The sequence below is a fragment of the Heloderma suspectum genome, chromosome 2 (genome assembly GCF_057233095.1).
Source record: "Heloderma suspectum isolate Gila_16-S chromosome 2, 16-S_ref, whole genome shotgun sequence".
NCBI lineage: Eukaryota > Metazoa > Chordata > Lepidosauria > Squamata > Helodermatidae > Heloderma > Heloderma suspectum.
In genome coordinates, this window is record NC_139459.1 from 193,989,779 (window position 1) to 194,126,089 (window position 136,311).

The window sequence follows — 136,311 nt, forward strand, 5'->3', positions numbered from 1 at the left end:
AACCCATGCAATTGGGTTTTACGGGGGATTACTAAGCTCCAACCAGAGAGTTTAGTAACTGAAAGGAAGCGAAACAAAAACTACTTCATCAGGCTTTCCTCATGTGTCTTATTTTTCAGCTCAGTTTATGGTGCTCTTCTCTGGATTCTTTCCAGTTGCTTCAGTGCCTCTCTTGAAGTGTGAGCAGAACTGAACACAATACTTGGTTGTGTGCTGCCTAAGGCAGAAAAGCCAAATGATGTCCCCTCCAACCCATGATAAAACTATAATAATAAACCAAATAATTGACAATCTACTGTTCGTGCCTCAGGCAGGCTGACTTCTCTGTTCAATGGTAGCCAGCCTCGTCAATATGGCAGCACATGCCCCCTTAAAATACAAGGAAATATCTTTCTTCTAACTCCATCTTTTTTTAAAAAAAAAAAGCCTAGTTATTTATTTATTTGTCTGTTTGTTTATAGCATTTATATATAACCTTATTTGCTACAATACCATCAAGGCAGTGTACAACAATGTAAAACAATAAAACCTTAACACAATACAAAAACAAGAACATTAAAAACAGTAAAACTATAAACCATTAAAAAAAAACCTACATCGTTTAAAAACTCTGCATTAAAAAAGATATGACCTTTCTAAAGGTCAAGAGAGTGGGGTCCAATCATAGTTCTTGAGGGAGCTCATTCCATAGCTTGGGACGACACAGGAGAAATCCCTTTCATGCATGTCTGACAAATGGGCCTCTGTGGGTAATGGTGCCTTCAAGAGGGCCTCTCCTGCAGGGGCCTCTCCTGCAGATCTTAGTTCTCAGGTTAGCTTATGGGGTACAGGGGAGGCTGCTTGACACTCAGCCGTTTCCTCCAACACCTTGCTGCTGCCTCCCTGGATCTGCCACCTGAGGTGATTGACTCACTCTGCCTAATTGTAGGGACAGCCTGCCTTTAGAACTTTTTTAAAGGTCTCTGATGCTTTTAAATTCAGTTTGCTGATTTATCTATCGTAAACAGGTAACTGAACTCCATTGCCCAGTTGCAATGTGCTGCTACTAAAGGCCACACCCTTGGCTTCAGAGGAGTATCCAAAATATGTGCAAGCCAAAGTATCCCTCCTTATTGCTTGGATAGAACAATGACAGTGCCATGTGGGGCAAATCGCACAGCAAAACTGATTAATGAATCCAGGTTAAAAAGGATTAGATTAGACAGACATGTAAATCAGTGCAGAACACATTAGCTGCACATTGCAGATGGGAGCAGTTGCAGTGACAAAAACAGATAAAGCCCCTTTCAAGAGGTCAGTCCGTCTGCCTGTTAGACAATAACACTATGTAGAGGAACCATGGCAGCAGATATTGAGGTAATGCCCATGGCTCTCTCCGCAGCAGCATTAGCGCTCCTCACAAACAGTTTAACACAGAAATAAAAATGCAAATCTGTGCCTTCCTCCCTTCATAGTTTATAGGGAAAACAGCTTGATTAGTTTATGGGCTGGGTTTATAGATGTATTCAGTAGTCTTTGGGTTTTTTAAAAAAAACTTTATTAGGAGAAAACTAATTAGAAGGGAGACAGAGTAAGTCAACAATAAATAAACAAACTGAGGCACAGAAGCTCAAAGCTTCAGGGGCTTTTGCTTTGAGAGAGAGTGAGTGAGAGAGAGAGAGAGAGAGAGAGAGCATGGGGGAAAGAGAGCAAACAGCTGGATAATCTGATAGATTATTTTCCATCTCTAGATTGTATTATTTTATCCACTCAGTAAAACTGCTCCCTAGGAGCTGTTTAGCACACCATTTTTTAAAGATTCCCAATTCAGAAGAATGATCCCCTATGAGATTTCCTTCTTCATTCCCCCCTCCTGCACCTCACATTCTATCATTTGGGTGACAGTTCAGTAAGTGACCCCTTTCCATTCCATTCTAAAATCCCTAAGTCTAGAGCTTGTTTCTTATCTGCCTAATGGTTCCTGTCAAGAGAAATTTAACAATGAACACAACACTAAAATAAACACACACATTCAAATAAATGCTCAAAGAAAGCTCACACAACTGTAAAAAAGAAAAAGTGTGTTTAAAGGCCAAAACAAGCATTACTTTAAATCTGTGTCCAGCAGTCACATCTCCCCCCTCCTTACTCTAGAGTAAGCACAGAGGCCCTGATCTAGATATTAAAGCCTCCATGCCCCACCCACCCACCCACCCCCATACACATATACTCACTAGGATCCCAGGATTGGGGGTCCTGTGCTTACTGTAGAATAAGAATTGCGGTGGGAGGTGCAGGAAGAAGTCGCTGGTAGATACAGATTTAAAGTAATGTCTGTTTTGGCCCTTAATCTATGAAATCTGGAACACGTGTGGGTCATTGCCTGACAGACAATTATAAAATGGAGCTAAATGCTTGAAAATGGTTAACAGCACAGTCCTCTGCATGATCTATAGGATTTACTACTCCCAGGTAAGTTAGATTGCAGCCTTAGGATGCAATGCTCTATACACACTTACCTGGGAGTGAATCCTACTGAACTCTGTGCAGCCTGAACCTATCACATCACCTGGTAGGGCCACCCTGCAGCCTCCTCCCACTTTCCATCTTAAAAGTGTCAACAAATGCAACCTTCATGACTTCAAGTTAGCCTTTTTTCCCTCCTATTTCCTACACACACACACACACACACGCACCTGCTTTTTGTAACATCTTGTCTGATGAAGAGATTTGGAGATCTCGAAAGTTTGTACATTTTTCTGACTATTCAGTTGGTCTAGTAAAGGTATGACACTAATATAGATTTTGGAACATATGATAAAGGGATTTCATAAAGCATAGTTACTCTTTCGGTTGGCATTTGACTGGCTTTCTTAAAGCCAGTAGGTCATAGAAGTCCTAGCTTTTCCTAGTTTCTCTTGCAGTAATTTCTAGCTGAGCAATTCCACAGTGGTTTGGGAAGCACATATTATCCATATGGAGAGAGACAGTGCTGGAGACAGCTCTCTCACGTGAGATGGAATACCGCCCCCCCCCCCGCCACATTGCACCCCCCTACCTTCGCCGCCACCCACTGTTCGCCTCGAGATGTGGACAGCTGCAATGGCCGGAAGAATTGGCTGTGGTGCTCTTGCGAGAGATCTTGCAAAACCCCCACAACTGCTTCTTCTGGCCGCACAGCTCTCCATGCAATGAGGCAAACAGAGGATGGGCAGCTGCTCTAAAGATCCCCGCCAGTCACCCTCTCACTGGGGCAAATCCCATGGTGGAAGAACAGCTGGTGAGGCTCTCTAGCAGTGGCAAACCCTCCTGTGGGAGGTGGGGGAGAGCAGTGCAATTTGCCACTTCTCCTGCTCTGCTGCCTGATGCGGGCGCCTCACCCTGCTTCATGGGAGGGCCAGCCCTGTATAGAGAGAACATGAGAAAAGCAGTCATTTGGCTTAAGTCTTCACAAGTGGACTGGGGACATATCAAGTTTTCCTCTTGCATTCCCTCCCCCCCACCCCCCCACCCATGTTAGAAAGCCATCTTTGTCTCTGAAAAATCCCATCTGCTCATACCTGACCCTCTCAAGTGCCCCAGCCGCTCAGCTCAGAAAACAGAATGGTATTTTTTGCCAAGTGTTGATCACAATGAAGGGCTTTTGAATTACATAGTCAGAGGATGGAGAAGCAGCAGCAAAGAAAGAGCTTTGTCTCAGCCAGAAGCACTTGGAACCATGTAATTCAATTCTAACTAAAGCAATTCAGCAAAACGAAAAAAAGAAAATCAGGGGGGAAGGAAGTTCCAATGGGCCTCATGGAGATTGTTGTTGTTTTTTAAATAAAGCAAGTCAATCTTACATCACAAAGCCATGTCTTCAGCTTCATATCAGTATCTACAACTTTGCAATTTTGTCATGTTGGAAGGTCTTGGATGAATCTATGAAAAGGAAGTGTTTTATGTATTTTCCTACCATACAGACTGTTGCTAACTTTAATGGGTTAGATAAATGTGTTGAGTCTTCCCTGATAATTTCAAAAAAGCCATTTTTCCTCTTTTTAGGTACAATCCTATGCATGTTTAGACAGAAAAAAGCCCTACAGCTCCCTATGTAAACGTGCATAGGATTGTGCCCTTGCGCTATTATACTCATGCTAGCCCCAATCCAGGATAGTGTGATACTCTGTTCCCATGTAATGGACGAAGGCAGTATTCTTCTTGTGGTGTGGGAAAGGGGAATAATCACCATACACATAGAAGGGCACTATGGGGCTGAGGAGGAGGAGCACACAGCTCTCAGAATTAAAGAAATGTTTTTAGAGAAGTTAAACATTCATATAAAGGTAGGGCATTGCTGAGGGAGGAGGCCTTGCTGGAATATGCTAAAAAGGGACAGGGAGAGAATGAGGGGGCATATTTAGCCTCTTGTTGTTGTTCAGTCGTTAAGTCGTGTCCGACTCTTCGCGACCCCATGGACCATAGCACGCCAGGCCTTCCTGTCCTCCGCTCTCTCCCAGAGTATGCTCAAGTTCATATTTAGCCTCTGAATTATGCCAAATCATATCTAATAACTTTTTTCAAAAGCCACAAAATGATGACAGATATGGGGGGGGAGGGTTGTGTTGTGTTGCAAATGGATACAACTGCAGAGTGAAATCCCAGCCTTGTGAGTTCCATATGAACATCCTAACTCAGGTTCCCCAACCTGGTGCTCTTCCAGATGTTTTAGACTACAGTCCCATTGTCCTTGCTGGTTGAAGATGATGGGATTTGTAATCCAATAACATTGGGAGGGGTGTCCAGGTTGGAGAAGGCAGTCCTAATTACTTGACGAGAAATTTCAGCGCTCTATGCAGCCATTCCCAACCTGGGGTCTCCAGATATTATTGGATTAGAACTCCCATTAGCCATGCTGCTTGGGAATGATGGGAATTGTCATCCAATAACATTTGGGGACCCCAGGTTGGGAAAGGCATAGAGAATGATGAAGGCTTTAGAAAGCATTATGTTGGTGGTATGACGGATCGTTCATTTCCAAAGAAAGTGTGGGAAGGGTGCCTGAGGCAAATGAGGATGGCGGATGGGACTTGTTTCTTGAGAGACTTTCACTTTCAAAGGCATTTTTCATTTCAAGAATGAACACCAATCATTGTAGGAATTGTTCACATTATTCCTGAAAAGCACTTGGAGTTATTACCATAATGACATTCCAGAAATGTTTTCCAGGCAGTTTGGCAGCTGTATAAGCAGGGGTATTTCACCAGTACAACTCTGAAAAGGTGCCTCAGCTTCCGAATTGCTTTCACATATGGGGAGCAGCAATGCAAGGTAACCACACAGGGGAAAATAGAAGCAAATGGCAGGCAGATGTATACAGGGACTTTGGAGATGCAGACCTGAGATGTTACAGAATGCTAAGGGATTCTTTTGCACTGTCCAGGGAACTTTGAAGAACACAGAGAGTTGTGACCTTGGTGTAAAAGAAATCCTTTCCAGCCACATATCCGAGGGAGGGCACATTTGTCACATGGCATCAATGCCTTTTTCTGGTCACCTCATAGAAAGATGGTAATGAATGACCTGCTGTGTTACGCTCAGAAAAGGCTGGGCAATTTGTTTGGCACTGAGAGCCACAGAAAATGTTGTGATCTCACGTTCAACCATATCTTTGCAACCTCAAAGGATGGAAATATGTTAATGACAGTTAAAGCTAGGAATGCTGGGATTCACAGCAGGAAATCAAGAAATCCTGCAAAATATGTATATCCTTCTGGAACCTCTCAGGCTGGCCGTATGAGGCAGAGTGAGGCAGTTGCCTCAGGTTGCAGATGCTCAGGTGTGCAGGGTGGGAGGCAGTGGCAGAAGGCCTCTTCACCATTCCTTCAGCTGCCTCCAGATCAGATGTGGTGGTGGACACTGTCCCATTGCCAGTGTTGAAATAAGACTAAACAGCCAGTCTGGCTGGCTTCTGTATGTGGAGTGGTGGGTGGCAGGAGGGGGGCATCTTGCCCTTCTCTTCAGGCAGCAAAATGTTTTGGGTAAGCCTTGCCTCTAGCACAGTAAACAGTGATCCAGGGTTCTCTCTGCATTGCTACTTCTGTTCCTGTTACTCTGCTTAGCTACACACACACACATACACACACACAGCTCCACAAATGCTTTGTAAAGACTGCCTCCCTTCTAATGGCTGGCGGCAGTGCAATTGATTTCACGGGACAAGAACAGAGGGAATCAGAAGGTCCTTTCATGCACAATGTGATTTCAAAGAGGAAGGAATTAAACCGCAAGCGTAGATCATGGCCCTTTTGCCATTTCTTTTATTGTAAAGCAATTATCTTCCCTTTTGTTTGCAATGTGGGGACTAGGCCTTGAAACTTCTCGTCTGGGAAACCGTTAATAGAATTTATGCTAATTTGATGATTCCAGCGATTACTAGTGGGAGTGACTTGCTCGTATTTTGCAAGCGGTAAAAAAAAAATTGACTACATCTCTGCAGCCACATTAAGGACCAATTGTCAGCTTCAACCAACAGCGATGAGTGCTTTGGTATCACTTTGGGGCTGTCTGCATTCGTGTCTGCTCACGGATGTGTGACGACATACAGGCCTATTTGATCTACATGGCGGCACGCAGAAACTCCAGTATGATCCACTCCTGGCCTCTCCATCCTCCTATGCTATGTTGAGGCAGAATCAGATGAGCACAGCACTTCAGATTTATTCATTGCTAGACTGTACCTGTTTCTAAACCATTACATATTTCCCTGCTATCCGTTGCACCAAGTCAAGTGGGGACTCATCTTACTAGAATCAATGGATTGAAGATCTTGGCTTGTGAAACTGTGTCTTCATCACAGTGAATGGAACAGCCACTCCTGTTTCATTCACTGAGAATGAGAACTAGGGAACAGAACTCCTTCCCTAGTTCTCAGTCAAATGAAGCATGTCTCTCCGTATACAAACATGAATGGACTTTATTTGTTACTAAAACATTTTAAAGCCACCCTTCATCCTTGCGGATACCAGGGCAGTGTACAGCTATAATGAAAATAACACATACTAGAATAAAAACACCTCAAACCCATCATCATCAAAGCACAGAAGGCAGCAAATACAATAGAACAGACATATCAACCAGTTAAAATGCCTGGGTAAACAAAAAGGGTTTGACCTGGCACCGAAACAATCACAGTGTTGGCACCAGTTGCATAGCTGGGTGCTGCAACCTAGCTAGAAGACTCTCTCCCTTATTGACATATATAATGTACCCGAGATACTTGCAGAAGATTGTCCCCCGTAGGGCACAATTCTATGCATGTTTAGACAGAAAAAAAGGCCTACAGCTCCCAGCATTTCCCAGACAGCATAGGCCTACTATAGGTGGGATGCCTCTTCAGAAGGAGAGAGCATAAATCCACCTTCCCCAATGAGAGTTGATGTCCAAAACACCTGGAAGACACCAAGTTGGGGAAGGCTGACATAAACAAACACTATATCCAAAGTATTTAATGCAAGCCACAGTAGGGGCTCTAAGGAATGGGGGACATGTGGCCCTCAAGATGTTGCTAGACTACAACTCCCATCATCACTCACCATTGATTATGTTAACTGGGACTGATAGGAATTGTAGTCCAACAAAATTGGGGGGGTTGGACATTGCCCACCCTGGCCTATATAGGGTCAGCTGATGGGGCAGTAAAAAAATAAAGTTATTACAGGTTCTGGGGTAAAGACTGGCAAAAGTGTGATGGGAATAGGGGTGATGGGGACTTGGCTCTAGAACTTGCCAACTCCCCCACAAATGTCTACTCCAAACATTCTTCAGGTTGAAAGCATAAGTGGGCTGCATAGTGGATTTGAACTCACTTAAATGTTTACCAGACACATCAACTGGTTGGACTCTATGGTCTTATAGGCCCCTTCCAACCCTACTATTCTATGATTCTGTGATTCTATGAACTGTTTCACCTCCAAATATTTCTGTGGCATTTGAGTTTGAAAACCTCAAAGGCAGATGACTGTATCTTAAAAAACCCCAAAACCCATTTAGAAACAGGACCTGAATCTCTGTGTGCTGATAAAACCCATGTGCGTCTTCCCTAAAACAATATGCATTTATAGCTACCACCCCACTGTTAGCAGGCTGCTCAGCAGTAGGGCAGGCACTGCAGGCTCCCGTGATAGTTGGCAACCACGGAGGTGGTCAGTTTAAGAATCCCTGCCTAACTGAAGCTAGGTAGAGAAAACTGACAGCACAAAATGATCTTGCCTAAACCCCCTTCAGGTCACAAACGGAGGTCTGAATTTAGCAGCCATAATGTAATCAAAGTTCTACACAGTCAAAACTCCTAGGCTGGGCAAACACCAATTTAATTATGCACAACCTGAAGTGACACCCCCCCCCCCCATGATTAAATCACTAGCTCAGGTGCTAAACCAGGAATTTCTCAACTTTTTGAAAAGGGCTCAGTTCTGAATAGCTGTAGGTGCAGCACTTTCTTGATTGCTTTGCCCATCCCAAATTGCCTGTTTTTGACATCCGGAAGACTGTGGCCAAGACTTGTCTCAACCCTGTTGTTTCAGCCCAGAATGGCTACTTAGGCCATCTGGGAATCATTCCTCTAGCCCCTTTGTGTCATTTTCATATTGGATGTGACACCTTTTGTGTATTTGAAGGCTTTGCTAAAACAGTTTGGACCAGTAGCTTACTGGGACCACACTACTGAAACCGCTTTGATCTGACCTCCCAACACTCAGCAGGATTCCAATCAGCTTTTTGGAGCATGGCACATTTCAGAGTTCTGAGGCCACCCAGGGCTGAATATCTTCTCCGTTCATCCCACACAAGTCCAGATAGATCTGGTTGCCTCATTTGGGTGTTGCAAGCCCAGATAGAACCACTAAGAGGAACAGAACACCATTGTTCTACCACTACCACCCCTCCATTGCAGCCCTCCATTTAGGCACCGCGAGAACCGTTAAGCTAATCTTTCCTAGTATTTGCTCTTGATTGTATTTAATAGTTTGCTCTGACTGTTATTTGCCAAAATTTTGGGATTTCTGTAATGAATGCTCTACTCTGTTAATTTCTCCAATTAATTAGTGTATACTTCAATTCCTGGAAAAGACCCTGATGCTGGGAAAGACTGAAGGCAAAAGGAGAAGGGGACGGCAGAGGATGAGATGGCTAGATAGCATCACTGATGCAATGAATATGGACTTGAGCACGCTCTGGGAGAGAGCGCAGGACAGGAAGGCCTGGCGTGCTATGGTCCATGGGGTCACGAAGAGTTGGACACGACTAAACGACTGAACAACAACAACAACTTCAATTCCTGGTGTGTTTAATAAATCCCTTCCCACCACTGCTTGTGCACACTCCTGCCAAGACACACTATTGTCAAAGTTAAAAGGTCCCTTAACAAATGTGCATCTTGAGAATGTGCACAAGTTTGTACACTTGTCTAGAGGAGCACATTCAATACCACCACCCAATAGCTGCACCTCCTGAATTAAAGGCAAAAATGGTTCTCCAGGTTGCCAGTCTGGCAACCCTAGGATTAGGCAGAAGGCTCTCTGCACTAGGGAGGGAGCCATGACTTTTAGGAAGGCTTGAGGCCCAAAGTATCTTTCACTGTAGAAATTAAACACTTGACCCCTGAAGATCCAAACAAACAGGTGTGCAAAATACTACTTCTATGAGCAATTCTGCAGTGACAATGTCCTGTACACAGATGTTCTAAAAAAATGCACCTGTCTCTTTAAAGAGAAGGAAGCTCTCACACAGAAGTGAGAACTGGAAGGAAATAAAGATCAGGAAGTTGGAAGCTAGAACAGTCTGTTCAATAAAATGGATGTTAAGTGATCGAAGTAACTAAAGGTGTCTGAGAAGTTGTTCACCAGTAGCAGTACAGAAACATGATTTGGGGCCTATAACTCTTAATACAGCATTTTAAAAGAAAATGGTAAAGAATGATTCAAGGAAACGCCGATGAGTGTTCTCAGCTGTGACTTAAAAGAAACCATATGTTGCATTCAGCCCATAGGAGCCTGGATTTTGGTGCTGGCCTCTTTCTTGAGAATATACATCCATTCTGTTATGCTCCATCAGGTGGCGCTGTAGCCTTTGGGATGAATCATAGAGCCTCCAGGAAGAGATGCCAGCACCATCTCTCTGCCAGGACTGTACCCTGCAGCATGTTTTGTTAGGGCTTTGACCAGCCTAGCATTAAACACCCATGCCCAAGGAGGGAGTGTTGCTTTTTGTTTCAAGAACTCAGAGCCTTATTCGGAGCTCAGAATCTGGAATCAGGCCTGTGATGTTAAGCTGGCATTTGTGAGGGGAAGCGAGGGAAAGTATAATGTGTGAAATCTGTCTTCTCATTTCAAAAGGATTTATCAAGGGTAAAGAGAGATTCTGAGCCAGTGGAGAAGGGAGATGATCACAATGACAATGATGGGAGTTTTCCCATTGATCTCAAAACAACCTTTGACAGAGTTCTGGGCTGTTTCATTTCAGAATATGGTCACCAAACCAATATTGCGGCTTCTTGTTTAAATGTGTAACTTTAAAATAAAATGAAGAATGAATTCATGGATCCTTCCACATATGAAACCAAAATATCCTTTTGCAAATAAGTTTTGAATAAATGAGTTATGAGTCATAAATTAGTTATGAGCCACCCCACCCCCACTTGTGCTGCAATTATTTGGGTCCTAAATAACAGCTGCCTTACACAAAGGTGTTTAGGCTGCAATCTTAAACACATTTACCTGGGCATAAGTCTGATGACATATGTAGTTCTGATACAAGATAGGAGTTCTGATATGATATGTAGAAGTTCGCATTGTCAGAGGAGAAGCTTTTCCTGAAAGAGATGCTGACAAGGGAATGTTTTGCCTGTTAAATGCCTTGTGTATCAGGCTGCTGTTAAAGGCAGGGAAGTCAGCCCAATTAAGAAAAGTGGCACCCCCAGTCCCTGATAGAGTAACATCCTCAAATCCAAAAGGAAAGAGAATAAAGCAGCTGGATCTCTAACCTCTATATGGTGGACAAAACCTACACTTGTTAGGGAGCGGGAGAAGATTCATGGGAAATAGAAGTGCTGCCATAATATGAGGAAATTCATAGGGGAGCAGCCTTCCACACAAGACATTGAAAATCCTAGTGCCTGGCAGAGCTGGTGCTCCAGAGAATATTGCCAGTAACTCAGGCTGTATACAGATGATTATTTTTACAGTGCAATGGAAGCAAATGATCCCCTTATTGCAGCCTTCCTTAACTTGGTGCCCTCCAGATGTGTTGGTCAGTTGGACTACAACACCCATCAGCCTCCAATGTCCATGCTGGCTGGAGTGATGATGGGGGTTGTAGTCCAACACGTGTGGAGGGCATCAGGGTGGGGAAGGCTGCTGCTGTATTACTATGGCAAGCTGTTTTGGTGCCTCAGATGGAGAATTCAAATGGCATCCCCCCTCCCTACAAGTTAGCATGGGGGGTGTGGGGGGAATCACTGGGAAGTTCTTCTGTGCCAGCCCCAGTAAAATGCTGGGGAGGGTTCTTGTGCAGGTTTGGTTCGGTTCATGTCAGTAGGCTGGGCTTGCACAGGAGTGGCCCTCCACCGGATTGTGCTTCTGGGTCAGGTCTATCAGTCACTCGTTCTGCTACCTTTAGCGACACCCAAGTTTACCACCTGAGGCAGCTGCCTTACCTTGCCTCATGACAGGGATGTTTCTGGCCATGGTGACACTGCCCAGAATCAGAGGTCTGATAACTACTCAAGTGTAACTAAGGAGATGGGAAGCCTTTGTTCAGAGGAGATAGCCTGCTGAAGGAGGGGGAAAGCCTATTGCATTTATATACTGCTTTTCTGTAACCAACCAAGGCAGTTTACAAGAATTCAGACAAGAATAATAAACCAATACAAACATAATAAAACATTAAAAAAAATCTTTAAAACCTTAAAAACCGAAGCAATTTAAAAAAGCCAAACTAAAAAGATGTATCTTGCCCTCCTTCCTAAATGAAGAGAGAGCGAGGACCAGACAAAACTCCAAAGCAAGTGTATTCCAGAATCTGGGAGCAACACAGGAGAAAGCCCTTTCCCACATGCCCACCTCCGTAAGCAAGGGTGTCTTCAAAAGGGCCTGTCCTGCTGGACAGAGGGAGCACACATTGTCCAATGAAAAAGAGCACTGTTAAAATAAAATAGAAAATAGAGTTTTAAATGATGTTCTTGAAATAGAAGTCATTGGTGGGAAAAATGGGTAGCCTTAAACTATTTTTTTGTTTGTTTGTTTAAAGGACTCCATGAGTGCTTATGAAGATGCGGATAAGCATGCATCTTTTCAGCTACTAGGCAAAATAAATAGTTTTTAAAAACCCATTTCCCAAACAGCTTAAGCCAGCCATAGATGTGGGAGAATATGGTCTGTTATGGGCACTATCTGATAGCTGCCCACATAGTCAGATGAAAATGAACACTTCTATAGTACTGGTCACACTTCTCATGGCTAGTTTTATCTCTTCCAGAATATATCTTGAAGCACTACTAATGCATGTAAAACCAGTTTGACCAGAGACGACTGAGGGTCAGAAAAAAATAATCATGTACACTCAGACAATGATGGCTGTACAGTACTGCCTCAGAAAAACTATTGTCTTTACACAGCTGGAGGGGGGGCACTTCTAAATTGTGGGGTTTTTTTTAGTACAGGGGCACATCCCCATGCTTTAAGTCACACAGGGACATATTTGATTGCTTGTTGTTCATTACTCTTATTTATTTCAAGCCACAAGTCTCAGAATGGCTTACAATAAAACTACAAAAATCCAATAAAAAATCCAACACAGCATACAAATCAGAGCAGGCAGTTAAAAATCCAGCATAAAATTACATAAAATAACAAAAATAGGACTAAAATGCCTGGGCAAATAAAAAGGTTATTTATTCTTTGACGCCAAAAAGAAAATAAAGATGGCACCAGTAAAGCTCCGGAAAGATAGTTCCAAAGGTGGGGTGCCACAACTAGAAAGTCTGCCTTACTTCAGGTGATGTGGGGACATGGAGCAGAGCCTCAAACCCAAGTCATAACAGCTGTCCAGGTTCATAAAGGAGCAGGCACTCCTTGAGGTGCCCTGGTTCAAAGCTCTTTTAGGGCTTTATAAGTTAAAACCAGCACTTCGAATTGTGCCCGGAAACGAACAGTCACCCAGCTGTTTCAAAAGTGGCATAATATGTTCCGTACACCTGGTCCCAGCAAGTAGCCATGTTGCCATAGTTTACCCTAGCAGTGTGCCAAATTTTTCGATCTATTTATTTTCTACCATTCGTTGGAGGGAGGGGTGAAAAGAAATAGCATCCGAAAATCATGGGAAGAGATGAGAATTTTGGAGAAATTTCCCAGCGTGCGGGGCTTCAGTGCATACCTTACTGTAAGGAAGCAGCTGAGGCATTCATGCGCACTTTCCTTCCCCGTTTTTCCAGTTCTGTCCTCCTTGCTGCTTCTCCCCCTGCTTGAGCTTTCTGAAAAGCCCCCTGGAGACCTCAGCCAGGACTTCCTCCCTTAGGCCTTTCCAGTGCTGCTGCCTGCTGAGGGCCTGAAAGCCGAGCGAGGGGTTTGTTGTTCTTGTTCTTCTTCAAAGGACTTGTAACACCAATGAAACAAAACCCAAAATGGCCGGCTCAGCTTTCAGGTACTCAGCAGGGAGCAGCACTGGAAAGTCCCAAGAGTGGAAGGCCCGGTTAAGCCCTCCAGGGGGCTTCTCAGAAAGCTCCAGCAACCAAGGTTGCCCCTTCTATCCTTGCAAAAGGGGCCGGGGAGGTAAAATAAAGAGTGCGTACACACCCCTCAGCCACCTCCTTACAGTAAGGGAAGCCCTGAAGCCCTGCACCCTGAAAAACATCTCCAAAACTGTCAACATCCCAACGAAAGGGGCAGAAAAACAACTGCCTCTTTCACCAAGGAATGAAAAGGCTGTGAAAGGGCAGGTGGGTTTTTTTGGCACAGCACCAGTTTGCACTAACTGCAGTTTCTGAACAGTCTTCAAAGGTAGCCCCATATACAACACATTGCAACAGTCTAAACAAGATACTACCAGCACATGGATAAGTGGCCAGGCTATGTAACGTATGCATCTAATGATGGATTCACATGATCATATTTAAACAAGGAAGTCCTGTGATGCACAAAACACTCTGATGCACATATATCCATGGTGAATCATACTCTGGACACATGTTGGAGCATTCACAAGATCAGTTCAACTTGCCACAAATCAGGTTGAGTTTACCCTCTTTAAACTGGCTCTAATTTCTAATTAAGGTACGTATTATGCAGTTCTGGATCAAGACAGAGTCCTACTGCCTTGCCTTTAAATTTAGTAAGGTTTCTGTCTTCCTAACCACTGGCTGTCCCACCACCTAAAGGAAGAGCTTGGCATACTGGGGAAGACAAAGGTTAGCTAGCACATGAATCATCTATACCTTAAGAGGTCTGGATAAGCTGTTTTTCTACCAACTGTAAGCAGTCAGTACTCAAGAAGGATGCACCTTTCTTATGGTCCAGACAGAGGGATTGAGTTAAGCCAGAAGCACATGTCCAGGAACCCTCATCTTGGAAACTAGACCTTCCTTGTTTGTTTGAACCTTGACTGCTGTACATACCCCAGAACTGACGTATGTACAAAGACTAACAACATCAAGATTAACAACAACCAATTCTTTAAATATACCAGAAGCAGGATACCTGCTAAGGATGCGGTTGGTCCGTTTGATGGCAAGGGAGTTAAAGTAGTATTAAATGGGGATAAGGAGATTGCAAAGAAATTGAATGAATTCTTTGTGTAGGCTTTCACTGGAGAAGAGGCAGGGAAGATACCTGTGCCTGAACTAATATTTTCAGAAGGGCAGCCAAAGGAACTGAGGCAAATAGTGGTGACAAGAAATAAAGTTCTAGACCTTACTGACAAATTGAAAACAAGCAAATCACCAGGCCCAAATGGTATCCATCTGAGAGTTCTTGAAGAACTTAAATGGGAAATCTCAGATCTTCTAACAAAAATATGCAATGTATCCCTAAGACTGGCCCCTGGACTGAGGACTGGCAAGTGGCCAATGAAACACTATTTTTTAAAAAAGAATGGGGGGGGATCCAGGAAATTAGAGGCCAATTAGCTAAACATCTGTTCCTGGTAAATTGGTGGAAAGCGGTATTAAAGATAAAATTATTGAGCATATAGAAGGACAAGGCTTGCTGAAGAAGAATCAACATGGCTTCTGCAAAGGTAAGCCTTATCTCCCTAAGCTTTTAGAGTTCTTTGAGAACAAGCATATGGATAGGGCTAATCTGGTAAATATTGTTTACTTGGACTTTCAAAAGGGTTTTGATAAAGTCCCTCACCAAAGGCTCCTGAGCAAACTTAGCAGTTCCTGGAATAAGAGAAGAGGCCCCCATATGGATAAGTAACTGGTTAAACAACAGAGAGCAGAAAGCAGGAATAAATTAACTTCAGTATAAGCAAGTGTAAAGTGATTTACACTTGGGGGCGGGGAATCCACATATATACTGATGGGGCCTGAGCTGGTGGTGACTGACGAAGAAAAGGATCATGGGGTTGTGGTGTAGAGTTGGATTAAAACATTGACCGTGTGTGGCTATGAAAAAAGAAAATTCCAGATCACTAGGAAAGAAAAAAATTAAACTGCCAGTCATAATGCCTTTATACAAATTTATGGCATAACCACACTTGGAATAATATGTACAGGTTTGATAACTGCACCTCAAAAAGGATATTGTAGAGTTGGAGAAACTGCAGAAAAGGGTAACCAAGATGATCACATTGTTGGAGCAACTCCCCTATGAGAAAAGGTTACAACATTTGGGATTCTCTAGCTTAGAAAAATGGTGAATAAGAGGGAACATGTTAGAGGGATATAAAATTATGTATGATGTGGAGAAAGTGGATAGGGATTTTTTTTCTCCCTCTCTCATAATACTAGAACCTGGTGTCATCCAATGAAACTAAGTAGTAGGATATTCAGGGCAGATTAAAGGAAATATGTTTACATACAGAGCATTGTTAAGCTATGGAATTCAGTACTACAAGATGTAGTGATGGCCACCACCTTAAGAACCCTGCTGGATCAAACAAGGGTCTATCTAGTCCAGCATTTTGTTCACACAGTGGTCAACCAGCTGTCAACAGGAAACCCAAAAGTACCCTCCCACCTATGGAAGGAGGTGTACATAGGCTTACTGTCTCTGATACTGGAGGTAGCATAGAGCCATCAGGAGTAGTAGCCACTGATAGCCTTCTCCTCCAGGAATTTGTCTAACCCCTTTTTAAAGCCAACCAAATTGGTGGCCATCACTACTTCTTGTGGTAGCAAATTCTATAGTTTGACTATACACTGTGTGAAGATGTCCTTCCTTTTATCTGTCCTGAATCTCCCACCAGTCAGCTTTATGGGATGACCTCAGTTTCTAGTATTATGAGAGAGAGAGTGGGAAGGAGGGAGAGGGATGGCCTGAATGGCATTAAAAAAGGATTAGACAAATTCATGGAAGATAGGGATGGCTACTAGTCTTGATGGCTATATACTACTTTCAGTGTCAGAGGCAGTACACCTAATACACCAGTTGTGGGAACATGAGTGGGAGGGTGCTATTGCATTCATGTCCTACTTGGGGTTTCCCCCCAGGCAGCTGGTTGGCCACTGTGTGAACACAATGCTGGACTAGATGGACCCTTGGTCTGATCCAGCACTGCAATTCTTACATTCGTATATAGAATCTCATCATATAATACATGCACATGCAGTTAGAAGACGTGCATTTGTTGTTGATGATATTATTGTCGTCATCGTCATCATTTAAATTAGGTGTGCTCATTAAGCAACTTCAGTCCCAGCTAGCCACATATTCCCTGAATGGAGTCCTTGCTGGTCCCCACTCATCTGTATCACAAAGGAAGGTTAAGCGTGGCCTGCCTTGTGAGAGAAGCCAAGATGTGAATGTAGCATGTAGGGTTTCTCCTGAACCACACCACATCTGCATGTTTTTAAAGGGGAATTTGCACTCTGGTTTGACAATGTACAGAATTAGGAACGGGGGAAAGCTCTGTGTGAATGCACCCTCAGACCTATGGTGTGTGAACTTGTGCCTTTAAAAATCTGCCCTCAGTCAGAAGCTCTCTTCTAGTTCATCCATTCCTGACTCACTCTTCCTTAAAGCTGTGCTACAGGTCCATTATTTTACCAAGGCTGGAGTTGATGATTGTGTGTCAGAGTCACTTCAGTGCCCTTAGTGCCTAACATCCTATTTGGGGGAGGGGGTTCCAAGTGCCACTACAGGCAATGTCTTTCAAATAAGAAATGTCAAACCAAGACACCCATTTCACAGGGTCACTAAACAACCCCGGGGCCCATCCTTTTTGCAAAACACCAGGGGTGCTGGCAGCAGCAGTACCCTGGCCTCATTCCAATATAGGAAATTTGTTTTCTGCAGGCCTTGTGATCCTGTTTTCCTGCCAACTCAAGTAGATACTTTTTTCCTCCTTTTGAGAATAGTTGCTGCATCTCATCCCGCAGGGACTTGCTTTTGAGAGCTAGGTGAAGAGATGCCTCTCTATATCCTGTAAATTAGTTTGGGTTCCTTATTCATGAAAGAAACTGTATAAATGGGAGATCATTATCTAGCTGATTAACGTAGCTCTTAGGCCACATACAAACTGTATCCATAATATATTGAAATGTGGCATGATGACACCTTATTAACTGAATCCCCAATTTTCTCCAGGAACATTTTTTTAAAAAAAATTCTCCTGTCTTTCTTTCAAATTTTGTCTGTATTTTGTGAAGGTCACCAATCGGGCTAGCCCTGAAGAGTAGGGCTGGGAAAACATCAGGCTTGCAGTTGCAGAATGTACTTTGTTTTTTAGTAGAACAAGGTGGGCAAGATGCTTGAGTGGGTGGTCGCCAGCCAATTCCAGACACTCTTCAGTGAAACTGATTATATTGATCCATTGCAACTGGGCTTCAGGCCTGGTTTTGGAATGGAAACTGCCTTGGTCGCCCTGTGGGATGACCTTCGCTAAGAAAGGGATAGGGGAAGGAAACCCTGTTGGACCTCTCAGCAGCTTTGGATGCCATCAGTCATTGTATCCTTCTGGATAGGCTGTCTGGACTGGTTGTTGGAGGTACTGGGCCTGTTCACATGTCACAACAGCCCATCATGGCTTAATTTATCCATGGGGGCTGTTGCATCATGCCAGGAGCCTGTGGGCAACATGTTTGTACGGTGCCCATGGGTGCCCGGCACAACGCAACAGTCTCTATGGATAAATTAAGCCACGGCGGGCTGTCATGTCACGTGAACCAGGTCACTGTGCTGCAGTGGTTCTGCTCCTACTTGGATGGCCGATTCCAGAAGGTGGTGCTGGGTGATTATTGCTCTGTTCCTTAGCAGTTGTGTTGTTGTTGTTATTATTTACATTTCTATACCGCCCCATAGCCGAAGCTGTCTGGGCGGTTTACAAAAGTTAGCCATGTTATGCCATGAGGTGCCACAAGGCTCTGTCTTAATGCTGTTCAGCATCTACATGAAACCGCTGGGGGACGTTATCTGGAGATTTGGAGTGAGGTGCCACCAATATGTGGATGACACCCAGCTCTGTCTCTCCTTTTGATCAAACCCAGGTGAGGCAGTGGCTGTTCTGAATCAGTGTCTGGACACAGTAATGGACTGGATGAGGGTCAATAAACTGAGACTCAATCCAGCCAAGATGGAAGTACTGTCAGTGGGCTGTCCCTTTGCCTGGATAAGTGATATTGAATGTGTTCTTGAGAGGGTTGCACTGCCCCTAAAGGAGCAGGTGGCTTGTGGCCAGTTTGGGGTGCTCTTGGATCCAGCACTATCACTGGAGCCACAGGTTATGTCAGTGGCACAGATTACCTTTTATCTGCTTAGGTTGACTTGATATACCAATTACATTCTTATCTGGACAGAGATAGCCTAGTTACTGGTATCCATACTCTGATAACCTCATGTTTGAATTACTGCAATGCATTATATGTGGGGCTGCCTTTGAAAATGATATGGAAACTCCAGCTGGTCCAAAATAGGGTAATGAGACTGTTAATGGGGACTGGCCAATTTGATCATATTACACCACTGCTTTATGATCTATGCTGGCTGCCTGTCTGTTTCAAGGCCCAATTCAGAGTGCTGGTATTAACCTACAAAGCCCTAAATGGCTTGTGGCCAGGTTACCTAAAGGATCATCTCTTCCCATATATACCTGCCCAGACTCTAAGATCATCCTCAGAGGCCCTCCTCCTCCTGCCAAATGAGATGTGGTGGATGGCCACTAAGCAGAGGATCTTTTCAGTAGTGGCACCCCAGTTCTGGAATGTACTCCCCAGAGAGGCTTGCCTGGCACCTGCGGTGTGATCTTTTTGGTGCTCTGAAGATCATTTTATTTTTTAGTTCTTTAATTTTAAATAGCAGTACTGCATTTTTAGACCTTTGCACTGTTTTTTTTTTTAACTTTGGTTTTATTCTACTTTTAATTTAAGGTTTTTATATTATGTTTTATTATGTTATTATATTTTAGGTTTTTAAGTTTTGTGCTGTGAACTACCCAGAGAGCTTTAACTATCGGGCAGTACAGAAATGTTATAAATCAGTAAGAACCTTGACATCCGCCACCCAGAGCCTGGTGCAAAAGATATTCACACTTACGAAAGTTGAGCATGAGAATTTGATCTGAGTACCAGAACTGAACAAAGCTTACAGTCCTTCCACACAAAAATTCACTCCTGGTTACCCCAAGCTTTCTTCATTTCAGCAGTATAATTTAGTGCAAGGCTGGGGGTAGGGGACAGTCATTTTGTTATTGCTGTTGTTAGACAATTGTGAGTCTGAAATCCTTGCCCATCTACTGCAAATCACCCACCTAGAGATCTAACAGTAGATTCAGATCTACCTTCTGCCCACCCCTGCTGTAGAGCATCCTAGTTAGAAAGAAAGGCCAGCCCTCTGCTTGCAGTGAATGCTGGGCTTTTCTACACAAAGCCTTTATCATGCACTCATCATTCCCTGCTCACAGTTGTTTACAGATTCTTTAGACAACATCATGACCCTTCAGTTTTGCTTCTGTGTCTAACCAGTACTCTTGGCAAGTTCTTTTAGAGCAACGAATATGTGGCATTTAATTGTGAAAGTGAAAGAAAGTGTGATTTTCTCTTGTGCATTTGCACTATTTCAATGCACCACAGTGTCATCTAGAGGTTATGTAGTGGAAAAGCAGGACAGGAAACGTATAGTGCTCAGATCTCAATTCTGCGACAAAAGTGAAAGTAGATACAGCGAATTAACAGTTGATTAACAGTCTCGTGTAGAAAAGCTCACTGTCAGGACTTCCATCATAGTACCCCCAAAGGAGAGGAGGTAGGGTAGCAAGATAAGCATCAGGCATGATGATGTCAATCAAGTGCCCCACCATTCATGGAGTCCTTTTACACTGTGGTAAACCGTAGAGCTAGGGTGGTAATGGGTGGTGTGGCAACATCATGCACAAATTAATTACTTTCCTCCAAAAAAGTAACCCTAAATCTTCAGAGAGAGACGCTCTTGATTTACTACACATTTGATTTCCCACAAGATGATGGGATACAAATCCCCATTGGACCTGGTATGTAGCGCTGAGGCTTAAATCAAGAAGGTTCTGTCACTGCTGAAGCTGAACTACAACTGTAGCCACACCCAATGGTAATGGGATGAATTTTTATTCTATTTTTAATTCTATTTTTATTCATTCTATGTTTTTCTGATAATATTATCCACTAGGCATCTGTTGTTGTTTTTTAACTCTTAAATTTGTATGTGTGAAGGTACATCTGTGCTTTTTTCCACCTAGACCTCCAGTTGAAAGCTCTTGGATGATTTATTGGATGCAATCCACAGGTTTCATCACAAGAGCATTTGTGCATCAGAGGTGCCTGCAAGGCAGAAATTTAGTAGGTGGAGATTTTTTCCCCTTATATGGAGATGAAAGGATAAAAAACACACTTCATCTGCTGAATTTGTGCTTGTTATGCAGCAGTTAGAGGCTCGGGAGCCCTGCCAAAAAACAGTTGGCAACCCCAGCCAGAATGCTTCCACATGATTGTAGTCAATGAATTAATCTGGGGGGTTTTGAGTTGGCACATCAGCTTCCTGATGCTTTCCGGAATATGGAAGAGAGGAAGGGAGCCTGAACCGACAAGCTCATGGAAAACAGCGATGTGTGACAGCTATCGCTTCCAGTATGTTTGAAGTTCCAAAATGCTCCATTAGATATAGCATGCTGCTTCTCAAATTCTCTGAGATTTATGGTTTTTCTCTCTTTGAGATCATCCTATTTCTATTTAGCATCTCTCTGCGCTCTTTTCCAATCCTCCCATCCATCTATTCACCCATCTGTCCTCAGGGAGATCTATTTGCTGGCTTTTACCTCATATCTTTATATCACTCTGAAGGTTACCAAGCATTTTTTTTTTTTTAATCTCCCCCTTCCTGCTTGGAAGGAAAAAAATCACACACACACACACACACACACACACACTTTTGTCTTTATTTGAAATATCTACTGTCTTTCTAAAACTGAAAAATTGAACTCATTGATTTTTTGCTTTCTAGTTTATGAAACATAAACTAGATTAGATTAAAGTAGATCATAGATTAGAGAATTTCTAATTCACATTTCATGGTGGTACAGTCAATGGGTTGTGTCCAGACTTAGTCATACTTAGAACAGACTCATTGAAATAAATGGGACTTTATTTCAGTGGGTATGTTCTAAGTCTGACTAAGTCTGGATACAATCCAGTATGTTGCAGGTAGAGTTGCAGCCTAGACTGAGGGAAGACAATCACTTCACCATTACACTCTGTGCTCTGCGCCACATGGTTCCACTCAATCAACATTATCATCATGATAGCTTACTTCAATTGGTCCTTAACCAGTGAGGTCACAGGAATGACTGATTTAGTACTATGTGAAAATATTCATCCACTGATGCTTAGGGAAGTGCAGCCGTTATCCATGTGGTTGGGAAATCATGAGCTGCCGCCACTGTGAGGAGACATTTGGGGGCATCATGAGAATGTCGGGTTGCAGGGGTCCTTGCGCATGGCTCATTTGAGGAGAAAGGAGCCTGGAAGCAAGCTGATGGTTCAACAGGTGGGCAAACAACGCAGACCTAGAAAGTCTGATGGCTCCTTGTGTTACCTGATCCCTGCTAGGCTAGTAGCTGCAGCACAACTGAGATCAAACCGGCAGTTACTTCTGTCTGGAAGTTGCCACCATAGCACAGGAAGGTGCCTGGGCCAGTCTGAGACCATTGTCTTCTTACAGGTGGCTCCCCCTGCCTTTTCTCTCCTTGGTCTAGTTGTCTGTCCCCTTTCCTCACCTGTTATGGGACTCACCTGTTCTTTCTAGGGTAGTGATGTGTTCTCATTTACAGAGGACCATCCTCTATTTTGAAGGCATCCTCTGTTTGAAGGGCTGTCCTGTCCAAAGCCTGTTTAAAATTAAAGAACATCAGAAGGAAGAGCTGGGCCTTCAAGCTGCCCATCAACAGCACCTGGACAGCAGGCTGAGCAAGGCACACAAGTCACCTGGTCGCAGTCTTCCCCATAATGGTGAGATGTACTGTATTCCTATTTAAACAACAGTAATTCTTTCTAAATTTGCATGTATATGTTAAAACATGCAAATTTTATGTAAATTGGTGTCCCCTCTTTCATCCTCCTTTCTGGTGATGCATTTCCTCTTTTTTTGGCAATTCATCAGTGGCCGCTCTACATCAAGTGTGGGAAGAGGGTGCACTACAACACTAGAGAAGGAAAGGATTGGAGGAGGAGGAGCAGCAGCAGCAGCCATGGCTGCCTTGGTTCCTACTGATTTTGATACTTGAAGGTCTGGCTTGCAGGATGAGAATCCTTCTTATCTCTCAGAATTGTGTCCACATCCGCTTGGATTTTAAGCAACCACTACCCTGCAAGTTGCACAGGCAATACTTTTCAATGGCTTTTGGTGGCTAATTTATTGGAGTTGGATAGAGTTGCACAGTCCCAAGTATATTTATTTGATTTTATTTTGTTACTTTTATATCCCACTTTTCCTCCAAGGAGTCCAAGACGGCATACATAATCCTCCTCTTCCTCTCCATTTTGTCCTCACAGCAACCCCATGAGGTAGGTTATTTAGGTATAGTTCATTTCCTTATGTTCATCCAGGAACAGCTAGAGATGTGAAGGCTTGGAAAAAGAATTGGGGGGAAAACATTTTCCCCATATAAACAAATCTTCCTCCCAGATTCCATTGCAACACAAGATGCAATGGAACAGCATGTGGGTTATCCCAGCTTTGTTTCTTTTTCTTAAATTAACTTTGAGGTTTGGGTCTTCAGAACTCACTGCCACAGTTTATAATAAAGTTCTCAATTAGGCCTCACCACTAGGGAATGCTGCCCTAGCTATAAAACCTTTTAATGGCTGTCACTAGAATAACCTAAAAGAAACTCAGTAGTCTGGTTCTTATGGCATGGGCATGAGACACCACCACTAGAGATAACCTTTCAAACTGAACCAAAAATAAGACGTTCATGAATGGTGATTATTTACAAAAGTGACTAAAATGTCACTCTTCAAATAATAGGTTGAGATTGCTTAAAGGTTCTTAAATTAAATATAGTTTGTTTCCATTCCTAAGCTGAGTCTTTCCCAGCTAAATAAAATCTCAATAGCTTTTCCTTCAGACCACATTTCCTTAAACCCTACCCCACAAACTGGAACAATTTTAGGAATTTCCCTAACCATCCTTACAAACAAGAGCAGATGCTGAACACCAGTCTTCTTCTCCCTCCAGTTCTTCCTACTACTTCTGGCTTCTGGTATGTTTCAACTTTCCCCCAAATGTCCATTTATTTCCGAAACCCACTGGGAAAAAATGTTGTTGTTGTTGTTGTTAGCATGGCTCCAAAATTTCCAGAAATTTTACATCTCTAGGAATGGCCAGTGTCTTCACCCTGGGGTAGTGGTGGTTCGAGTGCAGGGGGCGGGGGCATATACTTCAGCACCTAGAAGCTTGGGGGCCAGTTCATTCCCACTTTCTGCAAGAGAGGAGTACATCAGCCTCCAGAGGGGTCTCATTTCCTTAGAGCCTAAGTACTGGAGGTGGGTGGGCGACGACAAGCTACCCAGGCTTGGGGAAGAAATTGCGGCCACAGAAGAAGGACATGGCCACCACATTATGGGGCTAAACGTGCCCAGAACCCCCAGTCGTTTATGGACCAGAAACAATAAACTTATAGGCCAGATGGAGTCAACGGGCTGCCAAATGGCAATCTGTGTACTGAGCCATTTAAATAAAAGCAAATTTAAAACTGGCCATTGACTTGCACTGAGGCTGAACTAAAAACTGGTGGCAAACTTGGAGCCATTGTTTTGGAGGGGTTGGGACAGAGGGTATCAAGCTGTGACTGAGGGAGTCTTCGCTCTCATCCGTGTGGGGCCGGCTGTTTGTGGGCCTTCGTTTTCAGCCAGCCTCGCCGCCTCCACTTGGCACAGCCTTCAAAGCTGTTAAGGGAGGTCAGATCCTATAGCAGATGAGCAAAATGGGAAAAGATTAGAGCAATGCATTTGCTGTTGCTGGCAATAACACTGCCTGAGTAGAGAAGGAATATTTGATTCACAGCCCTCCTGGGGCCCCCACAGCCCCTGAGCCATCTCCGACAAGCTGAACAGCGAGAGGCTGAAATGTTACTTGCTAGATCAAAAACAAAAAAACAAAAAAAACAAAGCATGAGTAAAGCTGCATCCTGTTCATTCCCCCCTGAAGGGCTGGGAATCTCTCGCTTTCCTCTCTCACTGTTGCTTTCCCAGAGCCCACCTCACTTGTAGAGGAGTTAATTCCACAGGGGCTGGAGCCTCTGAATATTGCTTAAATGGAGAGGTCGACGTCCAGGCCAGTTCAGGTTCTTGAAGCAATCACCATAGCAACAGACCATCAACACTCAGTACAGCATTGGGGGTGACAGGTAGGCCTCTGTGTTGGGCAGCAGCACTTGTGAAAAATATTGTTGTCAGGACTGGAGGTTCACTGGGCAGAAGTTCCAGGTTTCTCAGTGGGATGATGGGTCAAAGTCAGGCCCGACTGTATACCTGCTGACTTTTGAAAATCTTTGGAAGATTTGGCTCCCTCCTCTGAAGTTCCATGCCCTTTTGTCCATTATATCTATAACAGAAAATAAAAACAAGGACAGTGCGATAGACATATTATTTGCATGCATTCGTTCTGTGTGTATTTGCAAATGAATCAATGCATTTTCCTAAAAAAAAAACCCTGAAATGATATGAAGCATGTAAGATGCTTCATATCACTGAGCTGAACAGTAGAATGAAATCTTGTTCTGCACTGTAACTTCTAATCAAGAGGGCCTTCTCCTTATTAGCTTGCTGGCAAAGCAGCTACATGAACAGCTCATGAAGCCTGGTTATACTTGAGGAGCTTGGTAGCTCTTAGATATGAGCCAGCCTTCCCCAACCTGGTGCCTTCCAGATGTTTGGGACCACAACTGTCATCATCTCTGGCCACTGAGCATGCTGGCAGATGAAAATGGCAGTCCAAAACATCAAGTGGGGGAAGGCTGAGAGCTGTCTAACAGCTCAGAACATAGGGAGACAGAAACGTATCAGATCAGAACACTGGCCCATCTATTTTATATATTTATGACTCACTTTTATATACCGCTTTCCACAGAGGTATGAAAGTGGTAAAGATAAAATGCAACGGGATTAGAAGAACAGTAAAATATAACAATAAAATATAACAATAAAACACACAGTACACAATTAATCACCAGTAAAACTGCACACTCCAGACCAGTTCTGTCTATTGCGCCTGGCAGTGGCTATCCAGGGTTTCAGGCAGAAACGGGTTTTTCCAATCACCTGTTACCTGATATTTTAGGGTGCAATCCTATGGCATAGACAGAGAAAAGTCCTACAACTCCCAGCATTCCCCTGCCAGCTGTCTAAACATGCATAGAATTGCACCCTTAACTGGAGACAGCAGGGATTAAAGCATTTGCTCTGGCTTTCAGCTATGGCTCACTCCATTAATCTAGGTTTTAGGAACTTTAAACTGTGAACAAACTGGAGTGCTTGTAAGAAGGAAGCTGGACTGGGCTTTGCTTTGATCTAGCAGCAAGCCCAGTTCAGCCTTGGGGTGCAATTCAGTTTAATTGGCAATAACATTGCTTGGGAAACAACAGTGAAAGCAGAAGGGAAGGACATTAGCCTTCACATCAAGTGCCTCCCTGCCAAATTGAGAGGGTTGGTAGGTCTGCATCTGCAACCCATGCAAAAAGCCAAATGAGCCAATCATAAAATACGTATACAAATACATGTATCGTCACCACATACATTAAGTTGCAAGTGCCTTCAGGCTGATGGGCTGCCTTGTGAAATGCTTGGAACCTGAGATGCTAGTGCAGGCATGGGATACTTGTGGACCTCCTGCAGTTGTTGGATTGCAAGTCCCATAATCCCTCACCTTTGGCTATGCTGGCTAAGGCTGATAGAAGTTGCATGCTCCCACAACCTCAGCTTGGTGGCCCACAGACAAACCAGCGTAGAGAATTGCCCTGTAGTTCTTACAACACCCTCCTGCCCAACAGCTGATGCTTAAGGTTAATGCTGCCAGCCCTAGGAATTCAGTAGTAGAGGCTTGTGATTAAGGAGAAATGTAGGAGGCTAATGATAAGCAGTGGCATCTCCAGTCTTCAGACATTCTTGTTTTCTAGCCACAGAATCCAGCAGACCAATCCCTTGACTACTTGCCGACATCATTTGTACATTATTCACACTGAACTTGGTTCTCAATCATGCAAGTGAAACCAACGGTGTCCCATGTGCAATTCAGATTGTAACAGACATTGACACTATCTGTCTTTCATCATGTGCTCCAGCCAACTGGAGAACAGATGAGCTTTTGTTGCATCCAACTTATTTTTAAATTCTATGCTTTGTGTGTGTGTGTTCTTCTTTTATGAATCACCGTCGGGTGGCTGAGGTTTGTATTTTATTTTATAGTGTTAAATATTATCTGTGAAGTGAAATGTTCCTCCTCCCCCACCATCCTCATCATGCCTGATTGGCTGTCATTGGCCCCACCTTAAATCAGCCATTATACTTGCTAATGAGTCGTTCCCAGATGCCATTCTGACACCCTCCCACCTCCACACACTAAAGCGTATGGTATCGTAATTCTACAGGAGCCAGGAATAAATTCAGAAACAGAAAATGCCAGTCTTACGGCTCCAGATTTTCTTACACTCATTGATAGGTTTACAAGGCTCTGGACCTCACTGGAGTCAATTGGGTTGCAAAATTGTAATCTGGGTCCAGATCTTCAGTTGGCATAAGCCAGTGGCTGGCAAACATCAGATTGTCCATCAGCCAAATTCAGCCCATAGATGGGAGGAGTGGTGGTAGAGCACACAGTTGGGGAATTATCCAACTATGTCATTTCGCTAGTGCAAGTGACGTTGTACTAGTGAAAACTAGATTCCAAACAATGTGCAAGAAGAGAATCTTACAAAAGTTAAGTCTGCGCAAGCACAGTTGTGCATTACGGTTGCACAACCACTTGCATACTACGCTTGTCCAACGGCAAGGTTTGGTGGAGCTCTATTTCAGTTTGCAGAATGACACTGTTGGATACTGCCTTTGGTGTGGAGAAAGTCCCAGGCTCATCCTTCCCCAACCAGGTGCCCTCCAGATGTTTGGATTACAACTCCCAGTGTTCTTGACCGTTGGCCATGCTGGCTGTGCCTGTTGGAAGTTGATGTCTAAAACATCTGAAGGGCATTGGGTGGGGGAAGGCTGATCTAGCATCTCTGGTTAAATGGATTGCGGGTGACAAGGCTGAGAAAGAACCCTGAGGTCTTGGAAAGCCACTGCCAATTGGGATAGATGAGGGGAAGGCAAGGTGTTGTCCTCTAGATGTTACTGATTACTAGCATAAGTCTACAAAACAAGACAAAATGGAGAAAGTCCCATGATGAATCTGACTGAACATTACATGGCTCAGACAGAGCCCATTTGAAAGCCTGATCTGTGGAAATGATGGCAGGGAAGAGACCTTTCTTTCCTGCCATGATTCACTCCTTCATGTCCAGTGGAGCTTTTCCCAGGGTAAGGGAAGTGCATCAATCTAGTCTCCATCCAGTGGAGATTTTTACAACCCTAGGTAGCCCGCCGCTGTGATAGTTCTGCCGAATACTTCATGGATGACAGACTACTCAGATCTGTCCAGTGTGGGTTTCACCTTCGGTACAGAGTCTTTCTTATTTATTTATTTATTACATTTCTAATCTGCCCAATAACTAATGTTCTCTGGGTGGATTACAAATGTTTAAAAAACTGAAATGCCATAGAACAGTTAAAAATATAAAATACAATACTAATATTTAAAGGAATAAAATACAATCTAATGCAGAGGTGTCTAGAGCCTCCCCTTGTCCATTCAGTTTTTGCTATTTCTGTCCTGAACACCAGAGGACAAAGTGTCTGGAGTAGTTTACCCCACACTGTGCCTACATGGTCCACATCTGTTGCAAGACCCATGTCTATTGCAACTTTTAAAGGCTTGTTAAGCAAGATCATCAAACTCAGTTTTGGTTATTATTAATACATCGCCATTGCAGAATGGAGCGGTGCCACCTTTCTTCAATGAAGCATTTGTAAGTCTTTTGTTAAATATACCCTTCCTTGAGTCCTATTTGGGGAAAATACATGCCATTTATTTTACCAAATAAATTTACCAAATTTACCATTTTTTTTTAGCCAAGCTGATTAACCAGCTAGTGACATATCAGCTCCCCTGGGCACTTTTGGATGAAATTGATTATTCTAGATCAGCCTTCCCCAACCTGGTGCCGTCCAGATGTTTTGGACTCACCCCATGTCCATTAGCCATGCTGGATGGAGTTGACAGAAATTGTAAGCCAAAATATCTGGAGGGCACCAGGTTGCAGAGTACTGTTCTAATTTGGCTTCTGGTCAGGATTCAGGATCAATTAAGTATCTACACTGAGAGAGAGCTGGGGCAGAGCTAGAGATTTGATTTTCTTGGCCTTCTCAGCAGATTTCTATACCATTGTCTATGGACTTCTGGACTGCCTGCATGGATGAGTTGGGGTGTGGGGGAGACAGCCCTTTGCAGTGGTTCTATTTCTACCTTGTACATCAGTTCCAGAAAGTGGGGCTCGGGCGCTACTGCTCTTTCATGTACGACAGGGGCGGACAAACTGTTTTGGCCTGCAATTCCCATCAGTCCTAGCCACCATAACCAATGATGAGGGATGATGGGAGTTGTAGGCCAGAAAATCCGACAGGCCACAAATTTTCACCCCTGCTGTAGGGGTTACTCTGGGGGGTGGGTGGGCTACAAAGTGCTGACAAAATACCTGCATGGAACTGTTGGGTGAAATCATTTTGGTGCTTGGAACAAGGAGTCACCAGTATGCTGGTAACACAGATTTATTTCTCCCTCACAACAGGTGTGGCAGAGTCCTCTCTGAATCTAGTAACGGACTGGATGAAGGTGAGTAAAAAGATCAGACACAGAGACATTGGTGATGGGTGGACCAGTTGATCTGGATGGGTGTGATATGCGTCCTTGAAGGGTCACATTCTCTCTTAAGAGGTAGGCTTGTTGCCTGGGGAGTGCTCCTGGATTTGATGTTGCTTTTGGATGCCACAGCCAGGACTTTGTTTGTTCAGCTTTGGCTGATGCGCTAGCGCCATCCCTTTTTGCAAGGACCTGGCCACAATCTTGCATGATCTGATCATGTCTCCACTCGGCTACTCCAAAGTGTTCTGTGTGAAGCTGCTGTTTAAATCAATTTGGAAACTTCAGCTCATGTATCTCTTGAGCTGACCACAGTGTCCATGTAACAAACTTCATTGACTATCAGTTCATTTCCAGGCTAAACTCAAGGTGCTGGTCTGGTGCTCTTAAGCCCTAAATGACCTTGGTCGAGCATACCTTAAGACAAGGGTTGCAAACCTCAGGTTGGGGGGCAAAATCCAGCCCTCTGGGATTCCCTAGAAGGCCAAGCCCCTGCCCCTTTCCCCCAACCACTGATTGCTTGGTGGTTTCCTGACTTTTGTACAGTTCCTCCTCCATTCTCAGAGGTTGAAATGCCTCTCTTAAGGCTTAGTTACTGGCAGTTAGAGCTTTAATCTAAAATATGCTGGTATTTTGGCCCTGTCCCTTTTGCCTTTGACCCCACCCACAACTGGAATGCACACGGAGAGCTTCTCTGAAATGGATTTCAGCCCTTGGGCTGAAAGTGTTTCTGCACCTCTGCCTTAAGACAATCTCTCTCAACTAGTGGCCTCCAGATGTGCTTGGGCTACCATGCTAGTTGTGGCTGATGTTGCAGTCCAACACATCTAGAGGGGGCCAGGTTGGAGAAGCTCCCTGAGGAGCACCTTCTCCCATGTGTACCCACCACAGTGAGTTACGATCAGGGGAAGAGGCATTTCTTTGGGTGCCACCATCATAGCAGCAGTAAGATTATCTTCCACCAGAATGAGGCTTTTTGTGATGGTGACAGGAGATCAGCCAGACTTGCTCTATTAACAGACATTGACTTGGTTCACATGGCACAACAGCCCAGCATGCCTTAATTTACCCACAGGGGCTGTCGCATCATGCTGTGTGCCCACGGGTGCCATTTTTGCATGGCTCCCATGGGTGCCTAGCTTGCTGTGTCTTGTCATGTCATGTGAACCCAGATGGTAGGGGTTTTTTGAGGGTTAGACAACCCTCAAATAACCCATGGCTTGTTTTAGGGTTATTTGAAGGTTGTCTAACCCTCAAACAACTTCTGCCACCTGGGTTCGCATGATAAAACGAGCCATGGCAAGCTGGGCACCCATGGATGCCATGCAAAAATGGTACCCATGGGCACCCGGCACAATGCAACAGCCCCCACAGGTGAATTAAGCCCCTGCGGGCTGTCGTGTTGTGTGAACCAGGTCATTGAGAACCCATCGGGTTTCTGAAAACCTATTGGTTTCTAAAATCTCTGAGGTTTTGGATCTTTATTTTCATTAAGCTGCAATCTTAGTTTTAAATTTGTGTATACATTCATTTAACTGTTGTTTTGTAATGGTAATTTATATTTGTTTGTGGAGGGCTTATACATTTAAATACAAATAAATCAAATTTTAACATCACATTAAGGAACCTATGAGCCGCTGATTCCAATGAAAGTGATCAATGAACCTACACTCGGGACAGAAAGTTGGCTTCACTGATACCAGTCCTGATATAAAAAGAAAGCTGGGGTGTGGTGGGGTGGGGTGGGGTGGGGGAGAGTGTCTGGTCCCATTGATCCAACCCTGTCAGCTCCATTGGAAGTGAAGTCACCAGCTGTGATTTGACCCCTAGAAGCTCCTGTAGAGAAAATGCAACTGTGATATGACCACTGATGGTGGTGGGTTGGTTTTAATCAGGTTACACACCAACCTGGTCTGAGCATGGATAAACCGCAGAGAATTTCTTTATGCAGGCAGAGGTGGTGTGTCTCCCACACTGTTGTCTGTTTGCATCCATTCTATTGCATCCATTCTATTATCTCTTTTTTGCCTCCTGACAAACAGCCTGAGTAAGGGATGAGGGAACTTCAGAGAGGGAACTTCAGAGAGATCAAAGGCTCTTTCTCGTCTGTGCAGAAGTTTTAGCAAGTGGGCTTATCAGAGATACCCTGGAGCTTGGTTCCCAGTTGTTCTGCTATGCTGATTTATATACCTGTACAGAGAGGGTTGTTAGATTCTGCTACCATTATGTAGGCATGGCGAGTCTGAAGCTCCCAGTGGGGGTGGGGAGGTGGTGAAAAGAAAGGGCCGCTTGGCAGAAGTCAAAAGAAAATATTAGGGAAGAACTTGCAGGGAGGGAGGACATTGCACACAGAACAATATTGCCCCCAAAGGAAAATTACTCAAGCCAGACTTACATTCTGAGTAGCCCTTCATTTATCAGGGTGGATTCACACAATTCTATTTTTCATACGATGATCATAAAGAGGGCTGATCTGTGTGTGTGTGTGTGTGTGTGTGTGTATTCTGGCATCTCCCCTTGGTAACGTATAATTATAAGCTTAGTATTGCTGTGAAGGAGGCCGGCTAGGGATAAGAGAGGATTAAGAGGACCAGAAAGACTGCTGAAAGCACCTTAGTAGTCAGCTGGCCAAACTGCAGGCCACATCTATCGTTTAGGTCAGCCTTCCACAACTTGGTGCCCTCCAAATGAGTTGGACTACAAGTCCCATTGTGTCCAGCCAGCATTGGAATGGGGGTTGCAGTCCAACGCATCTGGAAAGCATGAGGTTGGGGAATGAGGGGGGGCTGGCTGGGAATGATGGGGGTTGTAGTCCAACATGTCTGGAGGGCACCAGGTTGGGGGAGGCTGAATTACATCATCCTTCGAGCAGGGCTCTCTCCTCTCAGAGGCATCTCCTAGCCATTCTGAGCCACTTATCTAGACCAGCCTTCCCCAACCGGGTGCCTCCCAGATGTGCTGGACTGGACCTCCCATCATTCCCAGCCAGCATCTGGAGGGTACCAGGTTGCCATTTTCTCTGGTGCTTTGTAAATGATTATCATTTTGAATCAGAAAACTGATTTTTGGTTCACTGAGGTGATGTAATGGAAGCAATTGACTGTGATTTGTTGTCGCGACAACAGCATTCAATTTGCATGCGCACCATCGAATATAGGGAAGGTCAGATATGCATCAAACCATGGGGGAGGGGTGGAGCGGGCCCAATTTGGATTTCCGACCTTAAGTACCAAAAACATCTCTTTGTGTGAGGCAGGGAGTGGCTTCTTTGAATTCAAGCATCTGGGGCTCAAACCTTACCCTGCAAGGCATCATGTGGGAAAGACTCAAATAGGCCACCATACATCATTCCAACTCTTTGCCGTGAAAAACGGCAATGACGAAGCACTCAGGGAGCTGAAGGAACCATGTATCATATACTTGTGTTATCTCCTTAATGCTTACTTTCTTCAACTGGTCTATCTTGTATTCAGTCCCCAGTCATGTGCGTGCATGCGTGCGTGCGTGCGTGCGTGTGCCAGCCAGCAGCTTGGCACATGCCCGACTTTGCTAATACATCCCCCAGCAGCTGTCTGGTGCCTGCAGCCATGCAGGCTGTCCCCTCATTGAGGCCTGCATTTGCTGTTCATCGAAAGCCAGCTCAGAAAAAGTCTGTTCTTGACACGAAGTCAGAAGGATTAAGAATTCACATTCCACATTGATTAGAAGCTGCATAAATTACTAATTATGACTTGGAGCCTTCGATGTTGGGGATGTTTCTGAAACAGATCGGGCTCAGCTGGGAAAGGTATGTGCCTGATACATAGTGAAATCAGCACTAATGAACAATGGACTGCCCGTGGTGTGTGCGTGTGTGCACATGAAGGCTCTGCAGAATACCGTGTGGATAGAAATGCCTATTCAGGTTAGGCTGTTGTGTATGTCACTAGTGCAATAACTGATCTCTCTGTATAGTTGTATATTATATGTAAAGCTATATGTGGGTTGTTCAGCAGAAAGAACAAGAGCTTCCTATTTTAATATGGGGTTCAGAGCCTCATGTGGTGCAGAGTGGTAGGCGGCAGTATTGCAGCCAAAACTCTCCCCACGACCTGAGTTCGATCCCAGCGGAATTTGGGTCTCAGGTAGCCAGCTCAGGTCGACTCAGCCCTCCAGTCTTCCGAGGTTGGTAAATTGAGTACCCAGCTTGCTGGGGGAAAGGTAGTCACGACTGGGGAAGGCAATGGCAAACCACCCCGCTATAGTCTGCCATGAAAACGCCAGCGAAAGCGGTGTCCTTCTAGGAGTCAGCAATGACTCGGTGCTTGCACAGGAGGAACCTTTCCTTTCCTTCCTCAGCGTCCTTAGAAGGGTGAACACTGTGAAAGGCAGAGAACATTGTGAAAGGCAGAGAATTAAGGTTGCCAACCTGCCAGGGAAAAGACAGTATGCCTTGTTCCTATACCTTAGTGCTTTAGGGTGCAATCCTATGCGTGTTTAGACCCCCCGCCCCAAGTCCTACAACTCCCAGTGGAGAGTTTTAGGACTTTTTTGTCTAAACATGCATACGATTGCACCATTAATCTGCAAAAATCAGTAGGTGATGGCACAGTGATTACCTGTTAATATCTGGAGATTAGGCCACTGTGAAGATCAGGGGCAAGATGGCGACCTAAACATAAGGTTGGCTTGGGTAAGCACCCAGTGTATATGGTTGTCCAATCACCCAGTGAAACAATAGTTAGTACTAAACAGTCATGGTACATTGGCGGCCACAAAATGCATGTGCATTATATCCACACACATGTATGCACAAACATACATCATTTGAGGCATGCACCGAGTCATAACTGTAAATCCATACATTTATTCATATGCATTCGCCCATATACACACACCACGACAGCTACCTCCCAAACCATGACGTTGTATTGGATTTCTCTCAATGACACAGATGATTTTTTTAAAAATTGCTTCTTCCCCCACCCCTTCCTGCTACCCCCCTTTACAGGCCTCCTCTGCAGATTAAGCAGCTGGGAGACTGGAGTGAGTGCAATTCTCTCTCACACACACACACACACACACGCACGCATTCCACCTCAGCCTCTTTGCCTTGCAAGCCGAGAAAATTAATCTCCCAGCCTTCTCTGATATTTGGGCTGAATTACAAGCTGGGAGTGGAGATAAAGTGCCAGAGAGAGGAAGCTACAGGTAGGGCAGAAAGCCCAGTTAGCTAGCTATGGGCCTTTGTCTGCACAGATAAAAGCTTCCTGGCCTCATGCATAATTCAATGGGCATCACCTCCCAGCCCTGCTTAGGCTCAACCTTTGGCCCCACCACATGTGGCCTCAATGGCTCTGTTTTTAACTATTCCACTCCCAGAGAACACAGCAAAGCTGCAGATGATTAGAGGGAAAGCATGTGTGTGTGGGAAAGAGCGTGCTAGTGTGCATGGATGTGCACATCTGAGTGTAGGCAGGTATTATGTGCATACTGCAGGGTGTGTGTGTGTGTGTGTGTGTGTGTACATATATAGAGAGAAAGCGTGACGGGGAGAGGGAAGGGCATAAAGAAGGGCAATTGCCACAGAACAAACCATGCTGAAAACTGCAACCTCTGAATCCTCGCTCCTTGACGGTGCAAGCAAGCTCAAAACCACACATATGCAGTACACACCATGTGGCAGCATGCCTGGGTGATTGTCCCTTGTATCTTGTAGTGATAATGTGGAGCTGTGATTTTGAGCTTGCTTGCATAACAGAGGAAGGAGGATTCAGAGGTTGCAGTCTCAACACTGTTTATTCTGTGGCAACCACTCCCCTCCATGGCCCCCTTCACATTCACATACACACAGCAGCAGCATGGGAACTGTTTCACTGTGGTGCCATGCCACTAGGAGTGTAAGTGTGCGCGTGTGTGTGTGTGCGTGTGTGAATGAATTAAGCGACCGCATTGGTGAGGCCAATCCCATGGGTCTTTCCCTCCTAGGAGAGCTACTCAATTGGCCGTGACCATGTCCTTAATGATTTTTATGCTGGTAAGTGTATGTCTGAAAGGGTTCTGTGTGGACAAAGAATTCTAGATTGTCTCAGCAGCTCTCTCTTACTGTTGCCAGTCATTCACAAATGACTGTAAATGCTACTTGGTTGCAACCTCTACCCATCAGTGATAACAACTTGACCATTGCTTTTTGGTGCTCATTATCCCAGGATGGCAGCAGAGAGCAGTCGAGAACTCCTGATTTTGTCAGGGGTTCTTGTCTTGAGTCTCTTTCAGCTCACTTCAACCTGAGATAAACACCTCAAACGTGTAAACATATCAGAGTCAAGGGGTAGTTATCAAGATAAGTGATGGTTTGAACTCATTTGTGTGTGTGTGTGTTGTATTTTATGCCATCTGTATCCCTTACAGCTCTTGAAATCTTCTGTTCATTGTGTGTATCACATATCTTAGTATCTTTTTTGTTGGTCCATGATTAAGAGCTCACTTTCTACTTATGGCACATGAGGACAAAGGGAGATCCCTGATGGCGTGATTTAATGAATGGAGCATCCTGCTTTAGGGCGAGTGGTAATAATTGGGAAGGACTGTAGTGCAGTGGTAGAACACACACTCTGCATGCAGAAGGTCCCAGGTTCAATCCCCGGCCTCTCCAGGTAGGCCAGGAAAAATTTCTGCCTGAAACCCTGGAGAGCTGCTGCCTGTCAGTAAATGGACCAGTGGTCTGGCTCAGTATCAGGTAATTTCCTATGTTCCTAATGGCTGCTTGAGCTGATCTTCACATCCTTTACAAGACTTGCACAAAGAAAATGTGAGGAGCTACCTGAAGCTAGTACATTAATTACACTAAAACCATGAAAATCTATGGGCCAGCTGCATCGTGAGTGTGTAACTAGCATGCTGAGTACACCTGTAAGAAATTCAGAGGCATCATATCCCAGTAAGGAGACATGTTGAGACAAGATTAAAACTGCATAATTCTCCAATGCCTGCTGAAGAAGAGGGTTATTGCGCTGATGCAAACATGTAGTTACACATTGACACCCTATGATTTTTACATAGCAATTTGGTGAAGACAGGAAAGTCAAATGACAGCAAGCTAAGACTCCTGAGCAGGTTGTGTAACTGCATTGGGGTTTTAAAGGATGGGTGAGGCAGAGAAAGGAAGAATAAAAAGGGATGGCATTACAACAAGGGAAGGGAATTAGGAGGGAGGAAGGCACGGGAGGGTCATCTTCCACCAATGGCTTCACTCTAGATTAAAATATTCATTATGCCGAGGTGTGCAACTCTCCCTCCCATCTTCACCAAGCAAGGCCAAATAAGCAAAAGAAACAGATAACAATTACTGGAGATACGCTTGTTTACCACTTTCCCAGGAAACAAAGAACTCTATTAGCACAAAAGACTGGGCTGATTCCACATTACTGAGGTGTCAAATCTTATCCTTTTCAGCTCAGATCGATTTGTGGGGTGTTATTTGTTGGTGATTTTGTTGGGATCTCGCATCATTCGGAGGTGTATTTTATAATCTTACAGCACACACGCATACACATATACGCTGTTCTGCAGCACGGACAGTGTGATCACAGCAGCGGCATCCTCTGCACTGTCACTGGCTCGGTGTCAGCAATGGAGAGCACCTGTTTTGCAAGCAGAAGGTCCCAGGTTCAATCGCTGGCATCTCCAGGTGGGGTTGGGAAAGACTCCTCTTTGAAACCCTGAGAAGCTGCTGCCAGCCAGTGTCGACAATACAGGTGTAGATGGACCGATGGGCTCATTCCGTGTAAGGGGGTTCCTAGATTGAACCCCTGAACTCTTTTAATTCAGGAATTGCTTTGGAAGCAACTTAATGCCAATTTACACAGACAAATAGATGCGTTTGTAAAGCCCTGGGGAATGCCAAACTGGGGACTCCCTGCATCATCATGATATTTTGCGAAAGGAAGGAACAGCTGGCCTGCTCACTTCTGTGTTGCTACTATGGGTGATCAGTAGGATGGCCACTTACACATTGGCAAAAAGGAGGAAATGCATGATCAAAAAAGAGGACACCCGTTTGCATGACATGTTTATATCAGTGCAAATTTAGAAATAATAACTATTATTTAAATAGAAATGCAAGACATCTCACTATAGCGGAGAGACTGACTAGATGCCCTGTGTGTGTGTCTGCTCAGTCTGCTGTCCAGGTGCTGTTGATGGGCAACTTCAAGGACCTGCAGCTCTCCCTCCTGGTGGTCCTTTGACTTTTAACCAAACTTGGACTGGACAGCTCATCAAATAGAGGACACCTTCAAAGAGAGGTCTGTGCTCTGCCAGCTCTTCAAAATAGAGGACTGTCCTCTGTAAAGTAGGACACCCGGACACCCTAGCAATGGGTAGGATGAGGTATTTCAACACAGCTACGCTCTCAGCCCGGTTCAGGTGATACGAGGGGCCACTAGGCTCTATACAACTGCTGATTCTGGATTGGCTCCTCAGTCTTGAGCAGCTTGTTGCTCAGGCACGGACACAGTTGCCCTCCAATGGCCTGTCTCTGCTTCGCCGCCTGCCTCCTTCTTGGCTTGACTACCACCAGTGCCAGGTCCTGGTTTTGGAGGGCCCTTGGGCAAGACAGCCTCAATGGCCCCTCCTTCAGTGAGACTACCTTCTCCCCACCGTTGTCACCAGCCGCTCTTGCTCCTCCGCCTCTTTCGCATCACTGCTACCACTTGCTTGCTTGACGGGCCTGGAGCCAGGGAGCAAGCAGGCAGCGGCATCTGCTGCTGCTCCTTCTCACCGCCACCGTCGTCTGGGCCAGAGTGAGGGGCAGGTGAACAAGCAGGTGGCAATGGTGAAGAGGAGGGGAGAGTCCAGGGGCTCTCGTCAGTGGGCCCTTCCTGGGGCACTGGCCCTTGGCAAGTGTTGCCCACTCTTGAGTTTTGCACACTGGATTGAAAACCATCAGTCCGGTGTTTAGAGGTTGAAGAGATCCTGGGTCCTTCCGGATGGAGGGTTCCTAGCACTAATAGTCAGAAGGCACTGTGCAGCTGTTCTGTCTTTTTCTCCTTAATGGATTTTTTGTGTTAAGGAAAAAGAGGGAAGAAGCAATAAGAAACCACTGGCTCCTGACCACCAGGTTACCCCCCGGTTGCCTGCCTTGACAGAGTCGTTAATGTGGCTTGCTTGAGTGGCTGGCATACACATCATGTGGCAGCAGTGTGGTTGCATCACCATGTGACTGGCTCACAACCTAGAATGACCACACCAGCCTTTCTACCCTCATTATTGCGGCTTTTCATGACATGGTAAATGTGGGCTCCATTGCATATTGTATGGGGTGGTTTCCGAAGAGGCCTTTCTGGCACCATTGCCCTGCCTCATTCACAGCATTTTATGGGGGATCCAGACAATGTCTTCTACTCATGACCCTCCAGTGTTTTCTTACTGCTTCTTCTGTCTGTTTCCTTAACATGAAAAATCCATTAAGAAGATTAACCTAAATGATTAATCAACTAGTCCCATTGAATTCAGTGAAGCTTACTACCAGGCAGAGAGTGCATAGGACTGGAGCCTAAAATGCTGCAGCCCTACTGTTTACACCTGCTCTTCCCAACATGGTGCCCTCCAGATGTTTTCAACCACAACTCCCATCAGCCCCAGACACCATGGCCAATGGTCAGGGATTATGGAAGTTGTAGTCACACTTGGAAGAAGTCGATTATCTAGATCCATTTCAATCGGGCTTCAGGCCTGGGCATGGGACAGAAACGGCCTTGGTCACCTTGGTGGATGATATGAGGAGGGCTCTGGATAGGGGCAAATGCTCCTTACTTGTTCTCCTTGATCTCTCAGCGGTTTTTGATACCATTGACCACGGTATCCTCCTGGACCGCCTGGAGGGGTTGGGCATTGGAGACACCGTATTACGGTGGTTCTGGTCCTTCCTCTCCGGTAGGTACCAGAGGGTAGCGCTGGGAGAGGAGGTCTCAGACCTGTGGCCGCTCACTTGTGGGGTGCCACAGGGTTCCATCCTCTCCCCGGTGCTATTTAACATCTATGTGAAGCCACTGGGGGCTATCATCAGGAAGTTTGGGGTGCGGCGTCACCAATATGCGGAAGACATGCAACTCTACCTCTCGTTTAAATCTTCACCAAGGTTGGCCATAGAATCCCTGTCCAAATGTCTGGAGACGGTGAGTGGCTGGATGGGGAGGAATAAGCTGAAGCTGAACCCTGACAAGACAGAAGTACTTTTGGTGGGAGACAAGAGGAGGTTGGAGGATGTTGACCTGGTGTTGAATGGGGTACGGCTACCCTTGAAAGACCAGGTCCGCAGCCTGGGGGTCATTTTAGAGGCTCAGGTGTCAGCTGTGAGCTGGACAACGCTGTACCAACTCCATCAGATACAGTGGCTGCACCCCTACCTTCCCGACCATCTGTTCCCATCGGTAGTACATGCCCTCGTCTCCTCTTGTCTAGACTACTGTAATGCACTCTACGTGGGGTTACCCTTGAAGACGGTTCGGAAGCTGCAGCTGGTACAGAATGTGGCGGCTGGCCTGATTAAAGGCAGCCACCAGCATGATCACATCACTCCAGTGCTGAAAGAGTTGCACTGGTTACCAGTTGTTTTCTGGACCAAATTCAAGGTGTTGGTTTTGACCTTTAAAACCCTATATGGTTCCGACCCAGCCTATCTTAAGGAGCGCCTCCAGCAACACCAGACAGGCCGCTCAACAAGATCAGCCTCAGATGGCCTTCTCTCTGTCCCATCAGCCAGGACAGCTAGGCTTGTGAGGACGAGGGAGAGGGCCATCTCTGTGGTGGCCCCCACTCTGTGGAACTCCCTCCCTAGGGAACTCCACCATGCCCCAACTTTAATGAGCTTCTGCCACACGTTGAAAACTTGGTTGTTCAGGCAGGCATCTGGGGTGAGCTAGGCAAATTTTAGAAAATGTTGTTTTAATGTGTAATTTCATTGTTTTTAAACTGTTTGTATTATTGTACATCACCCAGAGTGGCCGGGTGACTGGCCAGGTGGGCGATTAAGAAATTTAATTAATTAATTAATTAATAGTCTGAAATATCAGGAAGAAATCATGTTGGGGAGGGCAGCTTTATACGGTTGTATCCAAAACAGCATGATATGGTCTTTAGTCGATTGGGGAGCTGAGTTCAAAGATCTCCCCCTTTCTTTGTTGTGCTGCAGCAGCCTAGTAATATAGCTGGAGCAGGGTGGTGTGGGCACCTGCCTTGGGTGCACCTTGGACAGGGCTACAGAGTGACCTTCAAAGCTAACATAATCTTTTGCTAATTGTTACAACAGCACATAAAGGTGGCTATCCTGTGCATACTTAGAAGGGGGTAAGCTCCACTGAATTCAGAAGTAAGCATGCACACAGGATTGCACTGCAAATTCAGTGTTGGATCTGATCAACTGCACTGGAGGAAGTGGACTTTCCCATTCCCTCCGTCTCACAGCAGCCACTCGAGCTCCCTGAAAATGCTACACAGAGAGTCAGGAGGCCCTTCTGAATAGGGTGAGCTATGGTATGTGTGGGGAGAGGGAATCGACAAAAATCAGGCAGAGGGACCATTTGAGAGACAGTGTGGTGTAGTGGTTAGAGTGCTGGACTGGGACCTGGGAGATCTGGATTCTAGTCCCCACTCAGCCATGAAGCTCACTGGGTGACTTTGGGCCGGTCACTGACTCTCAACCTAACATCTCACAGAGCTGTTGTGAAGGTAAAATGGAGAGGAGGAAGACAATGCATGCTGCCTCGGGTTCCTTGCAAGAGGAAAAAAGGCAGGATATAAATGTAATAATAAATTATAAATTTGTGAGCAGAGCCCTTCCTCTTGTGGAAGGCAGATATTGGATCCAATCCAGTAAGTTTTACTTTCGCTCTAGAACAATTCTGTGTATTCCTAAGGTGAAAGCAGACATAAAGACAGATATACCAGCTTGTTAAGAGACTTAGTGAGGGCATCTGGCTGGAGTGGGTACAATCACTGCACCTCTCATTACTTCTGTGCCTGCACCCTAACACGCCAAGCACATCCAGCCATTGAATATTGTTGGCGGGAAGTCGAAAATGGGAGATGTGTCACTCTGGCCAGCTGCTGCTGATTGGACAGCAGCCACCGGCAGAGTTTTGTACAACAGCTTCTGAGCTGATTCATTTTAGAACAGCAGGAGCCCGTCTGTTTGAGCAGTGAGAAGATGGAATGGCAGCAGCAGCAGCAGCACCCTTAAAGGTCTACAGTCATTCTTAAAGGCACCCCAAATTTGACTGGCACAGGGGTCAGTCCAGATCTAATTCCTGGTTTATCTTTTCACTTCTTTGCCTATTACAAATAGCCACCCAGATCCATGTGAGGGGAGGGGGCAGGTGTATCAACATCGAAACGACAAGTAACAGCGCTGTGGATCAGTTTCATAATGTGCATTTGAAAGCAAACTATCATTGCCTTTGGGCTAGTCCTCCGTCTTTCACCCTGAGTAAAATGGGAATTATAATCTTTTGCCTCACAGAGCAGTTGTGAGGATGAATGAGATAAGAATTGTAAAATACCGTTTTTTCCCTCTGTGTGCCAGAAGAACTGCTCTATAAATAATGCAACAGCATCTTATTTCTCCAAATTAGCTGGGGAGTGCAAAGGAGGAAGCATCCGAAATGTTCTAGTAATCAGGAGATCAGATATTTACATACAGCCGCACTGATATTGAGTTACCTAAAGGAGACATGGGGATTTCAGATCTAACTCAGAGACCTGGAGAACTGAAGTTCAGATAACAGGAGCTCCACTCTGTATGCATGACAGAGCCAGCTCAAGGATATGTGCTGCTGGCCTATGCAAATTACATTTTTGCTGTTTACCCCACCTGCCCTTGAGCCTTAGGCTGCTCCCAGGCAAGACTGTTATTGTGCAATTGTCCTGCCTCATTCTCAGAATTTTACTGGGGAACTTGACATCATCTTCAGTTTGTAACCCTCCTGTGTTTTCCCACTGTTTCTTCCATCTTTTTTCTTTCCACACACACACATGCACACATACACAAAATTTATTAAGGAGGGAAAGATGGAACCAGTACACAATGGTTCCAATGCCTCTGATTGATAGCAGTAGCACTAGGCGCTGTCCATCTGGAAGTACCGTTCTTGTATGCTGAGCAGCATGACAGTCATTCTTTAAATCAGGGGTGGGCAACTTTCAGGGACTGGGGGCCACATTGCCCCCTCAAACCCCTTGGGTACCACCCCACCCTCCACCCATTGTCCTCACCAAATTTGCTGCTGAAATTTGGTGGCACAGTAATGGCGAAAAAGTGGTGATTTTGCTTTGACTGAAATCAAGCGATTGGGGAGTGCGTGCTTTGTTTAGAAGCAAAATCATGCTCCCAGGAGAGTTCCAGGAGTACAGCTTTGCTCCTAAACAAAGTGCGTGTTTCCTGAATGCCTTGTTTTAAAGCAAAATTGCCACCTTTTTTGCTGCAGCTGCGGTAAATTCATCAGTGGTTGGGGGTCAGTGGGGGCTGTAGAAAAGGCTGGGGGGGGCACAGGTGGCTCACAGGCCCAGTGTTGTAAATTAAGCAGGATACTTTTTTTGTCTTTTTTGGTTTTGATGTCTATCACTTCTTTACTTCCTCCCCTTTACAAGTATATCCATGTGCCCCGGGAAGCCAGCAGAGATCAAGGCTCTAGGTCATATCCTCTGGAATACAAGGGATGTTGCCCAGCTAATAAGCTGCTAAATTGCCATTGTGTACCCCCTCTAACAGCACAGGGTAGGCAGTAGGGGTGCTTGAGGAATTCAGTCTTTTCAAATTCTGATACAAAATGACCTAATACACATCTCCAACACCCCGCAACCCGGTGCCCTCCAGATGTTTTAGACTACAACTCCCATCAGCCCTGTCCAACATGGACAATGGTCAGGGATTATGGGAGTGTGAGCCAGTGGTGTAGTGCAGCCAGGGCTCGCAGGGATGCAGTGCGGGTACTTTTTGATTAGCAGGGGTGCTGACATCATCTACCAGCCCCTTCAGACCTCCCTCTTCCCTCTGAGCTTAGCTGCAATCTTCACAAGAGCTGGAACTGGTTTGCTGATATGGATCAATGCAGCTGCCTGCAGTTCTGGACTCTCCTTGGGGCATGGCTATGGGGACTGTCACGAGGAGCATCTGCACTTCCAAATGGACCACTCCACCACTGGTTGAACCCCAAAACACCTGGGGGGCACCACGTTGTCTACCCTTGTCCTACACTAATGTGTGGACTGGAACTTAGCCATCCACCAGATGTATTTCCCAGATGTTCCAATACACTTTTCCCCTCATAATATGTTTAAAAATGCATATTTTGAGAGAAAACATAGTTCTAAAATATATGTTCAAATAGGTCATTAAAAGCCGTTTTTCCTGTGGGTTTCTTTAAAAGACATGGATTAATGCAGAAACAGGGCAGAACGGTGAACACACACTCAAGTGACACAGACTGGATGTACCCTGGTTCATCGACGCCTAGTAGCAGTGTCTCCCTCTTTCTCTCTCCAAGGCATTTACATAGCTGAGGCGGGCTCCCCTGGAATGCTGGCACCCCAGGCCTTTGCCTGGTTTGCCTCTATAGTTGGACCTGTCATGCTGCATCAACTTGTGCAGCAGGGGTGGGTGCCATGGCCCTCCAGATGTTTTGGCCTACAACTCCCATCATCCCTCACCTTTGGCCATGCTGGCTGGGACCAATGGCAGTTGTTGGCCAGAGCATCTGGAGAGCCACAAGTTGTCCACCCCTGGTATACAGGAAGATGATGCTTAGCAGCACACACAAATTTCTTCCTAAGTTTATTCTATGGAGCCCTGAACTTTGCACGTGCCAAGCAAGGGCTGTTCAATGAACTGTTGTGGTGTGCATATCTCATGTTAAATGGGATGACCTAGGCATTTATGCAGAAAAGCCTAATGGAGCATCCATAGGGGTATGCAAAGACCATGACAGTAACACCAGCCAGTGTGTTAGACACACAACATATGACTGTGACACACAACTCTTTCATCGTAACTGTCTCATGCATCAAGAGCGTTTGATCCATGGTTGGCTCTCACAGCCAAAGCCCAAGTGATCTATAAATAATTTTCAAATTTCATTTTACCTACAAGCCAAATGAATGAAAATGGCTCTGGGGGGATGTAAAACTCTGCCGCTCCCGTGAAGCGTGAAGTCTGCAGATCTATCGAGGTTAGAGGGCTTATTGTGAGAGCAGGCTGGGGGGACGGGGGCATGTTGGATTCCCTTTCCCTCCTTCCTAAAGCTCAGAGATGACACATTGACACCACAAGTTGGGGGATGCAACACAGCAGTGGGAAACCGTCTTAATCCACATGCACAGCAAGAGAGGCAGAGCAGGCCCTGCTGTGGATTTGAAAGCGAGTCCCATTTGCAAGGCAAAAGGACCATGTAAATCACACACCTGGGACTCTGGAGGATGTGCAGACAGCGAGGGAGCAGCTGGAGTCTCTTCTAGGCTAGATCATCAGACAGGGAGTGCATGCTGCCTTCCGTCAGGGCAGGAGGAGCACGCTGCCATACCCTCTGTCCCATGGGTTCACAACTGGGGGCGGGGGGATACAGTGGTGCAGCTAGGGCTGGACTTTGGGGCCAAAGTCAGCCCCCAAATGACTACTCGGAGAGTGGCAGGTGATGAGGGCAGCAGTACAGCAGAAGCAAACTCCATTTTATTCCTGCAGTCATGACAGTGCTATGATTTATGTGAGCTTAAAATGCAAAACTGTGCATGCTCAGAGTTGCTGTTTAAAAAAAAAAAAATCAGGGTGGGCAAACAGTTTTGTTGTTGTTTTTCTAATGTACTAGGAATGTAGAAGCAGCTGTAAAGAGAAATGGCAGTTAGGAGTGGGGAAGAGAAGTGCTAGATGTGCGCTTGACAACTGAAGTAACACACACGGCCATCTCAAGGGGGGACCCATAAGATTGTTATGTGCAGGATCTACCACTGGGGGCAGCAGTGTAGAAAGAGATGGGATGGAACACAGGGAAATAGGTCACCATCTCTTCTGGTCACTTACACCAATACTGACACTTGCTCTTTAACGTCATGAGCACCTATCGCCATGCCTACCACAGACCACATGAAAATGAGCATCCCATTAGCAAAATAGCCTTTTTGCCTGTAAGTGCAATTATGTGGGCTGTGTGGTTCGCATTTGTAAGGAGTGCAAGATAGCCCAGCTGACATCTGCTCATCTCTTTTTTTAAAAAAGAGAAAAGAATCTCATATGTGCTTCTCTGTGTGAGTTAGGGTGTTTCCAAATGAGGCTTTTATAGTTCCATTGCCCTGCTCCAATCAGGGACCTTTACAGTGTGTGTGTGTGTATCTGTGTTCCAGATGTCATTGTCTTCAATCTGTAGCCCTCCTGTGCTTTCTCACCCCTGCTTCTGTTTTGTTCCCTATCACAGAATATCCGTTGAGCGAAAAAGATGGAATAGTTGCCTTTTGATGGGTAGCGCTGGGAGCCTTCTGTCTGAAAGCACCCTTAATATGTGCCAGCATCTTTCACCAGGTATATGTATGTATAGGTGTATATACGCACACATATGCACCTTATATCACGAAATTGGATTTGGAAGCATTTGAGAATACAAATTAGCTGTGTAAATGATGAGACCTCAAGAATTACATATGTCTACATACGATCATTGTTGCTGGCACAAAACATAGTGGGTTTAACAGCTTCTCTAACCTGGTCCCCTCCAGATGTGCTGGACTAGAACTCCCATGCTGGCTGGGGGGTTATGGGAATCGTATTGCAACACATCTGAAGGGCATCAGGTTGAGGAAGGCTGCCCCGAACAAGGGCTACCCAGGCAAAATGCATGGGATGGTGGTGGGGAGCCAATCCATGTTGACTTTAAAAAATGAATACATCTGATCCCTTTTAGTTATCATAAATATGATTCAGAGTGAACTCTCTTATGATACCTGTGGAGCAGTTTGTTTTGTAGGTATCCCACCAAGCTATAGTTGTCTTGATGCAGTTTGTCTTTGTGTTCCAAAGAAATGGGCTGGGCTGGGGGCGAGATGCAATGTTATTTGGAAGGAAAGGCAAGATTAGAAGGGATCATAGGTTCCACAAAAACATATGTTTCATGTCTGTTGGACACCGCAAAGTCTCTTTAATAAGGGATTGTCTAATTTAAGGCCCAATCCTATCCAAACAGGTGACCGCCTCCGAACTCAGAGGCAACCACCTACCCAAAGCAGGGCAAAAGAAGCACGGGGGGATCGTTCCCTCCGCGCTCCTCCTGCCCTGCATTTTCGGCTAGACAGCTCCAAGGTCAGTTCACAGAAAACAAGATCTCCTGTGGCCATCTAGCTGCTGTCTAGAGGCCATAGGATTGCTCTCTTAGTTAGGTATAAGTGGAAAATGTCCCTGCGTAGTAGGATGTGTCTTTCCCACAATCTCTTTAGTTCCTGCCTGGGTTAAGGGGGTGGGAGGAGACCTATGCATAAGGAAAGACAAGATCCTGGAGCATGAATCTGGTTGCTCATGAGGGGAAGGGCTAGTTGCTTTGGATGGTGTGATGCAGGCTGAGCTCAGGTCTAGATCTCACTCCACTGGCATGTCCCAGAAAGCTGGAGATCTTGGAGGAGTGGTGGAAGCTGTATTGGCCCAGATATCCTGCTCAATTGTTCAGAAGTGGTGGAAGTTGTATTGGCCCCTTTCAGATGCATGGAAAAAGGTTAGCAGTGGACATATCTGCAGCGTTTGCCACATGAAAAGAGGTCACTCAGGTTCCTCCCGTGGACCTAGAACTTCTCAACCCCTGCAAGTTAGAGCAAATCAAACTAGGTCAGATATTGTAATATTAGCATTCTTCACATTCCTAAAGGAATGCTGAAAGCAGTCATGTTAACTTATTTCAAATTGTCATATTCATGTTTTTTACAAGAACTGATGGGTTTAGAGTTTTTTTGGTCCTTGTATCTTTCTGTATTCTGATAATGTTGGCAAAGCACCTTTTGCTTATGTTCATTTAATTTAATTTAACTTAACTTATGATCATTATGTTATGCTAATTAACTTGCAGAGGAGTTGAGCTCTTGCAAGTGTCACTATGGCTTGATCTAGAAGCTGGACACTTGCAAAGCATCCTGTTGCCAAAGCCTGGATCGTACCACTTTACCTTTGTTCTCCCTAGTATCAGGGTGGTGTGTATGTGTGTGCTTGTATCCAATTTCATGGCTCTCTCTTGATGGGAAGTAACCTAACCATTTTGATACCTGAGTGAGCGAGAGAGCAAGTGAGTGAGCCAGGCTGCAAACATATGCACAGGTATCTGGGAGTAAGCCCCATTGAACTCAGTGGGACGTACTTTTGCGTAAACAGATATAGGATTGGGCTGTCAGGGTGCTTCCAGATGAGGCTTTTATGGTGCCATCGCTCTGCCTCAGTCATGGAATTTTATTGTAGGGGGTGTTTTCCAGACAACAATGTCTTCCACTCCTAACCCTCCTGTGTTTTCCCACCTCTCCTGTCTTTTTCATTAATGCAGAAAATACACTAAGGAAAAAAAGGCAGAATTGCTGCACGATGCCTTCTGGTTGCTAGCGCTAAAAGCCCTCCATCTGGAAGCACCCTTAGTCCATGAATTAGTATGGTCCTGAACATCTAGACCAGGCATAACCAACCTGGTGTCCTCTCCAGGTTTTGGACTACAACTTCCCTAAACCCTTGCCATTACCCAAGCTAGCTGGATCTTATGGGAGTTGTAAGCCAAAACATCTGGATGGCACTGGTTGCCTCCCCCTATGCAGACAGACAGATAGGTTTTGTGTGCAAGTATGAAGGATAGAATCATAGAGTTGGGGGTGCCTTGGAGGTCATCTAGTCCAACCCCCTACTCAATGTATGATCTGCAATGCAAGATGCAGCTACAGCATCCCTGAGAGGTGACCATCAGTGGAGGCTGGTGGCTCCAATTTCAGTGGGGCTGTAAATCCATTCTGGATTTCAGTCAGAACCTGCCAGAACTCTGAAGGAGCTATCCAAGGTGCTGAACCCTACCCCCCAAATGCTTTCAGCACCTTGTACAGCTCCTTTAGAGTTCTTGTTGGTTCTGACTGAAACCCAGAATGGATTCGCAGCGTCACTGAAATCAGAGCCACCAGCTTCCACTGATGGCCATCCAGCCTCTGCTTCAATACCTCTAGTGAAAGAGACCCGCCCCCCACCTCCTGAGGCAGTCTGCTCCACTACAGCTCTTACTGTCAGGACATTTCTCCTAAGGTTTGCCCAAAATCTGCTTCTCTGCCATTTCCACCCATTCACATCTGCTCCATCTTCTCCATCTTCTCCATGACAGCCCTTCGGATAGTCAAAGACTGCTAGCACATCTCCCCTGACCAATAACATGGCTGGGAAATCTTTGTGAATGTGAAGACATACCCACTTCATAAGGAAATGCTGATCACCACTTTCCCTATTAATAAAGTCCTGCACCTGAATAAGCTGGGTGCCAAAGCAGGCTCAGAAAGCTGGGGTTGTTCCAGATTAGGCTTTTAGCCTACAAGCGCCCTGCCTCACATATAGAATTTTATAGGGGTTCAGATGATGATGCCTTCCATTTGTAACCCTGCTGTGTTTTCTCAATTCTGCATCCATCTTTTTCCAGAAAAAAAAAAAAAATCAATGAAGCAAAAATGGAATAGGTGCACAATATCTTTTGATTGGTAGCACTTGGAATTCTCCATCCAGAAGCACCCTTGGTCTCTGCTCACATATGGGACCTTCCAGGGTATGCCTGAAAATCTTGGTTGTTTAAAAAAAAACATACCTCCAGCCCAAACTAAGATTTTCCTGAAATATGCAAGGGTGCCATGTGCTCCAGCTGGGGTGAGGGGCTCGCATGCTCTGTGCATTCATGCTGCATGCCTCAGAAAATGGGGAGCAGACGTAGTGTGCACAGGCACAAGGTTTCAGCTGCCCAGGGCTACGAATTAGAAGCATGCAGCCCAACCGCCCCTCCACCACAAGATCCTCTGAACTTAAGGGAAGGGTCATAGCTCTGTGGTAGAGCACCTGCTTTGCAAGCAGACGGTCCCAGGTTCAACCCCTGGCACCTCCAGGTTGGGCTGGAAAGACTTCTGCCTGAATCCCTGGAGAGCCATTGCTGCCAGTCAGTGTCAACAATGCTGGGCTAGATGGACCAAGGCTCTGATGCAGTCTAAGGCAGCTTTCTACGTTCCTACATACTGCAGGGGGGATGCATCTCCTGAAGCCAACTCCTGACCTTCCCATCCTACAGTGCTTTCCCCCTGCCCCTTCATGCTAGCACAAGCCCCTGCAGTGGCTTTGGGGACTGAAGGGAAGAGGGAGCAGGCTCATCCCACCCACACACTCTTCTGGCCCCCATGCAATTGCAGGGGCTTGACAGCCTTGAGCTGAGGGGATGAATGCGGCTTGCTGGATTCATCTCCTAGGGTGGTCATGTGTCCTCTCTTACAGAGGACTGTCCTCTGCTTTGGAGGTGTCCTCTATTTGTAGGACTGGTGAGCCCATGGCCAGTGAAGAGATAAAGAACCATCAGGAGGAAGAGTTGGGCTTAATGTTACCCAGTGGACTGAAGAGGCAGGCACCCAGGTCACCTGGTCACCTTTTTTCACACTATGGTGAGACGTAACTGTATTTCTATTGAAATGATAATTATGTCTAAATTTTCATCTATATACATAAATGAGTGCATGCTAATTTTATTTGTTATTTGTTTAATTTATACCCCACCTTTCCACCCCCCCAAAACAGCACTAAAGTCAGCTGCTGGCTGCTGTAATTGCTTTTTTTTTTTTATCAACTGCCTTGCTTGGCAATAAGATGGAATATAAAGGTTTTAAACCAACAATGCAAAGCAACCATACACCACTTATACAAAGTCCTCTTTTCTGGTGATGCATTTCCTCTTTTTTGGAGTGATTCATAAGTGGCAGCCCTACCTGAGCTCAAGACATACCCCCATAATGGCTTCAGGGCTGAAGGGAAGTAGCAAGTTCGCAGCACCCTCTTCACACACACCCAGAGATCACAGAGGTGATGCAGACAGTGTTGCAACCTGTCTGCTTGTGCCCAGCTTAAACAAGAGTGGCTACTGTTAGTTTCCCCATGGAACCAGGGGATGGAGGTGGAGACACAGGAAGGGTAAATGGACTTGGGGTGGGTGGGGGGGTCTCCTCCTTTTTGTCCTGCCCTTCTCTGGATATTTTTTTTAAAAGGTGGGTGCCCTGCTTGTAGTAAATAACATCCACTGCCTAAAGAGGTACAGCGAGTAGGCCCGGTAGCTAGAATGGCAAGGGGAGCAGCTGTGTCAAGTAGGAGTGTGCTGGAGCATTTTCTCCTAGGCCTGGACCATTTCCCCTGCCTTCAAGCCAGTGGAGCAATAAATCTGGTCCTTCCCAGCTGTGTGCAAGACTATCCTGCGCACCTGTTTAATTATCTGTGCCTTGTGAATGACTGTGCTGCCGTGAGTTTAATAACCACCGCTCAGGAGTAATTGGGGTGATTATTGCATGGCCTGGAGGAAGCATCTCCGCTTGTTATCTCCAGGGAGTAGCATCAGGATGCAGAAAAAAAACATAATCAGAGGCTTATTTGTAGTACTTTGTATAATAGTTTCAATGAGATTTGGAGAGTCGGAGAGATCAGACCTCACCACCCCAACTTGATGCAGCTAGGAGTTTGAGAGTCCAAATAGCATCCCTAAATACTTTGCATCAGGACTTAGAAATCAGTACTGTTTTAGATCAGAAGTTCCAATAAAGATTGTGACTGTAATGAGAGTAAAGATTTAGACTAACAATCTCTATGGCCCTCACCGTGTCTCGGGCTTTATTTCACTCTGCTTCCTTCCTCTCCCCACTCTGCAGACACTTTGCTACCACTGTTCCACTGACTTCCCTGCTGTCACCTGTGCCTTCTGCCATGCTACCTGCTGTGTATGGGCCAGCATAACAAGACTTTCTTATTGGTTTGTTGGTTTAAAATATGTATATTTCGTCTTACCTTATTGCCAAACAAGGCAATTGCCAGCAAAAGCGATTATGGCAGCCAGTAGGAAAAACGATCCCACAGCCCAGCCTTACCCAGCCTGGTTCCCAATAACCCTCAACATCCCTGACCATTTGGCATGCTAGCTGGAGCTGATGAGAGTTGAGGACCAAACATCTGGAGGTTGCCAGGTTGGGGAAGGTTGCCAGTCAGTATGGGGAAACTATGTTTACTATGATATATGATGTGAAACAAATAGAATGTCTAACTATGAATACTGAGAAGATGTTGGGCATATAAGAACATAAGAAGAGCCCTGCTGGATCAGACCAAGGGTCCATCTAGTCCAGCATTCCGTTCACACAGTGGCCAACCAGCTGTCGACCAGGAACCCACAAGCAGAGCATGAGTGCAACAGCACCCTCCCACCCATGTTCCCCAGCAACTGGTTTATGTAGGCTCACTTCTGGTATGGAGGTAGCACATTGCCATCAGCTATTGGTATTCTTTTCCTCCAGAAATTTGTCCAACTCCCTTTTAAAGCCATTCAAATTGGTGGCCATCACTGCATCCAGAGGTAGCAAATTCCATAGTGTAACTATGTGCTGTGCGACCAATCAGCTTCATAGGATGACCCTGGGGAAGTACTTCCTTTTATCTGTCCTGAATCTCCCACCAATCAGCTTCATGGGATGACCCCTCTGGGTTCTAGTATTTTGAGAGAGGGAGAAAAATGTCTCCCTATCTACATTCTCATTGCTGAATGTGGATGACAGATGAAAGACCTCTTGGAGCTTTCAGCTCATGAATGAAAAGTTTACATAAAAAGAGGGAGGGAAGACAAATTACAAAATATCTGGAAGAAATTTTTAGAGCTCTATGTCGACTAAGAGGTAGAAGACATATTCTTCCCCCTTGCACTAGCCACCCCTCCGGACTATCAACACCATGCTGTTATTTTTTTTTATCTTTCCTTTTAAAAAATGTATTTAATCATCACCACCACCACCACCATCATTTATTTGTTTGTTTGTTTATTTCTAACCCGCCTTTCAACCAAAAATGGCACTCAAGGCAGCTTACACAATTAAAATTGATTCCAACAATAAAACAACACATTAAAAAACAATAAAAATTTAATGATTACAGGGATAGGGTGAGGAAATAGGCATTATTAACAGCGCCCAACCCAACAGACCCACTTTTCCCACACACACACACACATGCTCCTTTTTATTTTTTCATTTTAAAATAGAACACTAGAATAAGCTCACAAGTAAATGTGAAAGTGATAACTGTAAATGGTGGAATATGTAAGACACAGTATTTAACATATGTCAGTGACCCTGAAGGGAGGGAACCATGGGAAATTGTGGCTTATTGTTTTATGTATTCTATCATCAACTGCATAATTGGGAAGGGGGAGGGGGGCCTTTTCTTATTAACTCCCCCCCCCCAACAGAGAACATGCTGGGCAGATGGACAACACAAACTCCTTTTGTCATGTTGGGGTAGTTTCTCCTTTGTACAGGCATATAATGTGCTTTGGTTTTGCTTGTTAATTGTTGTTAACAGCATGTAAGAGGGCTAGTCCTCATGATGGTGCTGCTGTCCTGTCTTGTCCCCCCCTTTTCCCATCTTCTCCTGCTTTTTCTACCTATGTGGAAAATCCGTTAATTTTCCATCCAGTGCTATATTGCGGTACCCTCCTCTGCTGTGGAAACAAGATTGCAAAATGTTCCATTCTTAGTTGTGGGTGTGGCAATGACATGTGTGATGACACGTGCTATGCTCCCTTTGGGTGTGTTTGCCCCACACACCTCCCAGGTTCCAGGGTCACAGGTGTCTTCCCATCTGAAGCATTTCCGTTTCCAGCTTGCAACGCTGCAGGATCTCCCCTGCTTGCAATGTCTGGTGACTGCAGGAAGGATATTTTGTGGAGGACCAAGGAACGTACTGGAAATGACAATGAAAGAGCTGGTGAAATTTAGCATCTTCAGCAGCTGTCGGTTGTGTCTGCCAGGCAGGGTTCCAGTGAGTTTTTTTAAATAGATTTTTTTTTCCGGGGGGGGGGGGGCATGCACAACTTAAATAAGGTGGTGGTTTGAAAGTCTGCTTGTACAATTGATCACACCTGGAAATAGCCTAGGAATTTATGGAGCTGCGTGGGCATGTATGGGCATATTGCCACTCCACTGTATAGATCTATTGATATCATATACAGTCAGGGCCAGAAATATTGGAACAAGGATAACTGTTTTGGCAGTTGGCCTCTGTACACCACCACATTGAAGTTGAAAGGAAACACACCCAGATGGGAGTGAAGTCAGGACTTTCAGCTGTAATTCAAGGGGTTTGACAAAAGTGGGGCACGAACCATTCAGGGAGTACAGCCAGTGGCATACACACACACCCATCGTTGGGGACTCATAAGTAATGGAACAAACCAACATCATCTCAAACTTAAGGATCGCCTTTAATACCTGGATGAAAATCCTTTGCAGTCAGTGACTGCCTGAAGTCTGGAACCCATGGACATGACCAAATGCTGAGTTTCCTCCCTCAAGATGCTTTGCTTCCTTTACTGTCAAGTTTCCTTTACTGCAGCTGCTGCTTGTTTGTGGGTCTTTCTGCCTTCAGTCTTGTCTTCAGTAAGTGAAAAGCATGCTCTATTGGGTTGAGATCAGGTGACTGACTTGGCCATTGAAGAACATCCCACTTCTTTGCCTTGAGGAACTCTTGGGTAGCTTTTGCTGTATGTTTTGGGTCATTATCCATCTGCAATATGAAGCGGCGTCCTATCAATTTGGCAGCATTCGGCTGAATCTGAGCAGAAAGTATAGCCCTATACACTTCAGAATTCATCCTGCTGCTTTTATCAGCAGTCAGGTCATCAATAAACACCAGTGACCCAGCTGCATCGGCAGCCATACATGCCCATGCCATAACACTGCCTCCACCATGTTTGACAGACAATGTGGTATGCTTTGGATCGTGAGCTGTTCCTCTCCTTCTCCATACTTTTCTCTTCCCATCATTCTGGTACAAGTTAATTTTGGTTTCATCAGTCCAAAGAATCTTATTCCAGAACTGGGCAGGCTTTTTTTAGGTGTTTGCTGGCAAAGGCTAATCTGGCCTGTCTGTTCTTGAGTGTTACCAGTGGTTTGCACCTTGTTGTGAAGCCTCTGTAGTTACATTCATAAAGCTGTCTCAATGACATGCCTACCTCCACAAGAGTGTTCTTGACCTGGCTAAATGTTGTGAAAGAGTTCCTCTTCACCATGAGCAGAATTCTGCAGTCATCCACTTTAGGTGTCTTCCGTGGTCTTCCAGGCCTTTTGCTGTTGCTGAGCTTGCCAGTTAATTCCTTCTTTTTCAGGATGTTCCAAACTGTTGTGTTGGCCACTCCCAAGGTTTTGCTATCTCTCTGATTGGTTTATTTTGTTTCCTCAGCCTAATGATGGCCTCTTCACTCGCATAGACACCTCTTTGGACCTCATGTTGGGAGTTCCACTGAATAGCTACCAAATGCACATGTAACACTCAGAACCACCTCCAGGCCTTTTATCTGCTTGACTGGTCATGGGGTATCCAGGAAACAGGCCACACATGGCCATGCAGCTGCTTGTCAGCCATTCGTTCCATTACTTGTGAGCCACCAACGATGGGGGTGTGTGTATGCCACTGGCTGTCCTTCCTGAATGGTTTGTGCCCCACTTTTGTCAAAGCCCTTGAATTACAGCTGAAAGCCCTGACTTTGCTCCCATCTGGGTGTGTTTCCCAACTTCAATGTGGTGGTGTACAGAGGCCAACTGCCAAAACAGTTATCCTTGTTCCAATATTTCTGGCCCTGACTGTAGCTCAGTGTTAGCACTGTCTTGGGTGGTCATATTTCCACACCTCCCTGTTCTCATGCAAGTGACCCCTATATTATCTTCATCCTGAGACATTAGGTATCTCTCAGAGGTGAGAAAAAGCTCTATGTCACAGTTCCATGAGAGTAAGAAGAAGGGAGGAAAGGAGAGCCAAGCACTCCAGGATTCTGTACTGAGCTCACAAGGCTCTTCCACATGGAACAGGAGACTCTTCCAGCATCACTGCACAAGGACTCCAACACCACACACACGCACACAGGCCTGCTTTGATCATCTTTTCTGCCTCCTGCACTTCGACAGGCCCTTGATCAGCCTGGCACCCAGCATGTGTCTCTGCAGCAGTCACCCCAGTTTGGGACTTAGGTGCTGCCTCATTGTGGACCCTTTCATCTGTTTCATTCCCTAGTCAGAACCATCCCAAGCAGCTGCTTTGTCTGTCAAAAAACAGAAAAGAAAAAGAGCAAAGTGGCTGTTATTCCTGTACTTGCTTACAGTTGCCAAGGCATCCAATTAGCCTCTGTAGCTGCGCCTTTAATATCAGTGCGTTGTGCAGACATTAGCAAAAAGCTTCACCTGCCAATTCTTGCAGATCTAGCTCCTGTTAAAGGCGCAAGAGCAGGCTGTGTTTTTTTTGCTCTGGTCAGTTGGCAGCTTTATGCCAGCAAGAGGACGGAAGTGCGTGGGGTTGTTAGTAGTTCAAGTTACCAGCTCTTGCTAATTTGCCCTGGGTCCATTCACTGAAACACATGCAAACGTTTTGTGTGTTTTTTAAAGCCTTTAAAAAAGGCTTTTAAAAGCCTTTAAGACTGCTTTTGCAATCTCTCTGATGGGTTTATGTTGTTTCCTCAGCCTAATGATGGCCTCTTTCACTCGCATGGACACCTCTTTGGACCTCATGTTGGGAGTTCCACTGAACAGCTACCAAATGCAAATGTAATACTCAGAACCACCTCCAGACCTTTTATCTGCTTGATTGGTCATGGGATATCCAGGAAACAGGCCACCCCTGGCCATGCAGCTGCTTGTCAGCCACTCGTTCCATTACTTATGAGCCACCAACGATGGGGGGGAGAGGTGTATCCCCTGGCTGTAGTTCCTGGATGGTTCATGCCCCACTTTTGTCAAACCCCTTGAATTACAGCTGAAAGCCCTGACTTCGCTCCCATCTGGGTGTGTTTCCTTTCAACTTCAATGTGGTGGTGTGCAGAGGCCAACTGCCACAACAGTTATCCTTGTTCCAATATTTCTGGCCCTGACTGTATATATAGTTAAGGGAGTTCAAGATGTGCTAGTTCAAGATGTCAAGATGGATCTCTCAGTGGCTGCCACTGTCCCCATGTTCCCCTTGGAATTCTTTACTATGCACATGGAATGGTGAGGTAAAGGACTTTTCTGGGGACCTGGGCGTGTTTGTCACTTGAAGGTGCAGCTTCCCCACATCATTTTCAGCATCAGCCCCTATTCCCAACTTGTCACTCACTTCTTCCCTTGCCCATTGACTTAGCAATATGCATCTGTCCACATGCTTTAGAGTCCATGACAAAATGGCCCAGTTGATCCAAGCCCCACAATACAGAATGTGATCTGGTTGCTTCTCACTTCATCTTTGTCATCCGCTGAATCTGTTGAAGGAAAAGGAGCTCTGTTGTCACCATGGGAGGAAAGTGTTGTCTGTTGAAAGAGTCAAGGGGCTATTTAGGGTACAAGGACACATTACGCATATGTAACAATTGGCACAAGCAATTCCACTCTCCTCCAAAGTAGGGCAGGCTGCAAAACACTCTGTGTGTTATTTACTCCTTGGTACTGCTGGCACCGTGCACATTTTAGGGAGCCATCCTATGCATGTTGGCTGGGGAATGCTGGGAGTTGTAGGACATTTTTCTGTCTAAACATGCATAAAGTTGCACCCTGAATCAACTCCAGAGGTCCAATTATACAGGTTTTTGACTTCCAAGCCAGGGAGTGAAAGAAATACAAAGTTGCATCAAATACGCAGTAGAAATCAGAAATCGACTCACTAGTCCCGACACTTAATATATTCTAAAAGTACTTTCAGCAACTCACATATTAAAGCAAAACATCTCTTTTCAGCTGGCCTGCCAAACAGCATGGGCCATCTTCTGGCAATTTGTAGATGTTCAAGGGGGAGAGAGAGAAAACAGGCATTGGGAAAACTCAGTCTTTTTATCTCTAGAGATTCAAGGAGGCTGGGGGAGAATCAGGCAAAGGGTAAACGTTCTTTTGGACACCTGAGAGTCCTCATGTAGGCAGAGGGAAATCGTCATAAGCATCTACTAATGAGCAGGTGGGCAAGAAGTGTAGTAAATGGAAGCCAACTCATTCAGTGTTCCTGTGAGAGTGGGTTACCTAAAGGAGAAATGGAGGGAGACTATGTGGTGGTTTGCCTTTGCGATCATGGAGACAGGAGTCTTTAGGCAGAGATGAGAGAATTTAGGAGAGGAGCAGGGGGTTGGGTCTTGGGTTTGTTACAGTGTGGTTCCTTGGTGCTTTTTCACAACTTGTTTTTTGTACAATACAGCCAGCCAAGCTGAAATTTGAAGTGAAAGATCTATGTGGGGAAAAATGGGCTTCGTTACCCTTCACCCAGATTCCATTTTTCTGCTGAAAATCAGCCTCCTAAGTTGCTTTTTCCCCTGTTAGAGAAAATACATGGGTTGTCATCATTTGTTTTCCTCAGTGGGGAAACTCGCATTTTTTCCAAAGCAGGCACAAAAACAGCAGGGGGGGGAGGTTTTCAGTGGGGGGAAATGGTGTGATTTGAAAGGGTTAAGAAGACCCTCTCCTCTGCAACACTTCCACTTAAACATCCAGCTAAGCTAAACTGTATGCAAAAAGGAAAGACTCCCAAAGGATCAAATAGCAACAAGTAACATGTACTTCACTCTAACACAAGGGGGTTGAATCTTGGACTCATGGGCCAAATCCAGCCCACTTGAGGTCACAATTTGGCCCTGAGGGATTCTTCAGAGGGCCACACCCCCTGCCCCCCAACTGCTTTGGTAGTTTGCATAGTTTTTTCCCCATTCTAGAAGGTTGAGATGCCTCTCTTATGGTTTAGTTACTGGCAGTAAGAACTTTAAGCTAACACAAGCTTATATTTTTTTTGTATTTGGGCCCTGCCCATTTTGCCTTCAGTTCTGCCCATACTGCAGTGTGGCCCCCGAGAGCTTCTCTGAAATTGTAATCAACCCTTGGCCTGAAAGCGTTCCAACAACCCTGTTATATCACAAGGAAAGAAAGGAAGAGTATTCCTTAAAAAAAAAATCTGAAAAGTATTAGAAGAGAGAGGTGTCAGGGTGGAAACTGAGCCCATAGAACCCCAGAGAAGTTCTGATTCTGAGGAGGAACAGCAATCCGTGGGAGAGGAGCCAGCTCATCCCTCACAGGCACAGCAGCTGGCAGAGATTCCTCCTGCCGGCATTCCTGAGATAGATAGTGATCCGGGCAGTGAGAGAGCGTGGGAGGGGGGCTTGCTAGACGCTCGACACAGGGAGCGATGAGTGATGGAGGGCGTGGAAAGGAGGCGTAGCGCCCGTTTGGCGCGCAAGCAACGGCCGCATCCCATGAACCCAAGGGAAAGAGGGAGGATCTCTCCCTAGCCCATAAGTTCAGGGTCTGCAAGTGATTCTCCTTCAAACGGGGACCAACTGCCTAACCCGGAGCATAGGCTACTCTGCTGTTCCTTGCTTAGTCGCTGGTGATTAGCATCTGAAAGAGTCATTAAGTTGTAAAAGGATTAAAGCCTTGAAAAGAATCCTTTTGTCTGTGTCTTGAGTTGGCTATTGGAGTAGACTGAAAGAGGCCGCTAGGGTGCTCCTGACAAGAGGCTGCCTTTACACTAATGGAAAGCCCCGCAGTCCTCCTGTTGTGGAGCCTTTCCACGTTTACAGTGGGTTCCCAGATGGCAACCACGTGATTGCTGAGAGGAGAAGTTTTTAATTATCAAGGTTCCATAGAGAGCAATGAAACAGCGCCATCTAGTGGCTGTTTTAATAGCATAACAAACCAACTTAAATAGATACTTCATTATTTCTGGATCTTTTTGAGATGGAATAACCAGGAAATACATCTGGATGTGCCCTGGAGGTTGACAATGTCATGAAAAGGGCCCACAAACTTCTGCGAGTGAGCAATCTCAATAGCAGGATAAAAGCTGTGTGTGAAGAAGCCCAGAGAGAGAGAGAAAGCTTAGCAATAAAGAACTAAAGAAGAAATGACCATGCATCCACACAACTTGGTGGTGATGAGTTCCATCCTAATATATCAATTGCAGACTAAAATAATTGCAGGCATCTCTGATAGAAGGGTTCCTTGTCCCCACTGTATTTTCTAAGAGACAGTTCACAGAGCAAGTTAATGAAAAAGCCATGAGTTAGAACTCAAAAGCTCCAGACTCCCAGCTATGGAATCTTTTTCCAGTGAGAGAGAGAGAAAAGGTGAATAAAGGCTCAGTGCTATCTGGCTATCCTGCAAGATATTGTCTTCTTTCCATACTGACAATGGTCCTGGTTCTGAACTGCAAGTGAGAAGTGCTTTATTGGATGTCTGGAAGCTTAACCCAAGGAGCTATTAGAAAGGCTTGTGCTTAGGCAGAGGTGAGGGAAATCCTGTGATAATGAGCCCCAAGGCTGCTTATCTGCAGACACCTGACCGCAGCCAGCAGGCCCAGAGCAGCCAAGCAAGGCTCCTAGCCCACACTAATCCCCAAAGATCTAGGAGTTTTTAAAGAACCAGTTTGACTTGACTTTGTGCCAATGTTTTTCATCTTTTAAATGTTCCATGGGAAGAGCCAAATGCCTTTTGCCGGTTTCATGCTTGGCCAGTAATGTGCTAGGGCCCCCTGGCATAATGGTGGGGGTGAAGCTACAAAATTATCTTCTCTGTAATGATCCTGCTCCCCTTTAAAAGGAGAGCAATGCTCCTTTCTTGTGGGTTAATCAGCATCTGGAATTATGACACTTTGTCTGATCCAGCTGCTGTTGCAAATTTTGCTGTTGCCAAGGCTGAACTATTCTTGGGCTTTAGTGTAAATCAGCATTTAACCAAGTGTCCTAAGGAATAAATGCTTCTCTCCCCTTTGCCAGCCAACCTTCCAGTATAATTCACCTCAGCTGCTCAGTGATGGGGTGGGTGGGTAGTGGCAGAGAAAGAATGAATTCAATGGACCAATTCCCAGGCATGCAGGCAGGCCATGACTGCCTTTCATGCATCCATTCAAACCTCTTGCTTGTTTTTCTGGGCTCTTCCAGGCAACCGCCTCCAAAAGAGGAGGTATTTCCCCCCCTCCCCTTGATAGTTATGCTAGAACTAACCCCAGTTCCATGCTAACAGCACAAAATCCTGCTTTTATGCAAGGGAAGAGGGTAGTTTGGCTGCAGTGGGAGGACAGTCTATTGCAAACATCCCCAACCTGGTGCCCTCCAGATATGTTGGATTAAAACTAGGGATGTGCGACACTGGGACTACTGTTCTGTTTAAGTCCAGAGGCATTCTGCAGCATTTCCATTCCGTTAAATGACAGTAGTGGATTTTTCCCAATTCCGGAAATATTTTGCGCATTTGGGTGGGGTCTACAATTTGTGAAAAAAATTGAGGCGGTGAAAAATCTTAAAATTTGTGTAAATGGTGTCGTAATTTTTTAAAAAAAAAATTATTGACGATCTCGTGCAAGTGCGCACAATCACAAGTCTGCCTGTCCTCTATGTAGCCCCTTAGAGGCATATTCCCCTCTTGTCAATATCCTTGTCAGTTTCATCCTCTCCACACACAGTTTAGCTTAGCTCAGCCATATTCCCTAGTTGTCAAAGAACTTGTCAATGTCATCCTTCACTTTGGCACTTCCCCAGCAAAGGTTGGTGGGTTGTTGTTGTTGTTGTTTTGAGAAAATTGACAAGTTGTTTGACAAGGAGGGAATATGGCTTTGCTGGGCTAAACAAAGTAGTGTGTGGAGAGGGTGAAACTGACAAGGATACTGACAAGAGGAGAATATGCCTCTAAAGGGCTACATAGCGGACAGGCAGACTTGCAATCGTGTGCACTTGCACAAGATCACCAATGTTAAAAAATTACAAAAAAAATGACACCATTTGCTCAAATTTCAAGATTCCCCCCACAAAAGAATTACGCAAATTGTTGCCATTTTTAAAAAAAACGGAATCTGCGTATTGGCTTGACTCGCTACAGATTGCGTCAATGCCAACAGGGCTGAACTGGAAAAATCCATCGCATTTTCATCCCCCAAACAGAATACTCACACATTCCTAATTACAGCTTCCAGCATCCCCCAGCCAGCCATGCTGGCTGGGGAATGCTGGGAATTGTAGTCCAACACATCTGGAGGACATCAAGTTGGGAAAAGTTAGCATGTTGGCTCCATTAAGGCTGCAATCCTAAGCATATTTACTAGGGAGGGTTTCCCATCGAATTCAGTGGGATTTACTTCTGAGGCAACATGCTTAAGGTTACCCTGTAAGGCTGCAGTCCTACACACACTTACATGAGGGGAAGTCCCATTGAACTCAGTAGGACTTAACTGTGAGGAGACATGAATAGGATTTTGCAGTAAAAGAATTAAGCAGAGGAGATGCGTGCTCCTGTAGTGGACTGCAGGAGTGTGCAGGAAAGAATGAAATGAAAAGGAGAGAAGAAAGATCAGAAAATGGTGCAATGAATTGGGCAATGGGGGGGTCTACATCTGGTAGCTCAGCTGCCTTTGAAAAACTTTGCAGTAGTGAACTTTACACCATTACATAACAAGAATTAAATAACGCACTTGAAGAGTGCAGAAAATGGTGCAGACATGGGGAAGGGGAGATGTGTTGCTCACCACCCATAGGCACTATCCAGGAGGTGTCCGAGGCATTTATGTAACCACATTCCTGCTTCACTTATTAACATGTTTGCTGCTGCAAAAAAGAACCACATTTTCACTGTGATAAAATATTGCAACTTGAGGACTAGGGAAATGTAAATTCTTTGCAGCAAAAGCATTACTTTGGGCAAAGACTGTTGGATCCCCTGGAACCACTGATTAACAACTGCAGACTGTTTTCTGCACAATAAACCAATTGTCTTAAAAGGTCCTAAATAAAAAGAAAACACAGACACCAGGCTAACATTGTTAATTAGTGCCAATTAAAAATGGTGTTAAAGTGTCTAATACGGCAGGATCCCCAACCTTTTTGGGGCTGATGGGCACATCTGGAATTTTAGGAATTTTAGGAATGGGGAAGCCCCCACGGTGGGACCTGAAATGGAAAACACAAACCCCCTCTTTTGAATCCACAGTTTTCTGCTCCAACAATGGAGAAGGGGAGCTTCCCGCCACACGCTCAAGCTGTTGTATGGATTTGGCCCTGAGAGATCTTAGGCCAATATCTTTCCCTTACCTTGCCAACATTTTCCCTATCTTTGATAAGCAACATTTCCCAGCTCATATAATAACTTACAGTAGATGGGCCAAGCTAATAACAATTTCCATATAGGACTTTAGGGAGAGCGTCAGAATCCCTGGAAGTACAGCCACAATAGGTTTTGCTGTTAAAGCTTCGAAGGGCGCAATCCTATGCATGTTTAGACAGGAAAAAGACCTACAACTCCCAGCATGCCCCAGCCAGCTGGGAGTTGTAGGACTTTTTCCTGTTTAAACATGCATAGGATTGTACCCTAAATGATGCAAGTATTTGATACACACACATATACCCAAATATGCTTTTCTGATGATCCTTAAGAAACCCCAGGAAAGGAAAGGCCTGTAGGAATTCATTGGCCAATTTGGGAAAATAGCAGCAGGGAGAATTGCAGTAAGGAGAATTGCAAGAAGGGGTGCGTGCAAAAGAGAGTGCACACAAAAGAAGAAATAGTCAGAAGAAACGAGAGGGAGCTTTATGTACGAGTGTTTTGGGGGCTTGCCTGCACTGCTGAGCATTAATCTTGATTTTATGTGAATGTAATGTGTATTTTGCTTGTGGCATCTGCACAAAGCACAAGTGGGAATCAGTATAGCCTCTGAGTTATCATTGCTTAAAACCATCCCAGACCAAATTATTACTCCATTTATTACACAGCCCCGCAAAAGTGTGTGTCTTGAAATCTCACATTAACCTCCATAAACCTGCCCTGGGATAGCTGGGTGTTGGCAAGGGCATATTGTGTCCTTGTGCATCCCTTGCCACCCTTGCTGCTTTTGTCAGTTGCCAGACACCTGTGCTCTAATGAGCTAGTGGCTTTGGTTTTCTCTCTTTGTGTTCATTGTGCTTTTCTGCTATTGCTCTGCTTTGCCATAGCGTACCCAGGACTAATTTCAAAGCCAAGGAAGGGATGGTTCCTTTGGTTAAAGACATGCTAAATAGAAATAATTTCCCTACAATTGGTTTATTATTATTATTATTAATCAACAGTGCAAAATATATCTTAGCAACTGCGGGGTGTAAAATTGCACTGTGCATCACATGGTGCTTTCATTTTCAGGCAAGTGCACTGACCTACATGCGTGCTACAGACAGGATGCCCAGTGGTGCCATCAGGACAGGACTTTGGGCAGACGTTCAGGGCCCCACTCAGCAGAATGAGCAGGAGGGGCCCCCAGTACAGCAGGGTTGGCTCACTGAAGCAAGGGAAATAATACACGTTACATTACTGTGGAAAGGTGTGTGGGGCAGGAGGGATAAGACCTTTAGGTCCAGTCTAAAATTACTTCACTGCACCATGGAGGATGCATTAACCCATACCCATTTACAGTGCATTTACATACAGTGCAATTACAGTGCATGCCCATTTACAGTCAATCCTATGTATGTTTACTCAGAAGTTAGTCCCATTGCATTCAATGGGGTTTACTGTTCTGGCCTCAGCACACATTGAGCTGTGTATCTATCCAGACAGCTAAACTCACATCTAATCCACTTCTGTATAATTCAAATCTTCAGCTTTATGTAATACAACATAAACAGTAAACAACTGATAAATATAAGATCAATAGCAGGAGAAGAATGAGGTTAAATGGATGGATGATATGAGATGATGAAATGGATCGATGAGGTGAAAAGACAATGCAAGGCCAGGACTTCGCATTGCGATTCAAGGCTGCACCAGAGAACTAGGCCTGATGGTGGATTCTTCCAGATTGAGGAAGAGCGGGTGCAAACCTGACCGAGTTTCTTTCTAGGGGCAACTAATCAATGCATGGCATCAAAGCCTGATAAGCTGCTAGCAGATTAATAGAGGGTAAGCTAGAACAATTATAACTGCAAGGCGGCGACATAACAACATAACGCCCAATTGGGGCAGAACATTTACTCCTAGGTAAGTGTGCCTAGGATAGCAGCCTCAAAGATTTAGTTTCACTACTCTGAGGAATGACAACTCTGGCAACTTGTGCTAAAAACTGTAAGAAGCCAAGCAAAAATAGGGACAGCAATTTTTCAGAGAAGGCTTTCTACATGATGCTTTAATTATGCGCTCATGATTCCTCACTCATGATAGTCTGCGGGTCCTTTACATGATATCATCATCCTCTAGAGCCTCTCCCGTGCTCTGTAACCATTATCACAGGGGTTTTCCTAACAAGGAAAGTTTGGTATTTTTCTGAATGGCATTATAGAACCCTGGTGTATTTGTGCAATTCCGCTATACCACATTGTCGTGTAATGGAATATATGGAAAGGCAGAGAAAGAAAAACCTCGGGGAAAAACCCATGCAAAGGAACCAGTCTTAATCCTGCCAAGAATTCAGAAGCAGAAGCCTCGGTAAAGGTGCAGGTTAAAAGCCTAATGTAGAAAAGCTGTAGGAGTAGAAAATATGGACTGCCCCAGTATATGGAGCCCAATAGTACAAACCTCATGATTTGCTTTAAAAGAAAGGAAAATCTATCTGGCACAGTCAAGCGCACCCTGCCAAGGCATCCTGATATAGCAGCCCAGCTATACCATTTGCTCAACATTTGCTCTAACTCAACATTTGCAGCCACAGATAAATAATTGGTGCCTCCCTTCTACAGGGCAGGCGAAGGATCAGACAACATAAGGCAAATCAAATGTCCAGTGAGCAACCTGGCCCATCCATCAGCCAGAGAAAGAGCAGTTGGAGGACGCTCACTCCCCACTTCCTGCTAGAAAGAACACTCGGCTTAATGGTTATGAACCACCCACAGAACTTCAGCTATTGGGCAGTACAGAAATGTAAGGAATAAACAAACGAACAAACAAACTGACAGTAGTCCTCTGGGACTGCCGAATGAAGGGGAAAGGATGCTCCCACTTCATCCATTGGCCAAAGGGACAAGAGCCTCATTTAAGCAAAAACACCAGCCAAGGATGATCAGCCAGGCCCAAAGTGCATTTAAATGCCTGCTTATAACCCCCCACCTTGTTCTGTTCTTGAGAAACTGATCTCCCTCTTCTTCCTTTTCCCTCCACTCCCCTTGCCTTGTGTGTCTTGTCTCTTCAATTTGTAAGCCTGATGGCACAGCCTGTCTCTCTTTTCTTATTGACGTGAGCCGTTTGGGGAGAAAATAATTGTCTGAAACGTGGGCTAAAAATGCACTAAGTAAATAAGTGAGCAATGGGAACCAAAGATCCACCGAATGACACTGGACTGTCCTGCACTACAGACTCAGCCTTGGGCCATATTATCTGCCCTACAAACCTTTATCACTTTTGTAGAATGTTAACTGTCATGTCTTCCCCCAAAGGCTCCTGGGCATTGTAGTTTGATGAGGAGCTGAGAAATCTCTGATAGAGAATGTAGCCCTTGCTCAAAATGACAATTCCCAAATTTCCATGGGAACAGGGGTTATTAGGGAATGATTGTTTTAGCATCTGGAGTGTAGAGATGCCCTTAGTCCACAGATGGAGAACTTGTAGGCCAAAATATCTGGAGAGCCACAACTCCCTGCCTTAGAACCTTTCTACACGGGGCTTTTATTGTGAGCTCATGATTCCTCATTCACTGTTGTTTGCCGGTGCTTTACACAACGTCATCATCCTCCAGAGCCTCTCCCATGCTTTGCAACAATTTTAGCATTGTTGTTTTTCTAAAGTCTGGTGTATTCCTGAATGGCAGCATGAAGCCCCGTGTATCTGCACAATTCCGCTATACGACAGCACCACCTAGTGGTTGTGTGATGGAACATCTAGAAAGGCAGAGAAAGAAAACCCCCGGAAACAGTGTGTATAACGGAGCTGAGCTTAATCCCACAAAGAATCCACAAGCAGAAACCTTGGTAAAAGAGTGGAATAAAAGCATTATATAGAAAAGCGCTCAGTCTAAAGCAGCCTTCCACAACCTGGAGCCCTCCAGATGTGTTGGAATTCTGCTCCCATCATCCTCAGCCAAGGAGATGATGGGAACAGTAACCCAACACATCTAGAGACCTCCAGGTTGGGGGAGGCTGGTCTGAAGAAATTGTTTCAATCCACATCCATCTCTCTTTACTTTCTCCCAACAGAACCACAGCTCACCATTCTCAAAATGATAGCCAGACCTCTCTAAGATGGTGTGAGCAGTACTGCTCCAGAAGGACCAGAACAGAGATTCGTTCCTGATTCCTCCCTCTTTAGGCATGACTCTCATGTTCAAATGTTCTCATACTCTCCCCATCACCACCACGAGGCCTCCAATTTTTTGTTTCTAATGTTTAGTGTAAATGTTTTCAGCTGGCTCTCAGAAGTTTTCAAAAATAATAAGGAATAAAGACAGCAGCTGGTACTAGTACCATGATGGGACATACACCTGAGCTGATACTCGTAACAAGGGGCTTTAAAATGGTACCATTACTATGTGTAGCAGAACCACATATAAATGTTTCTCAGAAGTTTTGACATGGGGCTGCACCATTTAAGTCAGCTGCAATGTACCACTCTGCCTGGCCTATAGTACTGCCCCACTAAGCTTCTGATTGAGAGGTCTCCCTTTCCATTTACCATTCTGAAAAGATGCTTGTCAAGATGGTTGGCAACTGAGGGTTTAAATCAGGGGGCCAGATCCAACCTGCTGGCATTTCCCAGAATGAATGCCCCCTTCCTCCATCCCCACCCCCTTTCCCCCAACCACCAATCATTTAGTGTTTCCCAGCTTTTGTGCAGTTTTCCCCCCATTCTGAAAGGTTGAACTGCCTCTCCTAAGGCTTAGTGACTGGCAGTAACAGATGTAGGGTGCAATCCTATGTGGAGAGGTGGCCGCCTCCAAATTCGGAGGCGAATGACTATCCAATGCAGGGTGGGTGGAGTGCAGAGGGGATCTTCTCCACCTGCGCTGCATTTGCAGCTAGATGGCCAATTTCGGCTGTCTAGCTGGATCGGATCGGAGTGGGGGGAGGGGCCGGACAGCATAAAGGAAGTGTTGTAACGGTACTTCCACCATCCCCCCCCCTCCCTGCCCCCCCTGCCCCTGAGAACATGCCCTTTTTCCTTGCACTGCACTGCTCTTCTGAGTGCGGAACCAGAGACGAAATGCACCTCCTACGAGGCAGCAGGGGAGAGGGTGGGGAGGCAGTTTTCTGGGAAGTGACCTCGGACCACTGGCTCCTAGGTCGGTTCCCGAAAACTGAAAAATCCTATGGCGGTCTAGCCACTATCTAGCAGCCATAGGATTGCGCCCTTAAACTACAATATTCTGGTATTTTGGCCCCACCCCTTTTGCCTTTGGCCCTACCCACCACTGGAATGGGGCCCCCAAGAGCTTCTCCAAAATGGATTTCAGCCCTCGGGCAGAAAGAGGTTCTGCACCCCTAGATTAAACGGTAGGAAATGCACAGACATTTGTAACTTCAGAAAGCCAGTGTGGTGCAGTGGTTCGAGAGTTGGACTGGGAGCTGGGAGATCTGGGTTCTAGTCCCCACTCTAAGCCATGAAGCTCACTGGCTGACTTTGAGTCACAGACTATCATGCCAACCTACCTCACAGGGTTGCTGTTGTGAAGATAACATAGAGAGGAGGAGGATTATTTAAGTATGCCGCTTTGGGTTACTTGTGGGGGGGAGGCGGGATATAAATGCAATAAATAAATAAATAAACTTCGATCTTTTGTTATACACCCAGGCGCCAGTGTTCCACCAAGTGTCAGTGGTGGGCAGAACCAAAACCAAAAGTGGGCCGGGCCAAAGCCACATATATCCCATTCACACACATCCATCCACGCATTCCCCCCATTCATACACATTTATTTGTATACACATAAAACCCACCCCAGTGCAGAACATAGGCTTGGGGCTGGGGGGAAACCTCCCATTGTTTTCTCTCCCCGCAAGATACTTAAGAGTCCTAGTTCTCTGTTAATTCAGTAGGTGGTGGCAACGACTAATTTGCTGGGATATTTGGGGGTAGGTGTAGTTCCAGTGGTAAAGCTAGGCCTACCCCAAACCCCTTTAAATTGGCTGATGTACTGCCCCCATGGGCCGCTGGGTTAAGGAGAGCGATAAGGATACTGTTTAAGATCCCAGGAAACATCCCAACGTGTAACTATTCCACTCTGAAAGGAAAGAGAGAAGACCTCATTTAATGTTATTGTAATACCCACCCATATGACATGATATTTGGTGCTCATTTTCTACTCCTGCCCAGGCTGGGCCCCAATGGCGCCACCACCACCACCATCACAAACCCTGCGCACATACACCCAATCCACCGTGCCTGCATTGCCAGAGAAGGCCTCTCGCTGAAGTCAGCGGACGAGGTCAGCCCTTTCCCTGCTCTGGTGCTTCCCCTTGCCCGGGAAGGCTCTCTCAGCCTCCGGTGGGTGGTGAGAGGAGAGACGGAGCAGTTCCTCACAAGGTTCCTGGGCCCCGGCGGTGTGGCGGCAGCACCGCGCCCCAGTGAACAGGCCCCGGCCGCTGCCTGTGCAGAGAGGCAGCACGTGAGGTGGAGGCCCAGACTGACTCCGCCACTGATCACCCCGGATCAATGGCAATGCGAGGAGGACCAGAAACTGCTGCGAGAGGCGTTGGATTTAAGATCCCTGGCCTGAACTGAATGCAGGAAGCAGCATTAATAAAAGAAACCGCGTTCGAGCAAACGCTGCCCCCCTCTCCCAAACGACACATGCTTGCTTTTGCGATGAGGCAATTGGGTTGTTTAAGAACTTGGCTCGAAAGCAGTAGAAACACAAAAAGGGTTGGATGGGGGAGTTCTGCCGAGACTCGCTCTTTCGCTCCAGAAGCTTGGCACCCAAAGCTTCCTACGGTGTGCACTAAGGCCGAGCGGGCAGCTGCGTTGGCAGCAGGAGGTATTTGCGGGGGTATTCAAGCCATGGTTAATGTTTATCTCATAGGCAGGCACAGAGGGTGGGGTGGAAATCATCAGAACTGTGCGCTAGCTCTGAGTGAGGGAAGCAGAACCGGTTTACCACCAACTCTATTAGCTCAGCTGATGGAGAACAGATCGCACAGTAGAGAAACACACTGTTTGGCAATGGGAGTGTAATGCCCGGGCTTGACACTGCATCAGCATCTCCCAACCTGGTGCCCTCCAGATGTTTTGGACAGCATGGCCAGTGGTCTGGAATGCTGGGAGTTGTACTTCCAAACATCTGGAGGGCACCAGCTTGGAGAAGGCTGCTCTACATCATAGCTAGAGAAGTACACAATTCCAGGATGCTTCTAGCTGAAGGGCTCCTAGCACTAGACAACCAGGAGGCATTGTGCAGCTGTTCCGCCCTTCTTTTCTGTAATGGATTTTCTGCATTAAGAGAAAAGACAGAAAAAGCGGTGGGGAAACACGGGAGGGTGTTGAGTGGAAGATGACGGAGTTTGGCCAGGCAATAGCACCACGAAAGCCTTGTCTGGAAGCATGTCCAATTGGATAGCCCTTGGGCCCTCTGGACACTGTTCTGCCATGAATAGCATGGATACTTCATTTTCAAAATATAGACAGAAACAACCAGCTTTTTTTTTTTTTTTTAAGAGAGACAGAGGAACATTTCAGTTTTCACACTTTTTAAAAAGCATGCTTACTGATCACTTTTATTTTGAAGATAAGACATTCGCAGCCCGCTATCTGGAAAATGTTCCCAATCCAGATGGGCCCACAGGAGTTTCCTGCTGAAAATTCCACCCCCTAGCTCCCATTTGCCCCTGGCGGTGCTGTTTGAACACTTAAAAACTAGTGATGGGCAAACTTGCCCTAAGTGAATTCATTATTTGCTCGGAAAGTAACACATTTGTCAATGTGTGCTCGGACAAGAGTTCTCCTTTAATATAAACTCTCGTTCTGTGTATATGGGGTTTTGCGCACGCACAGTATCAAGGTGCATCTTGGGAGCTGTCATTTGGAATCATGTAATGCGGCAGAACGTCATGTGTCACCACATTATCCCCCCTTTCTGATTGGTGGTTTTCATAAGGCCTGCCTGCATGATGATGTCATGGGATGCTTTCTTGACACAAAAGCAGCTAAGGAGACTGCTTCAAGGAAGTTTGTGGGGGATCTAGATGGAGAGGAGGCTGGTGGCTCTGATTTAAGTAGGGTGGTGAATCCGCTCTGGGTTTCAGTCAGAACCAGTCAGAACTCTAAAGGAGCTATCCAAGGTGCTTTGCACTGCCCCACTGACATTGGAGCTACCAGCCTCCACTGTCTAGATGGTAGGTTGACTGAAAATTCGGCAGGGGGGGATCCATCTACTGCTTTACTGGGCCTGCTGCGAAGCTCATGATCAATTCCAAACTTAATAGCAAATTCATGAGACATCAATCCAGACTTGCTACAAAGGTGAGCATTATGAACGGATGAGTTTCGACCAACAAACAGGCTAGTTATGAAATTTGGCAGTATCACTATTCAAAATCATAATGTGCGAAGTGATCCACAGAGACTGAGTCCCCTCCCTAAGTGGTCCACAAGAGATAGGTTTGAGCATTGGAACCCATGATGAAAGGTAAAAGAAATACAAGTAATTGTCATGAAACTTCTCCAGGGTTCCCATGTAACTGAACTCAGCTTTAGTCCTTAGCAAGAAGATAAAAGGGGTTAAAGCCCTCATAGAGGTGAAACAAGGGAGCAAGTATAAATAATGTAATAACCATAACCAAATACTGACTATTAGAGAATCAGCCAATGAAAGTACTAAGTAGAAATACATCATATGTTGTGTCAGTACAAATATGTGGAATCCAAAAAGTGGTATTGTTTCCATATTACAAGAGTGATTATCATATAAAGTTGATTGATTAATTGATTGATTGGGGGTTGGCATTATGGAGCAGAACTTGGAAGTTCTTTTTTCTGGTTAGTACACTTTTAACAGCAAGTGCTTCCTTTTTCTCTTGTGTGGTAGCTTGCCCTTAGCAAGTAATTTTTGCTGAACACTGATAACAGCAATTACTTTCAAGAATGTTCCTCACACCAGATGGAATGTGCTCTGATGGGAAGCTCATTTTTTTCCAGGGTAATACCATCCAAACATGATCTTGCCAGTGAAAGAAGATGCCTTTTTGTCTATATAAGAGAAACCCTTGTCTTATCATAAATGAATGTCATTCATCCTACTGGCACAAATAAATCCATAGGTACCTGGCATGGGGAGGTAGAGGCCTTCCCTCAGGCATTTCCCATTTGAAAAGATACCCACTGGCCATCCTCTTCATTCTTTTTAAAGAATTTATGACTGCTGTACTTCTTGTCCCCTTTGAAAACCTTGCTTGTTTCTGGTCACAACAGGTACCATTTTAACATTATGAACAGCCATGTTCATAATTCCATGGTGTATCCACTACATTTAAAGGCCTGTCTCTTAGCACAAAATCATTGCTATTAATCCTGGGTGGGCCATGATTTCATACTGAAAACCTGTATGGTTAGCAGCATCTCCCCACCACCACCACGTTTGCAGGCCTTTAAATGCCACATCTTCACTCTGGGATGAACCCACCAAAAAGCCGCTGATGTTTAAGTTGATTGGTTGTCCTGTTTTACAGATTGTGCTTTATATTCCATGCTTACATTTCCTTAGCTTCTAAGTTCTGACATACAAACTTTTATATTATTAATATTATTATCATTAGCAGCAGCAGTTTCATTTCTGTACCTCCCAACAGCCAAAGGCCTCTGGGCAGTTTACAAAAAGTTAATTTTAAAAATTTACAAAACAATTTTAAACACTCAACCATCAAATTCCCAGGACCAGTTAAAACCTTATCATATGCTGTCAAATGCCTGGGAGTAGAGCAAAGTATTTACCTGGCACTAAAGGGATGACAAATTTGGCACCAGGCAGACCTCAGTGGGGAGAGTATTCCACAGTCGAGGGGCCACCTTTGAGAAGGCCTTCTCCCTTTCCACCAATTTCCCATTTGAACTGCTAATGGTTTATTCATTTCTGCATTTATAGTTGCCCTTGAAGAAAAGTCAAGAGCCTTGAAATGTGTTGGGACAGATATACCATTCTCTGTGCACCTTTGTTTTTCTGAGATATTTTGGTGCTTCACCCCCAAAAAACAAAACGGTGGTTTCCATGGTAGTACAAAATATAATAATAAAATTTATAATGGACTGTTTGCTAGCCCAGATTTGCCCTCCTGAGGTGGGCCATCCTTCCAAGCCTCATAATTAGGTTAGTCTAGTCTCCAGGCACAACTGTTTCCTGGAAGAAGAGTGCACCTTTGAATACACCAAGAGTGGGGACCACATTCCTTTGGGTGGTGGGGAGGTAATCTGTGGATATCTTGTGTGCCAGAGATGGACATGGCTAAAGCCAGCAGTGGGCAAGGAAAGAGGAGCCACACCCTTTTCTCTTTCTCTTTCTTTCTTTCTCTCTCTCTCTCTCTCTCTCTTTCTGACGCTGCCTTCTCTCTCTCCCCGACCCAGCAGGGGCTGGTGGGAGAGGAAGAGATCACTCCTAACAGCTGCCTTCCCCAATCTGGTGCCCTCCAGAAGTGTTGGACTGCAACTCCCATCATGCCCAGCCATTGGCCATTCTGGCTGGGAATGATGGGAGTTGCAATCCAGCACCCCTGGAGGGCACCAAGTTTGGGAAGGCAGCGTAACAGAGATCAGAAGAGATGACTTGCAGAGGACCTTTGAAATTAGGCTGAAGGTGGCATGCAGCTCTACGGCCGTAGGTTGCCCACCCCTGTCCTGACTGGCTCGGAAGGAGTCTCTGGTGCCTTTCTGCCAAGATGGAGCTTAAAGCAGAACGTGGGGCTTCTGTGGTGACAGCACTGCCATGGGGTGCCCTGCATCTCTTGGCCTGCCACAGTACAGAGCCAGGTTCTTACGTGCTGATCTCCTAAGTGGAAAAGAGAAGGAGGGCAAGTGGCTGAGGATCAAAGCAACCACTGAGCCGCATGCCATTCAGCTGTGAAAGGCATAAGAGTAAGAATCCCGTGACCTATTTGTGTCAAGGCTTGGGAATTCCAATCGATTTCTTCTCCTAGGAAGGAGTCCGTCCGTCTGCCCTGATGCAGCCTCCTTCCCTGAGTTCACCATCTCCAGTTTATGCCTATTCCAGGCATCTGCCCACATTCACTAGGCCAGCACAACTCAAACAGCTGCCACCCCCATCTCCACTTCTTCATCCTTGTGTCTGATCCTTTGAGTGACGTTTGCAAATGTTATGTGTTTGGGGTCAGACTATATTATCTCCAGAGATCCCTTACCATTCAGTGCTGCTGAGTACAAAGAGACTGAGGATTCCCACCAGTGCAGTCTTTGGGGCAAGTTACCCAAAGGTTTTCTTGAATTGGTAACCTTCCTTCTACCAGGCCTGAGGGGACAGGAGGAAATGGATCTGGGAGGGGGGGGGAATCTAGGACAAAAGCAGAGCAGCTTTTGTCTTGCAGAAGAAAGTCAGGTCGCTGGGCAGCTGAGAACAAGCAAGGGATTGCTTGGAGTGATGACGCTTCCTCCTGAGCACAGTGGAAATAAACCTTTGTAAAAGAAACACCACAAGTCTCCAGTGCCCTCCTTCCAGGAAACTGAAGTCTGCATAAGCGCTGAAGCCCCTGCAAGTTCACCCCTGTCAGGACGGGGTGCAGGAGCATAACAGCAAGGTTTCTGGGGACGGAGCTGCTTCTGCGCTCTTTTTGCATTGCTAGGCCTCTGCCAGTCAGTTCCGCCAAGGATGCATAATGAGACATTAAGTTTATCCCAAGGTTCCCCAGGGCCCCCAATCCCCACCTTGCAGTTTGCTAATTGACTCCTTAATTGTATTTACTCTTGCTGATATTGCTGTTTGGAGACAGAGACCCTTCTGTTCCTCACAGGACAGATTTGCCTGTTCATCTCATTGCTGAGTGAGGGGCTGTCTGGGACACATGCACACTGCACAGATATGACCCCACTTTTGCATTCTGAACTTTGCATCTGCTTTCCTTTGACAGCCTTTTGGCCATGCAGTCTTTGGCTTAAGTTAAGGGCTCGGCGTTGGCTGTTTTCTTCATTTGTTTGCAGACCGCAGTATCAGAATGACCATTGCTACACCTCCTCCTCTGAACGCAATGCAGCTTGGCCCCTGCGGCCATTTCAAGGGGGAGATGAAAAATACACTGTAGTACAATATCTCAGCCTTCCCCAACCTGGTTCCCTCCAGATGTGTTGGACTACAACTCCCACTAGCCCCAGACAGCATGGACAGGGATCATGGGGGTTGTAATCCAACGCATCTGAAGAGAAGTGGGTTGGGGAAGCCTGCGACGTCAGAAAGATCTTGGAATAAAAGGTAGCGTGTATGGGTCCAGGACACAAGTCCACATTTCAAGTTCAAACAGTGGCTCAACTTCCACAAGTAATTTCAAGAGGGGTTGAAAAAGATGAAAATCACACTGTAATGTAATATTCAGTACTGAGATGTTGCAATGAAACCTAGTATGTACATGTATGACATCACTCTTTGAAGTTTGAATACCACTCCAACACTCTCCCCTCCCTGCACCTGTGTTTAAGGGATCAGGGAAGAGGGAAATTACATTCTAATTTGATATCTGAAGCGAGGTCTCTCTCAAGCAAGAATCAGGCTAGATCCAGTACTTGGGACCCACGGGCAACCTGGTGTAAAGGGGGCAAGGGGTGAACAGTAATGATACATCAAAGCTGAAACCACCCCTGAGACCCCTGCAATCTCATAGGATTCTGGGATGTGCTCTCGTTTGGCATGACTCTTGGCTGGTCAGAGACCCAATCTGGTTAGTTCACACAGCAAGTGAGATGGCAACATGGCTCCCAGGACAGTGAGCCTCGAGAGCGGAGGACAGGAAGGCCTGGCGTGCTATGGTCCATGGGGTCATGAAGAGTCGGACACGACTTAACGACTGAACAACAAAACCAATTGCCCAATCCCACCTACCTCTGGTACCGGCCATGCCCTGTATCTCCATGTGTTGAGCTATAGCAGCACATCACACTAACTGGGTTATCCTTAGGAATATATGGGTATGCTTGTGCGCTAATGCATATTTGGAAATGTAGGAAGTAGAATCTGCAATGAACTATTGCAGTGTGAGTGCCCTTGTTCAGGGTTCCAGCCAGCCAGCTGCACCATCTTACAGGATACTATCCATTCTCTCCCCCACAACCCCCAGGTTTCAGTCCCCTCCCCCAGCAGTTTCTCAGTCTTCCATGCCCATGGCGCATACTTGCAGATCCTCACTGTACTTCTGTAGGCCTGCTGATGACCGTTCCTTCTTGTGCATGGATGGTGCTGTTTTGACTATATAAGCCTCCACATTCAGAGAACTGAGTTTGCTGCTGTTCGTATGTAGCAGCTTTCACCAACCTGGTGTCAATAGCCATGGTGGCTGGGAATGATGGGAGTTGTACTCCAACATATCTGGAGGGCACAAGGTTGGAGAAGGCTGGTATATAGGATGGACTCAACATTTCAGGACTCAACAGCGCAATAGGATCCAACATTACTTCACTTCCCTTGCCTTCTTTTGATCAGGCATATTCTAGCTGTCGAAGGTGCCTGGGGAGCGTGCAAAGCACAGTCCTTGATCCTCTCTTGAAACAACTGTCAAGAGAAACAACTTTTGCCCATAAGGTGTAAACATTGCCAACTCAGATTATATGAATCTGGCCTGCACTAGCCACGAGGGAGCTGAACTACTTCTTGTTCCATGATGGGACAAGGAGAGAAGGAGGCATGTGGAAACCTGTCACCACTCCTCCTCGTTGTCAGTATTATAATGAAAGATTTAATCCATTCTAAAGGATGTGTACTTCTTCCAGTTCCAGTTTGCTTTAGCACCACATTGTAATTCATGCAGCATGCATCTCACAGGGCAATGTTCAGGGATCCAGTGTGTTCATTCGGCACATCCTCTTCTTGCAGCGCTTGTGCTCAGAGGTTTTCAGCCCAGAGTGTTCTTCTGCCCATCTGTATAGGACAGGGCTGGGCAACTTGTAGCCCTCCAGATGTGATTGGCCTGCAACTCCCATCAACCTTCACTATTGGCTAGGCTGACTGGGAGTTGCAGTCCAGCAACATCTGGAGAGCCACAAATTGTCCATCATGGTATAGGAAATGGGGAAACATGGCAAAGGCCAGCACAGCCTCCACTATCTGCACGTACCAACATGGGGGGGGGGTCAGTGAGGAATTCTCTTCTTCCTGCCCCACAACATACTTGGGGAGAGCAACTTCTGCCCTGCAGAAGAAGTCCCCTTGCAGATGCACCTGAGGACGCCGTTGTGAGCCACGCTGCCATGCTTTGAGAAGGGAATACATTTATCTTGCTTTGGGAACAGCTAGACATTCATGGGAGCTAACAGCCACGGTTGTGAAATGGTAAAAGAGACAGACTAGAACTGGGGAGACCTGGGTCTAAATTGCCACTCATACATGGAGCTCACAGGGTGATCTTGGGCTAGTCATTCTCTAAGCTTAACCTCCCTCACAGAGTTGCTGTGAGGGTAAAATGGAAGGGAAGAATCATGGATGATGCCCTAAGGTCCTTGGAGGAGGGCAGATTCTTTAAAAAGGCCAGTTGGCTGCTCAAAGCACCTGGGATATGAGTCGCACACACAGCTGCCATGCCAGGGTTTGGAACCAGTTTTGTGTGATCTTGCAGAGTAACGATACGGCTTGTAAGGAGAAGCCACTCCTTTGGCTTCCAAGGTCGGAGGTTGCTTTGGTCATCATCACACTGCCTGTGTGCTTGCTTCTGTGCCCCTGCAATGCCTTCTCAATCTGTACATTTGTAAATGTACCAATTGCTGCACAAACACCCTAAATCTCACTGCTCTCCCTGCAAAAGGGACTTAACCTGCAGAGACTGCCACTACTCAGGGAAGGGAAGGTGATGTAAGCCAGGCTGTAATTCAGATGTTACCAGGAATAAGATAAAAGCCCTGTTCAGGCAAATGTGTGAAGAGGCCAGCAGGAACATGCTAGGCTCACTTCATCCCCTTGATGACAATGTTGCCTCAGCCAACATATGACTGGCTCAGCCTGAACAGGGCCACCTTCAATGTGCATAGGATTTCCAACACAGGAACAGGAACCCTGGCCAATCAGGGCACCCAACCCTGTGAAGGAAACCTGCACATTAAACCTCCCTCCCCTCAGACTTTGGGTTTTCCTGCATGAGGCTTTTAACCCACACCTTTACCAAGGTTCTGCTTCCGGATTCTTGGTAGGATAAAAATCAGCTCCTTTACACATGTTTTTCCCCAGAAGGGGGTGTGTCTCTTCCTTTCTCTATGTTACATTACATAACCACTAGGTGGTGCTGTGGTATAGCAGAATTGCTCAATTACACTAGGTTTCTAAATGCCATTCAGAAAAAATACTAAACTTTCCTCAGGAAAAAAAACACTCAGCAATGGTTGCAAAGCATGGCTGAGGCCCTGGAGGATGACAACGTCATGTAAAGGACCCACAAACTACTCTTGATGAGCAATCACGAGCGCACAGTAAAAGCCTCGGGTAGAAAGGCTCTCTGAATCTTGGACTGAATGCATTGGTGTGCATTTGCTGCCATTTAGTACATCAAAGTGATGCTTTCTTGTTAGGCCATTTGGTCGTAGACACGATGCAGAAGCTTGGGCTCACTAGGAGCATCTAACACTGCGAATCAGGGGTATGTATAAGAATATCTAAATTAGCACTCACTTCTCCCCAGGAGCATGGCAGTCCAACTGATTAGATGCCTGATGAACTAATTTTGGTGATGACCTCAGAAATATCCCTTCCTAGCAATTACAGCAAAAACCCTAGAAGATGAAATGCTGTTTCAATTTATTGAGGTGAATCTTAACAAAAGATTCAGTATGAGAAAGTCAAAGGAAAGTCACAGAACACTGGGTTTATCTGGACAGTTTATCTGAGAAAACATGCTGGATGAGAGGGGAGGGGGATATATTGCTTGACAATATAGGGGGGAATCATAAGGTTATGCAGAGTAAAAGGCTTTAAATAACTTTTAGTAAGCTCCTGCAGTCCAATGCTATACCCTAGTATGAAGTTACTCATGGTTTACAGTGGTGCACAAGTACAGGAAAACATCGAATCAACATCCCAACTTGGACTTGAAGGCAGGAGAATTACACTGACTGTGCTGTGATCTGCATCGAAGCTGCAAACCGATGGGCAATAGTGCAGACTGAAGACTAGTGGGCATGTGCACTGAGCAAACACAGCTCTGCAGAAAGTCATCTGCAGATGCACCCTAGCTCCAGTTGCTTCTTTCCTCAAAAGGAAAGGATGGAACTCGAGGGAAGGGAAGAGTGCTTTGCTATGCTCCTTTAGATCCCAAGTGTACAGCCCAGTTGTGCCTCCATCTATGGCCAGACTGGCACTGTCTTCCCCTTTTCCTTTGTGTGCGCATCCCAGAAAGGCTTTCCTTTTACGGATCTGAAATTACATACCCTCCACCACCCCTTAATTAACCAGCCAGAAATCCTAGGTTCTGGTATGGATATGTAGCTGGGATTGTGGGGTGAGATATAGATTGAGACTCAAGACCCAAAAGCAATTCCTAGAACATCTTTATTGAGACACGATGCAGTTCAGTTCAATCCATTCACGTTTTCCACACTCATTCAAATAGTTACAAATGTTGGAAAAACGGAGCCTGTGGGCCAGCCAGGTCATAGAAGCAGGATGTGTGCTACGCACAGCTGCTGCCCTGGTGTCCATGCCTTCCTCCTCCAAATTCTGCTGATTTTTGGTGTATCTTAAGTACCTTTTCCCCCAAGTCTTTGTATGATGTGGAAAAACATGCCTCTTGACTATATGTCCTGGTTGTACATTAATTGGGCTCATCTTATCTTCTGGAAATTCTTCTTCCTGATGCTAAAGGACATCAGCTTTCTTTCAGAGGTCTTGACCACCACATCACCTGCTGGTACTTATAGGACTTGTGCCTCAGGCTCCAGGCTTATCTTGGGAGTTCCTTTATCCATTGTTTTCCTCCTCCGAAGTCCACTGATCAATTGCATCTCTTTGTTCACGGTCCACTGATCAATTGCATCTTTTTGTTCACGTTCTCCAGTCAGCTTTGCACATATACACACCTTGTTTTCCCTAATTCTTCAGCCTTTCCTTCCTGATAACTCTGCACAGTCTGTTTGGTAATTTTCTTTCATTCATACTTACAGGAACCCATTCACAGAAAAAGGGGTCCTGTGAAGGTTTGAGTTCTACAGAGGCAAAGGGGGGGAAAGGCCAGGCTTAGAGGCCTGAAGTTTTTCTTGGGAGGGGGTATCCCTCAGAGGAGTAGTTTCATTTCCCTGGTTAAATTTCAGTTTCATTTCCCCAGTTAAGTTTCATTTCTTCAGGTTTGAAGCAGTACTTTCGGTTTTGAAGAAGGAGGGTATATAAAGAGAGCGAGAGAGCCAGTTAGAGTAGAGTTGGGGAGACCAGAGCCTGAGCAGGGAGGAGGAAGAAGCAGCTTCGAGATGACTTAAGTATAGCTAGGGAAAAGGAACTTGCATTTTGCAACTTTTATTTTCTCTCAGTGCCTTTTGCATCACTCAGCTCTATTGTATAAATACCTTTAGTTGTGATTTGCTTGCTTTAATTTACCAGTAAACTGTTGTAGTTAAACCCTGTGTCTAGAGTGTCAATCACCCCATGCCTACAGCCTAAACCCCACATTACTGGGAAGGGGAAGTTTAAAAGAAGGAAGGTGGGAGTCTTAAGGAGGCAAATAGGCAGCAGTATTGCAACCGAAACTCTCCCCACGACCTCAGTTCGATCCCAGCAGAAGCTGGGTCTCGGGTAGCTGGCTCAGGTCGACTCAGCCCTCCATCCTTCCGAGGTCGGTAAAATGAGTACCCAGCTTGCTGGGGGAAAGGTAGTCACGACTGGAGAAGGCCATGACAAACCACCCCGCTATAGTCTGCCATGAAAACGCCAGTGAAAGCAGCATCCCTCTAGGGGTCAGTAATGACCCAGTGCTTGCACAGGAGGAACCTTTCCTTTCCTTTCCAGGGGGCCTAGGCCATAAGGAGAACCGTGACAGGGTCATCATATGACTTTACGTGACAGCTCCCTTCCTTAAGATTCCCAATACATCCCTGAGATTAGGGGGAATAGCTGCACCAGGTCAACAGTGTCCAGTGGAGGCTGATGGCTCCTATTTCAGTGGGGCTGTGAATCCGCTCTGCGTTTCAGTCAGAACCAGTCAGAACTTTAAAGGAGCTATCCAAAGTGCAGAACCCTATCCTCCAAATGGGTTAAGCAGTTTGGATAGCTCTCTAGAGTTCTGACTGGTTCTGACCGAAACCCAGAGTGGATTCACTGCCCCACTGAAATCGGAGCCACCAGCCTCCACTGACAGTCATCCCCACCATCTAGCTTCTCGTGGCATAGGGTGGGGATGTGCAACCTGCAGCCATCTCCCTGCCCCCACCTCACCAGCACTTGTTGGCCTAAAGGCAGGGGTGGGGAACCTCAGGCCCGGGGGCCAAATCAGGCCAACCTGGGATCCCAATCCAGCTCTCTGGGGTTCCCCAGATGGCCACGTCCCTTCCCTTGGCCCTGCTCCTTTCAACCAACTACCAGTTGTTTGCCACTGTCTCGGCTGTTGTGCACCTTTCCTCCCATTCGCAAAGGCTGAAATGTCTCTCATAAGGCCTAGTGACTGGCAGGAAGAGCTCTGAGCTAAAGCATGCTGGCATTTTTGACCCCACTGATTTTGCCTTCAGCTCCACCTATTTTGCCTTTGGCCACACCCACTACTGGGATGCGGGCCCCAAAAGTTTTTCCAACACTGAATTTAGCCTTTGGGCTGAAAGAGGTTCCCCACCCCAGCCTAAAGGCAAAATGGGTATACGGAGGAACTCGTGGTTGCAATCATCAGACTTTATTATTTGAAACATTTCTGCCCCGCTGTTCATCCAAAATGGCTCCCAGAGAGGCTTGCATATTTGGTCAATAAAAACAAGATCCTCCCTGCCCACAGGCTTACAGTCTAAAATACATGACGCAAAAGGAAAAGGGAAGAGGAGGGCAGAGGAAAACAAGCAACCCCAGGCACCAATTCTTACAATTAATTAGCCATTTTTATGATAGCTGGAATGGAAACAGTTCAGGGAGAGGGGGAGACCAGTGGAGCTGGTCTTCCAGCAGATCCAGTGGCATGGTCCTGCTTCTCATCTCCCCTTCTGCTGCAGCCCAGTGGAATGGTAGCAATCCACTTTGGGGAGCAGTAATGAGGATTTGGCCCATCCTCCTCTACCCCATCCTCAAAGTGGCCCTCCAGTCAAGCTAGCTGCTGGCCAGGGGTTTAGGAGAAGCCTCTGTCCAAAGCAGCCGCCTTTCTTCTATCCTTCCAAAAGCAGGATTCCTGGGCTTCCAAATAAGGCTTTCCCCTCCACTCTCTCAGAGGCATTAAGTAAATATCCAGTCCTCTCAGTAAACCTTCACAGAAGCTCTCCTCTTGCTCCCTGCAATTGGCTGACCCCTCGGGAGGTTAAGGTAAGACATTTCTCCTGTACGAAGGCTTAAATAAATGCCAACGCACGAACAGCAGAAGCAAGCCAGGGACTAAGTGGCTTTTGTGAGCTAAGGGAGTCGGTTATTCAAGTGCCCAGGAAGTGTTTACACAGTTATTTGCTCTGTGTGATTCTTCTTCTTCAGCTCTAGCTAATTTCTTTTAAGATTCATTATGTTTGTTGGGTTTTCCTGGTGTGTTTACATACAAAGGAAAGAAACGTATTAACTTCACACACTTTATATATTTACAAAAATTTAGGAGTATCACTGAAAAATAAAGACTCCAACCTTGTACTTATTTAACCTTTGCCGCTGCCTTGTTTGTGTATACGTTATGTCATCCTTCCCCAACCTGGTGCCCTCAGGATGTTTTGGACTTCAACTCCCATCTGCCCTTGCCAGCATGGCCAGTGGTCAGGGATGCTGGGAGTTGTAGTCCAAAATATGTGGCTGGCACCAAGTTGGGTAAGGTTATTATGTTATAGCTGGGGTCGGACAACTTTTTGTCCTACAAATGTTTTGGCCTGCAACTCCTATCAGCCCTCACTATTGGCTATACTGACTATGGCTGGTGGGAGTTATAGGCCAAAACATCTGGGGAGGGGGCACAAGTTGCCCACCCCTGTGTTGTTGTCAACTTTAGAGCCCTGATGTAGGGTTGCTTCCTCTTTCAAAAGCAGTCTTGCACATAGAAATGGTGGATCTTTTCCAGATAAAGAAAATGGAGGGGAAAATTCAACTGTTTAACTTCTGTATGGTAGGGTGGAATGACTCATCATGCTTGCCATGGGACTAATGCTAGAAACAGCTAGAAACTCTTTTCCTATAGCACTGAGACACACTTCCTGTGTTGTGATGTCATCATCACATCATGTGTTTCCCTGCCAACTAATGATATGGAGCATGGACAGGGAAACCCAGCATGGTGTAGTGGCGAGAGTGTTGGACTGGGAGCCAGGAGATCTGGGTTCTAGTCCCCACTCGGCCATGGAAGCTCACCGGGTGACTTTGGGCCAGTCACAGACTCTCAGCCCAACCTACCTCACAGGGTTGTTGTTCTGAGGATAAAATGGAGAGGAGGAGGATTATGTAAGCCACCTTGGGTTCCTTGCAAGAGGAAAAAATGTGGGATATAAATGCAATAAATGATTAAATAATAATGGCACCCAAACACAGGTAAATGTGCCTAAATATTACAGGGGAGAGGAAGGGAGCTAGACACGGGGATGCAATTTTCCACAGCAGCTCTGTGTCAAAGGCACAGTGATAGTTCAGTACTCCAGCTTCTGTTTAAAAGACACCATAAATATTTTCCTTCTGTATGTAAGAGAAGATGATTCAATGAGCCTTTGTTATATCTTAGGAATGAAATTGCTTTCTCTGTCCTTCCATTCCATCTATTTTTTCTTCACCTAAGATTTTGGTATTTGTTATAAATACATGTGTGTGATATATAACTGTATGTGTGTATAGGTTGTGGCTCTCAACAGCAAACCAACAAGGAGGCTCCGGATCCCCTGTGGATGCAGTCAATGTAAAATGTATAAGAAAGATAGAAAGACTAACAGAGTATTCAAAAAAAATATTTAAGCTAAACATTTCAGCTTCTGCCCTCATCAGTAGCTGTGCCATAACAGCACAGCTTCTGATGAGGGCAGAAGCTGAAACGTTTAGCTTAAATATTTTTTTTAATACTGTTTTTAGTCTATCTTTCGTGTGTGTGTGTGTGTGTGTGTGTGTGTGTAAATTAAGTGTTCTATTATTAGTTTTTAAAGATACAGTAAAAATGTCAATACCTAGGAAAGGGAATGGCAAAATGAAAGGAAAGAAATGGGGAAAAACAAGACAAAGTAAGAAGACCTTTTAAGACTGGAGACTTCTAAAGGCACAGTGATCATGCTGTCCACAATGGGTTGCATAAAACAATGAAAAGGTGCTTTGTTATTGAAGACTTTAGGGAAAGAGAGACATGGCTGCTCCTGCAGCTGAAACAATATTTTGCAATATTTGAAATTCAGCAAAATTAATGAAATGTTGGCAATCTATGAAACAAAATGACTTTGTTTGAAGTTGAAGCAATGGAAAGCAGATTCCTTACTAACAGTGCAAACTTATGCACATCAATTCTGAAGTTAAGTCCCATTGAGTTCAATAGGGGTCTTACTCCTAGTAAATGAGTACAGGATTGCAGCTTTGGGGAGTTAAGGCTGCAGTCCTATACACACTTTCCTGGGGGTAACTCTTATCGACTATAATGGGGCTTACACCCAAGTTAATGTGCATAACAATGCACTGTAAGAATCTCATCTGATCAGTTCTTTCTCCTCTGTTAAGAAAGGAGATCAGTTGTTCTGGATCCCAATTGCTTGGTTTAGCTTTGAAGAAGAAGAAATCTGGATTCCTCTGGCCCATCAGTGCTACTAGGGGGACCAAAGGCAAAGGAGGTCTTTAATAGTGCATGGGAATTTCAGCAGCAAGTCTGGCTGCCTGAGGCGAAGGACAAGATGGTGCCCCCATTCCATGTACAGAAGCCAATCACCAATTGGACTGACAGTCAAACCTTACTTCAGCACTGGTGACGGACAGCATCCTCTACTCCACTGATGGCATCAGACTAGCTTAGGGAATGCAGGGCAGGCTGCGTAGCAAACACAACTCAGTCCTCTGACACCTCGCTGCCACCCCCAGAGTCTGCTGCCTGAGGCACCCACCTCGCTCTGCCCAGTGGTAGGGCCGGCTCTGCCCAGCTTTTCTCATCCAGGCATAACAAGATGCACCTGCCACCATGCACTCTTCTACAAAACTTTTCACAAAGTGTCACAGAGGAACCACGTCCTCCTCCTTGCCACCTGGCAACCTTCAGGGCTACCTGTGCTCCCTGAACATGACTGACACACCCTGGCCCACTCTCTCTACCTCCTCCCCTTGATCTGCACCTCACTTCCAGACCTAGAGAGGTCACAACAATATTGACTTCTTGAACCCCCAGAGCGGAAGGATCGGCTGGTGGTGCAGACCTTGGAGGGCTCGCCTTCTCCCTACTGCAGCAGCTTTTCCTCTCTCTGCTCCTTGCCCGTCCTCCCCCAGCAGACTGCTAAATGCCTACTTATCCCGTGCTCCTGCTCACTGTTATCCCAGGCAAGGCACTCTGCAGATTTAAATAGAAAGGTATCAAAATAAAAGATAATTGTTGCAAAAGATGAAGGGGGGGGGGAAGAAGGAGCCGTCAGTGCAAAGGAACTCTTGTCTAATTTTGCCTCCCACACAGAGCAGAGAGATACTAGTGCCTTGAACTCCAGCAGATAAAAAGCTTTTGTGGATCTATTACCTGCTCCTTGAGCATCTGGCTCCTCCAGCAAGAGGAGGTGTCTGGAGAGCAGGCCTGTCATCCCCAAGGTCCATGGGGATGAGAGCAGCTTGCATCATGATCTCTGAGTCTGATGTTTAGGACAGCAGCTCCTGTGGGCAAAATGACCCTGTGTTATCAAAACTAATGAAGGCAACATAGGACACTGGCCTGGACCGAACTGGATGGTTTGTCCGTTGAGCCCAGGCTTGTCTAGTTTGGTTGGCAGCAGCTCCCAAGCAGAGTCTTTCCCATCTCCAGCTACCCGACCATTCTAACGGGAGATGCCAGGGATTGAACCTGGACCATCTCTTTCCAAAGCATGTGCAGCTCTACCACCACCAAACTACTGCCCTTCCCAGTGGGCCCTAAACTCTACCCAGGAATGTTGCCCTCAACATATATATATATATATATATATATATATATATATCAGCATGGAAAAACCCAGGTTCTTGCTTAGAAGAGACACAGAAGTCGCCATCATCCAAAGAACCTGAGGACCAGAAAGAGAACCTCTTATCCACCTTGGGCATTATACATGGAAAGGCAGGGCATACATTCAACAGACTAAATGAATAACAAACATATAAGTATCATTCATGTTTCTTATTCAGGTCTTTTGCAACCAGAAAGCTGGATACAGAAGATTTCTTTTGAGACTAGAGTTGATGCTTAAGTTCCAGTAATAGAGATTCTATCCTGCTGCATCTCTACCGGCACAAAGAGGGGGCCGGGGTGGGAGTAATCTTCTTGGAGCCATTTTCCATCACCCTCTTTTATGACAAAATGTATTTGCACCATGAGGCGGTCAGCCAATTCCGGGGTCCATACATTACTTAATTAATTACTCGGTTTAATTACTCAGTCACTTCCACCGATGCTTAATTGCATTTGCTTTCTTAATTATGTCGTTCAGGATAGCTTGCCATTTGTCACCCCGATCCAGGAAAGGAGATACACATATGGAAGCAGGTTGTGTGTGTGTGTGTGTGTGTGTGTATATACACACACACACACACACACACACCAAATTCAGGTGCAGATATATTTATACACTGCTGATTTATTTTGCTAATGTATTTGTAAGCATACTGCCCTTCAGCCTAATCAAACAACATTTAAAAAATCAGAACAAAAATGGACAATTAAAAAATAAAACCATCAGTTAAAAGCAGCAGATTAAAAACAATTGACAGTATAATCCTATGCACGTTTGCTCAGAAGTCCCACTCAGTTCAATGGGGCATATTCCCCAGTAAGCAAGGCTCCCCTTTTCAACAACTACCAGCCGTTTACATATGTCTACTCACTCCAGACTAGGTTAGCACAAGGTTCAGCAAATTCAGGGTACAGCACCTCCTTTGGGACTGACACAGTCACAGAACCCTCTGTGGGCTTCCTACAAGAGCCCATTTTCCTCTGGCTCCCAGTCACTGTTAACTACCAGCCACTTTCCCTGTGGTAGATCCTCTGAAGGGCTTTGATCCACATGCTCGTCCTTCCTGCAAGTTGGCAGAGCACAGGCCTCAACTGTGTTTGTCTGGATCCGAGTTACAACGTCCACCTTGGAGTTCCGGCACTGTAGCGGCTGCAGACTTGCTCCAGGTCTCAGAACACATTTCAAGGTATAGGCACCTGTCTCTGGTAGGGGACCAGGCAACCCCCTACAGGCCACAGTAGAAGTATAACCTTGGTGGGGAGGAGGAAGAAACAAGGATTGTGTGTGACAACTAAATGTATGCATGGTGCAATCTACTGCGCAAAAAGAAACTTTGAGAACTTTGGATCTGCGGTGACATCCGCCACCCCACGATCCTTTTACATGGCAGGGGAGACAACCTGGTGCCCAGAAGATGTTTGGGACTACAACATGGCCCATGGTCAAGGATTATGGGAGCTGTAGTACAGCAGCTTGCCTACCCTTGTAGAGTCCATAGCTATAGTCAGGGCCAGAAATATTGCAACAAGGATTTGGCCTCTGTACACCACCACATTGAAGTTGAAAGGAAACACACCCTGATGGGAGCAAAGTCAGGACTTTCAGTTGTAATTCAAGGGGTTTGACAAAAGTGGGGCCCTACCCATTCAGGAAGTACAGCCAGTGGCATACACACACACCCATCATTGGTGGCTCATAAGTAATGGAACAAACCAACATCATTTCAAACTTAAGAATCGCCTTTAATACCTGGATGAAAATCCTTTGCAGTCAGTGACTGGAAGCCTGAAGTCTGGAACTCATGGACATGACCAAATACTGAGTTTCCTCCCTCAAGATGCTTTGCCAGGCCTTTACTATGGCTGCTGCTTGTTTGTGGGTCTTTCTGCCTTCAGTCATGTCTTCAGTAAGTGAAAAGCATGCTCTATTGGGTTGAGATCAGGTGACTGACTTGGCCATTGAAGAACATCCCACTTCTTTGCCTTGAGGAACTCTTGGGTAGCTTTGCTGTATGTTTTGGGTCATTATCCATCTGCAATATGAAGCGGCGTCCTATCAGTTTGGCAGCATTCAGCTGAATCTGAGCAGAAAGTATAGCCCTATACACTTCAGAATTCATCCTGTTGCTTTTATCAGCAGTCAGGTCATCAATAAACACCAGTGACCCAGCTGCATCGGCAGCCATACATGCCCATGCCATAACACTGCCTCCACCATGTTTGACAGATGATGTGGTATGCTTTGGATCATGAGCTGTTCCTTTCCTTCTCCATACTTTTCTCTTCCCATCATTCTGGTACAAGTTACTTGGTTTCATCAGTCCAAAGAATCTTGTTCCAGAACTGGGCAGGCTTTTTTAGGTGTTGGCTGGCAAAGGCTAATCTGGCCTGGCTGTTCTTGAGCATTACCAGTGGTTTGCACCTTGTTGTGAAGCCGCTGTATTTACATTCATAAAGCCGTCTCTTGACTGTAGATGTTGACAATGACATGCCTACCTCCGCAAGAGCATTCTTGACCTGGCTAAATGTTGTGAAAGAGTTCCTCTTCACCATGAGCAAAATTCTGCGGTCATCCACTTTAGTTGTCTTCTGTGGTCTTCCAGGCCTTTTGCTGTTGCTGAGCTTGCCAGTTAATTCCTTCTTTTTCAGGATGTTCCAAACTGTTGTGTTGGCCACTCCCAAGGTTTTGCTATCTCTCTGATTGGTTTATTTTGTTTCCTCAGCCTAATGATGGCCTCTTCACTCGCATAGACACCTCTTTGGACCTCATGTTGGGAGTTCCACTGAATAGCTACCAAATGCACATGTAACACTCAGAACCACCTCCAGGCCTTTTATCTGCTTGACTGGTCATGGGGTATCCAGGAAACAGGCCACACATGGCCATGCAGCTGCTTGTCAGCCATTCGTTCCATTACTTGTGAGCCACCAACGATGGGGGTGTGTGTATGCCACTGGCTGTCCTTCCTGAATGGTTTGTGCCCCACTTTTGTCAAAGCCCTTGAATTACAGCTGAAAGCCCTGACTTTGCTCCCATCTGGGTGTGTTTCCCAACTTCAATGTGGTGGTGTACAGAGGCCAACTGCCAAAACAGTTATCCTTGTTCCAATATTTCTGGCCCTGACTGTAGCTCAGTGTTAGCACTGTCTTGGGTGGTCATATTTCCACACCTCCCTGTTCTCATGCAAGTGACCCCTATATTATCTTCATCCTGAGACATTAGGTATCTCTCAGAGGTGAGAAAAAGCTCTATGTCACAGTTCCATGAGAGTAAGAAGAAGGGAGGAAAGGAGAGCCAGGCACTCCAGGATTCTGTACTGAGCTCACAAGGCTCTTCCACATGGAACAGGAGACTCTTCCAGCATCACTGCGCAAGGACTCCAACACCACACACACGCACACAGGCCTGCTTTGATCATCTTTTCTGCCTCCTGCACTTCGACAGGCCCTTGATCAGCCTGGCACCCAGCATGTGTCTCTGCAGCAGTCACCCCAGTTTGGGACTTAGGTGCTGCCTCATTGTGGACCCTTTCATCTGTTTCATTCCCTAGTCAGAACCATCCCAAGCGGCTGCTTTGTCTGTCAAAAAACAGAAAAGAAAAAGAGCAAAGTGGCTGTTATTCCTGTACTTGCTTACAGTTGCCAAGGCATCCAATTAGCCTCTGTAGCTGCGCCTTTAATATCAGTGTGTTGCGCAGACATTAGCAAAAAGCTTCACCTGCCAATTCTTGCAGATCTAGCTCCTGTTAAAGGCGCAAGAGCAGGCTGTGTTTTTTTTGCTCTGGTCAGTTGGCAGCTTTATGCCAGCAAGAGGACGGAAGTGCGTGGGCTTGTTAGTAGTTCAAGTTACCAGCTTTTGCTAATTTGCCCTGGGTCCATTCACTGAAACACATGCAAACGTTTTGTGTGTTTTTTAAAGCCACCTATTGCCTAACAATGTGGCAGGCAAACCAACAAGCAAAAACAGCACTACATTGACCACATGTCAAAAGAAAGGTCAAACCAATTTAACACTGGCCAGGTAAGGATCATTACCTTTGACAGGAGGAGGAATGGGCTGAGGGGGAGCAGGCAGGAAGCACTGCAGCTAAAAAACCCAAGCACTGCTAAATCAACTGCTTTTGCAAAATGCAAAATGGAGATGACTGTGCTTGGGTGTGACTGTATATAGGTATCGATCAATGCAAAATCGAGATGCAATTAACCTGGAATGGCACCGTATAATGGCCAGCTGCCCAGACAGAGCAAGAGGACACACAAATGATAATCCCTGCAGATACACATCTCTAGTTGTGTGATAATGTACAGACTGAGCACTACTGAACTGCAGCCTTCCCCAACCTGGCGCCTTCCAGATGGCCATGCTGGCTGGGAATGATGGGAACTGCGGTCCAACGCATCTGGAGGGTGCCAAGTTGGGGAAGGCTGCTGAAGTGGATGCAAATGGGGATGTGTCTCCACATCTGGGGCTGCATCTGTTACCCAAGAACACTTGCTTGTAACCACACCTGGACTGGGTCCAGGGAATTTGTGCTTTTCAACAGGTGCACGGCCACCAAACATCGCGCAGAGCGCAGATGAAGCGCTCCCATCACTCCATTTCCTTACCAGGGAGAAACAAAACAAGAAACCTTCCCCTGTTATGCAGGAAGCTGCCTTCTACCCTCGTCCATCTCGTGCAGTGTGCTCTGTTCTCACCAGCAGTGGCTCTCAAGGAGAGATGGGCTTCCCCCATCCCTTGCCCTTGAAGCCTTCTAACTGGCAAGATGGAGGAGTGGACTGTACCTGGGGCCTTATGGGTGCAAAACATATGTAGGTCTACCGGGGCGTGGTGCTGGCCTGCCTCCTGTGATGCAGCTCTGAAGGACGCAGCTGGCAGCAGCTCTGAGCTAGCCATCTCTCCTGTGCTAGAAAGAGTGAAGCGGGATTGGCCAGCCGTTTTTATCCCTGTGCTGCAAATGCAAGACCTACAGCCTTCTGCTTGCACCAAGCAGGCTGCACTTTGCCAGCATCCCTGCCTCAGCCAGCCTTGGAACCTAGATCAGTCTTCCCCAACTGGGCACTGCCAGATGTGTTGGACTGCAACTCCCATAATTCCTAGCCAATGTGGCCAATGGCCACATACAAAGTACATGGGAATTATGAGAGTTGTAATCCAACATATCTGGAGGGGGCCATGTTGGGGAAGGCTGGCCTAGGCCAACCTTGATGTAGAGATCTCCTTTTTCCTCTTCCTCTTCTTTGGTGCTCCATCCTCCCCATCTCTACTCCGTGGCATATTAGTCAATTAATTAATTCATCTCACACCAGCTGTGTGGCTTCTGCTTGCTCCCACCAGAGGGAAATGAGGCTCTGGGTGCAGCTGCCTTCCAGTGGGTCCCGTCGGCTGTGGCCATCTGGGAAATCAGGCGGCTGCCCTCCTCCCCAGGTGTAATTGCATTTCCTCGCATTGGCGGCGTTTGACATGCTGTTTCATTGGTGTTGCTCTAATTTGCTGCTGGCCACACTAATTGATGGCAACAGTAAAAACTGTGCTGACAGGAGAAAGCCGGAGAAGAAAATGCTGGAGAGACAACTCCAGGGCTTCCTCTGCCCACCAGTGTCTAGACTCCCTGCTTCCACCCTTTCATAGAATCTCAAAGCCATCTTGCCCAGATCTAGGGTTGGGGTGCTCAGAGCTAAACCCTGGTTTATCCCAGTCAGGCACTGCAGGGGTGCCACTGAGGGTTGTGGGTGACCAGTCCCATCATCCATATCCTGTTTCATTCAGACAACATGATTATTATTCCTCAGGAGCACCATATTAGTTCTAAACGTTGATTGATTAACATGACCAATAAAGTAGGCCTGTTTGAGGCAAGCTTGCCAAAGTCACAAATCCCTTTGCATGTTTTTTTTTTAAGTTTCTCTTTGACCTATGGTGATGACATTACTATAGTTAGTATACGGGATGTTTCAAAGTAATTGCAATAAATACTGTAAAATGTCTTCTTTTTTGAAATTGAGGTTGCAATCCTATATGCATTTACTTGGGAGTAGACATGTATAGGGTTGCACTGTCAATCATGGCTACATATCCAGGAAACAGCCTTTGAACATTGCTGTGAATCTTTCTCCCCAAGGGAAATCTCTCTCTCTCTCCAACGCGCATATGTACACACCAGATTCCAAAATGGTGCTGCTGGCACCACACACTGATTTGTGGGAAAGGTGGCGGAACAGTTATAAGGCTGCAGGAGGCCAGGCATTCACACAGCAGAGATTGCAGGATCCTAACCTGGATGAGGCTTTGGTATCCTTACGGCCTCACGAAAAGGAAAGACTTTTGGGTCAACAGTGGTGGCTGGTGCCCACTGGGGTTGGTGGGGCCAGTGGACGACAGCAGAAGATCACGTGTGGCACTTGTCAGCTCCATGTTGGAGCCAATGTACCTGTTTGTTGGGGGATCTCTCTGCCACAAGTATGTGGGAGACAGGCGGGAGGGACGCTGCCCCATTCGCCCCAAATACAGAGCTGCCTCTGGTGTCGAGCAATACTTTTGGGGGAAGGACTGCAGCTCATTGGTCGAGCCCCTGCTTTGCATGCAACGAGGTCCCAGGTTCAGTCCCCAACATCTCCAGGGAAGGCTAGGAAAGAAACTCTGGAGAGCCTGAAATTCTGGACAGCAGTTGACAGTCATTGTAGACCAGGGAGAGGCAACCTGGTTCTGCACTACAACTCCCAGCATTCCTCAGCATTGGCCATGCTGAGGCTGATGCGTGTTGGAGTCCAGCAACATCTGGAGGGCACCAGGTTGCCTACTCCTGATGTGGACTGAGCTAGATGGACCAACGGTCCGACTCGGTATAAGGCAGCTTCCTCGGTTCCGAAGCCTTCTACCCCTTTCTTACCCACCTCTCATGGTGCTACTCCTGCAGTCCAATCCCTCCCTGCAGCGTGCCCCCCCGCTCCTGCAGCCATGGGGTGGGGAAGGACAGTGGTGACCTCTGGGAGTGACCCAAACACCAAAATTAAGAATGCCAACATCTTTCTCTGGAGGCAATTTGATGGAGTGGGGAAAGAGAGATGGGCCAACACCCTGGAGGGAATTAATTGGAGCAATAACACAGACCAGCCAATTCTGTCTGCTTAAGCAAACTTTACTAATGAGAAGGGAGGCAGTATGAGATCATACACACAGTAAAGGGAGAGACACAGCTTGAGAAAAGGCCAAAGCTTTCCCCCAAATCCCTTGGAAAGCTGGACCAGTCAAAGGAGGCCTGCTTTCCCCCAACCTGGGGCCTTCCAGTTGTTTTGGAGTTTAGTCCTCACTGGCCCCAGGCAGCATGGCCAAAGGTCAGGGATGCTGGGAGTCAGGGGCCAAAACATCTGGAGAGCACCAGATGTTGGGGAGGCTAGTGTTGGCAATGCTGGGCTAGGTGGAACAATGGTCTTACTCTGTACAACGGGTGAATGTGAGCAGGGCCAAGCCAAGATGGTTCGCTGCCTGAGGCAAAGGACAAGGTGTTCCACCTCTCTTGTTGCATGTAGAGAAGCCAACAGGAATTGCAGCCGCATCTTCCTGAAACGCTGGCAGTGGGATAGCGTCCTCCACCACACCTGGGACAGCAGGCTACTTTAGGGGGCACAAGGCAAGCCATGTGGCACACACAGCCTCTGCCCTCCAAGACAGGGGATTGGCCAGGGGGCCAGGTTCAGGAGGAATAGCTGGCAGGCTGCTGCCGCTGCCACCCATTAGCATCTGCTGCCTCAGGCAGTTGCCTCACTCTGCCTAATGGTGGGGCCGGCCCTGTATGTGAGCGATGCAGTGACTAGGGTAGCAACTTAGGCACTGCCAAAAAAGAGGATATGCATCACCCAAAAATGAGACAACGGAAGTTACCGATTTGCATAGAATTTGCATATGCTGATTTATGTGTATAGATGAAAAATGAGAAATTATTACTCTAATTTAAATACAATATGTGTCACCGTGACCAGGTGACCTGTGTACCTGCTCAGTATTCTGTCCTGGTGGTATCAGTTGATGGGCAACTTCAAGGCCCCTGCTGCTCTCCCTTCTTATGGTTCTTTCTCTTTAAACTGGAGTAGGACAGGACAGACCTTCAAAAAGAGGATGCCTTCAAACAGAGGAGAGTCCTCTGAATAGGACAGCATATGGCCACCCTGGAGTTACACAGAGTTAGGCGTCGTTTACAGTTGGCAATGAGAACTAAGCCAAAGGCTTTATGGAAAAGGCAGGCTTTGCATGGAAAAGGCAGGCTTTGCGTGGAGAAGGTCCCAGTTTCAAGCCCTGGCACCTCCCCTTTAAAAAGACGAGAGAAGAAAGGAATTGGGTGACACTGACAGGTGATGGGAATGGAGGTCAGCCTCTGCTGGACTGCCTGCAGAGCCAGCACCAGACTGAGCTAGGGTGACAGAGTCAGACACACTGTCTGGCCTGGCCTGGCCTATGGCCATCTGAGCCTCCTCGGTTCCTATGCTCTACTACTGAGCTATTGTTTAATGCTCTGTCCTGAAGGGACCAAGGCCCAGCATTTCACAGATGATAAAAAGAAGCCCTATTCCCACTCCATAGATCATGGCCTGAAAACTCCCCCACCCCCATATTATTCAGCTTCTAAGCTGGGCTGGGCTGTGACAGAAAACCAACCCTAACGGTTGGTTTTTCTCTCTCCTTTTTAACGTCAACGTGTTTAATCTCATAGTGAATTCAGTTGCACTTAATGCAGTATAACTGCAGCTCAAACACATTGTGCAACATTTACTATTTGTATAGACACCCATCCTCCATTCAAGGATAAGTAGACCAGTCCTATGCATGTTTATTCAGAAGTCGTGTTTTTTCCCCAGTATATTCTTTTTTCAAACTTTTAAAAACATTTTTTTAAATCAGCAATGCAGAGAGAGGGAGAGAGAGAGAGAGAGAGAGAGAGGAGTCCCATTCAGTTCAATACGCCTTCCTTCAAAGTAAGTGTACATAGGATACCAGCCTTAACCTGTAGAACATTTTCTCCACCTGGACGCCCTTCCAGATATTTTGGACTACAACTCCCATCAGCCCCCGACAACCAGGCCAATGGTCAGGGAGAATAGGAGCTTCAGTCAAAAACACCTGGAGAGACCCAGGTTGAGGAAGGCTGCTGGAGACAATCAGAGAGAGAAGCCTGAAAATGTGAGGATGGCACTGGTATTCCCAGTGGAGGCTGGTGGCTCCAATGCTGGTGCAGCTATAAAACCATTCTGGGTTTCAGTCAGAACCAGCCCCCAAATGGGTTCAGCACCGTGGACAGCTCCTTTGTCTGAAACTCAGAGCAGATTTACGGCCCCACTGACATTAGAGCCACCAGCCTCCACTGGGCAAAAGGCACGCTGGCCATTTTCAGCCACCACGATCTTCCTAATGGGGCAGAGCAGGGGGCAAAGTGCTTCACCAGGGGCAGGCAGGGAGTGACCCTGGGGAATAGGCATAGTTGGGGCATATGGGATAAGAGAAGAAGAGACAGATATAGGGTGGCAAGACCACATAAGGTGCTCAAAAGAGAACACTGATATGCACAAAAATGTGCATACGCTAATGCATATGTACATATGCCAGTTTAGAAACAACTACTATAATCTGAATAGAAATGCAGTACATCTCACCAGAGTGGGGAAGACTGTGACTGTGAACCCCAGTCATGGGGTTGGCAAAGGAGGAGGTGACAGATTCTCCCCAAAGCCTGTGCCGCGCTGCCTCTGCCACCTCTCTCTCTCCCTCTGAACAGTGCAGATGTCCCTGTTGAGATGCCATGGGCCTGTGCTCTCACCCCTCCAAATACAGCAGCTATTTAATGACTGACACAGCCGCCCCTCCATGGGATGCAGTTCTACCAAGGGCCAGTCGGTGTTGCATAGTGTCTGCTGGGCTGGTCCATGCGCCTGACAGATGTGTGAGGGAAAGTAGGAAGAAGTGGCCTGTCCTCCCCAGAGTGACCGAAAGCAAAAGAGTGGATTTATTCTAATGAATTGCACTCACTCTAGACCAGCTTGAATAATGCACCAGCCCTGCGCCACGCCAGACTCAAGGAAAAGACGGAAGGGCAGCCTTCCCTGACCTGGTGCCCTCCAAATGTTGTTCTACTGCAACTCCATCATCCCAACCCAGTGTGGTCAGGGATGACGGGAGCTGTAGTCCAATACATCTGGAGGGCACCAGGTTGGGGAAGGCTGCAGTAGTGCTTGCTAAGCTGGCTAGGGTGGCCGCTTATGTTGTTCTTTTTCAGTCATTCAGTCGTGTCCAACTCTTCGTGACCCCATGGACCATAGCACGCCAGGCCTTCCTGTCCTGCGCTCTCTCCCGGAGCGTGCTCAAGTCCATATTCATTGCATTGGTGATGCTATCTAGCCATCCCTGCTGTCCCCTTCTCCTTTTGCCTTCAGTCTTTCCCAGCATCAGGGTCTTTTCCAGGGAGTTTTCTCTTCGCATTTGGTAGCCAAAATATTGGAGCTTCAGCTTCAGTATCTGTCCTTCCAATGAGCAGTCAGGGTTGATTTCCTTTAGGATTGACTGATTTGACCTCCTTGCAGTCCAGGGGACTCGTAAGAGTCTTCTCCAGCCCCTTCATGGATCACTACCTTGTTGTGGCGAAGGGGCTTGCATAACTCAGTGAAGCCATAAGCTATGCAGTGCAGGGCCACCCAAGACGGACAGGTCATGGCAGAGAGTTCTGACAAAATGTGGTCCACCGGAGAAGGAAATGGCTACCCCCTCCAGTATTCTTGCCAAGAAAACCCCATGGAATGTATCACAGGGCCACTTATGCATCACCCCAAAAGAGGAGATGTATCACCCCCCCAAAAGAGGATAAAAACAATTGCATATTTGCATAAAACCTGCACATGTGAATGGATATGTATAAATGCACATTAAAAAAATACTATAATGTAAATAGAAATATAATATATCTTACCAGAGTGGAAAAGACTGAAACCAGGTGACCTGTTTATCTGCTCAGTCTGCTGTCCAGGTGCTCACTTTTGATGGGCAACTTCAAGGCCCCAGCCTGCTCTCCTTTCTTTATCTTTAAAGCTCTTTATCTCTGTATCTTTAAACTGGTTCTTTAGACTGGACAGCCCATCAAACAGAGGATTCTTCCTTGTGAAGCGGGACACATGGTTACCCTAAGGGAAAACTCCTGCCTTACGTCACTTCTCCTTCTCCTTTTCTCTACAGTTGCCTCCTCCTCTTCCCCAACAGTACCCTGTTCCTGCTGTTCCTGACACTGTGAGTTTCAATTCTTCTCTGCTCCAGCCAGCTAGTAAGCTTTCTTTGATTTTATTTTTGGTTGGTCATTTGTTTGTTTTGAAATCTTATATACCATCTTACTATAAAGCAAACACACTCAAGGCAAGTATACCCTTCCGGGAGGATCTGCATCCATGCCTCAAGTTCCATGGGCCTGACAGCAGAATGTCACATTCCAGTCTGCGGAACTCTTTCAGATGCGGCCCCCACCTCCACCACGGAGTTCTCCTGTGGTTCCATAGCTGTCATGGAAAGCGGTCGCTTGAGAAGGAGGTGTGCTTCTGTTTATAGGTGGCTGGTTGTATCCAAGAATGGATCCCCAAAGGCCATTTTCCATCACGGTTCCCTCTGCAGAGAAAGCTAGCTCACCTCTTTATGGCATCCCTTGGTAACACACAGCACCTCAGTCCAATGGTCATAAACCTAATGGCACATTTTATTAAGGAAAGTGCCAGGGTTGCATGAGAACAGCAGAGAGCAAATAATGGCGACAGAGAAAGAAAACAAGAAGCTGCAAGCCTGATTTTTAGGACATCCAGCGGTGCAGCCAACAGGGAACGTGAGGTAGGGGAGAGCACTCTAGGTCCTTTTTCAGAGCAGGAGCAATGACGTCATCTGCCGGAGCACCTGGGTAATACATTTCCCTGGCAAGAAGAGCCCTTCCTGTGTTATTTTAATAGGGCCTGCCCCCTACGTTAAAGGTATGTTAATGCAATATAGTGGTCCTAAAATGTGCTATAAACAGATCCAAATGAGCTTCACTGTCATGTGACATGGAAGGCTGGATACTACACAATGCTTTAAAGTTATTCACATCTGTATCCTACCCTTCCTCCATCAAGTTCAGGGTGGCAGACGTGGATGTGAGTTACCCCTAGGGATGTCAGAGAAATCCACCATGGCTTCAAACGGGTTCGGATTTCTATGATTCTGACCTGTAGCTTCCAGAAGGGACCAGCTTTTTCCAAGTTCTGTAGATTTGTGGACCTTTAAAAAAAAAAAAAAAACCTTTGGGGGGAGAATTGGGCAGATTCTCACTGGAGCTAATATGCATTAGTGCAAGTGCACATTAGTGCTACTATGCACTTGTGCTGATGCTCATTAGCTCAAGTGCAAATTTGCACAAGTGGAACAAAATTGTTGTACATCCCTAAAAAAATTCTGATTCCATCAATGACCAGACAACAGAATGAAAGACACCCAACAATCCATGAAACACAGATGAAACAGATTTAACAAAACCCGTGCATCCCTAGTTACCCCACTTTATCCTCCTAATAACCCTGTGAGGTAGGTTAGACTCAGGCAGTGTCTTGCCCATAGTCCCCCAGTGAGTTTCCAGCTTAGGGCAGTGAGCCCAAGTTTTCTCAGCCAAGTCCAACATGCTAACCACTCACCACCCTTTGCCAGCTCACTATTGTATCACTGTGTCAGCTAATCCTAACAAAATGGGCACTAGGCTACATACCAGAGGTAGCAACCTGTCCAGATGCTTTGGATGACAACTCCCATAAGTCTCAGCCAGCATGGCCAATGGTCAGGAATATGGGAGTTGTAGTCTAAAACATGTGGATGGCACCACCTCTGCTGTGTTTTCTTGGTATGTGTGTCTGTACCAGGTTTGGGTAACTTGTGACCCTCCAGATGTTTTGGATTACAACTCCCACCAACTCTAGCCAGCATAGCCAATGGCGTGGGACAACAGACGCTGTACACTAAACATCTGGAGGACCACAAATTGCCCACCCCTGGTGAAGATGCTCCTTGGGGATGTAACTATGGGAGCTATCATGGTAAGCTCCTTCAAAATTTACCACTACACTCACCTTCCCCAGCCAGGGGTCCTCCAGATGTTGGACTATAAATCCTATCAACCCCAGCTAGCATGGTTATACACATCTGGAGGGTACCAGGTTGGGGAAGGCTGCACTGCAGCAGTGACTACATCTAAAATCCGTATTGTGTCCTAGGACTGGAGATGCAAAGCTCAAGCACCCAGGCCAGGCCTCCATGTTGGGCTGCATTCAGCTGTGGTGGGCTGCAGGCTGTGAAGACCTGCTTTATGGCTAGGCCACTTGGAGATACATACTTGGTAGGGCTTGCCAATATATCATGTTTGTATCACACCCTTCCTCCAAGGAGCTCAGCTGTATATAGGAATGTACATAGGAATGGTGTACATAGGAATGATCCAGTTTCATTTATTATCTATCTATCTATCTATCTATCTATCTATCTATCTATCATTTATTTATTGAGGGCGCAATCCTATGCCTATTTAGACAGAAAAGGTCCTACAACTCCCAGCATTCCCAAGCCAGATATGCTGGCTGGAGAATGCTGGAAACTGTAGGACTTTTTTCTGTCTAAACATGCGTAGGATTGCGCCCTTAGAGTATTTTTATGTCACATCTCAGCCAAAAGGGCTCCTGGAGCAGCTTACACTTCATCACTAAAAGAAGATGCCCCCCCCCCCCAGCTACAGTCTAAAAGGCGCGACACACATGGAGAAAGGAACAAGGAGGGAAGGGGGGCAGGCGGGGAAAGGAGTCTTTCAGCAGGGCTGGTGGACTGGCTCCACTTCCCTGCTCATCTCCCTCAGCACAGCCTGCTGGAATGGCTGTTGGTAGTTCTGTCCTTGCGACAGTGGATGAGGCTGGGGGACGGTGGCTGGCCTGAGGTCGACCACCAGTAAGTTTCATGGCTGAGCCAGGATTCAAAACTGGCCCTCCGCTATGCAACACTTGCCCGTGAAGTTTGGCTGGCTGGGTACTTCGCCCCTCTCTTTTTTGCAGCCTTTAACGGTCAGCCAGCTCAAGATGTTTTTGGGGCCCTCTAGCGGACGGCCAGGCACGGCTGGCAGGCTGTGTTCCGCAGGATGGGTGACACACTGTGCAGGCCGGCCCTGAGGGACAGCTGGGCTGGTTGCAGCATCAGCCTTGCAGTCCATGCTTTGCATGTGGAAGGCTCAGCTCATCATGGCACCTCCAGCTAAAGGGCTCAGGGAGCAGGTGATGGAAAAGAGCCTCTGCTTAAAACGCTGGAGAGCTGCTGCCTCTGAGCAGACAATCCTGGGCTAGATGGACAAATCGTCCGACTGTAGCCTAGCCCAGCCTTCCCTATATGTCGGACTACAACTCCCATCATCCCCAACAGCATCCCTGCTGGCCAGGGCTTATGGGAGTTGCAGTCCAACACACTTGGGGAGGGGGGTCGCCATGCTGGGAAGGGCTAGCCACCACCAGGCTGAGATCCTGCGCTGGTCTGCCCTCTATGCGTACGTCACAAGTGTGGTATCACGACACTTCTACCAAGTACCACTGGACCCCTCCCCGCTTCCGCCCTGTTCTTTCCTATTCCTACCACCACAGGGCCCTCCTTGGTCAGTGCCTCCCGCTTCTCTCCTCCGAAATGGAAGTGCCCTCCTGGAAAGATGTCAGGGAAAGAGATGCGGTCGTTTGGGGCAGGAAGTAGGTCTCCAGATGTTTTGGACTTCAACTCCCAGCATTCTTGACCATTGGCTATGCTGGCAGGGGCTTCTGGGAGTTGAAGTCCAAAACATTTGGAGATCTATCTTCTGCCTACCCCTGATGCAGGGTGCTCAGAAGCAAAAGGGGACAGGATTCCTGCGCCTGCAATAACTGCGTAGAAGAGGGAATTTCTGCTGGCAGTTGCTTGCATGACAAGCCACATCTGCTGACCTTCCCTCTTCTACACCACTGTTAAAGACGAAGGAACCCTATCCCCTTTTGCACTCGGTCACCATACCGCTAGGGCTGCCTTCTCCAACCTGGCGCCCTCCAGATGTGTTTGCCTATAACTCCCATCATGACCTTGCTGGGTGTGGATGATGGGAGTTGAGGCCCAGAGATCTCTGCTCCATGTTTTTCTGCAAGCACAGGCTCCATCATCTGTGGAATAGAATAGGGGAAATGCAAAGCATTCTTAACATAGCATCTGTGTCCGTATGCTGAGGTGGTGGTGGAGGGAGGGCTCCAGTGCAGCCATTCCCAGAAGCTGCATAGTGACTTAAAGCTCAATCCTATGCATGTTTAGACAGAAAATAGTCCTACAACTCCCAGCCAGCCCCATGCATAGGATTGTGCCCTTACTTGCAAAGACACTGAGCATCTCTACACCAGCCTAAAATCCCTCATTTAAAACGGGGCTTTCTGCTTACATTTCAATGCAGAATCATAATGGACTCCTTTCTCACTTGCCTCCTTTCCCCCACCCTCACCTTTCCTCCTCCTTCTCCTCCTTATCTTAGTCTTCCATTATCTTTCATTGATCTCACTCCTCTTCTTGCTGCTTTTCCTCTTTTCAGGGAGGGAACTCAAGCAGAACACAAGCAGGGTAATTTGATAGCTCATTATCTTCCATCTATTTAAAAATGGAATAAAGGTCATTTAGTGCAGGAGACACCCTGGAGGTTCACTGCTTCATCTAAAGGGCAGGGAAACTTCTGTGAGTGAGCGAGCAATCTCAACAGAAGGATAAAAACTGCTATTCTTTAAAAGAGTGCGGATGAGAGGCAAGGACCCTCTGGCACTTTGTGACTATATCACTCACAGGGGTGGGGAACCTTAGGCCCAAGGGCCAAATCCACCCTGCCAGGATTTCCTAGACGGCCCTGGCCCCTTCTCCTCCCCCCCCCATTTCCCCCAGCCATTGATTATTTGGTGGCTTCCTCGCTTTTAGGAAGTTTCCCTCCATTCTAAAAGGTTGAAATGTCTCTCCTAGGACTTAGTTACTGGAAATAAAAACTTTTAAGCTACAATATGCTGGTATTTTTTGTATCTTGGCCCAGTCCCCTTTTCCTGTGGCCTCGCCCGCTGTGTCCTTTGCTCCAGCCACCACCAGAATGCAACCCCCTCCCCTGAGAGCTTCTCCGAAGCTGAATTTGGCCCTCAGGCTGAAAGAGGTTCCCCACCCTGGTATACCAGGTGTGATGCCACCAGAGGCTTTTCATTCCACACATCCACTTGCAACCAGCTGTATCTTGCGGCATCAGGCTGCCTCCCTCTTTCCACCCTCCTCTCCTCACAGAAACTGGCTTACAAGTCCTGTGGGATCAGAGAGTTTAGCAGCTGTGCTTAAGTTTGTATTAATTTACAGAAATAAACTCAATTACATAAATGCCATTTCTGTGCTAATGGCCTGTAGACAATGGCCACTCAGCAGCATGGTCAAATTTCATAAGCTCAACGAGGCGGGTGGGAGAGTCCACAGGAACATCAGATGGGTCTGTGAGACTGCAGGCTCTGGTGCTCTGAGTAAAGCCACACTTCGGGCCAAAGTACACGTGATGTTAGTCCAGTGGAGCCTGGTGGCTCCGATGTCAGTGGGGCGGGGAATCTGCTCCGGCTTTCAGTCAGAACTCTAAAGGCGCTATCCAAGGCGCAAAGCTCTGACGTCAGAGCCACCAGCCTCCACTGTGTTAGTCACATCTTTAAACAACCGTGCTTAACCACACTGCTTTTATTTTGGGAGGAAAGCATTTGCAGGGTGTGATCTGGAATGTACTCCTTTCAGAGCAGGGCCCTGCACCAGTTTTCCGCTGAAAATCACTTTCTCCTGGCTGCCTTTTGGCCCCCAAAGTGCACTTTATTGCAAGCAGCACTTTCAGGGGCAAATAGTGGCCAGGCAGAGAACAATTTTCACAGAAAACATATTCCAGATCAGGGCCCTGCAACTGCTTTTCCTTCAAAATAAAAGTGGGCAGGTTAAGCATGCTTGGCAAAGCCATCGACTAACATCACATGTAGTTTGGCCCTTGGTATGAAGAGAGCTCACAGTGAGGCTTTCACCTAGGGATGTACGAAAGTCACTTACCTGTTCGTGGATTATGTTGATGGTGGGGGGGAGGCGTTCCGTCCCTCCCCCCGGAATCCTCGTCGCGGGGGGAGGCGCTCTGCGCCTCCCCCCGGAATCCTGGCCAGCCGGCTCCGCTCTGCAGGGATTCTGTGAAGCCGCCAGCTGGCTCCACCAGCAGCCGGACATCCAGCCGCTGGCTACCAGGGACGCAAATGGCGGCGGCCGTAGCCGCGGCCGTTTGCGTCCCTGCAGTCAGCTGTGATAGGCTACGTAAATGTTTACATAGCCTATCACGTCTGACTTAAAAACAACAACAACAATGCACATACACAATTTTGGCACGTCTTAGTCTCCGTCAAGATTTACATAGACTAAGACGGCGAAAATAAGGGGAACACAAATAGCGTAGCGGACGCTATGCTATTTGCGTTCCCCTTATTTTCGCCGCCTTAGTCTACGTAAATCTTGACGTAGACTAAGACGTGCCAAAATAAGGAACGCAAATGGCGGCGGCCGTGGCCGCCGCCATTTGCGTACGCGCAGGTTTTGTTTTTTTTTTTAAAAGTCAGATGTGATAGGCTACGTAAACATTTACGTAGCCTATCACATTTTTTTTTAAACCTAGCCGTGATAGGCTATGTAAATCTTTACGTAGCCTATCACGTCTTTTTTTTTTTTTAACTGGAAATGGCGGCGGCGGCAGCTGGTCAGAAGACCGGCCGCCGCCGCCGCCACAGCCGCCGCCGCCGCCGCCGCCGCTGCCGCCGCCCGGAAGATCCACCCCAGGTAAGTCTCGTCCCGGGGGGGGTCGGGGGGGCAGGCCGTTCCGCCACCGATTTCGGGGGGCCGAATGCGCTGGCATTCGGCCTCCCCAAGATCCGTGGCGGAATTCTCTGACTTCCCTACTTTCACCTGGGGAGTGAGCCAGGCTTTGCAACTGAAATAACAGACAGGAATGCTTGAAAACTGAACACAGGCTCAGCCATCTGTCCATCTCCTCCCCCTGCCCCATGATTCATGAGGGCTCTCTACTATCTTTTCTTATTTTTAAAAGCACTGCATGAGTGTTCATACAATGTTCATTGGAGACTTTATACATTTTTAACAGTTTTTTTTTAAGTGCAAAACTGCCCTAGGGACTATGGAGAGGATTGTTACTAACTGAATGCTTGGTTAAAATAGACATGTCTTCAGTTGTTCGTGGAACACAAACAAAGAAGAAGATGACCTAAGATCTTGGAGCAAGGATTTCCACATACAGGCCATTGCCACAGAAAAAGCCTTTTGCGCATTGCCACAACCATGCCTCAGAAGACAAAGACCTGGTTAGCATGTAATGACAACCTAGAGTATGGATTGTTGTTGAATCGTAGGTTGTTGTTGATTCATGGCTTGTCGTTACGTGTGAACCCCACACTAAGGTTTAACAATGGGTTATTAACCATGAACAAGCCAGAGTTCACAACCCAACAACAAGCTATGGATTCTCTTCCTGGGTTGTTCATGGTTAATGCTTCTAAGTCAGGGGTGGGCAACTTGTGGCTGTCCAGATGTGTTGGCCTACTACTCCCATCAGCCCTAGTCAGCATAGCCAATGGTGAGAGATTATGGGAGTTGTAGACTGAAGCATCAAGCATCTGGAGGGCACAAGTTGCCTACCCCTGATCTATGGAGAGGGTTGTTTAGAATCCCTCCCACTTTTTTTTTTACTGGGCTTGTTCCTATGCTTGTAAGAATAGCCTATAATTATACCCAATAGAAAATATAAATAAAACAGGTGAAGCATTTTCCCATCATTTCATTTCTATGCCATGAAAAACAAATCTGAATGTCAGGTTGCTGATAAAAGGCACAGGAGCAGGACCTATAAAACGTTGGCCCCCCTAGGCATGTTCCATCCTTGCAATGACAGGTGAAATTGTTCCATTCTTGCATTTGGGGAGCGGCAGCGGCAGCAGAGGGGGGCGCGGTGAGGGCTACACATGTCTTCTTGAAACCTGCCATCTCTCTTCTGGAATGTGTTCATTGCCTAGGCTCCTTGAGCGCAGGAAGGAAGAGGCGGCTTTTTGGAGCCTCAGCTGTGGGTTTGATCTCATTTGCAGGATTTCAGCTGCTGCCATGCAATCCCACAGTTGCCCAAATCCCTGCTCTTGTTTACAGGCCGTGAAGCTGGGTGTTTAATATGCTAAAGACCCCGGCAGCCGACACAGCCTACTCCGCTTTGCAAACATACGCATAATAGGGCCCTCGGGCCTACTGTTTGCTTGTGTTCTGTGATGAGGTTTTCCCTTCCACTTCACGCCCTGAGCAGAGCTCCCACGCAGACCAGGGAAAGGGCTGCCACTTTCATGTACTCATCTTGGGCACGGGCGAGCTGAATTGAAATGGGGAACAAGGCATCATTTTTAGCAACAAGAAGTGATTAACAATTGGCACAAACCACTGGTGGGAGGGGTGGGGAGGGGGAATCTCCTTCATCCTCCTGAATCAAGGCCAGGAAAAAACAAAACGAAAAAAAAACTCACATCACAGGCTGTCAATTTTTTAATAAATTGATTGATTGAACTAAACACAAAACAATTACACATGAAGCGTTCCCCCTTGCAATCTGGCACACAGTTTGCACAACTGAGGGGCTGTGCTTTCATATTTGCTTTCCAAACAAGTTTCTAGCCCTTGCAGTTGTGGCAAAGGAAATATGCAGGAAATATGCAAGGTCTATGGTTGTAGGGGTTCGCAACTGACGGCCCTGAGGCCAATGCCAGGCCCAGGAGAAGTGCCACCTTTGACCTGGTCCCTCAATGGCCAATCTAGAAGCAAAAGCCTTATGGAAAAGGTAGCGTCTGTGTTCATAGAAATTTCAGGCAAGCTGCTTTAGGACAGGGAGTGCGGTTCGGTGCCTGCCTGTCTACAGAAACTCACTTCTCTAAAGACCATTCCAGAAAGACCAATTGCTGACCAGCCAATCTTCCAGGGCCAGCATCAAGGTAGGCAGGATTGGGCACCTGTCAAGGGCCCATACCCAAGCAGGGGCCCACTGCTCTCCACCGTTGCAACCCCCTTCTTCACGGTGGTAGTGAGAAGGAGGAGTAGTAAGTAGATGCCACTGCCTGCTTGCTCACTGGCAGTGGATCCTGCCGGCCGGCCGCTGGGAATCCTAACGCTGGCACCACTGCCACCTGCTCTATGCCTCTCAAGGTGAGGCATACATGGGCGGCCGCTCTGAAGAGCCACACTGGCCGCAGCAACAGAGTGCTTTGTGCGGCTCTTCGTAGACCCCGCCAAGACCAAACGGCTCGCTCTGAGGGGTCCTCCAGGACCACCTCCCCACCAATGCCTTACTCTGAGGAAGGACCCCTCAGAGCGAGATATCGAGGGGAAGGCGGCTGAGAGCAGCTCATGCCACCCCACTGCACCCCCGGTAGTGGCATGCAGAGGCATCTCACACTCCTCCTCCACACGCTCCGGCAGCGGCACATGGCGATGGCTTGTGCTCCACCCTGGCAGCGGCACACAGCAGCTTGCACCCCCCCCCCTCAGCAGCAGCGCACAGCGGCGGCATGTCCTCCTGCCCCAAGAGGAAAGGGGCCTTGCACTGGCCCTACTCACTGGCTCTGTGCCTGTCAAGCAAGCAAGTGGGAGCACAGATGAAAAAGAGGATGCAGTCACTGCTTGTGACCATGGTGGTGAGACAGTAGGCTAGGCTCACTCACCTGGGGAGGGGGGCCATTGAGGCAGTCTTGCCCATGGGGCATGGGCCCTCTGAAACCTGGAGCTGGCGCTGCTAGCTTATACACCATATGGAGAGCTGCCTCCTTCACTTTTTCAGCTGCATCCTCCAACCAGTATGTGCCCACTGCCCTTTATCACCTCTCCTTGCCACCGCCCAACTCTTTTGCCTGGCATGCCAACGTTTCTGCAAAAACCCAAGTGACAGGAATGCAAAACCATGGTATCTGCACACTCCTGTGACTTGTGCCCCATCTGTGGGTTTGGATTTACTTTCACTACAGAATCTGGGCATTTTCGGAACATTTTCTGAGCACCACTGGGCTTGGGACAGTAGAAGCAGAATGGAAATCTATGGTGTGCAGTAGACATGGGGTCAACGTAGACAGTCCTGTGGTAGAGCCACTGCTGGTCCCAGATGATTTCAGCGAGTCTGCTCCAAGTAGGACTAAATCTGGATCCATCTCTGGGACTGGGGAGACCCAAGTTCAAATGCCCACTTTGCCAGGGAACTTTCTGAGTGACTTTAGACCAGTCACTACGTCTTAACCTAATCTACTTCTCAGGGTTGTTTTGTGAAGACAAAATTTGGTTGGGGGAGATAGAAGCATCTATGCCACCTTGAAATCTTCGGAGATTTGGAGGAAAGGCAGGATATAAGCATAATAAATAAACACCCAGATTGCAGCCTTAATATACTGGCAGGCAACAACACTGGCTTACACGCCTATGCATATTCAAATGTATCCACATTCGTATATGCATGTATATTTGAAGTGGAGAAAAAGTAAAAGGTTCCAAAGTGTAACACAGCTTTCCCCAACCTGGTGCCCTCCTGATGTTTTGGACTAGAACTCCCAGCGTTCCTGACCATTGGCCATGCTGGCTGGGGCTGATGGGGGTTGAAGTCCAAACGCCAGGTTGGAGAAGGCTGGTATAATGGCTGGGGTGATGGACTGAGCCCAAGGAGACCCGGATTCAAATCCCCATTGAGACATGAGTCTCACTGGGTGACACTGGGCCAGTCAGCATTGCTCTGCCAGCCTACCCCACAAGTCTGATTAAAGGGGAGAGTGTGTGCTATCCTGAACTCCTTGTGGAAAGGGTGGGATTTTTGTAAAAAGAAATGCAATCAAATAAACCATACAGCAAATATCCCTCCTCTTCAGCAAATACAAGGATTTCCCACTTGCCACCCTCTCATCGCAGCAGCACCTGGCAGGAGGGACCTGCCAGCCACGCCTCCTTCCTCTCCTGTAGTGGGAGCATTAAGCAGCTAAAGCAAGCGGATAGAATTATCAGCCTCCACTCGATGTGCTCTTCACACTGAAATCCTGGAGCCCGGCTCCCCATCCCCTCCTCTGTGCCGCTTCTTAAGCTTCTTCTATTTACAGTAACAAGTATAAAATATTTACACAAGCTATAAAGGGATTTCAAGCCCCTGTTGGAGTGCTGATATTAAATAATAGTGCATAATAAAGCAATAGCAGATGCATTAACCGTATGGATGGGGGCCCATTGCTAGCCCAGTTCTCCTGGGCTGGGATTCAGCTTCAAGGAGAGAGAACTGTGTCAGACTGAGAAGCATCAGAGCAGACACAGAGCATCCCTGGCTGTCTCGTGCCTTGGCCCGACCTCAGACATCTTGGATCCAGCTCCGCAGCTTTGGGACACTCCAGACTGAGGCACAGTCTTTGTCCCTCACCATAGTGCAGATGGCTGTGAACAGGTGTACAATGTGCCTGCCTGTGCAGTCTGCTGTCCAGGTCCTAACTGTTGATGGACAACCGTTCTTTACCTTTAAACCAGCGTTGGATAGGACAGCCCTTCAAACAGAGGACGGTCCTCTGGCGGGCCTTCAAACAGAGGACAGACCTCTGTAAAAGAGGACACATGGCCACCCTATAAAGGCAGACATCCCCCCCAAGCAACTATTGGGACAAAACTGAGACAGCAAAACAGAGGCAGCCCTTTCCCAGGGACAATGGTCCAGGTAACCCGGGGCATTTGGTGCGCGTGGTGTTGGACTAGATGTTTTCTGTTGTACCTGACTTGATCAATGCACATTCACATTATTTAGCCAGGGTTCGTGGTCCATTTTAAGCCTGTGGGCAGAGCGGCTGGGAGCAGAAAGAAAACCAAGGCTGGAGAGAGAGAATAATTTTTTTTTTCCTGAGTTTGAAAGAGGAATCACTGTTTATGGTTTCTACATCTCTGGTAAACAAACTTTGGAGGCGTTTCAAACACTGTTTGGCCAGAGGTGAGCAGGACAAAAGAAATATATGTGTCTGTGTAAGCAGTATGCAGTAGGAAGCAATGCCTCTCTCCAGCCACTTTAAACATTTCTTGTCTGTCTCTAAGATCTTTGAGCTGGATGAAGTTGCAGTTGTAGAATTGCCAAAGGACAACTCCAAAAATTCACATGCACTTTCCCAGCTCACCAATTGACAGCTTCATGCAAGTCAGTTTATTTGCAGGCCTTCAATTAATCCCGACCCTTGTAGACAACACTGTATAATATTGGTCTAAATGTATATTGCAAAATGTCCTCCCAGACAGTTTTCAACTAGCCATGTGTTTTTCCATCACTGCCATTTGGCTAACGACTGCTCAGTGTTTGTAAAATTTGCATATACATTAAATTACTTTGGTACCAAAGAAGTGTTGGCGTAATTAACGCATTTTGACTAGTGTTAGAGGCAGAGGCATACATAGCAACTGAAGGATGTTGATCCTTTGTCTGTGACTCCACTTACGGATTGCACAGGATAAGACACAAGGGTCACAACACTACTACAACATATGACAGCACCAGTATCGGTAGTGCACCATCCATGAGCAATGCGGCAAAAGAAGCTACCCTTGTGTACAGACAACTGTGCTACACGACGGGGGGGGGGGGGGCTTTTGGGGACACACACCCAAAAGGGAGATTTGACTAAATAAATAATAACAGAATGTATAACCCACTTTTCCTCTCCAAATGGAGATGCACAAAGCACCTAACAAAAATAAAATAAAAACAGCATAAAACAAAACAAAAACAATTAAAATATGAACAACTATATTTAAAACAAACAAAAATCCCATAAGCAACCATGAAACTAAATAGGACTATAAATCATTAACAGGAAAACCAAGCTAGCAAAGGAAAAACCTAAGCAGCATGATGATCAAAGGCTTGCTGGGGGGCGGGGGGGGGGATGTTTTGGATTGACAACAGAACACTGACAAGGAAGGATATCGCCTAAGCTCCTGGATACCCCTGGATAGTGGTATCCAGTATGGAGTTCCACATACTGGATGTTGTTGTTGTTCAGTCGTTCAGTCGTGTCCGACTCTTCATGACCCCATGGACCATAGCACGCCAGGCCTTCCTGTCCTGCGCTCTCTCCCGGAGCGTGCTCAAGTTCATATTCATTGCATCCGTGATGCTATCTAGCCATCTCATCCTCTGCCGTCCCCTTCTCCTTTTGCCTTCAGTCTTTCCCAGCATCAGGGTCTTTTCCAGGGAGTTTTCTCTTCGCATTAGGTGGCCAAAATATTGGAGCTTCAGCTTCATTATCTGTCCTTCCAATGAGCACTCAGGGTTGATTTCCTTTAGGATGGACTGATTTGACCTCCTTGCAGTCCAGGGGACTCGTAAGAGTCTTCTCCAGCACCACAATTCGAAAGCATCAATTCTTCGGCGCTCAGCCTTCCTTATAGTCCAGCTCTCACAGCCATACATTACTACTGGGAAAACCATAGCTTTGATTAGACGGACCTTTGTCGGCAAGGTGATGTCTCTGCTTCTTACTGTGCTGTCTAGGTTGGCCATAGCTTTCCTCCCAAGGAGCAAGCGTCTTTTAATTTCATGGCTACAGTCACCGTCTGCGGTGATCTTGGAGCCCAAGAAAGTAAAATCTGTCACTGCTTCCATTTCTTCCCCTTCTATATGCCAGGAAGTGATGGGGCCAGATGCCATGATCTTCGTTTTTTTAATGTTGAGTTTCAAACCAGCTTTTGCACTCTCCTCTTTCACCCTCAACAAGAGGCTCTTTAGATCCTCTTCGCTTTCTGCCATTAGGGTGGTATCGTCTGCATATCGGAGGTTGTTGATAATTCTCCCAGCAATCTTAATTCCGACCTGTGATTCATCCAACCCGGCATTTCTCATGATGTACTCTGCATATAAGTTAAATAAGCAGGGTGACAATATGCAGCCTTGTCGTACTCCTTTCCCAATTTTGAACCAATCGGTTGTTCCATGTCTGGTTCTTACTGTTGCTTCTTGACCCTCGTACACGTTTCTCAGGAGACAGGTAAGGTGGTCTGGTACTCCCATCACTTTAAGAATCTGCCACAGTTTGTTGTGATCCACACAATCAAAGGCTTTAGCGTAGTCAATGAAGCAGAAATAGATGTTTTTCTGGAATTCTCTTGCTTTCTCCATGATCCAGCGAATGTTGGCGATTTGATCTCTAGTTCCTCTGACTCTTCTAAACCCAGCTTGTACTTCCGGTAGTTCTCGGTTCGCATACTGCTGAAGCCTAGCTTGTAGGATTTTGAGCATCACCTTGCTGGCATGTGAAATGAGCGCAATTGTGCGGTAGTTTGAACACTCTTTGGCGTTGCCCTTCTTTGGAATTGGAATGTAAACTGACCTTTTCCAGTCTTGTGGCCACTGTTGAGTGTTCCAGATTTGTTGGCATATTGAATGCAGCACTTTAACAGCATCATCTTTTAGGATTTTAAATAACTCGGCTGGAATACTGTCATCTCCGCTAGCTTTGTTGTTACTAATGCTTCCTAAGGCCCACTTGACTTCACTCTCTAGGATGTCCGGCTCAAGTTCAGTGACCGCACTATCATGGCTATCAGGGACATTCAGATCTTTCCTGTATAGTTCTTCTGTGTATTCTTGCCACCTCTTCTTAATCTCATCTGCTTCTGTTAGGTCCCTGCCTTCTTTGTCCTTTATCATGCCCGTCTTTGCACAAAACGTTCCCTTGAGATCTCCAATTTTCTTGAAGAGATCTCTCGTCTTTCCCATTCTGTTGTTTTCCTCAATTTCTTTGCATTGTTCATTTAAGAAGGCCTTCTTGTCTCTCCTTGCTATTCTCTGGAACTCTGCATTCAGTTGGGTATATCTTCCCTTTTCTCCCTTGCTTTTCGCTTCCCTTCTTTCGTGAGCTACTTGTAAAGCCTCATCAGACAGCCACTTTGCTTTCTTGCATTTCTTTTTCTTTGGGATGGATTTCGTTGCTGCCTCCTGAACAATGTTACGGACCTCCGTCCATAGTTCCTCAGGCACTCTGTCTATCAGGTCTAATCCCTGAAATCTATTCCTCACCTCCACTGTATATTCATCAGGGATATGATTTAGGTCATACCTGAATGGTTTAGTGGTTTTCCCGACGTTCTTCAATTTAAGCCGAAATTTTGCAAGAAGCAGCTCATGATCTGAGCCACAGTCAGCTCCAGGTCTTGTTTTTACTGACTGTATGGAGCTTCTCCATCTTTGGCTGCAAAGGACATAATCAATCTGATTTCGATATTGACCATCTGGTGATGTCCATGTGTAGAGTCGCCTCTTGTGCTGTTGGAAAAGAGTGTTTGCTATGATCAGCATGTTCTCTTGGCAAAACTCTATTAGCTTTTGTCCTGCTTCATTTTGTACACCAAGGCCATGCCTGCCTGTTATCCCGGTGATTTCTTGACTTCCTACTTTAGCATTCCAATCCCCTATGATGAAGAGGACATCTTTTTTTGGTGTTAGTTCTAGAAGGTGTTGTAGGTCTTCATAGAACCGATCAACCTCAGCTTCTTCGGCCTCAGTGGTTGGGGCATAGACTTGAATTACTGTGATGTTGAATGGTTTGCCTTGGATTCGTACTGAGATCATTCTATCATTTTTAAGATTGTACCCCAGTACTGCTTTTCCCACCCTTTTGTTGACTATGAGTGCTACTCCATTTCTTCTAAGGGATTCTTGCCCACAATAGTAGATATTATGGTCACCTGAATTAAATTCGCCCATGCCTGTCCATTGTAGTTCGCTGATTCCCAAGATGTCGATGTTCAATCTTGCCATCTCATATTTGACCACCTCCAGCTTACCTTGATTCATTGATCTGACATTCCAGGTTCCTAAACAATATTGTTCTTTACAGCATCGGATTTTCTTTTCACCACCAGACACATCCACAGCTGAGTGTCCTTTCGGCTTTGGCCCAGCCGCTTCACTCTTTCTGGCGCTACTTGGAAATACCCTCTGCTCTTCCCCAGTAGCATATTGGACACCTTCCGACCTGAGGGGCTCATCTTCCGGCGTCATATCTTTTAGCCTTGTGATACGTTCCATGGGGTTTTCTTGGCAAGAATACTGGAGTGGGTTGCCATTTCCTTCTCCAGTGGACCACATTTTGTCAGAACTCTCTGCCATGACCTGTCCGTCTTGGGTGGCCCTGCACGGCATAGCTTATGGCTTCACTGAGTTATGCAAGCCCCTTCGCCACAACAAGGCAGTGATCCATGAAGGGGCACATACTGGATACCACTACAGAAAAAGCCCTAAATTCCAGGCTTCTTCCCGTGAATGAAAAGAAAGTCTCTAGCCCTTTCACTTATGGAAATGTGCTGGTGAGTTTTCAGTTGACCAGTAAGAACTAAATCTGTTCTATTTTCCAGTCCAATACGTTTCAACTATTAGGACAGTTGTGAGATTTAGAACTGCCAACCAAACAGGGCAGGGGGCGGGGAACAATTTAAAAAACTGGGATGGTTGTTTTTTTTTACCAGAATAGTCGCCAGAAAAGCAAGGAGCAAAGCCTTTCTCCCTCACAGCCGCCTGCAACCATTTTTATTAGCTAGACACCTTAGATCAGAGGTGGGCAACTTGTTTTGGCCTACAGCTCCCATCAGCCCTAAGGAGGATAGCCAATGTTCAGGGATTGTGGGAGTTGTAGGCCAAAGCTTCTGGAGGGCCACAAGTTGCCCCGCCTTGCCTTAGATGATAGCTTTTGCACTTGGCTCCATCCCAGACCTGCCTTAAAGCACTGTGCTCCACCCACAGACCCAGGTTGCTCTAACCTGTGTCCCACCCTGGCAAAAGCATTTTGCATTTGAAAATGGCTAACCCTGGAGTGACATAGCCCTCCCGCGGGACTGTCTGCCTCCGCTTTAGGACAGCTGTCCTCAGTGTCCCACAAGCTTCAGCCCCTAAATTCACTAGGTAAAGGAGACACCCAATATGCCTAATGGGTTCCCTTTACCCAACCAGGAAATGTACCCAGGAAATATGAACACTGTTGGTAGAGCAGAAAGGTTAACAAGACGTGGGATTTTACAATTTAAAAACAAACAAGTTAAAGTTTATTTAAGAAAAGAAATATATCTTACAATTAATCATTCAGTTCTTGGCCTTACCCTGCCTACCCTACGCCTTCTATCTCCTGTTCTCACAACCCTACTATCTAGATGCAGCTTAATCAACCCCTAAGGCCCTATCTCCTCAACTAACTGCCTGCTCCTACTTTTATAAAGTCAGTCTACACACACACACACACACACCTCCCACCTTTCACTCACTCACTACCAAACAGTTAACCCTAACTTACCTGGGTCCTATTTAACACAGCAAACACATATAAATTTTAATATAAACTCCACATGGCAAGCACTGTGATTTTGTCACATCTGTCTTTTAAAGGATATTGACAAACTGGAACATATCCAGAGGAGAGAGAGAAAGGTGGTGAGAGGCCTGGAGACTAAGTCCTATGAGGAAAGGTTGAAGGAGTTGGGCATGTTCAGCCTAGAGAAGAGGCAATGAAGGTTGAATCTACACATAGCAGTTATACCGTTATCACACTGCAGTGATAACTATTGATGCCCATTGGTGTCATGTGCACCAACAGATATCATTGCAGTATGATAATGGTAAAACCGCTATGTGTAGATTGGGCCGGAGAGCTGATATGACAGCTATCTTTAAATATTGGAAGGGCTGTCACATAGATAAGGGGACAAATTTGTTCCCTGTTGCTCCTGCAGGTAGGATCTGAAGTGGTGGGTTCAAACTACAAGAAAGGAGATTTTGTCTAAACTTTAGGAAGCATGTCCTGACATTATACCATACCACAAGATGTAATCTTGCCCCCCAGTTTGGATGGCTTTAAAAGGGGGTAGACAAATTCCTGGATGAGGAGGCTATCAACAGCTCCTAGTCCTGATGGCTATATGCTACCTCCTGTATCAGAGGCAGTATACTTACGTACACCAGTTGCTGGTGAATGTGGGTGGGAGGGTGCTGTTGCCCTCATGTCCTGCTTGTGGTTGACAGCTGGGTGGCCACTGTGTGAACAGAATGCTGGACTAGATGGACCCTTGGTCTGATCCAGCAGGGCTCCTCTTATGTTCTTATGAACTGTTCAACAGTGGAACAGATTGTCTTGGAAAGTGGTGGACTCTCCTTCATTTGTGGTATTTAAGTAAAATGTTGGATGGCCACCTACCAAAGATGCTGTAGCAGCAGAGTTCCCGCATTGGCTGGGGTTAGACTTTGAAGTCACTTCCAACTCTTTGATTCCATGACAATTGTATTGTGTTCTGGGGAAAGGAACAGGGCAGAGCTACTGATAGCCCTTTGCTTGTGACAGAACTATAGCCACAGCTGCCTGCGTAAGGACTCGGTATGGTGAAGTAGTTACAATTCTGGTCTAGGACTGGGGAGTTCCAGGTTCAAATCCCTTCTGAGCCATGAAGCAGCTCGCTCAAAGACCTTGCACTAGACATGATCTCTCAGCCTAACCAACCTCATAGGGTTGTTGTGGGATAAAATGTGAGAGGAGAGAACCATGTATACCTCTGTGAGCTCCTTGGAGGAAAGGCAGCATATGCATTTATAAATGTTTATACGTGTGTGTATGTGTGTGTGTGTGTGTGTATATATATATATATATATATATGCATGCACGCACACACACACACACACACACACACCCCTTAACATAATATTACAATTTCTAAAATGAGAGGCACTAGGATTCAAGAAGGCCAAGGAGTCATACCCTGTGACCAGGGAGCCCTGACCCCTGATTCCAGATGTGCAATGCTGGATGGTGATTAATAGTGGGCAAAAAGCACTTTGTACATGCTCCGAGGTACTTCCTCCTTCACAATTGCTTCATGTGTTTTAGAGCTGAGCCCATGCATTGAGAACAGCTCCTTTAAACCCCATTGATGCTTGCTTCAAATTAAGCTCTGTTTATAATAAATCTTTGTGTCAAAAGTTCTCCTGTGAGGGAGAAGGGAATCGGCTGCTTCCCCCTTCCTAGTCAGACTCAGGGATACATTTTTTAGTTCAAGCAACTACTTGTGATGTTGTTCAATTTAATTTACATACATTTACTTTTTATTTTATACAAAATTTTATTGAATTTCAGTAATATTAACAAAGCAAAATAAAACCAAACCAAACCAAAATAGAAATGAAAATAAAACAAATTCCATCAGGATTACATCTTCTTACCATACAGTTATATCTTAATGGGTGTACAGAAGTCACAGGTAATTCTTGTCAGTGCTACTAGATATTTTATCAAACGGACTCAGGATTATTCTTCATCTGTTTTCTTCCTTATAAAAGCCATAGGGTTTTATAGTGCAAGAGAATCAAATATTGATGTTCTGTTCTGTTTGTATATGTGATAAAGTCAAACCATATCACATGGAATTAATTGTGTTTGCTTTGACCCCTGGCCACCTTCAACTTGTGCGATATTTTTTCCATTATGGCCATTTGCCAGACCATGGCGTGCCAGTAATCTAATCCCTGGAAGGTGAATCCCTTCCAAAACCTAGCTAGCGTGGATCTGGCAGCTACAAGTAAATGAGAAATCAGTTCCTTACTGTTTAAATCACTGGCCTCCCCTGTAAACAAATTTAGTACGCTAAACTTGGCATATGTGGGATAGTTTGGTTTGTAATATAGCCCATCTCTACTGCCACTGCCTGCCAGAATGGTTGGACTTCTGTACAATCCCACCATGTGTGCCAGTACGTCCCTGACTCCTGGCACCTCTCCAGCAGACCAGCACTGAGGAGAAGTTGAGTGTGTCAGAAGTGAGAGATGCCTTGGAGTCAGATACCACCCATGGACTCTTTTCAGTGACATCTCTCTAGTTTGGGCTGATATTGGTTTATATGGAGGCTTATCCCATAGCTGTTGCCTGTCATAGTCATCTACTTTAAAGTTCCGGTTGGTTTCCCCCCAAGTTTTTTGTGGAGTGGTTCAATCAAATGTGAAATGCAGGAACTGTTTGTATGTTACAGAAATAAATCCCCGGGTCTCTCCCAAGTTCCCTACCATTAATTTTTCAAACATAGTTAGGCTTCTAGTGGCCTCATTTTTCCCCATAGAGGAACTCAAAAAGGACCGGAGTTGGCAACTCAAAAGCCAGGGCAATGTTAGGTTGCCCAACTGTTCTTTTAAAGCCTCCATTTTTATTGGTTGACCCTCCTCATAGAATTGGTATAGCTGATGGAGCCCTCTTTCTTTCCATTCAGCGAAATTATGTGTCCTGGCCTTGTTATGGAAATTAGGGCGACTTTCCAATGAATTTACATACATTTACATATGGCAGCACAGAAGTAAAAAAAGGTTTTCTTATTTGAAGCTCCTAAGTCAAGATGACAATTCCCCTTGTTGAGATGATTTAAATATTTAGAACAAAAAACAAAACAAAATCCCAACTCGAATTGGGATTGGGAAAGCTATCTTCAAGTACTTTCCTTCATTTTGTAAAGCGGGTGCTCTGAACCTTTGTGGGTAGAGGCATTTTGGCTAGAAATTTCTGCAAAAACTGAAGCTGACAGTGTTATGGTTTTATTCTGCCAGCCAGTGTTCTTTTTTAGTCACAATTTTAAATGCAATTGCTTGTCAGCACTGGCAAAATTTAGAGATATGCATAACTCATACACAACACCAGCTCCGAGGATAAGCTTGAAATTGTGCAGGCAGTACCAGTGGCTGGAGGGGTCAATAAGATTTCCATGGGGGGCAGAGAGTGTTCAGACCCTACTCAGCTCCTTGTTCCTTCCCATTATTAGCAGAATCAATGATGCAAAATAAGCAAATATATGCAAATATGTGTTACAGATACAAAGCACAATGTTCAGGTTTTCTTGGCACAGAATCTGCATTAATTTAGGACTGTGTGTGTGTGTGAGAGAGAGAGGGGGGGGGGAATAGTGTGTTAAGCCATGGAGTTCCAGGTGGTTGTGGGGCTTGGATACTCTGAGGGACTTCCGGTAGCTGGAGCAGGGGTGGGCAAACTTCAGGGGTGGGCAAAATTGTGGGATCCTCCCCCTCCCTTTTTTTTAAAACCAGAATATAGATCTATCAACCAGAAGCAGACACAAAATGGAGGCTTAGGGGATGGGTTCAAGTATATACTGCATCTCATGAACCACACACCAGCATATACACAGATCTGCACTTGAGATCCAGAGAACAAGATTCTTCAAACACAACACTCTAAAATTGGCCAGCAGAGCTGAACAAAGGCCCTGTGAAAAGAACCCATTAGTATGCTTATTTTACAGAGGAGGAACACTGAGGCCAAGGCAGAAGCAATTAGCACAAGGCTGGCCACACCAAAGATTTTTTTTTTCTTGAAATGTTACTTGCTCTCATTAAAGTATTAGGAGTTAGAACCCCTTGGAGATCTACTGCACATCACCCAGAGATCTACCAATAAGATCCCAATCTACTTTCTGCCCACCCCTGAGCTAGAATATGATTTATGGTAGGGGCAGGGTCTGCCCTACCATCAGACAAAGTGAAGCAGTTGCTTCAGTCATCAGATGGCAGCAAGGTGTTGGAGGAGAAAATGTAGGTCATGCGGTCTGGTCTAAGTTACCTTTCTGCCTTCAGGTGTGGTGGAGGACACTGTCCCATCATCAATGTTGAAGACAGATTCATGTGCCAGGCCAGTTGGCTTTTGGGCACTGGACGGGAGAGGGCGCCATCTTGTCTTCTTCCTCAAGACAGCGAAAGGTCTTGAGCCAGTCTTGGGTTGGGTAGCGATTTTAAAAAGGGTTGAGAGTGAGCCTCACATGCAGAAAAGGGACCATGCACAGCACGTTTTACATTACCCCAAAAAAGTATGGAGCAGAGGTGCAGAATAAGGGAGAATCTAGTCAGAGTTATAGCCCCTCACAAAGAATACATCAAAATCAGCGATACAAGGGATGGAATCAGTGTCGACTGTGTGTCAGGAACCATAGACCGTAAACAGCCTGTAGAAAGGCCATCCTGAATTCCATTTACAGCAGAGCAGGCCCACTGGCTGCAATCCTAAAACGACTGCTCCAAAGCAAAACCAAGATTGCCACCATAAAATTATGATGGCATTGTAAACAGTGGCAGCATGGACCTCTAATGCCTATTTGAACGAGGCCTCTGGGGGCCATTTTAATGTACATGGGTTTTCATAATAAATTCCACTCCTGGGCATCACTGACCTGGACGATTCTCACCCATCATGTCTTCAGCCCGTGGAGCTTCTTGGCTCACTATCGCTTAAATGTTAAATAAATAACTAGCCTTAAGCTCTAATCACAGAGACTGCTTAGCATTTAGATGGCAAGGAAGTGCATGAAAGCTCAGGGCGACAAACAACCAGGAAAAGAGACAATCCAAGAGTTGTAGGCTCACTCAGCTGGGATGGCAGCCATCCTAACCCATCAGCCGGACTTAAAGAGGCCTCAGTGAAAAAGAAGTTGCTTGTGAAGGTTTAACATGAGCAGTTTCCTTGTTATTTTATTCCCTAAATTGATTTTAAATTATTTATAAAAATATTTATACCCTGCCTTTTGGCCCCACACAGGGCCCCCAGGTGTCTTACAATCATCAATAACAACCCAATCACATATTCATAATAAAATGGAGAGCTAAAAACCAAAGCTAGTTAAAATCATGCAACAGTAGGGCTGAGAAAAACTCAAAGTAAATGCTCAGTGAAACAAAAATGTCTTCACAAGTCACCCCAAAACAATGGAAGAAGGGGCCTATCAGATCCCCCAAGGGGCCTATCAAGGAGCCTATCAGATCTCCCAAGGAAGAGAGTTCCATAAATTGGGTACCACAAGTGAGAAGGCCTGTCCCATGTTTGAGCCAGCTAGACCTCTGATGGCAACACAAAATGGAGCAAGGCCTCAAATGAAGAATGCAGTGAGCGGGCAGGTTCATGTGGGAGGGGTCAGTCTTTCAAATACCCTGGTCCTAAACTATATTGGGGCATTATAGTAATGACCTGCACCTTATGCATGCACTCAGCAGAAACCTGTTGTTGTTGTTTCTTTAATACCTTTCAGTTACATCATACAACATTTAAAACAGCTACAACAATGATCCACCCCGCAAAACAACTAAAACCTCAGTGACAGCCATAAACAATTTGACTGTTGCATTAAATTGCCCATCATATGCCATCAAATGCCTGGGAATAGAGGAGTCTTAACCTGGCACCAAAGAGATGACAATGTTGGTGCCAATGTTGGGCCTCACTGGGGAGAGCATTTCATAATTGGAAGGGGGGCACCCAATGGCACTGTATCATAAAAAAAAGGGGCCCAACATGCGCATGGATCCAAGACCATCATTGCCTCGGAGATCTGGTAAGAGCGATTGACCGCATCATGTACTAAGCTTCTTCAAATGGCTTAGTTCCACACAGATCCCAGCACATGGTGACTGCTAAGTTCCCACATTAAAAAAATAAATGGAGGAGCCTCTGTGTGCAACAACCCTGCAAAGTGGCTGCCTGCCCTACAATTGCCCTTTATGTATGGTGCCACCAGCCTGCCTTTATTGCCCCTGTCTTGAGGGAGCAGGGAATGCCACAATTGATGGGTTATTTGACTTGGGAGTGGGCACTGCCAGCTGAAACTCTAAATGTCACAGAAGGAGTTTTCAGACCCTCCTTCTCCCCACTTAACTTAAAGCTGTTAACATGACTCAAGCAGCTGAACAAGGACATAGCCAACTCCATAATCTGAATTAGGAAGAATTGTATTAAACCGTAAAGAAAAAAGGGGCCAGAGAGAGTAAAACATGATACAAGATAAAATAAATCAAAGTCGTTTCTACATAGCCTGCACTGAGTAACGATAAAGATAGGTTCCAGCTGACATGCTAACTGACACGGGTTTCTTCCGGTGTCAAGTCAAAGGAGGCATAACAAAGTATCAACACCCCCATCTTTATTCTGTCTCATCAGGGAGGTATTGATCGACAGGTGGAGGACTGATTGCCACCGATCAGGAGCTAGCAAGGGCTGTCTGGTGTCAGCCTTGTGTAGGCAGGTGATGCCTGATTCACACTTCCCAAGGCAGGACACTAGGAAAGAGAGGTGAGAACTGGGCAGGTGAGTCTGTGTGGAGGCAGGGCATTTCCTCTTCTGAGGGTGCTAGGCAGAGTTAGTATGGGAAGGAACCCATGAGTCGGGAGAAAAGGCTGGTGTACGTGACTGGACTGGCTGAGGGAAATGGAGTAGGCAGGCAAGTCATGGAGGATCTAGGGATCCTTAAAGCTTGTGATATCTTTGGCTGTTCCTCACAATCAGTTCTAATAATACACCTGTTTTCTCAATGCTGGGCTTTGTCTTTCATAAATGTGAGATGTTCCTGGAATTTCAGAGCCCTGGAGGAAAAGTGTTTAACCTGAGCATTTCCAAGGCTGCCATCTCTTGGTTCCAGGGCAAATGATTCAGGTAAAGCTGTGCATGTGCAGAATTTGAATTGGTGTTTAGGAGGGTAACGGCATAGCTAAAGCCAGGACTGATATTCGTGACTGCAGGTAAAGGGCTATTTTGCCCGGCACGAGCGTGTTCTGGCATAGGGATCCCTCATATATGAACAGGTGATGTGCAGACAGCAAGACCCACTAATTCCAATTCACCTCCACAAGAAAGCATGGAAGGCCCCAGTATCTCATTCCCTACTGCCTAGAGTTCCTTGTTTATCCTCAGCACTCCACTAAATACTCAATACTCTATTGCAATGGTTGCCAAAACACCCTGGAACAGAAGAATGAAAGGGTTATGCTGCTGGATCATAACATGAAGAGCCCTGCTTGATTAGACCAAAGGCCCATCTATCTTGTCCAGCATTCTTTCCCCACAGTGGCCAACCAGATGCCCATGGGAAGCCCTCAAGCAGGAAGTGAGCATAAAAGCTCCCTTCTGCTCATGTTCCCCAGCAACTAGCATTGGGAGGCATACAGCCTCTGATAGTAGAGATAATACATAGCCATCATGACTAGTAGCCATTGATAGCAATATTCTCCATACTATGGGCAATAGCCCATAGTATTCTACCTTCCCTGGGTACCTTTTTAATAAGTCCATCCCTGCCCCTCCCTGCTATGCATTGTATATAGGACATTTACTTTGTTCTGGAGAATACCTGCCACCTGTACCTATACAGGATGGTCCAGGGATATCTGCCTTATACCTGGAATGTGGATCTGACAGCTTTGCTAATCTGCATTGACTTTTGAAAACACTGAATGTTTTGTGGGTGAGATCGTTTGTGTGACAATAATGAAATATGTACTAACTTATGGCTTCTAAATGGGAAAATTTGCTTGCCATGTTGTGTGAACATAGTATTTCAAAAAGACTTGGGTGGAACTTACTATCAGATCCCCTCATACACTGTCTCTGGAGATTTGCTTCCCACTACTTTAGGAATGTCTTTTTGACAAGAATATTTCATTTACTTTGTGAAATGGTAGAAGAGATGGGTCACCCTGAATGCTGTAGGGTACCAGAGCTGTTCCAGTACTCTATCCACCCCCAAGATTAGAGGTGAAGGACTCTCACTAGTCTATTTTTCTAAAAGAGGGCAGGCAACCCTACTTTCAGTAGATGAAGCTAGGAAACTGCTTAGCCTCCAGGCTGCTCCATCCCCAATAGCTTCGGAATCTTGCATTTGTCACAGCAATTGGCGGTGTGATCTGTGACCACTGAAAGAGCCTAGATTGCAAAGGCAGAGAGAAAGGGAGAGAAAGAAGAGGAGGCATGCATGCATGCATACTCATATACACCATCACAGTGGCTAGTACTGTGATATTTGATACACACACACACACACACAAAATATACCAGCCTTCCTCAACCTGGTGCCCTCCAGATGTTGTGGACTTCAACTCCAATCAGATGCAGCCAGCATAGCCAATGATCAGTTGTAGTCCCAAACATCTGGAGGGCACCAGGCTGGGGAAGCCTGCAGTATACATTAGAAAGGGGGCAGGGGGAAGATAGATTGGATCTACTGTTAGATCTCTGGGTGATCTGTAGAACTCCAAGGGGTTCTGACTCCCAGTACTTTAATGAGAGCAAGTAAAACTTCAAGGAATAAAATCTCCGGTGCGGCTGGCCCTGTGCTGATTGCTTCTCTCTCAGCCTCAGTGTAAAATAGGAATACTAATTATTACAAATCTGGCCTTCCAGGAATCCCAATCTGGCCCTCTGGAGTTCCCCAGATAGTCATGCCCCCTTCTCCTGGCCCCACCCCCAACCACCAATTGTGGGTGGGTTTCCTGGCTTTTGTGCAGTTTTTCCCCATTATAAAAGCTTGAAATACCTTCCCCAAGGCTCAGTTTTTCCCCATTATAAAAGCTTGAAATACCTTCCCCAAGGCAGTAAGAGCTTTAATCTAAAATAGGCTGGCATTTTTGGCCCACCTGTTTTGCCTTGGGCCCCGCTTACCACTGGAAAGCGGCCCACGAGAGCTTCTCTGAAATGGAATTTGGCTCTCAGGCTGCAGGAGGTTCTGCACCCTTGCTAGAGGGGGAGGAGTGCTCTGGCAAGTACGGTTTTATAGCTGCACCAAGCACTACTCTTAATACGTATGTGATTGTGTGTGTGTGTGTGTGTGTGTGTGTGTGAGAACACAGCAAATTGCCCACAAAAGTGGAAAAGGGAATCCCTTTTAAAAACACTGCAAACATTAAAGGCTCCTCTTACACTATAGATTGTGCACAAGCTCTGCAGTGTATCCTTTCATGTATTTTTTCAATAAAGTGTCATCCACTCACTCCATCAAGGATGAAGCACTTAATGTTTCTGTGGTGTTGGTGCTTTGACTGAGCAGAAAACAAAACCAAACCTAAAACTGATTTTCATTCAACCTAACTCCCTAATCCGTGCACGAATCCTACTGAAATGTTGCAGGATTCTTTCCTAGGGACAACTCTATGATATATGCTATTTTCATACAAATTCACCCCAAAACACAGCAGAGAGGGCAAGAAAATCCCTTCCCCCCAAACTTTAAAGATTCCCTTGGCACAATCGTCCCCCAACCCCATACATAATCCTTCTGAAATGTTACATGTTTCTTCCCTCGGAGCACCTCTATGATGTGTGTCATTTTACAAATTGCCCCTTTAAAAAAAACACCAAAACAAAAAACAGGGGTACATTTTTGTGAACTGCCCAGAGAGCTTTGGCCATTGGGCAGTTTAGAAACAAACAAACAAACAAACAGTAAACCATTTTGTTCAAAACACACCCAAACTGTTAACTGGTACTCTTTCACAAAGACACCTGTACCTCTCTGTCTGAAATTTGGCATGCTTCATCTCACCAGATGGGGCAACTATATTGCAGATTTCATCCAGTTCAGTGGGAAAAAAAGATTATAGCCATTTGTTGACTTGCCAATGATAGTCCATGGGAAATCGCTTTAGATTTTCCTGAGTAAGGTTCTGATTTAGACCAGAGTCGAATTGGGTGGACTCTGAAGTAGTCTGAGCTGAATTGGGCTGCTCTCACAGAGTGGTAGGCGGCAGTATTACAACCGAAACTCTCCCCACGACCTGAGTTCGATCCCAGCAGAAGCCGGGTCTCAGGTAGCCGGCTCAGGTCGACTCAGCCCTCCATCCTTCCGAGGTTGGTAAAATGAGTACCCAGCTTGCTGGGGGAAAGGTAGCCATGACTGGGGAAGGCAAGGGCAAACCACCCTGCTACAGTCTGCCAGGAAAACGCCAGCGAAAGCAGCGTCCCTCTAGGGGTCAGTAATGACCCGGTGCTTGCACAGGAGGAACCTTTCCTTTCCTTTCCTTTCCTTTCCTTTCCTTTCCTTTCCTTTCCTTTCCTTTCCTTTCCTTTCCTTTCCTTTCCTTTCCTTTCCTTTCCTGAATTGCTGAAGTGGGTTTCGAACCAAATCTTGCAGTCAGTGAATAGACCCTAGTTTCTGCTAAGAACAAAACAGAACAATAATTCAGTCACTTCTGATGCAGGGAGCAGCCTGCCTATTGGTTCTCGGTGTGAGTCAGCGTTCCTCCTTCTAATGTGTCTGACGCACCCAGATCAGTGGCTCATGCAGCAACGCAATGAAAGAAGCTCCTCTGAAAGTGGATATGTCTTACTTCTGTGGTAAATTTTTGGGGTGGGGGGGGAGGTGAAAGAGTAAAGTGAACGTCCACTTTTAATCCAGAAATAAAGTACCTCGACTCTCAAGTGTTTTAGAAGTACTGCCCCAACACTTCGGAAGAGTTGTCCTTTCTGCACAGAGATAGCCTCAGGTCTCATTGACCCTGATGGAGTTGCTTCATGCTGTCAGACTTAAGAACATAAGAAGAGCCCTGCTGGATCAGACCAAGGGTCCATCTAGTCCAGCATTCTGTTCACACAGTGGCCAACCAGCTGTCGACCAGGAACCCACAAGCAGGGCATGAGCACAACAGCACCCTCCCACCCATGTTCCCCAGCAACTGGTGTACATAGGCTCACTGCTTCTGGTACTGGAGGCAGCACATAGCCATCAAGACTTGTAGCCACTGATAGCCTTTTCCTCCAGGAATTTGTCCAACCCCCTTTTAAAGCCATCCAAATTGGTAGCCATCACTACATCCTGTGGTAGTGAGTTCCATAGTTTAACTAGGTGCTGTGTGAAGAAGTACTTCCTTTTATCTGTCCTGAATCTCCCACTAATCAACTTCATGAGGATGACCCTGGGTTCTAGTATTTTGAGAGAGGGAGAAAATGTCTCCCTATCCACATTCTCCACACCATGCATAATTTTGTAGACCTCTATCATGTCTCCTCTTACCTTCCTTTTCTCCCAAGCTAAACAATCCCAGCTGTTGTAACCTTCTCTCATAGGGGAGATGCTCCAGCCCCTTGATCATTTTAGTTGCCCTTTTCTGCACTTTTTCCAGTCCTGGACTTCTTCTGGTCATGGCAAGACTGAAGTGTGAGAGACTTAAAAACAACAACAACAACAACATCCCCAAACCTTCTTTCAAGCCTTTGGACCCAAAGAGTTTGGAGCACTTTACATTCCCATGAAATATTCACCCTTGTCCCTCACAAATCAAAATACTTCCCAGAATGCACTGCCCCATATGAACAGGACCTGAGGTATGGAGTGACAAAAGAGCTTCAAAGAGCTACAAAGATTAATGCCTTAAAGCATGATGTTGGGCACCTGGTTATCTTCACACACACGCGTGCACACACACACACACATATACACTCTGCTCCAGGCTTATCCAACCTGGTGCCCTTGAAATGTGTTGGACTGCAACTCCCATCCTTCCCAGCCAACATGGCCAACTGGCTGGGAATGATGGGAGATGCAGTCCAGCACAACTCAAGGGCACCAGTTCGGGAAAGGATGCACTGGTCTGCTTCTGAGTGTACGTTGTTTACACACAAGGCTTAAAGAGGGTCTTGCTTCAATTACGATGCTAAAACTAGATCTGCCAGCATATCCATTTGCCTTCCAATTGCCTCTCTTCCTCTTTGTCTTCAGCACTGAATGGATAAAGGAACAGTGCCGAAAAGAGGCCATTTAAACTCCGCATGGGAAAACAGCCTCATCCTAGTAGCTGATAATATGGCAATGTTAATTAACGGGACTTGGCCGGAGAGCTGTTTTCTCTTGTACCACCCCTGCAATTCCACCTGGGTCCTTCTGGATGTTTTGGCCTACAACTCCCATCAACCCCAGCCAATGGTCAGGGATGATGGGAGCGGTATCCCAGTGACATCTGGAGGGCAACCAGTCACCCGCCCCCCCTCTCAGATTCTTGGGGTTCCTGTGCCAAGAGGCACTGGATCCCCCTGCCCAGCTTTTGAATCGCAAAGGCCTTTGTCTTGCTTGCTGCCAAGCTGCTGTTTAAGTGTCTTCCTCCTCCATCCTGCCCATCTGGCCTCAGGTGATCATCGGGGTCAGGCGATTTACGGGACACTTCGGAAAGTGTCTCAGGCTGTTAACATGGAAAGCAGCCCTGTAAAAGCCAGAGCTATTCCCATTTCCCAAGGACTGGCAGAGCCGGCATGGCGCAGCATCGCCCAGGCACCTCCAGCAACTGCAGCACTTAATAGACCAATACGAATTAAATTGCCTCCCATACAACAGATGGACTGTGGCTCCAGATAAAGAAGCAATTTACAAGCAGGGGGCTGCGTAGTGGAAGGGAATGATCAAAAGGGAATAAAATAAAATAAAATAAAAAGATGTGTGTGACTTACAGGCTGGGAAGGAAAGCTCTGCCCCTCTCCAGGACAGGGAGGGGAGGCTTCCTGGCCACCGTGTCCTCCTCCTTGTGACTGAGCAGATGCGGTCTGGTATCACGGGCCTGGCCTGGCAAACTACAATGAAGGCGACAGGAAGACGGGAGGCTCCCCTCCGCATATAAAGGAAGGCGAAGGAGGCCAGGTGTTCAAAGGCCAGCCTCAGCTCCTCTGTGCAAGAAGCTATTAGAGAGGAACATTCTTCTGGCCATGTTACTAAGACCCTGTATGAGGAAGGCTTCGCAACTCCTATTAAAACAGGAAAATAGCCAGTCACGTTTTGCATTGAGATGGCATTATCGGTCATTTTGCAGACCTGCTCTGTGGCTAGGCAAAATGATTCCCCCCCCCCGACCCTCCCTGCCATGTCCATTTTTATATAGCCTGGCACTGGATGGAAAGTGGATAATAAGGCCCTGATGAATGGGCTCTTTCTTATAGCCAATGGCTCACTGATTTGGGGGCACCATTAAAGGGCGGCGTTTACTGGTTATTTTAATTTATTATAATCATTTTATAGGGCAAGGGTGTCGTTTGGAATCTTCTGCCTCAGGTGCCAACATTTCTTGGCCCAGCTGTTTGTACAGTTTGCGTATGGCCAGAAAAAGGAAAGTGGAGAGGAAACTAGTTTGAGTTTAAGAGCTGACTAGGAAAAGATCTACGAAAACAGCACACATATGAATCACTTTGTTGGACCGGACCAATGATCCATTTTGTCTGGCAATCTTTTCCATCAGTGAACGACTGGATGCTTCTAGAAAAAGATGACAACAGAAATGGGGGTATGAGGGTCTTGACCATCTCAAGCGAAATGTGATCTTTTTCCTGCTCCGTAGCTGCTGCAGAGCAGTACAGAAGTTAAATTTAGCTTACGAACAAGCTAAATTTGACCTATTTACCACTCTGTAGTGGTTTGCCGCCAAATTTTGGTGGCAAACTACTGAGGTTTTTGTTTTTGTTTTTTGCTTCTGCTGCCAAATTCAGCAGAGCAGCAGCAGGAGTGCAGCCCATGGGAGGGTGCAGGCACTGAAATGGCCCCCAGACCCCTCACAAATCCCCCACCCCCATTTTACACGCAGTGATTATGCTTTGCTACCTAGCTCTGTCCCATTCCTAATTAAATGTGGAGCAGCAGCATCGCACAAAACATTCACCACATGAAGTGGCACCTGCAAAACTAAGGTGGAAGCCAGATGACATGCATCGAGGGTGTCCACCACTGTACCACTTCTGCCCACTCTGTGATATTCTACAACTGCCATGGACAGGCAAGGGCATGTTTGGGCCTTGCATGGAAGAGGCGGGCCCTGTGGGAAGCCAGCACCCACATCAAAATTCCATTGCACGCATATCATTAACAAGGATCCTACCCAGAGCGGTCACTCAGGGCTCAAATGAGCCTTGGTGAAACAAGAAGATGGAGGGAAGATGGGAGATTCTCATTGCCTTGGGATTAATAGCAGGATTCTGATAGACAGGGACGTCTCTCCTCCGTTGTCTGCTAAAGAACCCCTGCACCGTGTCCAAGCTACTGGTGGGGTAAACAGGCCGGAGACGGACTTGCCATCTCTCTCTCTCACCCTCTGACTGGGTCACCCAGTGAGCTGTGCCGAGTCAAAAATGTCCATTGATGGGACAGTGGCCGCTGTTCAGTGGGTTCCAAGTTTGCTGTGGATGCCCAGATAATCTTCACATATGTAGATGATTCTGATCGGCCTGACAGGATGTCAGTTCAGTTAGCCCTGAAAGTTCTCTTCTCTCTTCATTCTCCCCACCCCTGCTCAGTTCTCTCCCTCGCTTCTTGCCAGCTTCTTTCTGGTCTGGCTCACTCGGTTCCCTTCCCCTCATTCTCAAGATGCCATTACCATCAGGCAAATGTGAAGCAATCTCTTCAGGCAGCGGATTCCAGAGGGCGCAGCCTGTGCTGAGGCTAGCAACTGGCAATGCTGGGCATTTGCAAAGGCCCAGATGTGATGAGGGCCCCACTGGAAAGAGAGCATGTGCCATGCTCTCACTCACTCCGGGCACATCTGAGACCCAGTCCTGTCAGGAACAGCACTGGTGAGGTCCTCTGCACCACCACTTTTAGGCAGAGGCAGGGCCCAGCCAGGTATTCAGGTGGCCATGTGTCCTACTTTATAGAGGACAGTCCTCTATTTGAAGGAGTCCTCTGTTAAAGGGTTGCCTAGTCCAAGTCCAGCTTAAAGATAAAGATCAATAAGAAGGGGGAGCAGGAAGGTTCTGCTTGAAGTTGCCTGACTTTGACTTTTTGCTTCAGATGCTGCCCTCTAAGACCCACACTGTATGTTCTCCCCCTCTCTCTCATTCACTTGCCTTTTATTTTATTTATTTACTATTACATTTATATCCTACCTTTTTTCCTGTTACAAGGAATCCAAGGCGGCTTACATGGTCCTGCTCTTCTCCATTTTATCCTCACAACAACCCTGTGAGGCAGGATCAACTGTCAGTGACTGGCCCCAAATCACCCAGTGAGCTTCATATCCAAGGGGGGCCTAAGACCCGGATCTGCCGAGTCCCAGTCCAGCGCTGTAGCCACTACATCACACCGGGGTCCTGTCTTCATGGGTGATTTGCTGCAGATTGGGATGGTTTGGAGGTCCTTTGTGGCGCGTGATGTCGTTGCCAGTCTACAGCTACCCCGGAGTTTCCCTGTGGGGAAGCCGCATTTTTGCAGAGTACTTTTACTCTGGTTTTTCTTTTCTTTGGCTCCCCTGCGGTTCATCTCCTGTGTGCCATCCCTCCGCTTTAAATTCAGTATGATCACGCATTCCTAGGGATGCATCTTTCACCTGGCCATGACCTTGGTAACCTAGGTAACTAGAGTAGCTAGCTTGCTTTTGCAACTCATCAAAGTGCTAGAGAGCTCTTCTGTGCCTTCAGAATCGTGCTGGACTTCCTTTTCACCAGTGGGAGTAACTAGCCTCCATTTCCCAGCCGGTCTCCCTTGAGAGCCTTCTTGGATGCTTGTGTTACTTCACTGCTTCTCTCCATGGAGGGAAAGGGCTGGCTGGAGTTGCCTCCCTCTGCTTGCGCTGCTGCTGCTGCCTCTGTTGGCCCCCTTCTCTCCTCCCCTCCTGCATTCTTTAGTTTTCACTATATCACCGTATCGATACAGCAAAATACCCAGGCTGCAGGCTCCCACTCCTGGCCACCTCCTCTCGCTAGATAGCTAGTACTTGAAACAGCACAACTTCGATTCTCTCAACAGGAAAAAGACATTACAGATTCTCAGGGCAGGGAAAGCAGGCAACAGAGGCTACAGACTGAGAATGGGTGAAGCAGCTAGATCACTGTATTTACTCCCTGGAAGTGTGCAACAGGGGTTTTATGACTGGGCAATGCAGGCTGCAGGCTGTCAATGGGTGAAGCAGCTAGATCCTTGTATTTACTCCCTGGAAAAGGAGAAAGGGGGTGGAAGCTCTAACTCCCTGACAGTTGGCTGGAATGGGGCAAAATTGCGCTGGTGGGATACTCTCATGGAGAGCCTTCAGATGCTGTCAGGGATAATAGTGTGATAGCCGGGAGGAGCCTGGACAGGGGTGAAAAACAAGCCTCTCTCAATGGTTGAGCAGCACCTGCCAGGTTGATGACGTTCAGTTCTACTCCCCCCACCCAACCCGGAAATATATTGCTTTCAAGTGCTTTGTGACCCATGAAAAATGGATTTTTAAGGTACGATACACTCAACTTTTCTTGTTTTGTGTGTCTTTGACAGACCAAAGCCAATTCCATGAAAATCTGGATAATACTTCAACGCGCTTCTCATTCCATTGTCGTGAAGATCCCCTTTGGCTTTTACTGTTCTGTTTTCCCTTCTTGGTTTCCCGGTCTCTCCTGCCTTCCCTCTGAATCACATTCACTGTTCTCTTCTCTCCCTTTCTCTAGGGATGGCAGAGAATTCCTCCACAGATCACGGTGAGGCCGAATGCCAGTGCATTCGGCCCCCCGAATTCCGTGGCGGAACAGCCTGCCCCCCCGCCCCCCCGTGGATCTTTACGTAAATCTTTACGTAAATCCCCGGGATGAGACTCACCTGGGGTGGATCTTCCAGGCGGCGGCTGCTGTGGCGGCAGCTGCGGCGGCAGTGGCTGCGGCGGCTGGTCTTCTGATTGGCTGCTGCCGCCGCCATTTCCACTCTTGTAAAAGAAAGAAAAAAAAGAAAGAAAAAGAAAAAGAGACGTGATAGGCTACGTAAAGATTTACGTAGCCTATCATGAGTAGGTTTTAAAAAATAAAACACGACGTGATAGGCTACGTAAATCTTTATGTAGCCTATCATGGCTGGGTGGGTTAAAAAACAAAACAAAACCATGTACGCAAATGGCGGCGGCTATGGCTGCCGCCATTTGTGTTCCTTATTTTTGCCCTCTTAATCTACGTAAATATTTACATAGACTATGACGGCGAAAATCGCGGGCACTATTTGCGTCCTTTTTTGATTCCCTGTTTTAGCCTATGTAAATATTTACATAGGCTAAAACGGGGAATCAAAAAGGGACGCAAACAGCGCCCGCTACGCTATTTGCGTTCCCCTTGATTTTCGCCGTCATAGTCTACGTAAATATTTACATAGATTAAGAGGGCAAAAATAAGGAACGCAAATAGCAGCGGCCGTAGCCGCTGCCATTTGCGTACGCAGTTTTGTTTTTTTACCCAGAGCCCTCCGCGGCCGGAAATCCAGCTGTGGACAGCTCTGGCCTGGCCTGGCTGGCTGCTCCACGGAGCTGCCACGGAGCGCAGCCGGCCTCAGAGAATTCCGGGGGGGAGGAACGGAGTGCCTCCCCGCCCATGAGGATTCCGGGGGGGAGGGACGGAACGCCCCCCACCACCATCAACATAATCCGCGAACAGGTAAGTGACTTTCGTACATCCCTACCTTTCTCCCACCTCCACACAATTCTCTACCCCCTTGACCCTCATGAAAACAGGCTGTTGCTGAACGAGCCGGATGGGATGAGCCCTCACAGGGGCCCCCAGCACCTCCCTCAAGAAACCTCTGTCATGCATCGGCGGCACATCTCCTGCCCTGGGGGTGGGGTGGCAAGAGATCCCTGAGCTTCCAGCCCCTGGTCCTGACCAAACCCTTTAGAAACCAAAACCATCAGGGAGCGTGGGATCTGCTTGAAAAGTCTAAGCAGCTTAAGCCACAGAGCTGAGGCCGGAGGTGCTGCTCTGGGGATACATCCAAAAAAGCCCTTGGATGCTCAACGACTGCATGCACATACATTTGAGAGAACAGGGTACCTCCAGCTCCTCGGAAATGATTGTCTGGGTCATTCACTGCTGCCTTCAGTATATTTCATTTCTGAAGCCAATGAACTGTAGGTACAAAAACGGACTTCGTGGCTTTCTGGGCCAGCATGTTAAGGAACACTGTAATTATACTGTTACTGCTGTTGTTACCGTTGATAATAATGCTGAGGATTATGATAATGACAATAACCAACATGAACCTACCCGGACACTATGATCAACATCTGGGGCCTTCCTCCGAGTGCCTCCTCTGAAGGAGGCTCAGAAGGTGGCAACGAGAGGGCCTTCTCAGTGGCGGCCCCCCAACTCTGGAATGAGCTCCCCACTGAGGCCCACCTGGTGCCAACATGGTCATCTTTTCAGTGCCAGGTTAAGACAGCCCTCTATGCCTAGGCATTTAATGGCATATGATGGGGCATTTATGTCAGCTGCCTTGAACATGTCTGTTACTGAAATTGTGGATTGAAATTGTTTTTAGATATTTAATTGTTTTAAATGTTGTATCTTAAACAAATTTAGACCACATTTTATTCTAATGTATTATACTGTTTATAATGTTGTAGTTTTTGTATTTATTTCCACAAACTGTTGCGAACTGCCCAGACAGCCTCGGCTATTGGGCAATATAGAAATGATTAATAACAGTAATATCAACAAGCGGGACCTGCAAAGAAAATGTTGCAGTGTGGAGTGCTCCTGTTCAGGGTTCCAACCACACCCTTTTCCAGGATACTCCTTTACATTCCACCTCCATTCCAGAGTTCCACCCCCCCCCCCCGCCCCCAACAGTCAAGTCAGAATTCCATGCCAACAGAGCACACTCAGACCTTGTTGGCTGTTTGGGATTTCCCCTCCCCACTTACGTTTTCCTTCCATACAGATTTATTGTACTTCTGCAAACCTGGGAGTTTCTCCAAGGCTATCGATACCTCTCTCTTGTGGGTGATGGTGCCATTTTGACTTCAGGAGAGGCACTCAGAGAATGAGTTGGCTATTAGTATATACGTTGATTAATTAATTTCATTATTCCCATGGGCAGTTGAAGCACTTCCCATGTATTAGTTCCCCATAAAAATGTGTTTTCTTTAAAAAGGAAGAAAGGGGACGGGAGGGGAAATGCAACAGCATACAGGGAACAGGTAGTGGGTTTTATTTATTTGTTGATGTGTTTGTTTGTTCATTTCATCAACAATTGATTCCAGGGTAGTTCACAATAAAGACACATTTGAAAAAGCAGCCCCAATTAAACGATAAAACCCAGAGATGAAACTTGAAGATAAAAGCACTCAGATAGATCATACTTAAAATACCTGGAAACATATCACCATGCTGATTGCACATTCCTAGTCAAGCCCTAGATTGAACATCCCTAGCCGAGGGATTGTGCATCACCGTTGCATCACCACCATGCTGATCACACATCCCTAGCCAAGCCCTAGATCTCGGTTGTTGAACCTCTTTCAGCCCAAGGACCAACTTCAGTTTTGGAGACACTCTCAGGGGACAGCATTCCAGAGGTGGGTGGGGCCAAAGGCAAAAGGGTGGAGCCAACAAATATCCACCTGTTTTAGCTTAAAGCCCTCACTCCAAGTAACTAAGCTTAGGAGAGGCATTTCAACCTTTTAGAATGGGAAAAAAACAAATGATCGGTGGTTAGGGGGGAAGAGCGCATAACCATCTAGGGAACCCCAGAAGGCTGGATTGGGACCCCAGAAGGTCTGGATTTTGCTCCAGGGCCTGAGGTTCTCTACCCCTGCTCTAGATGCACATGGGAAATAAAACATATTGTGGGCACATGTTGAAGATTAGAAGAAAAATGCATCAGCAGCAGCATCTAAAAGGGAATGTGGTCTGCCACGTTAATGGACCTGTCACACTACGGCCTAATTACAATGTAATGGAAGGATTCTCCAGCAGTGTATGGTGCTTCAGCAGAGCCAGTTGTTAAGCAGCCTTTTAGAGCTTCCTTGTATGGACTGAGCACCACAGACTTATAGTTCCTTTTGTAATAAAATGTTTATATATTGAGACACATGTCTGAGCATGAACATTTGAGCATGGAAGAGCAAGCAGGCAGACATTCATAGAGACGGTGGTATTTTGTGAAGCAGCATCAACTCCCCCCAAAGCAACAGTGTAGCCTTGGAGAACCTCAACAGGAATCTCAGGGGGGCTGACAGAAAGGAATGCCCCACTCTTCTTCTCCACGTGTCTCTCTAATCAACAAACTGGCAAGGACAGGCCTTGGTAAATGAGCTCCATTAAGTGCATCATTTGTGGGAAGCATTTACACTTTTGTGACTGAAGGGAAAAAAACATTTTAAAAAGCACACGCACAGAACAATGTCAGCACTTTAGTTAGGAAGTGGGTGGTAAAGGGCTCAGCAAAAATTTAGTAGGGAGAGGGGATGAAGTGTGAGTTTTGGTAGTGACATGGACAGACTGCATCACCACAGTATGTAGGGTAAAGTGGGTCGAATGTTGTGCTTAGACCTCAGAGATCTGGGTTCGAATCCTGGTTCAGACATGAGCCCACTAAAGATGCTTCTGGAAGGCACTGTCATCCTTGTCTGCGAAAAGACAGCACAAACAGAGGTTCAAGTGAGAAACAGTGACAAATAATCCCCACCCCCACCCCAGATAAACAGATGCCAAACCTATGCAAACCCTACAGAAACAGAAACTGTACAGAAACTGTATAGCAGCAATGGGGATATGACTTGGGCCTCATTGAATTCAACTAAAAGGAGAGCTGCTAAGCATTTTTACTGTGCCATACTTCAGAGTCACAGAAGGGGGTGGGGGGAACCCACACATATTAATCCCAAATATACCAGTTCCAGTGTCAGGGAACTCCCACCTCAGGGCATTGGGTGTATTGAAATAGCAACTGGCAGGTGACCGCAATTTAATCAGACAACACCCCTCATGCAAAGCAAAGCAAAGCAAAGACACAAACTGAAGCTGATAGCCTTAGGCTTCTGGCTCAAAATATCCAGTATAAAGATAACAGGCTCAATCTGTGGTTATCGACAGCCATGTTTCTGCTTATGATTCGTCAATATATAGCGACCCAAATGGCCTATGCATTCCACTTAGTGCTGTGCGGAGCCCCCTCCTGCCCCCTCTCGTAACCTCTTCGTTTCCCTGAGAAAGAGCCAGTCTGCCTCTTTTGTTGGGATTTTTAGAATTTCAGAGACATTTTTCATGGTGCGGGGCTTCAGTGCTTACCTTACTGTGAGGAGGTCGTTGTGTGTGGGGGTGTGGGTGGGGGCACTCTTTATTTTACCATTTCCCCCATGCTGTCCTTGCAGTCTCTCCAGCTGCTGGAGCTTCCTGGAAAGGCCCCTAGAGGACTTCGGCAGGACCTCCTCCCTTGGGGCTTCCCTGTGTGGCTGCCTGCTGGG

At 46.3% G+C, this 136,311-nt stretch overlaps 1 long non-coding RNA gene across 1 annotated transcript; it reads left to right on the forward strand.

The window, feature by feature from the left end:
- The first annotated feature begins 24,897 nt into the window (after positions 1–24,897).
- Positions 24,898–105,107, forward strand: LOC146353721 (uncharacterized). Its single transcript, XR_014787398.1, has 4 exons — positions 24,898–25,044; positions 29,572–29,615; positions 97,434–97,518; positions 104,505–105,107. It is a non-coding gene; the product is annotated as an uncharacterized LOC146353721 (long non-coding RNA).
- The last annotated feature ends 31,204 nt before the right edge of the window (positions 105,108–136,311 follow it).